The sequence below is a fragment of the Onychomys torridus genome, chromosome 20 (genome assembly GCF_903995425.1).
Source record: "Onychomys torridus chromosome 20, mOncTor1.1, whole genome shotgun sequence".
NCBI classification, from domain to species: domain Eukaryota; kingdom Metazoa; phylum Chordata; class Mammalia; order Rodentia; family Cricetidae; genus Onychomys; species Onychomys torridus.
In genome coordinates, this window is record NC_050462.1 from 43,037,160 (window position 1) to 43,181,338 (window position 144,179).

The window sequence follows — 144,179 nt, forward strand, 5'->3', positions numbered from 1 at the left end:
ATTCAATATAGGAGAATCACAAAATTATTATCTAGATGCAGTACCCTAAAGAGGTTGAGTATAGCTCCTTATTTTTTTCCTGGGAGTTGTGCTATGTTATGCATGTACAGTATTATAACCAATCCCCCAGGAGTAACTATTAAAAAAGCCTTCCATGCTCAGAAACCAGATTATGTGTTATCCACAAGAATGGGATAGATGTGTGGGTAACTCTACAATGGAAAAAAAAGTCTCCTCTGTCAAAAACAAAGAAAATATTTATGAATTTGTTAGCAACACATTATTTTGGTTTTATGTGATAAAATGTCTGTTTCTGTGGTTTCTCTTTATAAAGTCCCTGGCTCCAACTTAAATAAAAAAATCCCAAGGAAAGAACATTCAAAATAACCCTATCTATGAATCATTCAAAGTACCAAGGTCATAAAAACAGCATATATGTGTGAATTGCCTCATCTTAAAGAAACCTAGAGAACAATGACAACTAAAGACATCATAAACTTTGGTTATAGGACCTAGAGAAATTACATGTGGAACAAACTGTCTGTCTGTCTGTATCTCTCTGTTGTGCAAAACAAAAGTAAACAGTCTTCATGCTTTATAAGGTTAAATTTGTAAACAAATTTCTTATGGGGTCTAGTAACAATAGTATAAAGTTTAGTTTATACATCAGTTAAGGATGAATTCAGAAATAAACAAAACAAAGAAAGACAGAGATATAAAGCCTCTGTGTGACGTGGGGTGAGGAGATGGAGAAGACAGATGTTGGCAATAGATGAAAAATAATTTGAATGTAGTAATGTCATCCACATCCATATACAGAAGTGATTAAATACCATGTTTGTGTTCTTTAAATTTTACTTTAAAACAACCAACCCATGATGTTTAATGCTCTTAAAATTTTAAATGTCTCCAAATACTTCTTTTGTCTCTAAAACAAATGATAACATGATACAGATCTGAGAATTCATCATCAATAGATATCTTCTGGCACAGTACTAAGAAAATCCAAAACAAACAAACAAACAAACAAAAATGAATAGACACTTTTGAAGAAAGAATCAGCTCAGATCTTGTCATAGAAGTTTGATTAGATGTGTTTATTATCTCCTCATAAATTTTACATAGCACATCAGTGTTTAATACGGAGCTCAATTCTCCATATCCTAAAGACTCCCATGGTTAAAAAACACATTCATCAGTAATGTTCAAATTCTGACTTCTGTACATGTTTTCTTTACTAATACAGCCTGTACATTACATGTAGTAAGACATTATGTTTTGTGCTTTTAGTCTTTCCCATATTACACAGAAGTTCCAAGTGATTATGTAGTAAAAAAAAAAATCACACTTTATTATTTTCTGTTTCTTCATTGATCATTTTATATAGGTATATTAGTTATAAGCTTTTATATGTAGCGAGTTTCAGTCATAATGCATTTCCTGACTCATTTATAAGTTAACAAATAAATGGCCTAGGTCATCCTTTATTTTAGGTGTCTTGCCTGGGTTGACTCCCATCAAGAGGTGTGTGATGATGATTTAAAGACTTTCTGTTGATCCTCTTATCATCCTTTCACCCCAATTTTATGAGTTGGTAGTATTGCCAATCAGTTAAGCTCATGGTGGGGTAAAAACAACAATATCTTTCATGTTTCCCCTTTAATGGACAGCTTAATACCTCCACAACAGAGAAAGTATTACCAAGAACAAAATATAACTTCCTATTAATTTTAGAAATATAGTTCCAAAGAGGGACACGTGTACTTTTTGGTTCAGGTTATAGGAAGAGTGAAGGATGATTGACTAACAAGGTCTCATCTAATGGTAATGAACTGGGAGATTTAGCCAATCCTGTTCATTCAAGTTCTTCTTGGCATTTCTGTCATTATTCATTTCCCTCAGTGACACAGCAAGACACCTTTCACATGAGGGTCTCATGAACTCCATTCAAAGGCTGTATGTCAGATAATTATTTTGGCCAGACTTTACACAGAAAGATGAAAGAAGGTCAGGGAGCTCCCCCACCCCACTTCAGCTTCAATTAGGATTTGTTTGGCCTTATGGTGTTTGAGACACAACATGTGTCTCATAACCTAGATTTAAAAAGCCTACAGTTCAACTCCTGCTCAACTATCAGAAATATGATTAGAGTAATTTACTCCATGTATCAAGTCCCCAAGTGTTCTCATCCTGATGATAGATTGACAGTTGGATGACAGAGCCCGCTTCCTAGGCCCTTGTCATTGAATGGCATCGTACACTTGAAGTATGTAGGACTATTCTTGGAATGCAAAGCTGCTGTGTTAGGTAAGAACATTATCTTGGTCAAATGACTCATTGCTTTAAGAACATGTCCCAAATTAGTAAATGTTCTTCACACCATACTTTTTTTTTTCCAGGCAACTGGAGAATATAAATACCCGAGACCCCAAATGTCTGTTTTCTTCATACTTTTTTTTTTCTTTTCTGGTGCTTATTTCTGAACTGGCATGAATCCAAAGGTGACATAAACCTTTATTTTTTTCTGATTGACTATGTTTGCCTGACATCAACATTCTCTATCTCATCATCTTGCATTGTACTGTAATTGCTCACCAATTCCATAAAGAAATATTCTTAAAATACATGAAATGTTCTTTAATATTTTTTTCTATTTTACAAAAAAATAGAAAAAATATTCTAAAATGTCTTCAGCACCACAGTAAATCGCTCAATAGTAAAGTAATGCTGAGCAGAAAGAACAAAGAAATAAATACTTATCTCTCTTCAAAATGTACTACAAATGTATAGTGAGCAAAACAATATGCTGTTGGTACAAAACTAGATACATCAGCCTACAATACGAAAGAGATGCTAGGAATTAAGTACTGTACTGATAGCTAATTGACGTTGGGCATGTATTGAAGCAAAACCATTAATTTAAATCAATAATCATTAGAAAGTTTTATAATCACATGAGGAAGAGGTGAAATGAGCTGAAAATGTTTGAAACACTTACATAGAGTGCCTAAAGTTATGAAACTCCTAAAATAGAATACATAAAAATCAATGCATCCAGGAACTGCAATAGTAAGACTTTGGGGGTGGGGGGATTTCAAAGCATAGGAAATGACCTGGCAATAAACAAAACAGAAGAATATGAAGACTGAACCTTCCTCACAGCAGCATTAAAAAAAAATCAACAGAGGAAAGATGTAGCTGAAAAGATGGGGAAGGGATTGCATTTAAAATATATAAAGAACTTCAAAATCTCAATAGGTGAAAATTCAAATAGAATGACTGATGGAAAGCACGATCATTTTAACCAGACATTTCTCAGTGTTTTTCTGACAAGTATAGAAAACATATAAAACATCAGAAATCTCCAGAGAAATGCAAATAAAATCACAATCAGAGATCACCCCTATTCCATTGAGAATGCCTGTGACCCAAGGAAAAGGCAAGATGGGACAGGAGCTTTTGTCTGCTGCTTGTGGGACTGTGAATTACAGCAGCTCTCTAAGTTACCTTCTCATCGATGTGACAAAATGTCTGTGAAATGTAACCTAGGGAAAGACATGATGGTGGCGGTGGTGGTGGGGATGATGATGATGATGATGATTTGCCCACAGTTTGAAAGTTTAGTTCTTCATGGTGCCCAAGTCATGTTTGCAGAAGCTTGAAGCGGCTGGTTACATTGCGTCCACAGTCAGGAAGCCGACAGTGATGAACACTTTCATCAGTGTGGAACAGTTCTTTTCCTTTGTTATTGTCTTCTGGGACTCCAGCCTACAGAGTGGAGCCACTCACTTTTATGGTATGTTTCCATTACTTTAAGTAGCTGTCTTGGAATCCCTATACAGGCATTCCTAAATGTTTATCTCTAGGTAAGTTTAGACCTTGAAAAGTTGATAACTAATGATAACCAATGTCTATTCTGAAAAGCACTTGGTAGAATCTCTCACAAAAACTTAAAAAAGTAGAGCTACCGCTACCAAGCAATCCCTCAAGCCACTACTCGATATATACCCAAATGAAATTTAATCAGTTTGTAAAAAACACGTCTTCACTCCCTTGTTTTTTTTTTTAATGTCATGCACAATAGCCTAGGTTTATAGAAACACTTTAAGATTGAAAAAATGTAGTACCTATACACAGTGGAAAAGGTGCTTTCTCAATAAGAAATGAAGCCTTTCAGGATGGAACTTAGAGGAAGTGAAATAAAGTAGGTATCAAAATACAACTATCACATGACTTTGTGCTAATGGAATCTGAAAACAAAACAAAACAAAAAACAGAAAAAAACTTCATAAAGTTTCATATTGCAGATGGTTGTTAAAATAGGCAAGGAAAAGAAGGTGGTGGAGAGAAAGAGCTTGGATGACTGGCATTTCTGAATTATAGAGGGAAGCAAGCCAGTGCACTGTAGGTTGACTCCTTTCAAGACATTAGAAGGGAGGTACTGGAATGTTTTGCCACAAACAAATGATAAATGCTGCTGTATATATGTTCTCTCTATATAAACCCTATAGAAGTATAACTATACTGAAACCACTTTATTTTGTTTATATGTAATAATTCTAACCTCAAACTTTAGTTTCTTACTAAGTAAATTAATTGAAATAAAAACTAAAATAATACTTTCTTAAAATCTTGTGATCAAGCATCTGGTTGATGATTGACTTTTAGAAGTTAACTAGTTTGGGGACTTTAGCAGTATGATTTTCAGAGTGTAGTATTGGTGAAATTATTAAGGCCACTCCACATAGTTAAAAGGGTGGTTTGTTTTGTGGGGTTACTTACAAATGAAGGGATAGTTTGCAGGGTCTGGGAAAGGTATGGCGCAGTCCAGCAGTGTTCTCTGGAGAACTCTGCTCGGTCTACCTCCAGCGTCCATTGAGTCTTCAGCTTCCTCCCTCAGCCCCGCCTTGTGGGTGTGACCATTACCAAAGCCTCAATGGGGGTTGGAACTTCCAGGCCAAGTCTGGGATGGCTACCCACTACAGTGTAGTTAGGGTTTCTCCTTCTCACAAGTTTTGGGTTTGATTTTGGGTTTGATTTAAAGAGCCTCCTTTCTAAAATTCAGCTGCATCCATGACATACAGCACAGATTAGCTTCCAAAATTTCAGTGTATAGTGCACATTAAGATACATGCTTTACCTGGGTGGGGGCGAATGCTTTTAATCTCAGCACTTGGGAGGCAGAGGCAGGAAGATCTCAGGGAGGTCAAGGCCAGCCTGGTCTACAAAGAGCATTCCAGGAGAGCCATGGCTGTCCCACAGAGAAAACCTGTCTCGGAAAAACAAACAAACAAACAAACAAACAAACAAACAGAAAACAAACTATCAAAAAAAGCTACATACCTTTCTTAGAGCACACATTCTTCAGAGCACTCAGTTGAGTCTGAACACACAGGTCAAATTTTGAGTTGTGAGGAGAGTATTTATGAAATTTTGTTTTGTAGTCATAGAGGTTTTGAGTAAACTTTTAGCAATGACACCATGTTCCTTATTAGCATACCTAAAGTTCACAACTTCACAACATCATGCAGAAAAATCAGAAAAAAATGTTTCTGAATACTCAGTTCAGTTCACCGATAAGGACAATTTTATAGCTTCTGAAACTCAAAGCACTATTCCTCATGAAAAGTTACTATTTATTGTTTATTGTTTCTATTTTTTATATCTAGTTTTACTTGCTTCTAGTATTATTTTGAGATGAAAGTAAAACACAATGTATAAAAAAAACTTATGTAATCAAGCTACCATTTTTTTGATGTAAAAAACAGAACAAAATCCATTTAGTATTTGAGTCAGAAAAGTGAAAGAGATTTGGGTGCTCTGCATAGAAGCCTAAACCTTTGAGGATTCCTCTGTCACAACCTTCCATTTGACTTTAATTTGGCACCAAAATAATGTTGTAGAATTAGATATAAATTTAAAGAAAGTTCTGTTTTACCATCAATTCTTCATGGTATGTTTTCCAGTTGAATTTCCCCCCTCCCTCCTCAGTTAAAGCTTTCCTAGAGGCAGTGGGACCCGGACCTGTCCTTAGTGCATGAGCTGGCTGTTTGGAACCTTGGGCTTACAGAGGGACACATGCTCAGCCTGGAAGGAGGGGACTGGACCTGCCTGTACTGAATCCACCAGGTTTAAATGAATCCCCAGGGTGGTCTTGGCCCTGAAGGAGATGGGAATGGAGGGGAGGGGCTGGGGGGAAGGTGGGGATGGGGGCGGGAGGGGGGAGGACAGGGGAACCCATGGCTGATGTGTAAAATTAAAACACAAATATAATAAATAAAAAAGGGAGGAAGAGAAAGCTGTCCTAGTAGATTACTCACTACAGTCCTTGAGAGCTAGAAACAACTTCAAAACCAACACTGTCATTATCAACAGCGTCATAACTACAACTGGACTCACAGGCAACCGGGAGAACTTACACATGATTGTGCTGCTTCTACTATGCGTTAATTTTACACATAGTCAGAAACTTATGGCTGTAATTATTTTTGATGCTTGTGAATCTGTGTCATTTATCTCGGGCTGACATAAATCTCTGCATCCTAGAATTACTGACCATCTTACCTCTACCTCTTGAGTGCTGGCATTGTAGTAATGTCCCACCCTGCAGGGTGTATGTAATATTGAAGATGGAGCCTGGGTCTTCCAACATGCTGGACCAAGCACTCTAGCAACGGAGCTTCAGACCCCAGCCCAATAGCAGAAGATTCTGAACATCAGTTAAATTTATAATGGGCTTCACCATGCTTTATGACCTGAAACCTATCAGTCTGCACAACTTACAAGTTCATGTATCAAGGAGACACAAAATTATTCTTCCCTAAGACTTAAAGCTAATACCGTGGGGTTGGGGCTGTTTTGCAAATATTATCATTAAATCGCCGGAAAATATCAGTGTATGTATTGCATTTGTGGGTAAAGCAAGAATGTTTATAACTACCACATTATGAAACTTAGGAGTTATAACAAGTAAAAATGTTTTAAGAGGTTTCAAAATTATTCACTCTTGATGAGAATATTTACATAACATTTAAAATTCATTTATTGTTTCAATAATATGAGTCAGCTTATTCTGTAATTTCACACAGGGAAAATCATTATTGTTACATATTTGATTAAATTTCTCTACATGTGTGTTAATTTTAGCTAAATATTTAATACAAGGATTGCCATAACATAGGTTAATATTTTTAAACTTTGTATTATGACTTTGCAAATGAGAAAATAATAGATTCAAATATAGTGTGATTAAATATTCATTATATACCAAGTCAACAAAGAACAAAGAAAAGAACTAGTCCTCATGAACAAAATCCTTTTCAATAAATGTTACTTTAACCTGTCTTATTAATATAAATTGTTTCTGTTACCAAATTATTAGACATTAATATTTTAGGTTTCAGGGGTAGGATGACAGTGGGATCACAAATAATTTCACATAATTCTTTGTATTAAAACATTTTTAGAAAATATATTTTGGCTGGAATCTCCACACTCTACTTTCCAAATGTGAAATTAGAAAACAAATCTTATATAGATTGGTAGATCTATATGTACCATGGTTAAACAGTTTTAAGATGCCCATTGGACTTAGTCCCAGGGCAATTATTAGTAGGGTGACTTAATAACAGAGCAAGTAGCTAATGTAAGCATTTTTACCAGTTTCCTATTAAAATAATTATTGTAACAGATAATACATGCTGTCACAGTTGCAATTAGAGATTGTTGCCTTATGCTGAGATTGCTCACAAGCTCAAAATTGATGTTTCATAACCTTTTATAGGTTGTTTTTACAAATGGTTTGCATGTGGCAGATGTGCCAGGTGATAATCATATCCAAAAACAAGTCCCACTAGGTTTCATGGTACCAGAAGGCACATTTAAGGTTTCCAATGGATGGAAGCGTCACATCCAACAGTCCTATCCAACTAATACACCCATGGACCATAACACTTAACAGAATGGCATAATGTCCCTAATAGTTCAGCAATGGCACATATGCCTTAATGGAACCAACAGCTCTCTAAGTAGACTTAACAAGAGGAAAAACATGCCTGAACCTGGACAAGTAGCCAACTACCCAGTGAAGTCATAGATCTTGGAGGAGAGTCTACCATTTTACTAAGCCAGTGTGATCTCTAACACACTCTACATATTTGTTCCTATACCCGCAGATGAGTATAACCCTCATTCTTCATCAAGGAAATGTTGACACAGATGGAGTCCATGATAGGAAACTATAGCTAATTGAAATGCAGAGTCTCAGAGCCCAGTCCAAATGTTACATCTACCATAAAACCCTTGTACCTCACTTAAAGCCCAAAGGTCACTGAAAGAGAGGTGGTGAATGCAAGGATGGTGAGAGCCAAAGACCCAGGGAATTTGCTGTGAGATTGTGTCTCCTAGAAATGTCAGAAGCTCCACTCATAAATTATCACTAACATGACTGTTTAAACATGAACAAATACAAAATGCAAAAAATGGGCATGGGGGATCCCAGGAGGCTTCAACTCTACACATAAAAACTATAGGCAAATAATGATAAGAGGTGGTAGAAGAGAGCCTTCCCTAAGTAAGAGATTATAAACTGGTTATTCAATAAAAATGGTCATCCCTGAAAAGATATATAAAATAACATTATACAGAATAAGCCAATTTTGTTTATGTATTTAGGAATATATGTATGTAACAATTAGACAGAAAGTGAGGCCATGGATTCAAAAGAGAGCAAGGAGGAATGTATTGCAGGTTTTGAGGGAAGGAAAAGGAAGAGAAACATTGTGTAATTATTTTATAATCTCAAAAAAAAGAAGAAAAAATTTTTTAAAAATCCCAGTTAATAAAAATACCCCAGTTTTGGAGGGTCTGTTTAAAATAAGGTAAAATTTGCTGCAAGGTAGATTACTCTACTTGTATGATTTAAATATTTTAATTTTCATCCTATGTAAGTGCATGTTATATATAAATATATACTGATAGGTGTTTGTAAGTATATGTGCATAAATACATACATACATTTATTAAGGCTTACTTAATGCTTGTTAATTTTGGTCACTGTACACCTCATAGGTTGTAATAGGAAATCTGTTGTGAATCTACTATAATTCCTTCTAAATATTTTACCAGTGGCAGAAGAATATTGAATTTCTAACTTTTCTACACAGATACATCCATTTACACTTTAAACCAGACTTAAATGTGCCTGTTTTTTCCATGAATAATTTTTAGTCTTTTTTTTTTTTTTCAGAGATGGCCTGTAGTATTTCAAGGTTCTTTGGTAGGCCTCTTGGACACTAAGATTTGAAAAGAATTCCCCCTCTCCTCACACCAATTAGTTGTTCCAGCTGAGCACAGTTGTTAAGTACACAAGCCTCTGAGCCACAGCAGGTGAATGGAACTATCAGATTTCTCCCTGGCACTCTGTAAAGTCCAGGTTTGAATCATTTCCCCTTTTTCGTTTTGAATCCCTCACCCTTCCTTCCTGTCTTAACAGCTTCTTCTATTCCTATAGAATAATAGATTCGATTTAGCTGTCTCTGTGTGTGTGAGAGAGAGACTGACACATGTATCATACATGCACTCCTTGCAACAGTTGTAAAGATTCCAATTTAATGTTTCTCATTGGGAGTGTCTACAATCTCATTTAGAGTGGACAAAATCGCAAGAAATAAGGTAGCAAGAAAATTCTTAACATGCTAGATTGTTGAAAATATTTCTCAGTAATTTAAACATTAGCTGCTCTTTCAGAAGACCTGGGTTCAATTCCCAGCGTCCACATGGTAGCTCACAACTGTCTGCTACTCCAGTTCAGGGGGATCCAATTCTCTCATCTGGGATCTACCTGCACCAGGCACACATGTGATACACAGGCATACTTGCAGACAAAACATCCATGACATAAAACACAACAAAACACACACACACACACAAAAAAAAACCAATATAAACAATGCTAATCTAAAAGTGAACAGTAGTCACATGATGTAGACACTGTCATTTTTCTTAACCTCATGATCAGGATGTTATTCACTAGAACATAATCCTAATTAAATCACAATTCACCTACACCTTCATTTCAAAGCAACCTAATAAAATGTGGACCGTCTTTCCTAAGATGTCCTAAGTGCCAATATTATTCAGAGTTCAAGTGTTTTCTTCAAGTACCATAACATTGGAGCAATGAATCAATTCATCTTGATAACTGTTATTAAGTTTCCTCAACAATTCTTTTTCCCAGCAGAAACTTCTTAACATAACATCTACTCTCCTCTATTGTGACTTCATTTTCTAAGAATAAAAACCATGAAACGTGACTGCATCATGTCATAAAATATTCTAACCTTGCTTTCTAAATGTATTGCTTTGATTCAAACATAAAGCCTGCTCCTACATACATTGCTTTGTTTTATGACAAAGTGTCAAACTTAGGAGATCCTTTGAGTAATGTAAATAAATGTTATTTTAAAAAGACTGTCACTTAATCTTCATGAACGTGTGACATGAGCCTACCTTTTATATTTACTTAGATGAAAATTATTCCAGCCATTTGCCACTTTTAACTTCTATAAACATTCAGTCTTAGAAGACAGGAGTGAGAATTTTTTTCGATCTTTGAAGCTATTGAAAAATATATCTGGGTCACAAAAAGAAAGTGAAATTAAGTAATTTTTTTTAATCATTGGGATGTTGGCATTGACTTACTTAACTGTCTATATGTATATTAAGCATATTTGTTGTCCAATAAGCAACCATTGTATTTAAGATGTAAATAATATTATGTCAATTATATGTTAATTAACATTGTGCTAATTAACAAATAAAGCCCTTAAAAAAAAAGTCCAGTGGAAATCTTTTGAACAGTAAGTGACATGAAGAAAAAGTAACCGAAGAGGGTAAAACGCTTCGGATATATAATGAAAGAGGGCATGCACTCCAAAAATGTACTGTAAAACTGAGAAAGCCTTTATAAATATAAAATTGTCTAGACAATAAATTATAAAAGCCTGGCGGTGGTGGCGCACGCCTTTAATCCCAGCACTCGGGAGGCAGAGCCAGGCGGATCTCTGTGAGTTCGAGGCCAGCCTGAGCTACCAAGTGAGTTCCAGGAAAGGTGCAAAGCTACACAGGGAAACCCTGTCTGGAAAAACAAAAACAAACAAACAAACAAACAAAAATTATAAAAAAAAAAAAAAAGTGATTCTTGGGAACCTAACTGTTGGCAAGACAGCAATGCACACTTGACTTTAAACAGTGGTGACTTTACTCATCGTTTCTAAATACTTTGCAAGACACAGCTCAAGGTTCACAGACTTCAATTAGCCAAAATCTTAATGTCAAACTCCAAAACAGTATCATGGTTACTTAATCTAGTTAATATTTATGTACTACCGGTTGAAGAACTGATTTTTACAAAGACGTTGACTGGTCTCATGGTTCTAGCATCCAAACCCATGGTGTGGGCGTCTCCCTGGCATGGAGAGAGAGCCTGACCTTGGATCGATGGTGCAGATGCTCCAGAGCACAGGACTCTCTGCGAGGCATATACTCCTAAAATTTTCTTTAATCAATTTCATATTGAAATCCAGGCTCTCCAACATGCCGAATAAGCACTCTACTGCTGAGATATTGTCTGTCTCAGTCATCTTTCTTTGGAGACACAGTTTCACTCGGGGGCCAGTGGTATCCTGGAATTTGTAATCCTCCAGTCGCAGTCACCTGAATAGCCATTATTAAAGGATATGTCAGCATGCCTAGCTGCACTTCTGTTCTGACAAAGGCACAGTTCTGGTTCCTATCATTTATCTTTTAAGAGAATTTTTGTTGTTTTAAATTGTGTGTGTGTGTGTGTGTGGTGTGTGGGTGGTGTGTGGGTGTGGTGTATCTGTATATAAGCATGTGAGTGCAAGGGCCCAAGGAGGCCAGAAGCATTGTATTCTCACAGAGCTCATGTTACAGTTGGTTGCACATGGTGCAGGTGATAGGAACTGAGCTCAGGTCCTCAGCAAGAGCAGTAAGCCCTCTTCACCTCTGAGCCATCTCTCAAGCCTGCATCATTTAATCTTCATGACTACTCAGAAATTCAATCTCCAAGAAATATAGCCAGATTAGGTTGACAGCCTCTTAATGGTATAAATTGTATTAATTTGAGGAAAACCAATTCTCACCTGGCCTTTCTCTTGCTGAATATTCCCGTATATGATCAATACTTGTTTTTACATAAGATCTATGCCTTTTTATCTAATAACATTTCTAATGCCATTTTGGATGGGATATTTTTATAATGCTTGGTTGAAACAAGTTAAAATTTTGCTGTGATGAATATTTAAGTTATTGCTAATGTCTTAGAAATGACTATACAAATGAAAAAAGATACTTTAAAGTATTACTCTTGGGAAGAGCATGCAGAAAAATAATTTAGGTCAATTGAGGTAAGTGTTCTTAAGCAAATTAGTATCTCAATTTTTAAATTTAACATATTTTAATACTACCATATCTCAATACAACTATATATAATCTGGCTATTTAGATACATTTTCACTGTCATAATGATAAAGGAAACAAATGAAATAACTACATGTAGGAAAAAAGAAATTTAACTTGAAAAATTTGTGGTGGTATTATGTTCCCCGAAATATTGTGTGTTCCCCGAAATAAACTTATCTGGGGTCAGAGAACAAGACAGCCACAATATTAAACATGAGGATAGGCAGTGGTAGCACACGCCTTTAATCCTAGCATTCCAGAGACAGAAATACCTGTGGATCTCTGAGTTCAAGGCCACATTAGAAACAGCCAGGCATGGTGACACACGTCTTTAATCCCAGAAAACCAGCCTTTAATCCCAGGGATTGATGGCAGAAATTAGAAAGATGTATAAGGCATGAAGACCAGAAACAAGAAGCATTTGGCTAGTTCAGCATTTTGGCTGGTTAAGCTTTTAGGCTTTGGAGCAACACAGTTCAGCTGAGATTCATTCTGGTTGAGGACTCAGAGGCATACAGTCTGAGGAAACAAGACCAGCTGGGGAACTGGCGAGGTGAGGAAGCTGTGGCTTGTTCTGTCTCTCTGATCTTCCAGCATTCACCCCAATAACTGGCCTTGGGGGTTTGATTTTATTAATAAGAACTTTTAAGATTCCTGCTACAAAAATTATTTAATCCACATATTTAAGTTACTTGATATCTTTCTAATAGAAAATTGTGTAATGTTGACATAAAACTCTATACTGTTTCAGTCAGGGCAAAAATGAAGTAAATTAAAAAAAAAATGAGATTTCTACAAAACAGATACTTTTTTTTTCAGATCAAAAATTAGCTTTGACAGAGTGTAGGGAAATTATTCAAACTAGCTCCCTCTATTCATGTTAACATGGTTAATTTCACTGCCATTACTTATACTCATATTTAATGATTTTTCTGAGATAAAGGTGACATTGTGATCATGCTCTGGTTTCTACTTGGCTTCTGAATCTGTGTGATTTCTTTGCAAAATTCTCATCAAAATAACAGAGTTCTTTGCAGGAGACAGAGCTTATTGTAGAAATAGTTGAGTATTTTCAAGGAATAAGAGTGAGCAATAACTGGTGGAGAACTTACATTTCAGGGTATTATCAATCTCTAAAATGCAGGGATTTCCTGAGGGGTGGTTTCCTGTCCAGGTAATTGGCACGCCCATTCAGATTAACTTTTAAAGGAAGTGACAATGGTGTGTCCAGTCTTTACTAGAAAGCCTGCCTGGACAGTAAACCTATTGTCTTTTAGGGAATTAATCTTCAATGCCATATCTCCCTCCATCAGTGCCAGAGATTGAACTAGACACTGCAATTCTGAGCAACAGCTTTGTAACAGAGCAGATACAAAGGAATTAATGAAAGAGAAAAGAAAAATGAATCTACATAAGTAGGTGTGCTTTACAAGGAGGAAATACCTTTTCCTTCAAGGCCTGCACAAAGCTACCTCTCTACCCCTTTCCCCTTTGTCTCATCTGTAGCTGCCCTTCAACATGGTATTTTCACTTTTAATGTTGGACAGTCTTGACACTTCTCCTCCATATAACCCATCACCCGTTATCCCAGGCAAAAATAGTGAATTAACAGAGACACAGGATATAGAAGCCAAAGTTGATATTAAGGATGACACTATCCTCGATGACTTTCAAGCCTGCTTGTTTTGAGCTAGTTACTTTGTGTGGACTTGATTTTTTTTTTTATTTTGTTTTGTTTTATTTTTGAGATAGGTTCTCATTATATAGCCCTGGCTGTCCTGGAACTAATTAATAAAGTTCGGGATTAAAGGTGTGAGCAACCTCGCTAGCCCCTAGAACCTACGTTTGCTTTTCTATATTAATCCTATATATTGTGCTAATAGTCTTTTATGCAGTGAGCTGTGGGCTCTCTCTCCTCCTTTTCCCCCTTCAGAACTGGGCAAAATGAGATTTGGCTCTTTGTAGAAGGATGTGGTTTCATGGCTTGTCCTCCATATTTCATTGGCTGGAGAATGAAGACCACATTGGCTAACTTTGGAAGGAATTCTGCATGGAAGGCAGGGAGGTGGGCTACTGACCTAGGTAAGGACATTTTCTTTACAGAATGATCTAACCTCTCATTTATAAAATTCCTTTCAGAGTTGCCAAGGGCGAAGTAGCAATCAACCAAGTCTCCCCAGGCAGTGGCCTTGTGATTATCAAAGCTGTGAGCTTGTTTGCCAGGTTTTGAGAGAGCTAGAGGGGGGCATTTCAGCCATTATTACTTATATAAAATAAGGTATCTTCTTGCTCACTGTGAGATGCTTTGTCTTAGACAGGCTGTACTTCCTCAACGTCCTTAGGCTATGACGAAGACAGAAGTGCCATGAATTTCTTCTTGTTTCTTCCTTTCCTCCTTTAGTGTTTGAGGGCTCTGCACCCCCACCCACTTTCTCCAAAGTGAAGAGGGGAAATGGGATAAAAGGGACGTAGTTCACAGAAAGGACCATCAATCAGTTCTGTTGTCAGAGCTTTCTGCATTAGCAGTTAAAGATTTCAGTTCACTCTAGGTGCCTGAACGATGAAGCTGTTGTTCATTAAAATCTCCCACCTGTTAGGCCCTTCTCTAGGTGACTATTTGAAGTCATCAGAGTCCATCATCTTATTATGCAACAATCACAGTCTACTAGTAGAATCTTTTGGAAGATACTGTATGGTTTCAGGAAGATTAAAAGTCCCTAAGGAGTGCCTCAAGAACATGGACAGTTCCTGAGCTAGTATCTGAATAATTATCCAATGAATCGTGATAATAATTATCTAACAAGGTAATTGATGGATTTCTAAGTGCAAATACTCTGAGTATGTTGCCACTAATGTGCCAGTCACATTTCCATCACATATTGAGTATTTTCATTTCGGGCACAGAATTGCAAATATTTTGAAATTTCTATATATTATATTTCATATATAATATATAGTATATATCATATAAGTAATATATTATATAAATAACATGTAACACATATTATTGAATATATAAACATACAGACACACACATATAACATCCGTCTGTTTCCATGTGATCCTTAGAAACTGATAGGGATGCTCTGACCACTCTACCAAGTCTTCACAGTACTCCTAGATTGAGGGTTTGATTTATTGAAAAAAAAAAAAAGCCTGCTACATCAGTTTAATAAGAAGCAGCTACCTTCAAAGTTTCGACACTGATCAGTTTCTTTATTCTCCATCATGCACTGTATGATCACACTTCAGTAAGAGTTTAGTTCATGATGCTTGAGCTGGAATCCTCTATTAAAAGTTACTTGTTTTAGTTTTTGAGCCGATGATATAAATATACTATTTCCCCCTTCCCTTTATTCCCTCCAGACTCTCTCTTACACAAATTTTCCCTTACACAAACTCTCCCTCACACTCCTCGTTTGGGCTCTTTTAAACCTGTGTACCCTTTTTCATTAATTGTTGTTACACACACACACACACACACACACACACACACACACACACACACACACGCACACACACACACCCCTAAATACACCCTGTTTGATGTTACTTTTTAAATTATTTTGTGTTTTAATTTTACATATCAGCCATGGGTTCTTCTGTCCTCCCCCCTCCCACCCCCATCCCCACCTTCCTCCATCCCCTCCCCTCCATTCCCATCTCCTTCAGGGCCAAGACTCCCCTGGGGATTCAGTTCAACCTGGTAGATTCAGTCCAGGCAGGTCCAGTCCCCTCCTTCCAGGCTGAGCAAAGTTCCTTTGCATATGCCCCAGATTCCAAACAGCCAGCTCATGCACTAAGGACAGGTCCGGGTCCCACTGCCTGGGTGCCTCCCAACCTAGTCTGATGATCAGATGGCCAAACACCCTAACTGTCATGCTGGAACTCTCATCCAATAACTGATGGAAGTGGATGCAGAGATCCTCGGCCAGGCTCCAGGTGGAGCTCCTGGAGTCCAATTGTCGAGAAAGAGGAGGGACTGTAAGAGTGTGAATTGTTGAGACCAAGATTGGAAAAAGCACAGGGATAAATAGCCAAACTAATGGAAACACATGGATTATGAACCAAAAGCTATGGAGCCCCCAGCTGGAGCAGGCCCTCTGGATAAGTGAGACAATTGATGAAGTTACTTTTTCAGGGATAACCATTTGATTTGGAATCTTCTTTTGTCCTGATGTTTCCTCCGCATTTTTTTTTCCACCTTTGCTCCCTGCCCCATTAGTTTGTTTAATTTCAGAGTTCTGCTCAGTCTGTCTCTAAAGCCATTCCATTACTGTCCTTCACACACATACTTGGATGGCTCCAAACACTCTTCCTCACCAGACTTCCACAAGTATTACTGAATAGCTTAAAAAAAACATGTGAATAAAATAAACATTGATTTTTCCTCATCTTATCTTGTGTCTCCTCACGTGACTACAGCTGGCTTACCATTTCCTAATATATATCTGTGTCACAATAAAAGTACTCCAGTAAAATAAGCTTTTTTTTTTCTGAAGAACATTTGAAAAGGGCTATGATGCAACATGTAACCATGGTTATGAGACTAGAAAGCCATAATTATAAGCCTAATGCATAATTAATTTTCTAATTAAAATACCACATACCAATTGTTGATAGTGACTAAAAGTCATTATTCTAAGAGTCAGCTTCATTATGGCAAATACTCAAGGAGGCTTACACAAGGAGACAGTGATGAGGTGAGCAAAATGTGCATGCATGACCAAAAAGGGTGTACGTTTAGGTAGAAACACTTCTGAGCATTCCATCAGACTCAAAGATCTGGGAATCCATTTGTAACAAGGACAACCTGTCCTGCATAGCCTACTCAAGAAAATTGCTCTGTGGCTCTGTATAATGCAGTTATATTTTGTGGAATGATTATTATTTCAGGAAAAAAATCTTGTGAACAAAATTAAGCCAATTAGATTGTCTCTAGGATAAATAATTAAAGGGTAGACTTAATTGTGTCAAATTCTGATAAACCCAAGGTCCGTAATGCCATTCTATAAGAAAATTCCAAAAAGATTTACCATTTGTACAAAAATACTAACTCTTTAATTGAAGTCATGAATATGCTAAGTTTTGTATTTTAGTTCCTGGAGTTGAGCTCTGTATGGAGAATAAATTGATGCATGGTAGCCAAGATAGGTATGAAACATTTCAGAGTCATTTTAAAACTTTCCAGTGAATCCACATTGAGATATATTTTATCAGTATGCTGTTGGTCATGGCAAACATAGTCACATGATTGAACAGAATATAACTGAATAAGTATCAGGAGATACAGATAACATGTATATGTCTTGTAAGTTTGAAAGTTAAAATAGTTCATATGTACATCTAGAGAAGCTAGGATCTTAAATGAGTAAGAATGCTTTTACTTTTAGGTGTTCTCATTTTTACTTTTCTTAAGTACTTTTTTTCTATAAATTTTTATTCATAAAACCAATAGTTTGAATTCATCTATTGCTTGGTAGAACTTAACATTGCTTTTCTTTTAAATTCAAACATGTAAGTGATAAGTTATAAAAGTGAGAATGGGACCAAGCAAATTTCTGATTCAAGTTGATTTTTACTCCATTTTGCATATGACAAAGACAAGTGTTCACATACTATCTCAAACATCAATTTACCATTAAAACTGCTGAGACACCTTCTGTATGCATTTTCACAACTATGTTAATTTAGTAATGTTAGAAATTATCATTTCAGCATCACACAACAGAGATGATTGGGGTGTATGTGAATTTTACAAATTAAATTTAGCCTGACTAGATAGCTAGTAAGTGATGGTTTTGCAGATAATGTTTTTCCATTCATTTCCTTTCTATTTTCTCTCTGTCTCTGTCTCTGTGTCTCTGTCTGTCTCTGTCTGTCTCTGTCTCTCTCTCTCTGTCTCTCTCTGTCTCTGTCTCTGTCTCTCTCTCTCTCTGTATATATATATATATATATATATATATATATATATATATTTTTTTTTTTTTTTCTTTTGAGGTTAATCATGTATTCCAGTAAGACTGAATTGGACTGAATAATGAGTTGTTTGGGGTTGAAAGATCTGGCTTCCCTTATCTGCTAAGCTATATGACCCTAAGAACATACTTGGAGAAAAAACATAAGAAAGCCAGATGACATGCCAGGAGACCTTTTTGAGGAGCACAAAAATAAGGGCAGGGATTTCAGCATTAAGAAAAGACATTTTAAGTATTTTATTTTAAGTGGATTTAATCATTTATTTACTCTGAGGTTCTCTGACAGAAGATGAATCTCTGGGGAACAATGAAAATATTAATTAGAGTAATAATGAAACCTGAATATTAGTACAAGAGTTGAAAAACAAGGTAACTTGGCAGGATTTGATAGAAGAATATGTATAAGGGAATAGCAAACATAAGTAGGAGGGGGAAAGGTGCTTACATATACAGTGTTTGAAACTTATAGTTGTATTATTATGTGTATGTAATTAATTGTATCTTTAGGGGGTTGATTTTAGGATTCCACCATAGATAACAAATTCTAACTTAAATTTCTTATATGAAAGGCATATAGTCTTTGTGCATCTTCCTGTATGCTTTAAATCAATTTTTCTAGTTTACCTGTTCACCCAACACAATGCTGTCCTACATTGCTCAGTAGATAAGGACAAAAAAACTCTGTTCATGTAAATATACATGCAATTAACATTTTCACTCCATAGTTGATGGTAGTAGCAAGTATGGAGCCCCAACATAAGGAGAACTAGCTATTTAATTTGTGCAGTGAGTGAAATCTGTGCTGAGAAACTAATAGAGAAAAGAAAGTGTGTCCTTGTGGTCAGAGGAAAATCATTAGATCAGAAGAAATAAATAATTGCAAATACTGTAAGTTCACTAAGCACCTAAAATGAACAGTAGATAAATTCTTGCGAACAGAATGACCATACCACAAGAGAAAGAAAAAAGTAATATGAACAGTAGAAGAAAAGGACAATAGTGAATGACATCAAACAGACAGTGTGAGGATCTGCAGCTTACTAAATGGTAGTGAAATTTAGTGAGCAGTTTGGATCAGCTCTGTTTAATGATCTGAGTCATGTTGAGACAAGATCTCTGTTGTTGCAATGTTGAGAACAGACTGTCATTTAGAAAGTGTAGAAAAGAAGGAGGTAGAAGAATTTTTTTTTTCTGTGACATAGGGAAAGTCTAGTAATAACTTTACTCCTTTGATAGTATTAGAGGTAGTACATGTGACAACGTTGTGTCAAAACAGCTGCAAACACTGAGTGTGCAATGAGACCTATCATTCTAGGCAGTGCTCAGGAAGAAGCCAAGTCGGGAAACACACAGGAGCCAACCAGATAGAAGATTTGATGGTCAAATGGAAAGTCTCTCAGATGAAAGTAGACTAAGTTGATTTTTTAAGGATTAAATTGTAGAGATGAAGAATTGGTAAAGAAGACAGAGAAGTCAGGTAGTGGTGGCGCACACCTTTAATCCCAGCACTTGGGAGGCAAAGCCAGGCGGATCTCAGTGAGTTCGAGGAAAGCATGGTCTACAGATCAAGACCCAGGACAGGTATCAAAACTACACAGAGAAACCTTGTCTCAAAAAAAAAAAAAAAAAAACAAACAGAGAGAGAGAGAGAGAGAGAGAGAGAGAGAGAGAGAGAGAGAGAAGAAATAAGAGGCAGGCAGAGAGAGAAATAAATGCAAATGAGGATAAGGGACATATTCCAGAGAGGTTAGAATGTGAAATCCTGCTTTAATAAGATTGACACTACACATACCATTTAATTTATTAATGGGAAGATCATTACTAAATATGATAAAATTTGCTGAAATGTTGCAATTAAAAATTTTCACTCTATAGATGATTGTAGTAGTGAACAGTGTATTGCAAATCTGATTGGAATAGGTTTGATAGAAAAGGGGGAAAAAATTGGGAACAAATATCCACTACTTGCCTGGAATTTTGCTGTGTCTTTTAGCTAAAGGAGAAATATGATTGAGATAAACATTGGCACTTGATATATAATGCATAGCAAGGAACATAATTCTTCTTTATAGATTTATCTACATACACACATACACACATACTACTACTACTACACACATACACACACCACTCACACCACACCACACCATACCAGACACACATTCGCTACTACTACTACTACTACTACTACTACTACTACTAACACACACACACACACACACACACACACACACACACACACACACACGTCTATAAAATACCTCTACTTAGAAAATATATGAGAATATACTAAACACACATAAAGATGTTCCTTTGTACACCTTTATTGTCATGTGGAAGCACTATTGTAAATTTTTATCACTATAGACTATCCATCATTTTAAAACTTTTACTAGTTTCTTACATTTAGTTTCTTACATGTTACATTCTTTTACTTGTTTCTTATATTTTCACTTAACTATAGCTTTAAATTCAGATACATTTTTGTAAAAAGATTTATTCATTTCTATTGCACAGTGTCACAATGTATAACACTACATTTTATAACTCTACTGAAAATTATTTATCCTGGATGCTGCTAGGGAATGCTAATGTCAGATTTGTTTTTCTAATAATAATTTTGAATCTGGACATGATTGGACATATCTTTTCATAGATTTGTAATAGCTAGTTTTATGTGTCAACATGAGTAAGAACATACATATTTGATAAAGCATCTTTTCTAGCTATTTCTGTGAGAATATTTTTTATAAGATGAGAATATTTATAGAAGATATTAAAATTAAAATCAGTAGATCAGAAAAGAAAGATCTGCCCTTTGCAATGTAGGTAGGAGACATCTAAGCTATAAAATAGATCCAAGTAGAACACACAGACAAAAGAATGGAATATTCACTCTCTACCCTGGAACTGGGATATCCATTGTTTCCTATCCTTAAATGTCTAAACTCCTAGTGTTTACATCTCTGTGATATCTATTACTCATTCATTTGCATCTATTTTACCTGCTTCAGTAGTGCCTTTTGATGGACAGTTATACTTAAATTTATTCAAGTGCAATTAACCAATACTTATAAACTAATGTTTTTTGTGTTATTGATGTTTCTTTCTTCTTTATTGATCCATTACTTCAGTTGCTTTGTTACTGAACTTTCTGCCTTCTGTGTAGGGAGATGACTTGATTTTATAGAACCAAGGAATGGAAGCTGAACTCTTTAATTTTAAGCAAGTTTTAATTTCTAGCATTGATAACATAAACCTGTGGGTTACTTCACAGGACTGTTATTGCATTATTTGTTGTATTTATTTTTCTTATTTTAGGTAATATTTAATCTTTATCCTAATACATTCTTAAACATTTCAATTACAAAGAACATTCTTTGATATTCAAAAGATTTTACTGTGAATTTTCTGAGAAAGAAACCCAGCTAGCCAAACTAAAATACAAAAGCATATCCTGTACAATGTTTAATTCTTTAAAAACTATGAGGCATTTATTGATCTTACAACCAATATATGCTTAATAAACACCCTATGTGCTTTTGAATTCCTGATCCCAGAGAATATTTAAACCCAAGTGAGGTCTGACTTCCCATCTCTGTTTCTTCTATACAGAAAGACAAACGTGGTTTGAAATCCTTCTCTTTTTCTCTTATTCCTTTTCCCATGATTGTTTAGAAAATACTGTCTTGGGAAAATCCAGAATTAGTATTATTAATCACTTAATTTCTCTCTTTCTTTCTCTGCTTTGCTGATTAAGCAACACACATGTGTTATTCAAGTTACAGAGGCAGCTATTTTAACACTATAACTTACTAATAATTTTCTTACAACAGTAAGAAAATAATTTTAACTGTGCCTATTCTAGGATGATAATACCTCAAGAGTTTGTATATCCTTCAGAGTGGGGAAATAGCTTGCTGTGTGCATAAAAGAAACACTCAAGGGAGCCATACGTTTTAATGATGTAACAGGAAATGAATGTTTTCTGGAGCAAACACCAAATGAAGAATAACAATGAATTCTACAAGTAACATGCAGTTCATATGAAAAAGGAGACTCCATAAAAAAGGACGCCAAGATAAATGCAGTGGGGGGAAGGAAATTTCAACTCTGAAATAAGCAGCCTTAAATGTTTAATATTATGAGGGAAAGTGGGGGATTTTTGATATTAAAAGAAAAACATGTTAAATAATCAAGCAGGAGAGCAGCAATATGAGCTCCCAAGTTGAGTACAGTCTACTTACTAATTCTTAGGGTTCAATAGAAGCAAATGGTCATGAAGCAGGGAATTCTTCTGGTTTCCTGCCGGATGATCACAATTGACATATGCAGAGAGCTTTAGGTTTAATGAGGACTGTGAGGTAACAGTGTCTAACAAGAAGCCGTAGTGGTTTAGGAACTTTATGAGGAATGTGTATTTGCTGCTTTTCTCACTGTCTAGATAAAAATACTGAAACAAGTTATTTAAGGGAGGAGATGCTTATCTATGTTCACAGTTTTGGTGTGTGGGGGAGGGACTTCACTCTGTTCAGGTGAGGAAGGTGTGGTACTTCCTGTGGAAGCAGATGTTTGCAGCTTTTCCTCCTGACCCCGTAGCCAGTCAGGAAGCAGAAAGCCATGCCAAGACCAGATAATGTGAACCCTTCGAAGGTCCACTCAGTGACCTAAATCTGAGGGCTTCGCTCTAAATCCCAAGGGTGACGTAACCCTTGCCAATTGCTAGTAGCAGAGGATCAGGTGTTCAAACTCATGAGCCTCCAATGCGGGCATTTCAGACTCAAAACAGAACTTTCTGTTCCTGGCCCTGTGTCCCTTGGGCCTCAAAAGCCTATGATCATCCCGTAACCAAAAATATGTTCGGTCCAACATCAAGTGCTCTCATGTACTCATCAGTCTCATCATCGTTAAAAGAAACAACAGTTTCTTCCGAAACTCTATGCAATAACTTATCTGTGAGTCTCTATAAAACCAGGAAAGCAAGTTACATACTTCGCATATAACAGAACAGAGATAACATTTCCCTCCCAATTCCAAAACAGAGGAACTGGATGAAAAGACGCAATCATTAGACCAGCACAAAGTCAATAGTTCAAACATCAAAACATGCAGCTCCATGTATTGTTTCTTAGGTATGTGAAGGCATCACCTCATTTCTACCTGGATGGACTATATCACCTCCATGGATGTCACCTACAGGAAGCATGACTTTTTCCTTGAGACGGTTCTATGTGACTACAGCTGTGGTTGGCAGAGAAGCCACTATGATAGCATGTCTAATGTCCTAGGATCTCCACTGCCACATAAGTTTTGCCATAATATCTTTGTTCACAGCTGGATAAGAAACTCCACGCAGAGAACTGACACTATTATACATTGTCTGTGTAATATATATATATATATGTATGTATATATATATATATATATATGTATGTATGTATGTATATATATATATGTATGTATGTATGTATGTATGTATGTATGTATGTATATTTTCCTGGGACTTTAGGTTGAACTCCTCTGACTTCATAACACTTGCATACAAGCAAGCACACCACCACTATCTGGACATGGGCAGTTTGATATGTAGGCAGTCCCTCCCCCTCCCCTTAGGCCATCAGTGGAATATCCTTTGGTGGTATGTGTGACTGATGAAGGGAAAACATTTCAATACATAGCTATCCTTAAGCACAGAAATATGGAAATAGCACTCTTTCTTCTTTTCAAGATCTTTCAAATGGGTTTTCAGTTTCAATCTGAAGCCTTCTAATGTGTGGAGTCTTGTTCTCAAAGCACCTTTCCTATTTCCAGCCCAGTAGTACAGTTTCTCTTCGAGAGCACGGAGCTCTTGGGTGATTCCAATGCTCTCTGTATGTGGTCTCTCCACCTGCAGCTTTCAACATACTGCCCTTCTCAAACAGCACTTTTTCACATCTTTCATCTCTATTTTTTTTCCTGTTACTACTCTATGAAAGTAGCTGCCAATAACTCTTCCGCATCCTGCGTGTTACACTGTCTTCAAATTTGCTGTCAAATCAAACAGCTAATTATGGTTCAATCCAGCCTCATTCACACTTCAGACAGGAGTAGTCGCTAGATTCCTCTACAATGGCAACACAAACAGCTACTTGTCCAATCACTGACTGATTGTTCATTCCCACCTGAAACCATGTGACTTCAATCTTTACCCTCTTCATTTCTATCAGCATTCTGGTTTCCCGAACTTCCACACGAATGCCCTGAGGAGCTTTACTTAACACACTCTAAGCCTTGTTAAACCTACATTTCCAAACCTTCAATCACCAACTGGGAGGCTCATTTTCCAGAAGGTGACGATTTCTCCTGCTCTCAGCATTCCTTAGATACCTGTAGTTCTTTGTCTAGGGTTGGAGCCTCATAAGATTTCCCTCCTTCTGGTGATGAGCTCTGAATTCATATAAATACCAGTAACATTACACAGACCGGGAGGGTTATGTGTCTATATTCAGGAATATATAGTTAATAAATTTATCATATATATTATAAAAATTATGAAAGTAGTCACAGGCATGTAATTGACAGCAAAGGGAGGGCACATGGGAGGGGCTGGAGGGAGGAGAAAGAAAAAAGAAACATTGTAATTTCAATAATTAAATACATATAAATGTTCCATAATATTAAATACCTCCTCTTGAGAAAGTGCTGAAGGTTTAAGAATTACATTTTCAAATTTGTGTTTTATAGCAATCATCATACTTGTTGGTGTGACTTTTCCATATGAATGATTTATTTCATTATTGGGACAAAATAGCCTAACAAATTGTCTTAAGGGAGAAAATGTCCAATGCTCAAGATTCCAGAGGGAAGCCGGGCAGCACTCTGGAGGCAGAGCCAGGCAGATCTTTGTGTGTTCGAGGCCAGCCTGGGCTACCAAGTGAGTTCCAGGAATGGTGAAAAGCTACACAGAGAAACCCTGTCTCAAAACAAACAAACAAACAAACAAACAAAAACAACAAACAAAAAGAAACCAAAAACAAACAAACAAAAAGATTCGAGAGGGATTCTTTTTGTCATGATGAAGAAAGAGAATCATGGTTTACTGTGTGCATCAGGAAAAGCCTACCACCTCTGTGTCCAAGGTGGGAAACTAGGAAGAACCTTGAGCTGGACCCCAGCAGGAAGTGGGCATTTCCTTCAAAGACCTATACTGAAGCACCCACTTCTACTAGCTACATTCCACATCCTAAGTACATAACCTTCCCAAACAACACCTGGGAAACAGGAATTCTACACATGAGTCTTTTGAGACATATCAGATTCAAAGTTGATTTGCATTAAATTAACACTCTGGGCATGGGTTTTCTCATGATGAACCTTGGGTAATAAACTCCAATGTCCACAGCCTAGGTGGGCCACAGCAGTGTTGGAGGGGAGAGTAGGTTGAATACGTAGTCAAATCTCTGGAAATATTGTGTAAGATATAAGATCGACTGAAATGTACAAACTGGGAATTACCAGAAGAAACATTAAAGAAGTTCTCAGTTTCTATTGCTCACTGCCAAGGGGCTGGTCTAGCAGCATGTCTGCCTCATGTGTGACCTTGTCATTTCCTGAACTGCCTAGAGGTAGAGTGTAGCTGGTTAGGCTGAGTGAATCCTCTCACTCCAAAGTGCTCACTTCCTTCTGTGTGAACAGAAGAGGGAATAGAATCTTGAAGCAAGCCAGAGACTCTGAAAACCAGTGTTCTACTCGGCTTTCTGTAAGTGGGACAAAAATATTCCAAATCAAAAACATCTTAGGGAATAGGATGTCTCATTCCAGCTTACAGGGTGCAGGCCACCCTTGAGGGAAGGCAGAAAGGAGCTCAATGAGGGAATTCAAGGAGCACATACAACTTATTGTATAGGCTTAGGACACCTCCATTTTGCAACTGCTACTATCCTTTGTGCATGGCCAGTAGTTTAGGAGTCTCTAATATCCAGAGTCTTCATTGCACCTGAGGTCACACCTTTGCCAATGACATCTCCTGGCCTCTCCATGGAGACTTTAAACCTGCCACATGATATCAAGCATCAGGCTCTATCTGTGATACTTTCTACCCTATAGTGTCTGTGCCTTCAAAACCAATACCAGGGGAGAGACTCTTCTACATTGCCAAGTTTTTCTGTTGGTTTGAGATGCATTTCTTGTCCCCCTTGAACCACAGCTTGTGTATGCAGGGTCTGAGAAAACAAGTTCCTAGTGTTCTCATGAGACACTGATGCTTTAACCTCCTCAGTGGTGAAGTATTATTAAACACAGCTAATTCTTCAGCCTTAAGTCACTACCATCCCAGTATCCCAGTAAAGAACAAGGGGTTTCAATTCTGTTGTTCTCTTATTAGTTAAAGCTGATTCATTGTCCTCACATTATCAACACATGTGAATTCTTTTTTTAAAAAAGATTTATTTATTTTTTATGTATACAGCATGTATGACCAACCAGAAGAGAGCACCAGACCTTTATTACAGATGGTTGTGAGCCACCATGTGGTTGCTGGGAATTGAACTCAGGACCTCTGGAAGAGCAGTCGGTGCTCTTAACCTCTGAGCCATCTCTCCAGTCCCCACACATGGATTCTTAAAGTTTTCATTAAAAATATATTTCATTTTGTTTTTAATTAGGCACGAATGGGTATGTCTGTGTACAGGTTTGAGCATGGCAGTCTGAAGCCAAAAGAGGGTGTTTGGAGTTATAAGTGGTTATGAGCTACATAATGTGGATGTTGGGATCTAAAGTCCATTACAATATAAGATCAGTGTTTCCCCTAAATTGGGTTTAAAATTCAAACAACATATATTTTTCTTCTTTATTTTTTCTTTGTCTCTCTCCAGACATCTAGAAAACTTAGATCCCCATGCCATTTTTCTGGCCTAGAGCTACTTGCTGATTTCAGTTGCAGAATGTGGCAGCTTTCTTAGAACCTAACTCAGAAAGCGTGTTTTTATTTCTTCCTCGTCTGTATCTCCCTCCCCCTTGCAGGCCGAGGATTTTCAGATTGCCTGCCTTGTCAATTTTCTGTCAAACTCTAACAAAGTTACCCTTGAGTTTCCATCTGAATATACTTTAAAATCCTTTTTATTAAGACCAGGAATCCAAAGGGGAATTCAGATTTCCCCAGCAGCAGTATTTAAAACTCTATTACTGTTAGCATATGCATCTTTCTTTCTCTCTCAATATGCTTTAGAGGATAATTGTACACATATTAATTTAAACATGATTAGGTGCATGTCATAAAAATTAAAATAAAGGGCAACGTTTTACAGTTGGGCAAGTATGCTCATGAACACATATAGACCAAATGCAATGGCATATGACTGCTAAGTTGAACTAATTTAACAGAAGCCAGATTTATGAGCCATCCATGATTATAAGAACATATGCCTCTTGGGAATTTTCAGATTTCCTGTGGAGGGCAATGAATTTTTCAATATCACTGTAATGAAAGTTTAAGGACATTTTATTTCTCGATTAAAGAGAATCAATCTAGTTGGTATCCGAGAGCCAATTGGAATATCTAAGTGATCCGTCAGTGAGTCACAATTTAAAAAAAAAAAAAAATACAGCCCAGAAGACAAAAAAAATCACTCCTTACAACACCAATTAAATCATCTATCAAATGATGTTTTCTAAAGTCCCAATGAAAACGGACACACCCACTTGCTGTTCTATGTGGCTCCCCTTATCAAGAATATGAAGTCTATCTTGAATACTGTGGAAAGTCTGTCTTGAATGTTTTTAGCAAAGTTTCAACCCTTGGCAAACTTACAGAAATATTGGGTTGTCTTTGTGAATGGTAGCACCGTTCTTTATTGAGAAAACTTACCTCCTGTCAGAGTTGCCCTGAGCCAGAGGCTTTTCGGTTCTTGTTTTCCAAACTCAAAGAATAGAATTCAAGGACCAGTGAGCACAAGTGTTTGAGGAGTTTATTATAGATCCATAAGTGGGAGCTTTAGTGAGAGGAGAGAAATAGAGAGAGACAGCAGAGTCCTGTATAGCAGGAGAGGTCCCAGGCAATGTGGTACCATTGGACTGCCCATCTGTTTTTTAATCAATCAATTAATAATTTTGTTTAAAGAACTTAAGGCAGAAAATGGGGTGCAACGTGGGGGTGGGGGAGGGGGCTGAGCTTATCAGTCCAGTAGTCAAGGTAGACATCTAGGTTCTACTATTTAGTTTCAGTTATAAATCATGTGTGTCCTTGCGGACATGGTGCTTACTTAGGAGGTAAGGAAGGACCAGAAACCATCCCCGAAACACTCTCCTGGCAATCCCTAACTCTAGAGATGATGATATTCTTGGAACTGGTGTTTGGGTTTTTGTGGTTTCTGCCCAGTTTCAATTTCTGGTCATCAACATTAAAATACTTTTCTGCTAGCTCAAGCTGATTATTTTCTTAATGATAATGGACAACTTGACATTTTGCTTGTTTGGTATTGAATCGCAGAGAAAAATATGCATGTTCAAGCATCATGAAAAACAGGCCTCAAGAGGCCACTTGAAATACAAAAACAAACTATAAAAATGTAATTTTTTTAGCATAAGATTTAGTAAAACTGAAAAGGCAAATAAAATACAGGTACAAAATGTGTGAGACATACAGCACACAAAGAGCAGGATTGCTAGTATACTGTAATGTGCTGTATCACACATGGTCTACCACACATGAGTGTGGTAAATTCCTCTCATATAAAACAAAAAGTAATCCAACATAGAATGATCTGAATACACAACTTTGATTTTTCACTAATCAGTTGTTTGCATTTCATTTTTTTTTTGTGAACCACAACAGTGTTTTTTTTTATTTTTTTAACACTTTGGGGGTCCACTACTCAGCTCCCAAATCAATACACATTAATGCAGATGTATTCTTAGTTATGAATGTCTGACCTTAGCTTGACTTGTTTCTAGCCAGCTTTTCTAACTTAAATTATCACATTTCTCTTTAACTACATTTTACCTCTGGGGTTTTTACCCTTCTTTATTCTATATATCTTTCTTTCCTATTTGCTCAGTGGATGGCTGTGTAGCTGTGTGACTGCCCTCTAAGGTCTTCATCTTTTTATCTTTTTCTCCTTTTCTTGTTTCTCTCTCTCTCTCTCTCTCTCTCTCTCTCTCTCTCATGTGTGTGTGCAATGCACCTATATTTCTTTTATTTATTCTCTCTGCCTGCCACCCACATCTATTTCTCTCTCCTGCCTAGCTATTAGTCATTCAGTTCTTTCTTAGACCAATCAGGTGTTTTAGACAGGCACAGTAACACAGCTTTACAGAGTTAAAAATGCAAAATAAAAGAATGCAACACATCTTTTCATCATTAAACAAATATTCCACAGCATAAATGAATGTAACACATCTTAAACTAATATTCCACAATACCACAGTCTTACCTTTGCTCATAAATATTATATTTCTAATATTAGTATTCTCAAGCCAAAGAGAAAGAAAAAGAACTATTTAATCTAAAGAATTTGATGACGTGACGGAGACTGGTAAGTCTAGAAACTAAAATGTTATTTTAGATCCTTGGAATGGAGATTGAGATAAAAGTTGATGCTTCAATCTATGTCAGTCCCACCTCAGAGGAATGCTTAATCTTGTCTCTTTCCCATGGTTGTTTGCATTATGCTCTTACTTCTAATTTAGACATGTATTTTAACATAGACTAATAATATTCTGTTAAATGTGCCTAATGAGAATTTACTCTCAATTTAAAATCATCTTTTAATTTTCTTTATCATAATTTTTCTTGGTGGGAAAATAGAGCTTAATAAACCTTTCTTCACATAGATAATAATTATTCCAGTTTTATTTACTGGAAATATAAGGCTTTACACTCTGAATTTAAGTGGCTTGCATTATAGTGCCACAGATGTGTGAGCCTGTGTGTTCTTTGGAGGATCAGTGTATCACTCTGCGTTCCTTTGTGGATCACCATATCCCAATATTTTTCCTTGCTGCCTGAGTTTGAATAGCTTCCTAATAAATTTGTAGCACAACTTGATTCCCTACTATTCATCCTTAGATGTATGCTACTAAAAATAAAAGTGTACCATCTATTAAAGAATAGATACATGATAGCAAAATGTAAGAAGCAATACAGCTGTCAAAATGATTAAAAATAACTAGAGGATTCAGTAAGCATGCTACTGGTAGCCATCACAATGAATACATTAAGAACAGAGAGATGATGATAAATGATGATATGATATATAGATGACTGACAGGTAGATAGATAGATAGATAGATAGATAGATAGATAGATAGATAGATATGTTGTGGAATATTACTTTAACTATGTAAAGATGTGTTGCTGTTTCTTCTTGTCTGCCTAAGTTACCTGATTGGTCTGATTAAAAAGCTGAGCAGCCAACAGCTAGGCAGTAGAAGGATAGGTGGGGCTGGTGGGCATAGGGAATAAGTATCTATGTTTAGGAGAAGAGAATAAAGGAGAAAGATAGGGAGGCACCCAGAGTCAGCCAGCCAGGCAGCCTCCAGCCAGTCAGACAGACACACAGGAAGCAGGGAAGTAGGATGTACAGAATGAAAGAAAGGTAAAAAGCCCCAAGGCAAAAATGTAGATGAAGAGAAACAGGTTAATATAAGTTTTAAAAAAAAGTTAGCCAGAAACAAGCCTAAACTAAGACCAAGCACTCATAACAAATAATAAGTCACCACCTCATGATTTGGGTGCTGGCAATCCTGGAAAGGCTGCTACATAGGTAGGTAGGTAGGTAGGTAGGTAGGTAGGTAGGTAAATAGATAGGTAAGGTAGGTAGGTAGGTAGGTAGATAGGTGAGTGGGTGGGTGGATAAATGGATGGATGGATGGATAGATAGATAGAAAAGTGGATAAGTAGAAATGGCACATATCAGTATGTTAGGTTATAGTATTCTGGTTTTAGCCTAACTTAGATATTACTAGAAGTGTGGGTTTTTTTTTTTTTTGTTCATATGTGGTAAATATTAACAATCAGTTAAATGCAACAGTTTATTCTACACAGGGTGAGTGTGTCACATCCAATCAGGTAATACCTTTCTTTAACAACCACTACTTTGTTTCTTAGGGAAGAATGATTTCTTCTTTAAGATTGTAAAACACCAGTCTACTGGCATGCTTTATACATTACTCTCACTGGGTTATGGCATAAAATTTTATCTCAGCCTCTCTTCCATTGTTCTGACTACCCTTACTCTTTCCAGACATGCTAGCCTCATCATACAATAGCATTCTTTGAAACAAAGCCCTTCTCTTTGTCTGAATTGTATTTTTTAGCACTGATGGATAATCATGGATAATGGAAAGGATTTTGAAGGAAGTAGTAGTACTCTTTTCATTATTTTTCTTACAAAGCTTTGTATTTTAATAAAGTTCTATCATTTGAAAATCAAAAGAATGAAGGGAGAGGAAAACCGAAGCAAAGGCATTACCAAAACATATTAATTGCATATTTAAAGGAGACATTACTTATTACTTATTATTTTACAACTTGTAAAAGTAAATTTAAGTTACCCTTTTCATACATAAAACCAATAGAAACTATTTGCAACTTAAATACACATTTCTATATCTTATTTTTCTAATATTGTTTCTTCTTGTTCTATTTCAAAGCTTTTAGTTTCTTTGGGCATCTTATTTTCTTTTTTATTGGCAAGTTTAGAATATGACAATCCTTTAGCTGTGAAGGGAGAACAGTAACAAAATGAAAAGTTAAGGGATACTTACATTGGATAGCACAGCAGCAAGTAGGTCCCTTTTCACTGAGATGTACACTACTGTGATGGTTTGAATAAGAATGGCCCCCTTAGGCTTCCTTATTAGGGAGTGGTGCAGTTTGGCAGGGATTAGGAGGTGTGGCCTTGTTAGAGTAAGTGTGGTCTTGCTGGAGGAAGTGTGTCACTGGGGGTAGGGTTGAAGGTTTCAAAAGCAGAAGCTAGTCCAGGTGCTTTCTTGCTGCCTGCTGATCCAAATGTAGAACACTCAGCTCCCTCTACAGAACAGTCTTTCCACCATGATGATCGCGGACTTAGCCTCCGAATTGTCAGCAAGCCCTAATTAAATGTTTTCCTTTATTAGAGTGGTCACGGTTATGGTGTTTCTGCACAGCAATAAAATGTTGGCTAAGATGTCTACCTTCTTAGCACACAATTACTCCAAGCTATTCTGACTATGACTGAGTGCTCAGCCAGTTAAATGCAGAGCCTTGGTTGATACTTATTCAAAAATACTAAGAGAAATTCTTATGCATAAATGCATAGAGTGCAGATAGATGACAGATATTTTAATTTTCTTAAAGTTAAGTTTTTATGCATAAAAGCCTCAATACTTTTATGTTAATTTATTGAGTTTATTTTCGGGTATGGAGCACAAGAGTTCTGTTCTTTGTATTGAAGCCATATTGGCATTCCGACTCATGAATTAAAAAACAGAAGACTATCAAAATTGATACTTAAAGTAATAATCTGAAATAGAAAACATAATGAGACTATTATATCTATTTAAGCAATGAAAATTAAACAAAATCTTACATGGTGAAGCTGAGGACAATCAACTATTTCAATTGTAAACAACTTTAGAAAAAACTAGGATTTGCCAGGTGATAGTGCTTAGATAAACAGTCTTATTATTTAATGATTTATAAATAAACACTGTACTTTATCATCCAAATATGATCTTCACTGTGAAATCAATGTTATGAGGGCAACAATATTGATGAGTAAATATTTTAAGTAAAATGCTGCTTACAATGTAAATATTTAATATTTCTATGGAAGAAACTTTTGAGAGATTACTAGAATAATATAAGAATCTTTTTATATAGGAGCAACTCTGCTGCTTTGAGTGGACAGCCTGTGCGTGACAAGACTAATCTAGTAATAAGTACTCTCTTGCTTTTTCCATGTCTGTCTCATTGAATTTAGAGACAATAACTGTGCATAATTTTGACATCTCCAAATCTCTGGGCCCATCAACACTATAATTTCAGATTATAAGTGTGTGCGTGCGTGTGTGCATGCGTGCGTGTGTGTGCGTGTGTGTGTGTGTGTGTGTGTGTGTGTGTGTATGTGTGTGTGTGTGTACTCAATTTATAATGATCATAAAATTATATGACTTTCAGTTTAAGGGCTATGCAAACAGAAACAATTTTCAATAAGTAACAGTCTGTTATACTTTTCATCTCAGATGTCTTTCCCCAGAGAAGTTGTTTTAAAGACCAACTATTAAACTCATATTGTCAGACAAGCTGAAGGTTTTATTTTAGAGAAAATGTTATGTCCTATGCTTTGTTTCGATTTGAAAATTCAGAGACAATGGCATGGTGTGCCATGAAATTTTATCATTAAGGTCACAGTCCAACATTTTATGAAATTAAACCAATCGTTCAAATAGAGAAAAGTAGATTTGTGAACAAATAGCTTTTCCTCTGAAAACCTCATGAGGATTCATTCAGGCTGACTACCTTTAATGTGTAACACAATTGCCAATTAGTGTCAAAGTTACTGGAGGCATCCCAACCCCCACTGCATTAACCTTATGTACTGGTTCAAGGTAAAGGCAATTCTTCTTCCTCTAAACTAATCACTAATTTCAAAGTTATTATTAACTAATTTAATCTTCAAATTGGCATGTCCTATCAAGCCACATATGAAATTTATTCCTGAAAGAAAAAGGGGAATACCAGAGTACATGTGTTAAACCAAAGCAAGTGGAAAATAGGGTTTCCTGAAATTCAGAGAAGGAAAAGGAGCCAAGTTTCAACCTTGTCCAGGTCAGAAATACAGAGAGAAAGAGAGACATTATTCATGCCACCAAATACCAGGAGTAATTTTCATAATTCCCTGGTATATTAATGATCAACAATGAGTGAACCCCTTAAGTACCTCATTTATTGTCTTAAATATGAAAATGTTTTAGAAATTAGAGAGGAAATTGTTTGAATTAATTAACTGAACTGATGCTCAAGGGATCTAGTACAAGATTTCCAGACAAAACCTGGGAATTTACAATAATGACATTTCTTTCATGGTTAGAAAATATAGCACCAGGGGATTTGGAGGCACTCCTTAGCATTTAGCTGATGTCTGTTGAGGGCTTAAGAACCCTCTGAAACCATTTTCTTTATTCATTGGAGACTCCCTCAATTACAGTATAAAAGGCATCACATTAAAATAGCCACAAGGCCCACAAATTTCATCATATAAGCAGAATCGGATAACTGACACAATGAAAAGACAATGCAAATGGAAACTATTACAGTAATAGCATCGTTTGAAAGTATTCCTTTTGTAGGGAAGGTAATGTGTAGGAAGATAAAAACAGAACAGCACAGTACATGGTAAGCTTAATCACATTTCCATTTCTCTTGTGGGTTATCAATTGCAGGTGCGATTCCTCTGTGCTTTAGAACCCATCCATATAGCGGCTCTTTTGACAACAGGATTTGAAAAGGCATGTTGGCTTAACCTGGATGTGTTAGCATCCAAACATTTAAATTCCAAGGTTAGTTCAATTTGCATCCACTTACTTTTTAATCTAGCTACCAATAATTTATTTCCTGATTCTTATATTCAACTATATCTCTGTTGATGTTACTTTATAACTCTTATTTATCTATTTATTATTGATCATCATCTTTTTATATCATCTATCTATTATACCTATTTATATCATATACTTCATTAGACCATGTCATTTATCTATAACTGCTATTTATCCAATGATAATCTACCATCTATCTATATCTATACTATATCTATTATGAATATACCTATTCCTTTATCTTTTATATGCAGTCATCTGTTTTTAATCTATTACTATACAAATTGATTGATATAGGTCATATAAAATCACAGTTGATAGATGCATTCTTGTTGACAAATGGGCTACTTAAAGTAGTAGATGTTAGTGTAGAATTTACCTTATTAGATCCAACTTGGCAAGCAAAACTGACTACACTTCAATATAAACTGAACATCTATTGTTCAGTCTGAATAGGAATAACCTACCAAAGTTATAGAACCTTCCAAGTCCCTGAATATGCATATTCCAGCCTTAACTTGGGCCTGTGAAATGTCTTTCAACAGTGATTCATCATATCCCATATGCTTTGTTTGACCTGTAAGTATAACTCCATTATAATTTGAGATGTTGGTCAATGATTGATTATGAGTCATATTTTTTAGCAAATGTGAAAAACTAGATGATGACACCACAGCAACATGTCCCCAGCTCAGAATACCAAACCTAAAAGAAACCAAGACGTCTGAAGTAACAGAAAACAGTTTCTAAGTATTAATGACCACATTTTTTCCTGTTGTGAAGTATCAGATGGCTGTAGTTACAAGTATTCATGTTTGGGTCTTTCATTTTATTCCACTAGTCTACATGTCTTTCTGTGTGTGTTAATACTATATTATATCTATTAATGTAGCTCAATTATATATCTTGAAGTCTAGAATAGCAAATCCCTCCAGTATTAAAATTTTGCTTAGGATAGCATTGGCTACCCAAGATCTTTTCTTGTTTCACACAAATTTTAGGATGCCTTTTGTTTTCTATTTCTGTGGTGTGAGGAGTGTTTTAGTTATTTTGATTAGGATTGTATTGAAATCAGTAAACTGCTTCAATGCTTCAAGTAAGATGGTCATTTTCTCAATACTAGTTTTAGCAATCCATGAACACAGGATGCCTTTCTAGTTCCTAGTGCCTTTCTTGGTCTCATCAGAGATTTGAAGTTCTTATTTAGAGGTCTTAACTAGAATTATTTCAGTTTTTTAAAATTTTCTTTGATGCTATTATAAAAGGGAGTGTGTCCATGATCACTTTCTCAGTGCTTTTGTTATTGTTGTTGTTGTTGGTGGTGGTATATAGAAAGTCTACTAACTTTCGTACGTTATAGTGCACCCTGTATTTGCAGACACTTTTGAATATTTCTAGAAGTTTTCTAATGTAAGTTTTGTCATCTCTGAGGTATAATATTGTGTCGTCTGCAAGTAGGTATAACTTTTCTTCCTCTTTTCCTATTTTTATCCCTTTATTTTTCTTCTCTTACCTAACTTCTCCAGCTATTGCTTCCAGTAGTATAATGAAAAGAAGTAGGACCAGTGAGCAGGTCTCTTGCTCTCTCTCCTTCATGATTTTCATGAAAATGCTTTCAGTTTTTTCTCCTGTTGGTTGTGGGTTGCTCTTTCTCTGCATCTATTGAGGTGGTTATGTGATATTTATCTTTATGTCCATTCACAAGAATTACTATATTTATTAAATTATATATGTTGAATCTACCCTGCATTGCTGAGATGAACCCAACTGGATTGTGGTGGAAGATCATCCTGATATCTGTTTGTCTTAGTTTGCTGTATTTCTATTGAGGATTTCTGCCTCTATGTTCATCAGGGTTATCAGTCTGTAGTTTTGATTTTTTTGCATCTTTACCTGGTTTTGTTATTAGAGTAATATTGACTTTGAAACAGAGAGCTATCAATAGAAGGAAACGAAAGGACTAAGAATAAGCTCAAAAAGTGTTCATCACCCTTAGCAAGTAGGGAAATACAAATTAAAACTTTGAGATTTCATTTCACCCCAGCCCTATTGGTTTAGATCAACATAGTAACTGGGAACAAATGCTGCCAAGGTAGCAGAGAAAGAAGAATCATCGTTCTCTGTTGGGAATACAAACTGGCACAGCTGCTCTGGAAATCAGTAAGAAGTCTCAAAAATATTCATCTACTATATAGCCTAGACGTACCATTCTTGGCTTATGACCAAAGGTCTGGGCATCATACTTCACAGATAATTGCTCAGTGGTTTTCACTCCCACCCTATTCACAATATCCAGGACATGGAAACAACCTAAACACCCTTCCACAGATGAATGAATAACGAAAATGTATGCCCTATACACAGATGGAATTCTATTCAGTACAAAGGAAAATGAAATCATGAAATTTGTAGATAAATTGGGTGGAGCTGGAAAAGTTTATACCAAAATGAGATTACCCAGAGCCAGTTCTCTCTAACCTTTATTTCATAGCTCAAAATCCTCAGATAAAAGTGTACAAGATGGATTGATCTCAGAAAGCAGGGGAGTATAAAAGGACTCTAAGTGGGGCAGAGGGCGTGGGAGGAAAATAACAGTATACAGTACTATGGAGTGGGAAACACTGTAACACAGGAGGGTACTGTAATGGGATGGGAGATCAAACTGAAGTAGGAGGGAGGAAGGACAAATAACATTAAGCTTATTTCGTAACATCTCAAGGAACTACTTTATTTTACACTTACTTTACATTATACATAAAACATGTAAGTGTATATAAAAATGCACATACAAGGATGTGGTGTAGATAAACGTCATATAGATACATATATATTCCATTTGGCTGACAATGTTTTCCACAGGAACAATAGACTAACAATGTGCCAGGCACATCGGACCTCCTTTTGAATTATTGCTCAAGGCTGGTGAGGTCATGGAACTTATAACAGAACATATTTCTGCCACTTTGCTAGACCAGCAGGATTCCTTACTATGTTTCTAATTTTATCCTTATAACCACAGATAAATGTAGCTACCACCCCTCATCAAAAGACATCTGTCTTTATAGTCAGTATAGACCATCACAGAAAACCACAGCTGGACACATGCAACATGCAAAGATCAACAGATCTTGGGGATTCCAGCACCACCAGTGTGGAAGGCCTGCCCCTACTTTTAAACGCTTCCTATGAGGAGGAGAGAGGAATAAGAAATATTAGGTAGAATGATAGGCCTAGCTGATAAAAAGAAAAACAGAAAGACAGGATAGCTTGGGGAGGACCCGAGTCAATATTCTACAGGCCAGAACTTTATTCAAAAGGGCAATTTATAACAGTGCCAAAAGGTGAGGCAAAAGACCTCCCCATTGCTAGATACACCCAAGGGTGTTCAGTCATCTGATCACCAGACTAGGTCATATCAGGCTTTCTCTCGACCATTGCAAGCAGTCTACAGAGGATATATCATTGTGGATTTCTGGGGACCTCTCCAGCACTCTGCCTATTCCTGTTCTCATGTGGATTTCATTTATCATGGTCTGTTATTCCTTGTTCTCCCTTTCTGTTCTTGATCCATCTGGGATCTCCTGCTCCCATAAGCTTTCTTTCCCTCAAACCTTGCCCTTCATTAATCCCACTGTCGTCCAGGTTGTTCATGTAGATCTCATTCATTTCTCTGTCATTGGGTGATACCTGTGTCTTTCCTAGTGTCCCGTTTTCTAGGTAGCCTCCCTGGAGTTGTGTAGAAGTGAAGTCATCTTTGTTTTACATCTAGTATCCTCCTATAAGTGAGTACATACCATGTTTGTCCTTCTGAGTCTGGATTACCTCACTCAGGATGATTTTTTCTAGATCCATCCATTTGCCTGCAAACCTCATGATGTCATAGTTTTTCTCTGCTTAGTAGTACTCCATTGTGTATATGTACCATATTTTCTTTATCCATTCTTCAGTTGAAGGGCATCTAGGTTGTTTCCAGGTTCTGGCTATTACAAACAATGCTGATATGAACACAGCTGAGCAAATGCCCTTGTGGTATGATTGAGCATTCCTTGGGTATATGCCCAAGAGTGCTAATGCTGGGTCTTGGGGGAGATGGATTCCCAATTTTCTAAGGAAGCGCCATATTGATTTTCAAAGTGGCTGTACAAGTTTTCATTCCCACCAGCAGTGGAGGAGAGTTCCCCTTGCTCCACATCCTCTCCAGCATAAACTGTCTTCTGCATTTTTGATCTTAGCCACTCTGACAGGTTTAAGGTGGTATCTCAGAGTTGTTTTGATTTGCATTTCCTGGATAATTAGGGATGTTGAGCAATTCCTTAAATGTCGTTCAGCCATTTGAACCTCCTCTGTGGAGAATCCTCTGTTTAGTTCTATATCCCATTTCTTAATTGGACTGTTGGGCATTTTGATGTCTAATTTCCTGAGTTCTCTATATATTCTGGATATCAACCCTCTGTCAGATGTGGGGTTTGTGAAGGCCTTTTCCCATTCTGTAGGCTGTTGCTTTGTCTTGTTGACTGTGTCCTTTGCTCTACAAAAGCTTCTCAGTTTCAACAGGTCCCATTGATTGATTGTTTCTCTCAGTGTCTGTGCTACTGGTGTTATATTTAGAAAGTGATCTCCAGTGCCAATGGATTCAAGACCACTTCCTACTTTCTCTTCTATCAGGTTCAGAGTAACTGGCTTTATGTTGAGGTCTTTGATCCACTTGGACTTAAGTTTTGTGCATGGTGACAGATATGGATCTATTTGCAGCCTTCTACACATTGACATCCATTTAAGCCAGCACCATTTGTTGAAGATGCTTTCTTTTTTCCATTGCACATTTTGGGCTTCTTTGTCAAAATTATATGTTCATAGGTGTGCAGGTTAATGTCAGGGTCTTCAATTCAATTCCATTGGTCCACATGTCGGTTTTTATGCCAGTACCAAGCTGTTTTATTATGGTAGCTCTATAGTAGAGCTTGAGGTCAGGGATAGTGATGCCTCCAGAGGTTGTTTTATTGTACAGGATTCTTTTGGCTATCCTGGGTTTTTTGTTTTTCCATATGAAGTTGAGTATTATTCTTTCCAGATCTGTGAAAAATTGTGTTGGTAATTTGATGGGGATTGTGTTGAATCTGTAGATTGCTTTTGGTAAGATCGCCATTTTTACTATGTTAATCCTGCCTATCCATGAGCATGGGAGATCTTTCCATTTTCTGACATCTTCAATTTCTTTTTTCAGGGACTTAAAGTTCTTGCCATTTAGGTCCTTCACATGCTTAGTTAGAGTAACCTCAAGGTATTTTATATCCTTTGTGTCTATTGTAAAGGGTGATGTATCTCTGATTTCCTTCTCAACCTGTTTGTCTATCATATATAGGAGGGTTACTGACTTTTTTTGAGTCGATCTTGTATCCTGCTATGTTGCTGAAGGTTTTTATTAGCTGTATCAGTTCCTTGGTTGAATTTTTGGGGTCACTCATGTATATTATCATGTCATCTGCAAATAGGGAGAGCTTGACTTCTTCCTTTCCAATTTATATCCCCTTAATCTCTTTATGTTGTCTTATAGCTCTGGCTAAAACTTCAAGTACTATATTGAATAAGTATGGGGAGAGGGGACATCCTTGCCTTGTTCCTGATTTTAGTGGTATTGCTTTGAGTTTCTCTCCATTTAATTTGATGTTGGCTGTTGGCTTGCTGTAGATTGCCTTTATTATGTTTAGGTGTGTTCCCTGTATTCCCGATCACTCCAAGACCTTTATCATGAAGGGGTGTTGGATTTTGTCAAATGCCTTTTCTGCATCTAGTGAGATGATCATGTGATTTTTTTTCTTTGAGTTTGTTTATATGGTGTATTACATTGACGGACTTTCGTATGTTGAACCACCCTTGCATCCCTGGGATGAAGCCTACTTGATCATGGTGGATAAGTGTTTTGATGTGTTCTTGGAGTCTGGTCGCCAGAATTTTATTGAGTATTTTTGCATCAATGTTCATGAGGGAGATCAGTCTGTAGTTGTCTTTCTTTGTTGCATCTTTGTTTGGTTTAGGAATCAGGGTAATTGTAGCCACATAGAAGGAGTTTGGTAATATACCTTCTGCTTCTATTGTGTGGAACAATTTAAAGAGTATTGGTATTATGTCTTCTTTGATGATCTGGTAGAATTCTGCAGTGAAACCATCTGGTCCTGGGCTTTTCTTGGTTGGGAGACTTTTAATGACTGATTCTATTTCCTTAGGGGTTATTGGACTATTTAAATGGTTTATCTGGTCTTGATTTAACTTAGGTATGTGGTACCTATCCAGAAAATTATCCATTTCTTTTAGATTTTCCAGTTTTGTGGAATAGAGGTTTTTGAAGTATGACCTGATGATTCTCTGGATTTCCTCATTGTCTGTTGTCATGTCCCCCTTTTCATTTCTGATTTTGTTAATTTGGATGCTCTCTCTCTCTCTGTCTTTTGGTTAGTTTGGATAAGGGCTTGTCTATCTTGTTGCTCTTCTCAAAGAACCAACTCTTTGTTTTATTAATTCTTTGTATTGTTCTCTTTATTTCTATTTTATTGACTTCAGCTCTCAATTTGATAATTTCCTGGAGTCTGTTCCTCCTGGGAGTCTTTGCTTCTTCCTGTTCAAGGGCTTTTGGGTGTGCTGTCAAGTCACTAGTGTGAGATTTCTCCAGCTTCTTTATGTGGGCATTCAGTGCTATGAATTTCCTTCTTAGCACTGCTTTCATAGTATCCCATTAGTTTGGGTATGTGGTGTACTCATTTTCATTGATCTCTAGGAAGTCTTTAATTTCTTTCTTTATTTCTTCCTTAACCCATTGGTGATTCAGTTGAGCATTATTCAGTTTCCATGAGATTGTAGGATTTCTGTAGTTTTTTCTGTTGTTGAAATCTAACTTTAAACCATGGAGGTCTGATAGAACACAGGAGGTTATTCCAATTGTTTTTTATCTGTTGAGATTTGCTTTGTGGCCAAGTATGTGGTCGATTTTAGAGAAGGTTCCATGGGGTGCTGAGAAGAAGGTATATTCTTTTTTGTTTGGGTGGAATGTTCTGTAGATGTCGATTAAGTCCATTTGAGCCATAACATCAGTTAAGTCCATTATGTCTCTGTTAAGTTTCAATTTGGCCGATTTGTTCAGAGGTGAAAGTGGGGTGTTGAAGTCTCCCACTATTAATGTGTGGGGTTTTATATGTGATTTAAGCTTTAGTAACGTTTCTTTTACATATGTGAGTGCCCTTGTGTTTGGGGCATAAATGTTCTGAATTGAGACTTCATCTTGGTGGATCTTTCCTGCAATGAGTATGTATTGTCCTTTATCATCTCTTTTGATTGATTTTAGTTTGAAGTCTATTTTGCTGTATATTAGGATGGCTACACCAGCTTGCTTCTTAAGACCATTTGATTGGAAAGTCTTTTCCCAGCCTTTTATTCCTAGGAGGTGTCTGTCTTTGAATTTGAGGTGTGTTTCTTGTATGCAGCAGAAAGATGGGTCCTGTTTTCGTATCCATTCTGTTAGTCTGTGTCTTTTTATAGGTGAATTAAGTCCATTGATATTAGGGGATATTAATGACCAGTGATTGTTCGTTCCTGTTATTATTTTTATTTTTTGGTGGTAGTGTGTGTGTACTTTTCTTTGGGGTTTACTGCTGTGGTGTTATATATTGCCTGCCTGGCAACTAAGAGAGGACTGTCTTTTTCCAGGGAACACAATAAAAAAAATCAAATCTTCCCTATTTATAGAGAAGGTTAACAAATACTTAGAAGTCTCTGAAATCTCTATCAACCTATTTTTGGATTAGATACCTTCAGCAAGGTAGCAGAATAACAAGTTAGCACACAGTATTAGAAACATTTCTATTTACCAACACACATATTGAGAAAGAAATTAAGAAAAACATTTTGTTTAGTGGAAAAATACCTAGTTATAAACCTGTCTAAGTGAGTGAAAGACCTCTACAATATAATGTCTAATAAACTGCAGAAAAATAATGGAAAGAAAAGATAAAAGGCCTTCAATGCTCAATTGATTGGCTGCTGTACCCAGCACAATCTCTACCAAAATTTCAATACTATTTTTCAATGAACTCAAAACAAAACAAAACAGAAGTGTTGTAAAATTCATATAAGCACACAAATCTCTCAAGTGGACAAGGAAATTCAAAGTAGAAATGTGATGGTCGAGTATTACAATGCTGATCTCAAATTTTACCAGTGTGCCATCTATGCTACTGTAACACAGGCAGCCTGTTATTGGCTCAAAAACCAACACTGATGTTGAGAAAAATGAACAGAGAGTACTCAAAAATCAGCCCACCAGCTATAGCCATACAAATTTGAAATGAGTGTTGGAAACATGCATGGAGAGGAAAAGCCCCCACCCCATACACAGATGGGAAAATTAGATACCACCTATAGAAGAATAAAATTATATCCATAGTTCCAATCTTCACAAAAACAAATTAAGATGGACCCTAATGTTTGATCTGCAACTTTGAAATTGCTAGTGATAAACATAATTACTTGAGTTTTTTCCCAATTTTGTTTGAAGCAGTTCATAATAATATGCAAAAAACAGGGCAACTTTGGAAAGGGATATGTTTTAAAATGTAAGCATGATTAAGCCTTTCTTATATAAGATTAGTAAATAATTTTTTTAGATAAAGAGAGAAAGAAAACTATTTTCAAGTATACTGATTTCATCATGGTGGATCATGTGAAACAATATACATGAAATGCTTATTGTCAGTTAATTCATGAATATGAATGATGGAATTGGAGCATTTTATCTGCCCTCTACTAATGCTAAACATTCCAGGGCATTAGAGACCCAAGAAGAAATTTGAATATGTTACATTTGCAGCAACATCTTCTCATTTCTGAAATATTTATTTTACCTTTCTTAATAAGACCATAACTGATGTGGGTGTTGAAGTATATCACAAAGCACTGGAAATATTGCGTGTTAAATTTGGTTCATTTAACCAGAAAATCTTCAACAATATCCCAGTTACTAGCAGCAAGTCAGATTATTACCATTTATCCAAGAGGCTTATGTGTAAGAAGTTTCATACATTCTTATAAAACCAATTCATCTTCAGTGAATGAAATCCAATTCAAGTTAATATTCTCTGAGCACATGGGATTAAAGCCTATTTTTGTAGACAATCCTTTCTATCTGCAATGTTATTAGAACTAAATTAGACACAGAAAGACAAATTCTGCATTCCACATTAACTTTTTTTAAAAATGAAAACAATACCCAGAAAAACTTCATCTTCCTCACTTACATTGATAGAGACTCATGATGATGCTTAGAAGAGAACTTTTGGCTGATAGAATTTAGAGTTAAATAAAACATTATAGTTTGAGCATGGCCTGTACATGAAAGGATGAGATCGAACACTCCTCCATCTACTTTGGAAGAGCCTGCCAGTCAAAGAGAAATGCTCACCAGGTGTGGTTACATGACTGGACTGCACCAAAAGGGAGGTCTAATTTTAGCTTAGCTCTTTATCTCTATTCAAAAAGGAATGGCCGAGCTTTGTGTGTTTGTTTTCACAAAATTATGGCTAAATAGCACCAGCTAGAGCCAAGAACAGAGAAGGCAAGCATCTCTATACATTTCTGCCAGCCTTGCCTTTGGCTCTCCCATCCTGGAACTGTTTTGAAAATAAATCCTGCCAAGTATTCAGAACCCTGCCAGAAAGTACAGGGGATCTTTTATGATCCATCAACCTCTATGGCTCAGAATTATATCCATGAATGACTTACACTTCTGAGGCAATATTCCTCTGGTATCGTGGTGACTAAGAAAGAAATACTATCATATCTAGGAATTTCCAACTGGGAGCAACTTGAAAAGGTCATTTATCTCAATCCCAGTCTAATTCATATTTAAGAGCCATATAAATATAATAGTAAAATTGTGATCAAATTTTCCTGGTGATATTCTTTCCTCTGAAAATAGGCATTCTGATTTTTCTCAAATATGAGAAAAACTTTTCTTGTCAGAAAAATGTTAGAGGGTTTTGTATTTTATCATTACTTATTTATCCCTAAAAATCACAGTTGTAGGAGTCATTTGCTTTATTTATGTGCAGACAAACTTTTTGTATGAGTCTCTAAATGCCATAGGATAATTCACAGAATGCTTGAAATTAGTCTAAAATGTTTTACATTAAAAAATTTAATAGTATTTTTTAAAGAATGGTATCATTTTATTTAAAACATATTAATATTATCTTGGCGATACAGAATGAAGATGGGGTTGCTGAGGAAAGAAATATATTGATATTCTTTCAATTCTTTTTAGTTGGGAATTTCTTTTCTTCAATTTAGTAAATGATTTCTTGTTATTGAGTTTATTGCACTATATGTGTGTTATTTTAATTTCCAATGAATTTTGCATCCTTATGAAAGAATAAAATTCATTGAAATATGTATTTACCAAAATTCATCTTGAAACTATATCATTAAAACATTATAAGCTTTGTCACATGTGAGGAAAAAATTCATTTAACACAAATTTTATTCCTTGTAGTTTTCTTTTTTCAGAATATTTAATATTTGCATATATACAATTAGATATCTTGGGATAGGATCCAAATCTAACTATGATGTTTATTTAAGTATACTTTATAAACTTAGCTTGAAGACAATTTTATAAAATATTTTAGGGCATCTGCTTTTTAACTGCAATCAACCATATGAGGCCACAGATTTTAGATGGATGGTTTTAGACTTAAAGTTTTTCATTTTTTTTTTTCCTCTTGTAAATTCTATTTTTTTTCTCTGTAATGGTTTCAGGCTGAGTACTGGCTACTCGAGGGATCCAGCTTGCTTCATGTGTAGGTTTGACACAGTTCTGTTTGCTAGTGATGTATGTGACCAGCCAGTCCATTGGGAGCATTGCTGCTGTGTGTTAATTTTGACAGGAAACTGTTCCAGGGCAAACTCTCCCTTCTGTTCTCTACTGTCCAATGTTTTATCTCCTTTCCCACTCCATGACTATGAATTCATCCCTATACCAGATCAGAGGTGTGTACTTATACCTGACTGACAATCATGGAGTTCAACCAGGGATACTCACAAAGTTTTCTGATGTGCTAGAGCACAGATTAGTCTTAGAACAAGCATACTGACTGCATTCCATCTATTGACTTTACTGAGCTGTGCAATAGGGCTGCCAGCAACTAAGTTAGGCTAATTTTATTTTGGGAGGGACACTAATTAGAGAAATGAATGAGTCGAGTGTTCAAAACTCACCGTGTCAGTGAACAGAGAGACCGTAACATACAATGAGGCAAGGTAAAACAGGTACTGGTTTCATTTGTTTGAGGGGCTTATTTGGGTTGATACATTCCTCTTTTCATTCTTTATTGTAAAAAAAAATAAATAAGTGAATTTCCCTTTTCCTTCCTTAGAATGCACTGATGATACATTTTATAGCAAAGGAGTAATAACATTACTTGTTAAGGTTTAAAGTAAAATAGTGTCTATAGTTCAGAGTAGACTATTAACAAGAAGAAAATGTCATGAAAAAAAGAAAAGATCCTGGAGATGAAAATTAATGGAAATTTATTATTGTTCACATTGTGGCTGTTTATAGAGAAACAGACCAAGAGATATGCTTGACTCTCAGTTTCATGTCTACACGTGGACTATTATTACTCTTGCAGTTTCATGAAGTTGTAATCTCCGAATTCTGGCTTACTAAAATATGAGAGGATGATACCTGTCTAATGCCAGTATCAGGAAATAACAATGTGGTATCTACAGTCAAGAAGTAGATACTGTTTAACCCCAGAAACATTGTTTTTTTTTTTTTTTTTTTTTTTCGCCACGGTGTCTTACAAAGCATCTTCCATTACCAACAACAATTACCATGTGGTAATTATAGAAGAGTAAAGTGTCATGCTTAAACAAAGCACTTCAGTAAGCAGGAATTAATGGATAGGACTGTGAGAGAAAGTTGTCACAAAAGTTACAAAGGTGGTCATGACTTCCACCAAAGTTGTGAAACAACAAACCTTTTGCCATTCAGAAAAATTTCTCATGAATTCTTAAAGGAGGGTCTGAACCAAACATACAGACAAACAAACAAATAATAATTAAAAAAAAACAGAGAGATAGAATCTAGCTGATTCCAGGGATTATTTTCTCTTCACAAACAGAAGCATGTCTCCCACTTATTGGGATAATGAAAATGGATGTTCAGTGAAGAAAACACTGAATGCCAGTTTTATATACAACAACCAGGTGGGGACTGTCTGGTTGTCAGAGTCCCTAAGCCTGGTGAATCTTGTTCCACAGACATAATTTTAGTGTCTTTAGATTACATGTAGACATTAAAACTATTGGGAGATGAACCCCATTCCTTCCAGAAGTGAGCATAATGAAGTCCAGATCTAAAACCAAATCCTAGAATGCCCTGTGTTCATGAACTTGAGAAGAGGAACTAGAAGAGGAAGCAAATAGAGTCAGTAAGAACTGTGAAAACTTCTGGTGGCCAGATGAACAAAGTATTAAAGAAGAACTGGTATCCACTTGTCCATGCTAAGAAAGTATAGATGCTTTCTGATGTACTTTTTGGTTTACATACCAATTAATTCACCAGAAATTGAAAATGTCATTGAGACTCAAGCAATTCCCTTAGACCATCACAGACCGATCACTGACAGATAGGAACACATCCCAGCACAGTGTGTTGATTGTTAGTAAGTGTGGCTGATAGTGAATGACCTAGTGCAACTGTATCATTCTATGTATTATATCCTGTGGAAAAAAATAAAGGTTTAATATGAAAAATTTAACTTATCCTGCATGGGTATGCCTTTTGTATCATTATAAAGCCAACAATCCTGTCTAAACACTCTTAACTAGGAGCTACAAGGACTGGAGAGGGTTGAATTTGCTTGGAACCAAATATGGAAGCAGATCATTTTGTGTGAAAAAAGATATGTCCATGGCAGCATGCAGTGAAGAAGGGTTTTGTTACTCTGGGAGAATACTGTCACCATGGTTGTAACAGGAGCAAATCTTTCCCTTGTCAAAGTGGGCAACAGTAAATGGATGAAACTGAGAGAAATGGATCTAGAGTTCATTTCTTAAGCGACTGGGACATGTGCAATGTAGTGGCATTTTTAGGTAAGTGGCGTTGGTGACACTGCATGCCGACCCCTAAGATTTTGCATGTCTTTTGCTTCAGTTCTCAGGAAGGCATTGTTATTTGAATGCAATTGTGACAAATTTTACATTTTCAATTTGTGTGTTCTTTATTCCCTACACACACACACACACACACACACACACACACACACACACACACGTGCGCGCGCCTAATTTGGGATGAAAGTTGCCTGGTAAGTGCACTCTTAGATGAGATTCTATTAATGGAGACAGTAACTTGTATCATCTACTGCTTCTGTTCTCAAAAATAAAGATAAATATTTAATGTTTAGTTAATAGAAAGGTATTGACATATGTTACATATTTAAAATTTACATATCATCCTGTGCCAAAAACACTCAGATCTAATTCTTCCTCTATTACCAACATCATTTGCTTGGGTAACATAATTATATTTCTCACCATAATACACAGATGTAGAAATGCTCCGATGACACAAAATTGTCTTATGTAAATGTCAGTATTTTATGATGGAATAAAAACAAGAAAAATAGCACAAGATACACACAGAAAATATATTTTCTACTTTCTGTGGATATTTATGTTATGTCAGAAACCCCACTTAATTTTAAGGCAGCAAGTGCATTTCATAAATGTTGGGATTTGGTTTCTTTCACAGGCTATTACAAATGTGAGGCTGTTTAGCTTAGGGAAACATCCTTTAGGCTGTGTTCTAGACTGTAATGACTAGAATTATTTATATCCATAAAACACTAAATAACATGCATTTAAGCTGAGCTATATTCAAAGGACGTCAGAATGCCAGCACCTGGCACTCTGCCAGGCAGTGAAATAAAATTCAGCTCCAATTTGTTTCCTGTTTTCCTTCCCAAATGACAGGCACTTTCAATACATAATCTTAGCAATCCCCTGTCTTTAAATACTTCCCTCATATTGACAACTACAGTGCCCAGGCCTCTGTATCAATACCTGATTGTTAAATTGTCATTTGTTGTAAGCGGAAATAAGCGCTGTTCCTGTCTCATCTTTGTTGAATGAGAAAATGAGATAAAGAGGCTAGGAAGCACACATGTGAGTGTTACTGAAGTGAACTCTACTCCATCAAAGATGCTAGCCAACTGAACCTTCTTTTTCTTCGAGGGAGAAGCAGTGCTTGATGATAGGGAACCACCGAAGACTTTATGAGGCATGAAGTTAGAAAGACAACTACCTTCATTTGCTGTAACGTTCTCTTTGGAGTGGTTTCCAAATCTCTTTATTTCTGATCAATTGTGAGTGAATTTTTAATAAAGTTTTGGTTATCAAAACTGGTTGATCTGATGTTTTGAACACATTATTTTAAGAAGTGAAAATATTAAGTAGGTCTTCCTTGGAGAGATATTCGGTTTTAATAATATATTGTAAGGACAAATGTGATATCTGCATGTAGGGAGATCTTTGCTTTGTTAATCATTTCAAAATCCCTTACTCTGAAGATCATGAGTGGAATCTCAAGGATAGATATGCATATTTGTATTGGGCTTTTTGCCTTCTGTCCACCACAGAAACAACAAAAAGTTCATTCCCTTTTGTGATGACAATGTGATGAGTTTTGCCACTGTTTTTATTACATTTGTCCTATATCCTGACCCCTAGTTTTCTTCACATTGTCTAGCAATTCCTCTTCATTTTGAGGTTAACTTTCTTAAGATTACAGATGAGAAAGGAGCTGACATACTCACCTTTCTGTTCCTGGCTTAATTCACTGATCAGGATGTCCCCCAGCTTCCTTCATTACTGGCTGTTCCAATAATAGTGAAAGTCTGAAGTACTTTTTGAGTTAGAAACTGGTGAGCACAAGGAACTTCACAAGGAGAAGTGGAGAATAGGAACCACAGACACCACTTTGTAACACTCATACCAAATCCTGTCAACCGTGTGTGAAATGTGTGTGACTTCATGTCCTTCCTTCCAAATGTACCTGCCTGGAAATGATGTAATGGCTAAGGTTTTTCTCAACCAGGTATTTTTAAGTTGGATTTGTATGAAGGTGCAAACAAAGGCATCTCAATTTCAGCCCAGGAACTTCGGGAGCAATCTAGAGAATGGATATGTTTGTTGTTGTTGTCCAGCAAAATTTCTATCTGATTCCTTTGGGGCTGTGTATTTTAGTCTCAACACAGCCAAAGTTACTTTTCTTCTTATCTACAGTGATCAATGAGATCAGATTGCAGTGCAATCTACCTTGGACAAGGCAAAAGTCTTCTTAACTGAGGCGATCTAAATCAAAAGACAAAATACGTCTAAATAAGGTTTTCTTTTTCTTTTTTCTTTCTTTCTTTCTTTCTTTTTTCCCAAGACAGGCTTTCTCTTTGTAGCCCTGGCTGTCCTGGATCTCGCTTTGTGGACCAGGCTGGACTTGAACTCAGATATATGCCTGTCTCTGCCTCCTGAGTGCTGAGATTAAAGTGTACCACCACTGCCCAGATAATAAGGTTTTCTAAATGTATGTGAATGTGACAAGAATTATGAATTTGAGAGTCCTCTTCTTACTCCTTTTGCCATCTTCATACAAATTTTGAATTAAAATATTTCATATATCCATCTCTAAGTCACGTGAAGTGCAGGTGACCAAACTAACTTTGTAAGGAGTCAAAACAAATATATCTTGGAAAGCTGCACTTTTTATGTATTTTGGGTGTTCACTTGCTAAAACAGTCACCGCTCCTGGTTTTCAATTTAAGTAACTGGTTGACTCATAATCTTTATTTATTTTTAACACATTGGACCTTTCAGATATTTATGGGATAATGATTTTTCAGTATGCTTCTAATATAAAGACATAAAAAGCACTGTGAATATATGATCATGGCATCTGGTATAACCTTCAGAGGCAGCCAAATGCTTAGCTGTTAGCCTTTGAAGTGAGAGAAAGAACTGCTGTGCCATTGGGAGTATTGACACTTTGAGAAACTGAATGCAATACATATTTTCCATTATATTATTTATACTATTTTGCAATAATGTGTCACCCAGATATTCTAAAGTTCAGGACAGAAACTATGTGTGAAATAGAACCTTATGTATAAAAGGGACTAGGTATATTTTCCTTGACATAAGGAAGACACATGTTTAAAACTAGGTTCAGTTATTTTAGTTGTATGAAAATTTTAGCTGGTAGGATCAAAATTTTGTCACTAGTTCACTATTTTGTATTGTTAAAATTGTTTATGGTGGAACAGAAAATCTGTGATTACGTTGCTCCTCTAATAAGACATGATCTACATAAGTGTGCATCACAGCCCAATGAGCAGAGGTTTGTGGGCAACTTGGGCTGTGCTTACCTGTTGATATTTTGGTAGTACAAGGTTACTCCATTCCCTAGTAGTCTTGTGTTGAGAAATGAAGATCAGATAATAAGCAAATAATCAATGCAGTAGCTATGGTAATTTCAAAGACAGTTAGGTGCTGTGAGAAGTAGGTGATGACTATGGAATAGGTAAAACCGAGGCAAGGGTGGAATGTTTTTGGCTAAGGGATCTCAAGGGGTTTATCTAAAGAAGTGCAGTTTGGGCTGAAATTTTAGTGGGGATGCCATCTTATGCTTTATGGGATTACCACTGTTACTGTAGTTGTTATTATGATTAGCGATTCATGAAGATATGATACGGTACAATTATAAATCTGACTACTTAACTAACAGGATGTTATTAAATCTCGTTGTGGGATAAATTATATTTGGGAGCAAAAAATGTGTTCTAGAAAAATGGCCCTTCCAAGGATGCGGTTTTCTACATTGTTGAAACCACTATTGTGAGCTGAGGATTATGAGTCCCCGATTTCAGTTCTTTAGAATAAGGTTTTTAGAATAATTGTTCTTTCTTTGGTGTCATGTTACATATGTGTTGCTTTTCTCTCAAGAAACTGTAGTGGAACTTGGAAGGTGATGCAGACAAAAGTTCTCTGAGAATAGAGGAAAATTATCTGTGTCCAGTCCTGTTTGATTCTTATGTCACATTATTGAGGACTGGGTATTTTCTCAGCCTCTAAGATTTTTAAAATATCAAGTCCCATGTGTTGGGTTGTGATGTATATAATTAGATGGCTCTCACTGACTTTCCTAAGACAGATGATTCACTGATGAACCACGTCTTTGGCACCCATTCAAGTTTGAATAGCAAAGTACTAATTCTGACAGGTCTTCTCACTGAAAATCTTCCCTGGGTCATGCACAGGCACACTGATGAGAAAGATCACTAGCCTTGCCAACGGTGGATTATCTTTCCACATATCACTTTGTGTTTTTGCTACCAGACATAAGTCAACAGCATACTATGGGATCAGGAAAATCCACTTATCAAAATCAGCATTGGATATAATCATTCTAAAAGCTATTACTGGGTGCAATGGTTTTTTCCAGTAATTTTTAAGCATAGTAACACAGATTAACAATAAGCTTCTCACTAAACTTGTTTTTGATACTTTCTATTTTGTCTTTTAATTTTAGTGTCAGAGATTGAAAAATGGAGCCTTGCACATGACAGTTAATCACCCCATCCTTAAACTATAAGTCAGTCCCTAGCATTTTGCCTTTACTTTCATCTGTATATTTATAAACATTTGCTGTTCTAATAAGTCTTACACAACTAATAGTTTAGGAAGTTTTATTCCCAAACTCTGTATAAACTTATTTGCAGGCACTCCAAATTGAATAGATAACAGCTTGCTTACTAACACTACAGAAATGACACTTACCTGACAGAGAATAAGCAATGTATGCAAAATTCTAGTAGATTCTGTCCAGCAAAGTAGGTGTTCAGGAATAGGGTGCCATAATTCATGCCTGTAATCTCAACACTTGGGGAGCAGTGGCTTGAGAATTGCTATGCTTTATGATTAACAGAATTACCATAGCGAGTTCCAGGACAGCCAGGCTGGAGTTTGGATCCTTTTCTCTTGAAAACAAAACAAAACAAAACAAATAGAAAAACAATAAAGTAGACACTCAGTAATAGAAAGAAAAGGTAAGGAAAATAAAAAAATAGAAATGAAAGGACTTTGTGACAATTTAGCTTGCATTGTAAATTTAAGAAGGCTTTTTTTGCACACATAGTCTGAATTAAACATTTGTTGTTTGATATATTGCACTGAAGACACACTCTTTCTGCAGAAAGGTTGTCTGGCATTCATGGATGATATTTAAAACATTTATGTGTTGAAGTTCGATAGCACTTGGTAATGACTGAAGACAAAAGAAATGCCGTCATCTCCATCAGAGAGCATAAACTTTCAACATGTAAGTGCAGTTAAAGAACTTGGAATCTGATGACACAATTTTTACTTTTCAATGATACATACCACTTTGTTTACTCTGTTTTTGCCTTTATGTTTGTGGTAAATTCCCCCAAAGGGTTATTTCAGGATCTTTTCTTGGTGATTCAGAAAGTAATTTCTAAGAGATGTCTAAAGTTGACTTAATTCGCTGTGGGGTGATACTGGCTCTATACATTAGAATGAGTAATTCCTTTCTCTTATTACTCTCAGCAAAAAAACAAAACAACACACACACACACACACACACACACACACACACACACACACACACACACAACTTACTGAGGCGGTCTTTTTTATTTTACTTTGCTTCTGCCACCTAAGGGATGAGAACAGAAGAATCCATCAGTCAAGTGGTTTAGAGGAGGGACTGTAAGGAGAAGCTAGCCCTACAAACATACTCCTTGACACCCAGGCCTCTCTTAGTAACCATCATATAATATTATGACGAACAAAACCTCATAGGTACTTAATATCATTTTTTTGAATAGTAATCAGTATTCACTAATGAAACATTCATGAGGATGTAGAGAGCAGGAACACAGGGTGTAATAACTGCTGACCCTAATTGCCTGAAGAGCAGTGCAGTGTAATGACATGTCCTTTGACCAAAGGAGATTAATAAGTTCTTAGATAGATGCTATATATTATTTTATGTTTTGACTTTTATTATTACTAAACTATTTTTCATTTTGTGTGTAGATGTTCTGCCTATAAGGATGTCTGTATACAAAGTGTGTGCCTGGTGCTCTGAGGCCAGAAGAGCGTGTCAGATTCTCTGAGACTGATGTTTATAAAGGCAGTTTTGAGCTGTCACATGGGTGCTGAAATCAAACCAGGGTGCTCTGGGAGAGCAGTCAATGTTCTTCACCTCTGAGCCACCTCTACAGACCCTCTCTGTACAGTGGTTTTCTTTCTTTCTTTCTTTTTCTTTTTCTTTTTTTTTTTTTTAAAGATTAGAAATAGTTTGCTCTACTCTGGTAGCAAATAGCAATATTTATTTAAGAGTCTGTTAAGGAGCTTTTCTACCTCCTCTGGCCTCTAAGAATATGGTTCACAGAGCTATTGATTGCTTGGAAATCTCACTCAAGCCACAACATTAATCTAATAAATCAAACTCATCAGGATGAGTAAGGCAGACAAGTGAGGAATGGAGGAGTTACTGAACCTTGTTGAGACATGTGTACTCCAGCAGGTGGGAGGGAGACCTGGAATGTTGACGATCTGCCTTTTCAGAAGACATTTAGGTGTTTGCTGGTGAGGATCTTGCCAGCAAAATCACATTGCGGCTTCTTCCTCACATCATCAAAAAGAGAAGGCAAGCAGTAGATTTGGGGCACCACAGTCAACTCAACACCTGCAAGTCTATCTAACAAAACAGCAACCACAATAAAAACACATGATAAGACTCTCAATAGGACAAGTTTGTAAAGTACCTGGAGGTTCTTTAACTAGCAAAGCTAGATTTACCAGAGTGGCAGAGTGTTGTTTCATTGTCAAGCAAATTAGGTTCCCACTACGTTCTACTATGGACGCATTGCTCATGCATTACTCTGCATGCCCTTGTATTTAGGGACAAGGCCATTTCATCTGTAATGAATATTTTAGATTGAAAATAGATTATTGTCACATACAATATAACCTAATTATAGTTTCCCCTTCCTCCTCCTGTCTGTTTGCCCATCTCCCCTCCCCTCAAGATCTACTCATGTTTGTATCCCTTTAGAAAAAAAATAGTTTTCTAAGAAATAATAACCAAACTTACAAAATAAAATGTAATAAGATAAAGCAAAAACTTTCATATTGAAGTTTCATTGGGCAACCCAACAGGAGAAAACGATCTCAAGAGCAGGCACAAGAGTCAGAGAGCCACTCATTTTCATAGTCAGTAGTCCTGTAAAAACACCAAGCTAACAGCTATATGTTGAACACATCCTAAATGGTCTTATAATAAAAACCCAGGGCCAGATATCAGAGTGGAAGCTGAAAGATCAGAGAAGCAGAGCAAGCCACCACCTCTTACCTCACCAACTCCACAACCTGAAAGATTGTCTCAAAGAATTCCTGTCTCCTCCCGCCTCATATTCCTTTCTCTGTCCAGCCATATCACTTCCTGTCTCAGCCTTCCTAGTGCTGCGATTAAAGGTGTGTGATCCCAAGTGCTGGAGTTAAAGGTGTGTGCCACCCCTGCCTGGCTGTTTCTCTTTAGACTGGATTAATCTCATGTTGCCCGGTGTGGCCTTGAGTTCACAGGAATCTAGATGGATCTCTGCCTTTGCCTCCTGGGTGCTAGGGTTAAAGGTGTGTGCCACCACTGCCTGAACTCTGTGGCTAACTCTGTGGCTGGCTCTGTCCCCTGATCTTCAGGCAAGCTTTATTCTTAGATTGCAAGTATATCACCACATTTTCCCGTTTTGTCTAAGATAATAAAAGAAGGTTATAACTAATATAAGAAAAACTATGGAAATAACTACAATAACTATATACAACAACTATATACAGTCAAGAATTATATTAACAATGTCTAGTCCACTAACATTTGACAAATTCAGAGAAAATACTCCATTAATTATCATATTTTGGTGAATCTGAAGTATTGTACCTAATTCACTTTGTATCCTAACTTTTATTACCAACCAAAAACTATCTTTTGATGTCTCTCAAACATATACACTTTACATCTCCTTAGTGAGTTTCTTTTCTGAATTTGTTAACAAGAAAAACAATAACTAGCTCAGTTCATAGAGCATGAGACTCTTAATCTCAGGGTTGTAGGTTTGTGCCACACTTTGGGAACCGAACGTAGATGGAAGTTTCTCTGTGTCCTGCTTGGTCTCCTAGCTGCTTGGTCCCAAGTAAACACACAGAGGCTTACATTAATTACAAACTGTGTGGCCTATGGCTCGGGCTTCTTGCTAGCTAGCTTTTACAACTTAACTCAACACATTCCTATTAAGCTATGTTTTGTCACATTGCTTTGTGATATTACCTGTTCTCTTACATCTTGCTTCTTCTGGCAGTGGCTCACAGCATCTGCTCTGACTCTGCCTTTCTTCTCTCTCTCTCTCTCTCTCTCTCTCTCTCTCTTGTATTTCCTGCCCTGCCATAGGCCAATGAACCTTTATTTATTAACCAGTGGGAGCAACACATATTCACAGTATGCAGAAAGATATCCCACAGCAGCTGTAATATATATGCAGAGGACCTGGTGTAGACTAACATAGACCATGTGCTTGCTGCTTTCATCTCTGTGAGCTAACATGCTTCTTGTTTAGTTGATTCAGAGGTCCCTATTTTCCTGATGTCCTCCATTTCCCCCTGAAACCAAACAGGACTGGTTACAAAACAAAATAAACAAAAAATATACAATGAAATGATTCCTAATGATATTCCTTTATACTCATAGATGAGTGCCCTACCCAGTCATCATCAGAGAGGCTTCCTCTAGCAGCAAATGGGAACAGATGCAGTGATGCACAACTAGACATTATATAGAGAGACAGTCCAAATTGGAGGTCTGTATCAAATCCCTCCCCTCAGAGATCAGGGAATCCCATGGAGATGGCAGTGGAAATTTTCATGCTGTATATAAAAGCACTAATCTTTGTTTAACCACCAAATGGTTACCCTTTTAAGTTCTTGTTTTCAGCAGAATTTTGTTGGACTGCTGTGGCATGTTCTGTATGTCAAATGTGTTGCTCTGATTGGTTAAAATAAATAAAGTGCTGATTGGCCAGTAGCCAGGCAGGAAGGATAGGGTAGGCGGGACAAGGAAGAGGAGACTGTGGAGAAGAGGAAGGCGGAGGAGAGAGACACCGCCAGCCACGGCCATGAGAAGCAACATGTAAAGACACCGGTAAGCCACAAACCATGTGGCAAAATATAGACTAACAGAAATGGGTTAATTTAAGATAGAAGAAGTAGATAACAAGAAGCCAGCTACGGCCATACAGTTTGTAAGCAACATAAGTTTCTGTGTGTTTACTTGGTTGGTTCTGAGTGACTGTGGTCCTGGCGGGTGAGAGACACTTGTCCTGACTGTGGGCCAGGCAGGAAAACTCTAACTACATTGGACCTACTGTATTCTGTTATGAGAGGGGCCTGAAAGTAGTCATTCAAGTTTGAGGACACACAGGGGCAGAAGCTGTATGCAGATTGCAGACGGTATTCCTAGCAGCTTAGAGCCCAGGACAACACACTATAGTTGTCCTACCTTTTTCTAGTTATATCTCTGATCAGCTGAAAATGTAAGGCTAAGTCTAGAGTAGCCCATGCATCAGTCAGTCAATCACATTTCATGGGTGGAGCCCACAGCAGAGGTAATGAGAGATCATGTATGGCAAGAATGGAAAATGTGGAGAATAACTGTTTTGCTATGGTTTTTCACATTTGAAGTAATTCTGTGTGTAAAACAAATCACCAAATAAAGATTTTATTTTTTTTTATTGAAAAATAGTTCCTTTCTTACATAATGTATCTGAAGACAGTCTCTCCTCCCTCTACTACTCCCAATTCCTCCACATCTCCCTTCCCTTCTGAATCCACTATCTTTCTGTCTCTCATTAAAATAAACCAGACTATTATGGGGTAATAATAATAAAATATAACATAATAATAAAATATACAAAAACTATCACAAAGGATAAGACAAACAATAGGAAAACAGCCCAATCGAACTCACAAACATCAGAGACTCACTCATTCTCACACATAGGACTCCCATAGAAACAATAAGCTTGAAGCCATAATATATACACAGAGGACCCAGATAGACCTGTGCAGGCCCTGTATATGCTATTTCAGTCTCTGTGAGTTCATATGAGCTTTAAATGTGTGGATTTAGGAGTCCTTATTTTCTTGGTGTCCTCTATCCCATCTGACTTTTATACTCTTTCTGCTAAAAAATTGTTTTATAATTCATCTTGAAGAGGTGGTTTCAGAGGACAAGATAGGAGCTGGTGGATTATAACTTGAGTAAGCCCTTGCTAATTGAGTTTATAGCTAACATTATGCATATTTGCCCCTGATATTGATAATTTAACTTAATAAATTTCTTAGAATGAATAGAACAAGCATATAAAAGTCTGGGCAAAGTCTTTCTATAATAGATCTTAGATACTAAAACTTTTGACTGAGGGGAGGAATTTAGTTTACACATCAAAGCATTCTAACAGTTTAAGTTCAAGTCATTTGCTTTATTTACTACTGACCCAATGAATTTGTTAATTTTTTATCTTTGCTAGTTTGTTTTGCAGCTGTGTTTTTTGAAGTTATTTTAGTCAATCACATGAATATATTAAGAAAGCAAAGTGGAGCATCATTTATTTTGTCTGCCTGCTTCATAGTTGGATGCAACAACAAATAGAAGAGTTCTTACCAAAAGTGGGCAATGGTGAAGTTTGATTTTTATTCTATCTTACAAATCCTTAATGTCTTCTTCCCACCAGGGATCCCATCAATTAATTACATCTACAGCAAAAACATTTCTTCATACTGTTCTCAGAGGTGATTAACCTCAAAATTGCATAATTGTCACACAAAATGATCCAGTTCCCCCAAGGACCCAGGTTTCAGTCACCTGCTCCATAAAATCATCACATATAACCATGTTGGCTGATGCTTCTGAACAAGTATACATCCATTTCGTATAATCCAGCCTGCTTCTATGAATGCAAGTGGAGTTACCTCTCTAGTAAGTAATTGAACACACTTATTATTAGAAAGCAAAGCCAAAAAGTCTGTATAATGCATTTTGTGAAAGTTAAAAATCTTCCCGTCTTCAATATTAAAAATTAGGATATTCTTCTTTGATTGTTTAAAATTTTGATTAGTTCGTGGAGAATTCTATGCAACTTGTTTTGATAATAATGACTCTTCTCTCATAACTCTTTTGGAATGCACCCTCACTTCTCTATCCACCCAAACTGATGTCCTCATCTCTTTTATTTTTTATAGACTCGTCAAGTGTCTCAGCTAGGTAGGGATGGACTTCACATCCATCCCAACTCTCTTTGTGGCGAGTTTATTTGGCCTGAGCATTCCAAGGCAGTCCGAATGCTGTTACTGCTTTTTGTGAGTTTCTTATGTGTAACTGCCTGTAGTGCCCAAGAAACACTTCTTACTTTGAAGTCATTTACAACCATTGACTCTTAAAATCTTTCCTCCCTCCTCTTTTAAAATGTTCACTGAAACTTGGAAGAATGGTTTGTGATGCAGATGTCTCATTAAGGGCTGAGAAACACAGTTTCTTATTTCTTCACATTGACTAATTCCAGGTTCCTCTGTTAATCATGATCTACAATATAGACACTTCTATAAGAGCTGAGAGATATACTTATCTCATGGTATAATGATATGTCATCCAGAGTTGATTTAATCCTAAGTCTATCCAGTGGAATAATAGTAATAGGTTCTTCCCTAGGGCATGTGGTTTGTCTAGCTGCAGGTTCTTGATGCCAAAAATGGCATCATGTATGAGTTTCATCTTGTGTGGTGGGCTTTAAAATCAACCAAACGGTGGTTGGTTATTCCCATAACCTTTTTGTCATTATTGTACCAGTGGGTACATTTTGCCAATTTTGTCATTATTATACCTGAAAGGGCTCCCAGACAGATAAGACTGGTGATTATTTTCTTCTTTCATAACAGGCATAGCATGCGTTCCAATAATTTGAAAGATAGCCGGTGGGGATGAAGTCGTTTTTTTTCTTTTCTTTTCAGTGAAGCTTGATTTCTTCGTGTTCTATAATTCAGGTATGTGGTGTTTTCAGCAATAGACTGTTACTGTTAAGCCCTAGAGAATAACTAAAAATACTGGCAATATCTTGAAATGTTTGGGGGGTCTATGGGACCTCTATGGCCCAACAACTTCAAAAGAATTAATGCATTCCTAGCCCTGTTTTCATAGGCCTTGTTTGGTTTTTTCCTGTATTTGTTAGCTAGTAGGGGCTTTGTAGCAACATTATAGGGTAACTTCATTTGCACTATGTGTGCATGCATATGTGTCCCAGGAAGCTTCTACAGTAGCAGTTTTCCATACGACTTTTTCTAAGGTATTTGGGGTTAGTCATGTCTCCCTGTATTTCTTCCTCTATTCTGCCTTATACGCCTCACCCATTTAACATTTTTTGTTCCAATATTCTCTTTCACCCATTTGTACCACTGCACTCTACCTCCCCTCCCTTGGAATTTCCCTGTGGCCCCTAAGTTATTTCCCAGCCTCGAGGGTAGTCCAGGTGAAATGCATGTATCTGGAGGTTCAAAACTAAAATACACAAAATTGGTTTAGAATCTGTACTTGCAGTCTATTCCAAGCTATTTTTCAAGTATTCTGAATGTCATATGTTGTTTTGGATATTTTCTCATTGAAAAGTGACTAGGTAATGGGATTTGCATGGCCTAGATGTGGCACAAAACTTGCTTCTTTAATAACTGTATATTTTTCCTTCCCATTTTTATTTCAAGATTTAGTACATATCCTCTATACAAAGTGGCATTTCATAATTCATTTTTTGCTATATATTTTACATTTTTTGACCATATTAATTACCATATTCCTTCTTGAATGCATCCTACTAGTTGCTTTCCTTATCCCAAACTGTCACACACACACACGCGTGCACACACACACACACACACACGCACACACATACACACACATACACACATGCACACATATACACACACACATACACACATGCACACACATGCACACACACGCACACACACATGCACACACATACATAAAAACACATACACACATACCATATGCATATGTTTGTGTCTATAGTGGAGTGAGGCGGGAGAGAGTGAGAGACAGAGAGACAGTGACAGAGACAGAGAAGGAGAAGGGAGTGAAGCTAGTTTCTATATAAGAGAGAAAACAATACTTTTTTGGAGTCTGGCTTATTTTGATTAATATGATGATATCAAATTCTTCCATTTTTACGTAGATGACTAAAACTTTATTTGGCATGCTTACCAGATTTTTCTCTGTCATACATCAAGTCTTGTTACTAATTCTGAGAATATAATGTCTATAAATGTTGGGTCTTCATATTATGTAAATTTATTGAGAAATAATCATATAAGAGTTACATAATATATGTGTATAGTTAAACAATTATGGAATAAAATATTTGGCAAAGATAATCTCATGCCTCTCTGACCACACAGCTCTTATGTCTGTACAGTTTAACACAACACTGACTTGTAATGTGAGCCTTAATATTTAAGTTCATTTCCAAATAATAGAAAATTAGTATATCTTTTATTTATGCTCAGTATTATTTCCAAGTGAAGTAATGTTTTCTTTCACTATATTTTGTACTACTTAAAAGATTTCTCTAGCTTTGATTTTATTCTTATAATTGTATATTTGTAATTTTAGTAAATTAGTAAATAATTTTATCTGTAGATACCCCATTATAAGTTTATACCAAGATTTATTGCTGATCATTAGAATAACCAAGAATTGAGATTGTCACAAAATGTACAGCATCAAGCAGTGATCTCTCTTTGTCTCTGTCTTTGTCTCTCTCTCTGGCTCCCCCTCCTGCATGCATGTTTGTGTGCATGTGTGTGTATATGTGTATCACATCTTATCTCTAAATCAGTGATGACTCAGACCTACCAATCTATCAGATAACCATTGTTTGTTGATGAAGGATCATATGATGAGTGTTTAGAATGCTGCAGGTAACTCAACACATTTTTGATTAAAGGAGTATGTGCTTGGTGCTAATTAGCTGGATTTCATTCCTCCAGGCAAACTAAATGGGTCCTAAAGGTTTTAAGTGCAACTATCACTTTGTTGGCCATTAATTTCATTAATTTTATTCTAGTTGATTACATTCAATGTGTTATGCAACTCCTTACATTAGAGTTATATACATAGTTTATATAATAATACATAGATTGCGTGCTCTTTAACAATGTATTTTAGAACTTATGGTTCTGTTCCAAAACGCTTATTGTCATTGTCTACAACATTGAGACAGCCACTTTAAAAGAAAAAAAAGCTTAGCAAATTTTCTTTTCTTTTCTCCATGAAAGACAATTTCATACACAGGAAATCTATTTACACTTAAATATTCAGTTAGAGAATGGTCTACCTGACAAAGTTCACTTGACCCACAATAGAACATGAAAATCTTCATCATTATGTTAATTCAGGCTCTTCACAAAACAGAAATCAGATGAATGTACATATATAAGACATTTATTGTGGAAAATCCTCTTAACCATAAAAAGGGTGAGAGAACCAGTAGGCGAAGTCTTACTGAATGAACAGAAAGGTGCACCTAACAGTAGTTTAAGGAAGAATTGTCTAAGAGACTAATTAATTGACATTAATGGAAGTCTCTGAATCTGCATGATACAATAAAGTGTGCCATGACATACAGAAATAGACCAACAGATAATTGGTATTAATGTGAGTCCTATGGTGATTTCTCCTTTTTAAAAGTTTATTTGTTTATTTTATGTGTATGTGTATTTTGTCTGCAAATATGTTAGTGCATCAAATGTGTGAATGCCCACAATATCCAGAATTGGATTGGATCCCATGAGCTGGAAATGTAGATGAATACAGAAAAATACATTATCATACATACATATTCTATGTGGTTGACCTACCAAGGGTAATATCATTAAAGAAACTGACTCACCATATCCATATAGTTGTCAAATACCAAGAGCTCCCTGCTAGAGGTGGGGAAAATATATATATAATGTATGTATGTATGTATGTATATGAGGTGATATATTGTGTACCCTAATAAACTTGCCTGGGGATCAGTCAATTCCAATAACCATGTTTTTGTATGTATAAAACACTCACAGACTATATAACTAATGTATTTAATTTTCAAAAATTACTTATCATATAGACAAAATTCATATTTCACATATAAATATATATTGTATAGGGACACTAAGCAAATGCTAAATTAATGGTTAATAACTGATGGAACCCAGTTTAAACCTGTCAATTAGACTGTGAAGTTTGTGTTTACTCTATACAAGCAATGTTCTTCTGTTTCTTACCCCTACTTCATAAATTGCTGAACATTGTTAATGACTCCTGGAAATTGCAGGGTGACACTCTCCTCAGTCTTCCTTCTGAAGGTTTATCTTTACTTGTGCTTTAGTAAGTTGAAAATGTTGATAAATCCTTCACTTTCATTGTTTTTAGAAAATCAGCCTGAAAATTCTGACCTTGGGATTGAGACTAACAGCTAACAACATTCAAATACAGAAAGGAAAAAAAAAATGGTGAACTTCTCAATATAAACCATAATACCTTTCAATCCCACCAGTATTCTTAAGAATAGTCTCAAATAGATGAACAGCATAGCAGAAACATATTCCTGCTTAAAAATAAGTTCTAAATTTTCTCTAGCTTCCATTTATACTTGGCTGTTCCTTGTAGCAATATCCAACATCTACCCACAGAAGCCCAGGTCCAGTGGCCTCCTCCTGGTTTCCCTGGTAATCTCACTGCATGTCTGCACTTCCAGCAGGACTTAGGATGTGGGGGTTGGGGAGAACTTTATGCATTCCACACAGAATTTCTAATCAATCTTTACATAATTTAGATGGAACTGCTTTGAATCCCTTAAATTTGCATAATGCTTCTTAACAAACTATTCTGTAGAAACATTTTATTTTTACTGTATGCTAGCTCTAAAGACTAAGCCTCAAGCATCGTAATACCCTTTTAGGAAGTAGTACAGTTCTCATATTAAAGTAAAGTCATTCATTTTGTCAAATTTACTGCAAATAGCTATAGAAATCCAAGGCAATAGAAAAAAAAGTATAATACCAAAATAGTGTCTAGTTCTAGGTGCATATTATTTCCACTTGATTGTCAAAGGTTTACTTTTATTTACATTTATTTTATCTTATTCTGGAGGCTCTGTTCTTTGCTGGGGTAAATTTTAATACAACAGGGAAAGAAAAATAGCTTTTCAACAATAGAGTCGCCAATGACTGATTATTAAGTTTAGAAGCTTTTAGGTGTTATAACTTGTAGGGTGACTAACTCTCAGATGGTCCTACTATGCTATACACAGATCACACAGCAGAGATCTAGGCAAGAAAGGACCCATCTCTCAATAAGAGCTCTTCATTCAGACTCCACACACATTTCTTTTGATGATTTCCTTTAGAAGTTTTATACTTGCCTTGAGGAACAAGAGAGATTTTGTTATATGGACTGGAGACATGGGAGTGGAGAATTTTAATACATGGTAAATAAATGATTGCCATCATCTCGGCAGTTTTCTATGTTTTTTTGCTTTCACTCTTACAAGTGTCAAATTTGTTCTCAGACAAATATATATGACCAACATTTGAAGGTTACTTTAAAATAGACAGCAACAGATGGACCTGGCATTCTTAAACATTGCATATTCACAATTATGTTTTGATCTATGACTCTGAGGTGGACATGTATTCCTTCATTGTGATGCATTTTCTTTGAAATGATTTTGATTTTGATGTTTACTTTCTGCTAAGTGCCTACCTGTGACTTTAACTAAATACATGTTAAAAAGTGTTCTGTTCAGTTCCACAAATAATTAATTAATGGTAATTTGGTTTGTGGAAAGAAACATTAAAAATATATTATTAACCCTGAAGTTGGAAGGAACTGTCATCAGAAACTATCTTAAACAATAATCTCCCCAAAATGAAAATAGAAAGAGGTGTCATTCAAAATAGAGATAAATGAATTTAAGCTTACATAAATATTCTATTGTCAATATATATAACAATACACAATATGTAAGATCATAAATCACTGGACTAAATTACAGAATAAATTATATAATATAAATTCTGAATCATTTATTATATAATACATATGTATGTATATATAATGCATTTTATATATATATATATATATATGTATTATATATTACCTTGAATGTATATATTACATATTATATAAATGGTGAGTAGAAGCCTGGAATTTGAAATAGTAGAGGCTTTTGAGGAACAAAATTGTCAAGCAGAAATGCAGGGCATCTATATGTGTGTATGATTAAGAAAAGTGAAAGCTTCATAGAATTGTAGTGAAATTTTTGAGAATGGACTGGGTATGAACTTGGACACAGTATTTTATTTGTTTGTTTATTTTTGTTTTTTAAAAGCGAAAGAAGATGAAGTTGGGTAGATGGATGTAAGTGAGATTCTGGAAGCAGCGAGGGGGAGGAAATAAAAATAAATCATATGAAATTCTCAAAGAATAAATATAAAGCATTATTGAAAGCATTCTCAGAAAAGCAACAAGAAAGCAATAGGACATCTATAAGCTTGCATGATGGTTTGAAAGCAGAGTCTAGCAAAGTGAACTGAACAGTCTTTTATTTCCAACATACAACGGATTGTTGGCCTAATATGAGCCATTGTGATCCACAGGAATTTCAGAAAATATGTATGTGTGGCCAGGAAAAACAAACATATAAGTGTACTCTTGACAAAATTGTATTATTATTATATCTCTGTGTGTATATATATATATATATATATATATATATATGTATACATATATACACACAATATTTTGCAAAAGACCTTGAAAATTTACTCAGTTGGCATATGTGAATTAAATCCCCTCTTGAAATACCATTTTACTTTCCATCTGAGATGGGCTGTACTATAAAACTCATAGGAAAGAAATTATGAAATATGTGACCTTTTTCACAGATGGCTTTTTATCAGCCTGTATTCTTAATACTCACAAACAAATGTCATTGTTTTCGTTTCTTGAACAACTGAAAAAAAAATACAAAATAAAACCACAATGACATATAACCCATCCCTATTGTGATGGTTATAAAAATAGCTACAAACCTAGACTGAGACTTTGAGCAACTGAAATTGTTTGCACTCTTTGTGGGGAAGGTGGCATGGTGCTAACACTATGAAAACAGGATGGCGTAGCCTCACAATATGCAATAGAATAACAATGTAAGTCAGCAATTCTACTTCAGCTTGTATGTCCCAAAGATTCATTTTCAATCTCTCAAAGTGATATCTGTATATATAGTATTCACAGTAGCAAAGATACGAAAACAGTCTGAATAGCCAGTGGGTGAAAATAATAGGCCATGCATAGTAGATCAATATTCCCTTTTATTTACCTTTTAAAATTATTATGTAAAGTAATGGGTTTCATTTGAAGCATTCCTATGCATACACCCCAGTTTTGTTCATATTTGTTCCCATTGCCTTCTCTTGTTCTTGCCTCCTATGGTCTACTCCCTTCATGTCACACAGACTCTGTCTATGAGAAAAACAAAACATGAGATATTCTTTGTTTTGACTGCGGTTTACTGTACCACAATCCCTTCTTTCTGGACAATTTAATGCTCTACTATGTGTATGTAATTTGTTGACAAGTATCTATGAATTATACCATAGTAGACATGAGTGTGGTGTCTCATACTGACTCAGATTTAGGGTGGGTATAACTGGATCACATGTTACTCTAATGTTTATTTCTAAGGAACATTCATATCAATTTCTGTAGAGTGTGAGGGCTCCAGCCACCAAATCAGCCCTTGTTGATTCTTAATAAAAACCACTGTTGCTGGGGGAGACGCAATCTCAATATGTTTTTGATTTGCACCTCTCATCTGACTAAAGATGTTGAATATTTATTAACATTCATCTTTAAAAAGAAATAAATATCCCCATACAGAACAATACAGATAAACAATGTCAACAAAAAAATGAAATTTGATTCATACAGTATTCAGAAATGAACTCATGGTGAGTAAAATTGCCTAAATTAAACTTGAAATTAAAATTATTCTAGAATAAAACTTTAGGACATTCCTCTTGGTAATCTATGAGGTCACCAAAAGCACTAGCAATAGAAACAAAAATTAGGCTAGAATCACTATAATATATTTATTTTGTATAGTGATATTTTATTTGTATTGAAATGTGATTTTATTTGTATGTCAATAAAGTTGCCTTGAGGTCAGAGCAAGCCAGATCAGAAGCTGGGCGGTAGTGGTGCATGCCTTTAATCCCAGCACTTGGGAGGCAGAGCTAGGCGGATCTCTGTGTGTTCAAGGACACAGCCAGCATGGCAGACACACGCCTTTAATCTCAATACCAACCATAGAAGACCTGGAGGTCTGTACAAACAGGCAGTGATGAGGAGGTCATGTGGCTGGGTTTACAACCAACAGAAAACAGAACAGAAAGTCTTTAAATAGACAGGACGCACAGAAATAGGTCTCTTGCAGAGAGTTAGGACAGCAGAAGCAGTGAAGGGTAAGGTTTTCCGCTCTTGCTCTGACCTCGTGGTTTTTAACTCTGCAATCGGTTCTGTGTTTCTTATTTAACAAGCCGGTTACATCTACAATTTTGTTTTGTAATTATTTATTTTATTAAAAGCTTGCAGAATAAACAATGAGCAGAGTGAGACTTATAGGAGATAATATTTGAAAATACATGTGTGATTAGAGTTAATATCAAACAAATAAAGAACACTGAAATTCAATAGTTAGATAAATAAATAGGCAACCCAACTGAAGAACAGTGTGATTGTTCTGATTAGTTTGTTTTGCCAGCTTGACACAGCTAGAGTCACCTGGAAAGAAGAACCCTCTATTGAGAAATCACATTTATCAGATTGGCTTTGTATCTCTGGGGCTTTTGGGGGGGGGGATAATGAATGCTGTGTGATGTGTCAGTGCACTGTGGGAGGTGTCACCACAATCCAGGAAGCAGCACTCTTCCATGGTCTCTCTTCCAGGTCCTTCCTCTGGATGCCTGACTCTAACTCTTGCCTTGGCTTCCCATGCTAATGGACTGTTTCCCATAATTAGAAGTGAAATAAATCCTTTCCTAGCCTAAACTGGTTATGGTCATAATATATTATCACAGAAAGTGATAGCAAAGCATACCAATATAATGAAGGCAAATTATTGAAGAAAATATTACCTAAATGTTATTATGAATTGTGAATATTGTCATTTTGGTGGCAAGTCTGTGTCCTCCTGTCACGTGTCATGCATTGGCAAATACAACTCACTGGAGACAAAAATATAGTCTCTTAATCCAATAAGGAAGCCATGAAAGTTCATGGAAGTGGGTACTTTTCATACATTTGGTTGAATGCCCATGATTTTTATGCATTTATTTAAAGATCAGAGTTATCATTTCTAAATTCCCTTTACACATTCATTCAAAGATCAGTGTGCATGTTTTCTCATTACATCATTAAAGAATGATGTACCCTCCCAACTTCTAAACCATCTATCATCACTCTAGAGCAGTGGACAGTTGTCAGCAAAGAGTATCTGGAAAGTGATGTACTCAGTCCTTCTCCATGAGTTCTTGTTCCTCCCAGAGCAAAACAGATAAACAAGCCAATGATGTTCGCAGGTGTCCCTGAACACTGTAATACCAGATTCCTTCTTTCTGTCAGCATAGCACTCTTTCTATAAATTGAAGCTTTTCCATCCTATATCAGTTATGTCTACATGGCTGAAGTCTCTATTTTATTAGAAAAACATGTGATTCGTCTACTGTGATATTGATACTTTGTTTCTGTTGGGCATAAATATAGACACTCAGTAATAACAATGTTAAATCACTGATCTTTCAAAATGAATACTCATTAGCCATCAACACTAAAGTGCTACAGTGCAATAATAGCACCCAAGTTTCAAGGCAGTTGAAGGGATGAATACCAGTGCTCACTGCTAAATTAAATAAATTTAAACTCAGTAATAAGTGTCTTGTTCACAAGATGGCTGTTAATATTTGTAATATAGTGGTATTTAAAGTAAATTAGCTGTAGAATTTCAGGAAGAAAGGATTAGTAGATAAACCAGCATAAAATACCTGCCCACAGGAAAGCATGATTAGTTCCATGATCAAGGAGAAGTAATGGATATCTAATGAGAAATACAGTCTGTCTATAATATATCCATGAGAATGTTTATTTATTATATGCCAGGCATTCTTTCCTATAAGGAAGATGAAATTTTTGTCTGGTCATTGTGTGTATGAATGATGTTTGCCACCCTGTTCCTCATTAAAAGAAGAAGAAAGCATTTTACCTTTCAGTTAACTGTGAATCCTATAAGAATTCATTTGTATACTAAATTTCTCAGGACTTTTGTCTCAGATTGTTTATTTTCATATCTCCTTTATAATTAAATTATTGATGATTTTCTAAGAACGTCATTTTTCTATAAATATTTACCACGTTATTTTTTCTGCAACTCTTGCATATCAGATGTTCTTAGAAAATATGTTGTTGCACAAAGAAGTCTAGACTGCAGAATTCAGAATTATACCTTCCTATCAAAGTTACAGAGCCCTTTCCCTGTACTGGCAGGGTAGCTGATTCGGGTTGTCCAATAGAAAATTATAGCCATTCATCAGTGAAGGCAAGGGAGTCATCATTTATTGTAAAACCTTAGGCTTCTGGATGGCTGTAAACCATCACAGACAGAATTGCTCACATTCTACTCCTCAGGGGCTTCTTGTTTCCTAGAACACGAAAAACAGACAGAGTAAAGTTGGTTTGTTTCTTAACCACTCTCTACCCGGGGACTCCAAACATGTCCCTGCATTAGACTTCTAAATTTTAGACCCTTTGTTTTCAGAAAGTATTAAAGTGTCACATTCTGATCAAAGTGACTTATCCTGGGAACTAGCGGACAGTTGAGTCTTCTCTGTAGTTATTCCTAGGAAAGTGTTCTGATCTGAATGCGTACTGCTTTGCTACTGAGAGAGTAAATATTTGAGGAAAACCGTTTTTATTACACCCTTGGTTTAATATTATTTTCTTACTAGCTGCACTCAGACAATTAATTAAGACAGACAACCCAGAACCTCAATGATCCATGCTTTCACGAAGGGCATAGAAAGTGCTCTTACTTAGGGGCTCTCACACCACAAGTACCTGGGTTTTGGTCTTTCAGTTTTTTGGATGAAGTAGAAATAAGAGACAATTTTGCAAACAATTATTGACATACTGCTGCTTGCTATTGTATTACATTTCCTCCCTAATCATCCTTATATTTAGCCTCAAGTTCTTATGTTTAGACTTTTGGGGCTTACCAGGATAAAACATCTGTATTCTTCTTCTTCATGGAAATGTTCAGCTAATACTAAATAGTCAAATCATAATTGATATTCTAAAATTGTGAGCTTAGAAATTCTGTCTCTTCTTTTAATGTAAATCTAAGTATTTTACATAAAACTCATTTGGTTTCAGATTAAGAAAATTCTTAAAATCAAGTGCCAAGTAAATGTTTTATCAGTCTAAAGGAACACAATTCTTCTGCTATGAATATTGCTATGTTGTAAAATAAAAAGTTTTATTAAATTTCAGGATTCAACATGTTTTATGTTTCCTTTACACCTGAGCAGCATGTACACAAAATTCAGTAAAACTATAGTGGTAGATACACTTTAGATGTCATATTTGACTCTTCCCCCTCTAATAAACAACAACACCTTAAGCTGATTACAGCGAAAATAATTCTCCAGAAATTCAATTAAGATAGTATTCCTGAAGAATCGGCTAAGGCAGGAAAATTGGCATTCCTTTCAGGTTCCATATAAGCTTTCATTATTTGGCTTGAGCTGTACATATCAACTTTAATTTGGTCTTCCTTACAGGCACTTTTAAATTAGAAAGTCATTCCTCAACACTGCTTAGTAAAACATGTTGAACATGTTTCTTATTCCTGTAGATATTCAGTGTGTAACAATCTCAAACAGCAGAAAAAAAAAAAAGACAACTTCTACTTGTATGGGTTTTTTTTGGATAGAGGCAGTAACTATTTAACTGATAGGTTTATGGTTTCATTTTGATTAAAGGAACTACATATGGAACTGTTGTCCTGTTTCTATGTTTCTCATTCATTGATCTATTTTTATTATTAAGTTATTAATATTATTTTTCATTTGTAGACCTAACTTCAACTTTTTCTAAAATAAGATGAAATAAAATATACATGAAACTTAGTATGAAGAGCATGTGTCCTTCCATGAACTCAACTTAACATGGTATCATTCTTAACTTCTATGGCATGCTAAATGAAATACACAAATCTGAAGAATCAAAACTAATATCCATAAATATGAAAAAAGGTGCATCATTTGAATTTCTCTGTTTGGTTGACTCATTCAGAACCATTGTTTCCAGCTTCATGCTTCATCCATCTTGCTGTGATTTCCAAGTTTTAATTTTTCTTTTCTTTCCCTTTTTTAATTAAGAGATTTTTCTATTCATTTTACAAACGAACCACAGATTTCCCCTGTCCTCTGTCCTCCTGCCCCCCAGCCTTCCCACACAACCCACTCCCCATTCCCACCTCCTCCAAGGCAGGGTCTCCCATGGGGAGTCAGCAGAGCCTGGTACATTCAGCTGAGGCAGGTCCAAGCCCCTCATCCCTGCACCAAGGCTGAGCAAGTGTCTCAGCATAGACACTAGGTTCCAAAAAGCTGGCTTATGCACAAAGGACAGGTCCAAGTCTCACTGCCAGGGGACCCCCTAAATAGTTCAAGCTTAACAACTGTCTCACTTATCTAGAGGGCCTAGTCCAGTTCCATGGGGACTCCTCAGTTCATGTGTTTCCACTAGTTTGGCTAGTTGACTCTGTACTTTTTTCCAATGGTAGTCTCAATATCTCTTGCTCATAGAATCCCTCCTCTCTCTCATCTATTGGACTCCTGGAGTCTAGCCTGGGACCCAGCCATGGATCTCCACATCTGCTTCCATCAGTCACTGGATGAGGGTTCTATCATGACAATTAGGGTATTCAGCCATCTGATTACGAGAGTAGGTCAGCTCAGGAACCCTCTTGACCATTGCCAGTAGTCTATAGTGGAGTCATCTTTGTGGATTCCTGGGAATCTCCCTAGCACTCTGCTTCTGCCTATTCCCATGGTGTCTTCATTTATCATGGTATCTCTTTCCTTGCTCTCCCATTCTCTTCCCATTTTGGCTTCAGCCTCCCACTCCCCTAAGTTCTCATTCCCATGTCCCTTACCCTCCATTACCCCCACCCCCAGTTTGCTCATGTAGATCTCATCCATTTCTCGATCGCTGGGCAATCCATGCATTCTTCCTAGGGTACTCTTTACTAGCTAGCCTCCCTGGAGCTGTGGGTTGCAGTCTGGTTATCCTTTGCTTTATATCTAGTATTCACTTATGAGTAAGTAGTTTAATTTTTCTAAACAAATGAAAAATATTTCATTATTCAGTTGTATCACATTTCCAATATCCATTCATCCAATGACAGGTATCTATATAGTTTCCTTTTTTTTTTTACCTGTTGTAAACCAAGCAACAATTAACATGGATGGGCAAGCATCTCTGCAGTAGGATATAGAATGCTTAGGGTATATTTCCAAATTTGGGATAGTTGGGTTATGTTGTTGATCTGTTGACAACATTATGAGAAACTTTTACAGAGATTTATATAATGACTTCTCTACTTTGTACTTTCACCAGATGGGAAAAAATGTTCCTCTTTCCTCAAACCATCATCCACAGAAGTGTGTGTGTGCATGTGTGTGCGTGCGTGCATGTGTGTGTGTGTGTGTGTGTGTGTGTGTGTGATTCTGGCTGTGGGAAAGTGAAATCTCAAAGTACTTTTATTTCATTTTCCTGATAGTTAAGGGTGGTGAACTTTTTTTTTAAGTGCTTATGTTTAAGATTTAAAAAAAAAATTTTTTTAGATATACATCTGTGAACCATTTGGGTACCTGCTGCCTGTGGATGTCAGAAGAAAGCACCAGGTCACTTGGGAATTAAAGTTATGGATGGTGATTAGCCACACCACAAGTGCTGAGAACTGACCTGGGTCCTCCAGAACAGTGGCCAGTGTTCTCAATAGTTGTACCATCTCTTCTACCACATGATGAACATTTTAAATAATGTTTCTCAGCTATTTTTATTTTATCTATAAGTACCCTGTTTATTTCCCTGCCCCATTTTTAATTTTGTTGTTATTTACTTGATGTTTAGGGTGTTATTATTTTTTACTTCTTTTTGTATTATAGATATCAAGCCTTTGTCAGAAGCATAGCTAGTGATTTTTTCCCACTTATACACTCTTTTTTTTTTCCTCAAATGATGATGCCATTTGCTGTACAGAAACTTTTTGTGTTATGAGATCCTGTTTATTCATATATGATTTTCCACTAGTTCAAAACTAACACACTGATAACAGGCCTCCAACAAGGATTCTTGCATGTAATGAGGCACAGCATAGCCAAACCATAGTTTTGATGCCTCATACTTCCCCATGCTGTGATGATATATTGTGCCCCCAAATATACTGTGCATCCTATTAATCTGGGGATCAAAGAACAGAGCCAACCACTAAATTAGACATAGAAGCCAGGCAGTGGTGGTATACACCTTTAATCTTATCACTCGGGAGGCAGAGATCCATCTGGATCTCTATGAGTTCAAGGCCACATTGGGAACAGAGCCAGGCATGGTAGCACACAACTTTAATCCCAACACTAGTTAACCATAGAGGTCTGGAGGTCTGTACAGACAGACAGGAAGTGATAGAGCCGGGCCGAAAGAGGAAGTGATGTAGCTGGGCAGAGAGAGGTAGTAAGATGGCAGGGCACAAAAAGATATATAGGCGTGAGTATACAGGAAGTGGTTTTCTTGGGTTGAGGATTTCCTAGAAGGCTTTTTAGCAGCAGTTAAGCTGAGATCCTTTCCAGTGAGGACTCAGAGGCTTTCAGTTTGAGGAAACAAGTTCAGCTGAGGAATTGGTAAGATGAGGTTGGCTGTGGCTTGTTCTATTCCTCTGATCTCTCGGTTTTCACCCCAATATCTGGCTCCTGTTTTATTTTTTATTAATAAGACCATTTAGCAATTTGTGTTACACCATTCTTTATAAAACTTTAACTCAGTCACGACTACTAACTTATATTATTAACACAAAGTGTACAAGTAGGTCAGTATAGCTTAATCTAATTTACTTTGAGGCTGTTGTTTGGTAAGTCATCACATTCAGTAATCATTCTACAACTCAGTATGTATTTTATGTGTAAATCCATGCATTAATGTATTTATAAAAAGTTGTAAATTCTAAAACACATGTTTACTACAATAAGTGATAAAAGGAGCCATAGAATAATTTAATCCAAATATACTTTAGCATACAGACATGGTTAATGTAACTTGACAAGATTTATGTATTTTTAGGAGATTAATGAGGCACCCCTGTGTTTGAGCCCATGTATGAGTTTCCATAGAAGTTTGATTGATGGGAGAGTCCCCAACACAAATTTAGGTAGCCACATCTCATGAGATGAGGGCACTCAGGGTAAATGGAGAAGGATACCCCAGCATGTACCAGCATCCTCTTTCTGTGTGCTTCTAAGGTGCTAGGAGAAAGTGAAGACCTCTGCTGCACAAGGTCAAAGTGCAGGATTATGCTAACAACTTGAGAGTCTTAAGAAACATGCTCCCTAGAGTTCACAAAGGAGTGTGACCACCTACCATCTTGGGTTTAATAGGGAGTCTGAGATCTATGTGTGATTGAGTCATGGGGCACATATCTATGAAAAACTATGTTCACATCACTTAAGTGGCTTTGTGATAACCTATATGGAAACAATAAAAAACTAATGAACAAAGTATTTTCATAGAAATAATTAATATGAGGTACTGAATTTTAAACATGATAGCAATTGTTTTCAAATAAAATTTCAGGTGTTTAAAAGTTACTTGATGACAAAGCAATATCCTTACTTTTTAAAAGTCCTTTGAATAAGAGAGATTAAAAATTCATGTTAGCAGTGTATTCTCGGGTATAAGATACTTTAGAAAAGGCCCAAATCTTGGTAAGGAGGATTTCAATATTAAGTAATTAATTTTTTTCATGCAACGATGGAACTTTTGAGGTAAAGTAAAATTTGACCACATTGCAAATCAATGATAATTTTTCATATTGTGGAGGTGTTGGGATATGAAATTTTCTCTGCAAGCTTTAGCTTCCCAGTTTGTGTAAAGATTTTTGTAATTCATGTTTGCATCTATCTGTGTTTCCCATTGGTGTACCTATGTGACACTGTTCTGTCCCCAGGTCAGGTTGGAATACAACTCAAGCTTTGTAAGTGCTTTTCTACTGGTGAACCTATAGCCTGATTACATATTCAAAGCTAAAGGGAGGTGTGAACCTGAATTCCACCAGAGAAAGCTATTGTAATGATTTATTTTGAACTTGATTCATTATATCATCACTAAGATGGGAACAACAACCCATATTACAAGGGCTACATGGCCTGCACTTCTCATACCATATTTTAGAAAGTGCTAACCCAAAATGTGACAGGTATATGTAAAAGGAATTGATTTAAACTCCTTAAAAATGCAAATGGATTCATAACTTTAAGTCTGCACATATATTTTACCACTGCCTCAGACTTCTAAACAGTTTCAATTTTCTCCAGACCTTTTTGCAATATTCCCATACTTATTTGATATAAGGAGTTCAGCTTTGTCATGATAAACACAAATACATCTTCAAGAATCTTGCATAAATAGCCCAAGAGTTTGTGAATCATTTTTGACATTTGATTAAGTATACATTGAGTGACAGAGACATGGCAACATCAAGACTGTGTTTGTCATGGTCTGTGAAAATGTGTCAGTGAGCATTCAGCACAGAAGAACATTTGCTTTTCTTCCCAATTTACTTAAAAAAAAAACCTTACAATTAATACATGCAACTTATGCTGGAGTAGGCTGCAACAGAGTGTTCCTGTTGTTGCATTATAGAACCTCATCATGACACCCTTTAATTAAAATTGGGCTTTGACATTGAACTTGATGGGAATCAAGTCATCAATCATTTTCACCTTCATAATGGTCAACGTTTTTAAAGAATTCAATCAGGAAAATTCTTAAAGTAATTTATATTCAAAGGTCCTTAGTGTATGGTCAAGGTTACTTTAACTATATCAGATTGCCTCTGCTTGAAACAGTGCTTCTCTGCAAATAGCAAACCAGTTTTGTTTTAATTAACATGAAGATTTATAGACGCTAACAATCATTACTTTAATTGAAGCAGACCATGATTCTGCAGTGACACTTGATGCTTCCTAGTTTTTTTTTGTTTTTTGTTTTTGTTTTTTTTTTAACATGAGAAATGTTGCAAATAATCTTATGGGCATCTCTAATGCTTGAATCATAATTTTGTTAAAAATTTTCTATAAGAATTTGTTTATAACTAAATTGTCTCTTTTTATGTATGGGCAATTTGTTTTTTTCTCATGAAAGGTAAAGTGTTGGAAGCAGAAGAATATTATTTTACCCATGAATTAGATATATCATCTTTTACCATAACTACGCAGATTGAAGAGAAATTAGCAAGTTATTAATTGTTGATGTTGCTTATGATCATTCTTCTGTTTAACAATGATAATAATGACAGTTGCATCAGCAGATATTATTTATTAAATTCTTGCATTAGATAAGTTTTAACTCATTAAACAGAGAACTCAGCAATGAAAATTTATGTATGCTATGAGGGGGAATTTTAAGTTATCAAGTTAATAAACAGAAAATGATATATGTAAAGAATAAAACATTAGAGAAAATATAATTGCCAAAACATTTACACAGACTATTTCCAAACTGTAATTCTATATTAATAATGCTGGTTCTAAAACAAATTATTTATGAAAAAATGAGATATCATCGAAATATTTTATTTTAGGGAATGTTACCAGAAATAGTGTTTCTTGAAAGTACTTTGAGAAATTAGAGTAAAAAGATCCAAAATTTAAGCAATAGTACAAAAAAGGTACAGTTTCCAGTTATTATATAAGCTTATTATTATTGTACAAGGTTATGATTATAATAATTATTATATAAAATTATTACTGAAAGGGATAAACAGAGGAAGAAGGACACTGAAGCAGATGGGGCTTTCATATGGATACTTGATATAACAGTAGGCAGTAGACTTACCCTCTACCCTTAACCAATTAAGAACAAAAACGATAGACATCTATGAAGCAACTGTATATTGATAGTTGGACATTGTTGGCCTATGGTGCTTGAGAGAGTAGAATGTAAGAGCTCCACCTTCCCCTTTTCTGTGATGGTTATGCACATGACAGAATAGGGATTTGGCATAATGACAATATGTACCAATGATAACAAAAAAACCGAGGCAATACATCTGAAGGGGATTGGAGGGTTTGGAGATAGTGGCATTGCAGGGGTGGAGGTAGGGAAGGGAAGAAAGAGTCAATGAATAATAATTTAATTAAAATGTGAACATTAATTAAAAACAAAGAAAATGAGGAAGACCAACGCAGGCAACATGTACACTTCACAGATTATAGCTATTATATTATTTTAAGATCTTACACATATGTGGAAGATTCTTGAGTCATGTAAAAAATAAACATGAGGAGTTATGATTCAATAAGACCTAACTGTAAATGTAAGCACAGTGCCTCATGTACTGAATAATAGGAATAATTCAATCCTCCTAACACAGCGCTGTCACAACAAAGAAGCCTCCCATAATGAAATATAGGTAAACTACTGTTTTAGTAGTAATACGGTGTTTAGCACCATATACAGTTGTTGCTTGGAATCTAACAGCTCCCTCGAGGGAGGGGGTGAGAAGGCATGCTGTCAATGACACAGACACTGGAAGTCCAAATAATGAACTCATTTATTCAGTAACAGGGAAGACCTTATATACCCTTCACCCAGAGCCCAGTCTGTGTGGTTGTTCCTCATTGGGTGGTCATGATCAGGATCACTGACATCAATCAGGAACTCTGACAGTGACTGTTGCTAGGCCGGCCCTAAGGCAGACTCCAGGTTGGCTCTTAAGGAGTATGTTATGAGCCTTGGCAACTGATCTGAGCCAACTTCCTCGACCCCAGGGGCCTGTCTTACTACATACAGTAATCTTAGAAGGTAATCATTGCATCGAGTTTCTCCAGAATGTTTATATTTATTAACTCGCATCTTAAGTATAATCTAATAATATAAGTGCAGTTTAGATTTTAATGTGGCAAGTACTAGTACCTTAAGTGTATAATGTAATACAAATAGAGATAAGAATTGTGGATTTCCTAGTTTGTTCCTGAGATACAGCTCTGCTTGACACTTCCGCTATCGCAAGTTAATTGAGTGTAGGTGGAGTTCTACAGGAGCTAATTAGGTGCAACTATTTTTGGTTCCACCACAAAATTAGAATAAACAAAAACTTCCTAGAGGAAAATATTTCTTCTGTGATGGGTAAACATTTTCCATAATGTCATTGGAGCAACAGGCTATTTTGCAGAATGTCAACGTGAGGCTGCAGGCTAGGAAGAACACCAATGACTCCTGTAACTGTCTCCATCATTAGTGGCACCGTTTTCTTTTCAGCCACCATGAGGTGCATTGAACACATGATTTCTTGCCTAACTTGTGTCCTAACAAAAGGAATAAGGCAGAAGTTTCCAACTTTCTGTTGGAACACAATAGAAATTAGGTTCCAAAAGTTCGGGACTAAGTGAGCACCATTTTACTATAGCATCTTTGATTGGCTCATTATCTTTTTTGGTGTGTGTGTGTGTGTGTGTGTGTGTGTGTGTGTCTGTTCAATTTATGTTCAATTTATGACCATCCCTGCCTGAGCTTTATGAGTTCTGAGAATCCCTATGTGCACCACCAGGCCTGGATCAACATATTTCCCAAATGGCTCTCAAGACGCATGAAAAAGAGTCCAAAAAGTTATTCAACCCTAAATTTAAAAAAAAAAAAAAAGCTTAAAGAGGCATTTATATATTTAGGTTGTATCAAATATGTGTGTGTGTGTGTGTGTGTGTGTGTGTGTGTGTGTGTTGGTTTTTTGAGACAGGGTTTCTCTGTGTAGCTTGGCTCCTTTCCTGGGACTCGCTTTGGAGACCAGACTGGCCTTGAACTCACAAAGATCTGCCTGCCCCTGCCTCCCGAGTGCTGGGATTAAAGGCATGCGCCACCAACAACCAGCTGTATCAAGTGTATTTAACATATTTTAAAAGTCATGAGATAATGAATGAAAGTATCAAGTATTGATATAGCAAACTGTGTCTTGATATAATTATGTATAACTAGGTAGGTATACAAAGAAAACTGCGGTGCTTCTGTTTTATAGATTTCCTGATGCAGCTCTTCAAGCTCCATCTTATCGCCTCCATTACAGACTATATACATACCAAGACCGGTGAATTTAGACAATTTCTAAAGGATTGTGCTAAGCATATACCAGTATTGCACCCTACAGCTATAAATGTGCCAAAACATGATGCAGATACTTTAAAATCAAAAGAAAACATGCTTCACCATATTCGGCATTGTTAAACACAACAACGTAAAACCCAAATAAGGAAAAATATTTATGCTTCTCAAAATTTTGTTTGGTGTCTAGTCACTTTCTTTCCCAGCATCCTGTTATGTTTAGCTATCTTCTTGGTCTTGTCCACTCTGACGACTATGTTCCTTTGCTCATTCTACTGCTCCGCTTCCACAGTCCCGACGACACTCCCGACGACACTCCCTCCTTACTTCCATGTCCGTGTCCGTCCCCCCAACCCCCCGCGGTTGTACACGTGACAAAAATCGTGTTGAATTTACTGCAACAGTTAACACATCTAATAATGCTCCCTCTATTGAAAATATTACAGTATTTGTGATTAGAGATGAAACAACCTGAAGGAATTAGTTCTTCCCTTCCTTCACGTGGAGCTCCTGGTATTGAACTCAGACCCTTCATGATACTGAGACCTAAAATTCTGTTGTTTGTAAGCCATTCAGCTCTCCCCATTGAATCAACATATGCAGACAGTGGAGCGAATTCGATGTTACAGAAACCCATTTAAAATTTAGAATATCTGGGGGATTTTATTTTCTATCTATCTATCTATCTATCTATCTATTTTTTTTACCTGTTTGTAACTTTTATTTATAGTTTTAAAATCATCTTTCAAAATGATTTTTCCATTTCAGAAACCTATTTTTGGTTGAATATTGATCTTTTTTATACAGTATATTCTGATATGGTTTTTCTTCCCCCAGTTCCTCCCAGTTCCTCTCTACTGCCCCTCCCATCCAAACTGTTTTGTCTCTTTCTCATTGGAAAACAATCAGACATCTAAAAATAATAATAAGATAGGACAAAACAAAAACAAGCAAACCTTAATAGGACAAAATAAATGAAAGGAAGAAACAGAGCCGAAGGGAAAAACAAAAAACAACAGCGCAAGAACACTATATGGATGTTGAGACACACATGTTCCCATACAGAGAAAACCCATAAAAACACAAAATCAGAAAGGATAATATATGTATGCAAAAGACATGTGAGGTGAAATAATAATAATGATAATAATAATAATAATAATTAGTAATAATAATAGTAATAATAGCAATTTTAAAGCCCTGACAAATGAGGCAAAAAACCTCCAAGAATGTCCTCGAGTTCATTTTTGTTGAACATCTACAGTGTGTCATGGGGCCTGTCCTTAAGAGTGGTGTGTTTACACCAGTGATCCTCTGTTGGAGAAAGATAGTTCTTAATTTGTGGGTGTTTATCAGTAGCAGATAGCTTCTGGGTTACGGATGGGGCCTTGTGTCCACTTCCCATGTTGGTGCTGAGCCCCAATCTGGCCCAGGCCTGTGCAGGGCCTGTACATGCAGCCACAGTCTCTGTGACTTCATGTGTACATTTGGTCCTTCTTCCTAGGGTCCTCTGTCCCCCCTGGATCTTACATTTTTTTTTCTCTTTCATCTTCCTTAGAGTTCCCAGAGGGGTTTGCTGAAGAAATCACTTCTTTTTTTTTTTTTCAAGACAGGGTTTCTCTGTGTAGTTTTTGGTGATTGTCCTGGATCTCGCTCTGCAGACCAGGCTGGTCTCTAACTCACAGAGATCTGCTTGACTCTGCACCCCGAGGGCTGGGATTAAAGGTGTGTGCTACTTTTAAGACTGAGTATTCCGAGGTCTCTCACTCTCTCCACTTTGTCCAGCTGTGGGTCTCTGTATTTGTTCTTATGTAATGTCTCTAGCCTATCTAGTTAGTCTCAGGTTCCTGGCCACCCAATCAGGGTCAGGAAGGTTCCATCTCCCAGAGTGGGCCTGAAATCCACTCAGGGGTAGAGTTGCATATTCCCACAATCTTTCTGTCATTATTGCACTGGCACATCTTGCAGGCAGGTCACCATTGCAGTTTGGAGCTGGGTTGCTGTTTGCATTTCTCTTTTGGAAGTGTGCAGGATATCTTCCATTATCAGTGAAACTAGTCAGTATGGTTGAAAGCTCTGGGTAAGCAAGCGCACAGGCTCCACTTCTCCGAGTCTAGTGAATTATGTAGGTGTTGTCTTTAGTAATAGCATCAGGTTGTAGAGAACAACCAACAGCTTTGGCAAGTTTGGGGTTTCCCAGGGGATTCCTTTGGCCAATCACTTGCTTATTTGTACTCCATTCTTGGAACTGGAGGCTTTATTTGATGATGAGATGTCCATGTGGTATGCGAGGAAGATCTGTTTATGACATCTGTCATCCCATTGATTATGATGGTTGATTCAACTGCTCTTGCTTTCTGTGGGATGTATGCTGTGAGTATGTGTTGCTCTTATTGGTTATCTCATAATAAAGCCGTTTTGGTTAAATGTGAGACAAGATAAGGTTAGGCGGTAGAATCAAACTGTGGACAGAGATGAAGAAGTATGGAGTCAGGGTATACTCTAGCTAGCTGCCAAGGAAGCAAGACATGTAGAAAATGAGGTAACAAGCTACAAACCACATGGCAAAGCATAGATAGGAAATATAAGTTAATTTAAATCCAAGAGCTAGCTAGTAATGAGCTTAAGCCACTGGCCAAGCATTTACAATTATTATAAACCGTTGATAGTTAAGTGGAAAGTGACTGCTGGGTATAATTGGGCATACAGGACAGAAAGCTCCACCTCCATTTATAGATGCTGGTTCAGCAGATATTGTCTTATGCCCTCACCAATGCATGTACAACCTTCCTGAAGCGGTGAGCTCAGTCAAAGAGGATGACCTTCCCTGAAAACAGGATGACCAGTCTTCAGTCAAGTATGCAAGCGTAGTTGTGTTCCCCTGCTAGAACATCCAAACAAGCCCTCAGGGAATGTTTTAAATTAATAGCTCTTATAAAGCAGGGACACTCTATATCCAATGGATACCAATCATGTTTGTTTTTTTTATATAATACTTCTGAATTACTGACAGTTGAAATGCTTACCACATGCTTTGAAGTTATATTAAAGTATCGTTCTCTTCAGTTATTTTCTCTAAATAGATTGTGTTTAAAATGTTTTGAAAGAAGTTTAGTAAATCATGCAGAATGGAAGCCATAGCCTGATACCAAAAAAAGAAAATGTAGTAAACAGGTTGTGGGCAGAAATACACTCTCTTATGAAAGCTATTTTATAAGGGGAGGTATTTATAATATGCAAGCAAACATGAATTTATGTTTCTTGTAATTTGCGATGAACCCTAGATAGAGCATTGCTTTTAGGAAAAGATGGGAAATTAGAAATCACTTTTCACTGAAAGAAAAATCTTAATTGAAAGAAATTTCCAATGATGCAATAGTGCAGTACTAGGATCAACACAAAAGGCTTGAGGTGAGCCTCAGGTGGCAGAATGCAGCCTAACATGCATCAACCCTTGACTTCTATCCCCAGTGTTGCGTAAATGTGAGTCTAGGACTACTGGTGCTGTGCACTTGGAATCTTGACACTTAGAGATGCAGATAGAAGGATCAGGACTTCAAGGACATTTTCATTCTCAGCTACATAAGTGAGGCTGAGACTAGCCTGTACTTTATGACATCTTGTCAAGAAAAGATAGCAAGGGTTGGGAAATATCAACATAGAATAAACAAGGTAATGGGCACCTGAAAAATAGTTTCAATGAACCCTGGCGAGCAGTACAGCATGAGAGAAAGACCATTTGAAAATGTTACTATACATATTAAGAAATAGATATACTACTAATTCATTTAAAATCACCTATCAATAAGTCAAGCTCCAATGAACACTTTAGGGAATGAAAAAAATCACTGTTATTAACCAGAGTAGGACCTAAGTTGTACATTGATGATAAGTAAATGTAGACCTGTGGCCACCTTGATGAATGACTAAGAAGCCTATCTCTCTATGGTCCTTGGGAGCACATCTTCTGTGTGAGAGATTTAAAATCTCTGAAGAAAACTGCACCAAGAATTTTCAAATTACTCTTAAATTTATTTTGTCATAGCTCAACATCCATCAGTAAAATTCGTTTGAAAGTTCTTAACGTACTTAATGAATTAGGCCATTCAGCTTTCATTGTAAATCCCAGAATAAGATGAATGTTTAGGCTTCATACAGCACTCTGTTTGTTACTGTGGAACAGGAGAGGGCTATTTTGCAGCACAATATAATAAATTTAAGGATTCAAAAGTTAGACTATATTAGTATTGATTAATCATCATGGTACCATTAATATTGATTGCCAGTTTGAGTGGATCTAGATCACCTGGGAGACAAACATCTGGGCTTGTCTTTGAGGGCGTTTCTTTATCTGATTAAGTCACAGGGACTCACCTTAAGTGGTTTCAGCACCATTTTATTGAAACACATCTGGGCTGAATGAAAGCAAGCCAGTTAAGCACTGACATTCTGGATGGTCTGCTTCCAAAGTACCGGTTCAAGATGACCTTTTCTATACTCACTCTCCCACTGTGGTATTCTGTACCCTCAAAGGGACTTGAAATGAACCCTTCTTTCCTTAAGTTACTTTTATTATGAACTTTCTCAGAGCCATGAGAAAGGTGGTTACTACAGTGATGTCCAGCTCCTCTACATGAGTTCACCATCAGACAACACCGAACAGCAGAGGAGTTTCAGAATGAATGAATTGGATCAACTTCGTTTTCCCAGTTTTATTAAGCCAATGTTTAGCACTGCTTAGTTGATATGCAATTTATCCTGCCATCTCTGATGTCTAGAAATGTGTTATTCTTTTTCTGTTTTTCACTAATTATTTCTATTAAAGATTTTACATATCTTGATAATAGTTTCCTTCCTGAAACTCTTCCCAGTTCCCTCATATCTCTCTACCTGCCAAACTTCATGTTCTCTCTCGCTCTCTTAAAAGACTCCAAAATACCAAAAACAAAAAAGTGAAAATGAAGCCAGGCAGTGGTGGTGCACGCCTTTAATCCCAGCAGTCAGGAGACAGAGGCAGGTGGATCTTTGTGAGTTCGAGGCCAGCCTGGTCTACCAAGCAAGATCTAGGAAAGGTGCAAAGCTACCCAGAGAAACCCTGTCTTTAAAAAAAAAGTGAAAATGAGAACAAAAAACAATCAAACAAAAATTTCAAAAAGCATATTAAAAAACCACGGAGTCCATTTATTTTTTGTTGGTCATGTCCTCCTGCCCATAGGGGATTCCCAGGGTGGAGTGTGGTTGATATACCCAGTGAGGATCAGAAAAGGTGATACTTCCTTTCCCAGCAGGTACCAATTTCACATCACCTCTTGAGTAGATGTGGAACTTTGAATCGACTTCTCCTTCTCAGTGCTGAGATTTTTGTCTCAATTGAACTTGTACAGCACTTAGGCATGTGCTGTCATAGTCTATGTGATATCACAAGTGTATTATAATTTTTTCCTAGAAGCAGATGCTGTTTCCTCAGAGCCATCCACCACCTTTGGATCTTTCTTCCATCTTTCTTCCTTCACTTCCACATAGATCTCTGAGCGATGCAGGGAAGGGCTCAACAAAATTCAGTGCCTGTTATTGCACATATGTCAGAATACTCTAAAGTCTCTCGATCTATGCACACTGTCCAGGTGTGAGCCTGTTTGTGAGTTCCCTTTGACTGCAGGAAGCTTCTCTGATGAGGCTTGAGCAGTACACTCTATGAGTAGAATTGGAGATCTTTAGGAGACATATACTATGTTCCTTTAGGGAAATAATAGTACTAGCCCTCCCCCCAATTCCATGACTTATCTATTCCCAGGTTCTTGACCACACTAGTCAGTAGGAGTGAAACATATAGTTGAGTCCTACCTTGGTTTATTCATATTTGACAACTTACTTAAGTTGTGTCTTCAGTAATGGCACCTTAACATCAGTTTCTGTAGAGTCACCAGTAGTTTTGGAAATAACCCATGTTGCTTGGAGGTTTGATTGATAAGATCCTGTTGGTTGATGACTCAAAAAGGATGTAACCATTCCTGGCACTGAAGTTTCTGAGGGCATAAATTGTCTAACTAGGGCATTGTCTCCTCTATTATGTGGTGATGCTACTTAAATTATTTTCATATATGGGTGGGTATATTTTGAGATGCTCCTACAGCATTAGGATTCCATAAGAGCTTTTCAAAAGGACTTTAGTGTTGGCTGTCAGTCTGCATATTTCCCCCTTTGCTCTACCCTCCTATTCCCTCCCCATTTTAATCCTACTTCTTCAATTTCCTCTTTTTCTCTTCATCACAGTGCACTATTTTCTATTTATACCCTTCATTAGGAACGCTCCTTCCTACCTTCTGATCCCTTACTAGGTTCATAACTCCCATGGTTAATTGAATTGTGGTTAATTGAACATGTATATCTAAAATATAAAAGCTAACATCAACATAATGAGAAAATATGCAATATCTGTCTTTTGTGTTTGAGTTGGTTTGCTCAGGATGATTGTTTCTAGATCCATTCATTTACCTGCAAATTTCCCAACTTCCTTTTTTACTTAACAGCTGAATAATAATATTTCATGGTGTAAATGTACCAAATTTTCATTATTCATTCATCTGTCTATACACATGTAGGATGTTTCTAATTTTATCTATTACAAATAAAGCATCAGTGAACATGTATGTGCAAATACATCTATAATATGATGAGAGATCTTTTGTATTGTCTAAGTCAAAATTAGAAGAGCACATGTTAAATTAATGAATTGCCAAAAAAGTCATTCTAAAAATATATTTTTAGTGTCAGAAAAATGGTGAAAGCACTTTATATCTGTCTATCAAATTTCAATGAAGAAGCAACTATGTTTCACACTGATACTCTTTAATATTGTACTAATACAAATACTACCACATAAAATTTCAATGAATTAAATCATGTTAATATTCTTCTACTATAATGTCATTAGTCTTTTGCCTGAAAGGGTCATATTACAAATCACACACACACACACACACACACACACACACACACACACACACACACAAATACTACATATATATGTATATTATATATGATTTTAAATAAAGAAAATAACTTTAAAAGCTCATAGAGAAAAAGTTGTTTATTTCCTATGCTAGATATTTGTTACGAGAACCAACCTTTTTCCTGTGTTTCCTTAATCTTTTAAATATGGACCCATGCTTGAACATAAACATGAAGAAGACATATAGGCATATATTTTGATAATCTGAAGTCTATATTTTTATCCAAGAATATTTTCTTATTGGTTTTATTTAGTTGGTCACTCTTAAGAAAATATGTTTATAAGAAAATTGAGTATTTAACAACTTAAATGTTTATTTAAATATTATATTTAGTGGATTATATTTCTTTCTTATCCATTGAACGTCTAATAGCCTACATTAATACTCCCAAATTTATTGCTGATTTTGGTAAACTACAATTTTTCCAGTATCCTCATAACATGGAGGCCAGATACATTGTTTTCAAATAAATTCCATGTTGACTTAAGCTAATATCTATATTTTTTCTATTTTTTTTATTCTCATGGAAATGCTTCCTTTTTTGTACCATAGATGAGATTTGTTCCTGTATCTCTAGGTGAGCCATTCAGAGTCACACCCACCATTTCCTAACTTTCTATTGGCTGAGTCAACTAAGGTTAGTTAGTAAAGGAAAACAAACATTATCCATCTTAATTCACATCCTTCATCCTGAGTTTATTTCTTACACTTAAATGGAAGAGATTCTTTCCTTATAACCAGAAATTGACTTCTGAGTAAAAGACAGTGCAGTGAATCAGTCTATTAAGAGAAATAATGTTTCTAAATCCTTGAGTGCAGTAATGTTTTCAGTAATACTTCCTTATGCACAATTATTTGTGGTCTGTTTTTGTGAATTGTTAAAATGCAATGTAGGTTTCACACATGTACTGTCAAGGAAACTTCTCTTTGCACTGACAGAGACCTTTACATAAAATCACACTAATTGTCTATCTGATACCAAATGGTTCACCCTGAAAACATACTCATACAAGTAACATTGTATGGAATGAGCAAGTTGTATTTATATATTTAAGAACACACACACACACACACACACACACACACACACACACACACACACTGCCAGAATTAAAGAAAAGGCAAGCACATATTTGAAAGAGAGCACTATATCCTGATACATAACACACAAATACATAAAACAACCTACTAAGCCCATTTTGTTGTTTGTGTGCATATGGTTTCAGGGGTTAGATAACTTTGTATTAGATGACCGAACAGGGGCTCATGTCTGGCTACTTCTCCCTTCCTCAGCAATCATTAGTTGCATGCAGTTCTTAATCCAGGGTGGATCCTCATGAGATTTCTCAGGTCCCTTGCTAGCATGTATATTGATATTATCATTGTTCATTTTTTTATGCAGTTATTTCTAAGAGGTAGACTTAGAGCAGACTATGACATTCTGGCTCTCAAAGTCTTCCCCTCTTTTGCAGACGATCCTTGAACCATGGATATAGGAGTTGTCATACAGATGTATCCATAGGGGCTTGAATTCCCATAAGCCATTGATCTTTGCATTGTGTCCACTTGTGGTTTTCTGTAATGGCTTCTGTTGGCTGTAGCAAGAAGCATCTTTGATGAGTGGCAAAAACTACACATATATGTGGGTATAAGGAAAGAGTAAAATATAGTTAAAGGATTATTCTGGTCTAGTAAAGTGTTGGTAGTAGATTCTCTTCTAAGATCCAGGACCTCACTAGTCACAAGAAGTTGGCTAGTTTTCTAGTACCAGGTAAGATTTCCCTCCTGTTGAGTGGGTGTTAATTGTTACAAGTTAATGTTATTTACCCATTTTGGTGCTTAGAATGAAATTTATTTAACACATCTACCTCTGAAAATAAATTTAAAAAGACATGAGCAACTGAACAACCACCTGAGGTAACCATGGTGAAGAAGAAAGCATGAATTTATTCCCCAACACTTGTTGAAGTAATTAAAAAATGAACAGGAGTAGATGACTGTAAAACAAGGTACCATGTATAACTTGTGGGTAATTGTCACTCTGCTTCTACAAGCCTACAGGCAGACAATGCTATCACCTGGGCCTGGAAATGATTTCTAGCTCTTCATGTATGTTGCTCTGTCTTGGTTTTGTTGTAATTGCTAAGACACCATGCCCAGTCTTTTCACTTATTTACATCATATCTAGTAAGATGACCTTTGAACTATCATTTTTATACTGTTAGTAGTCACCTTCTATCTTCTTCTTTCTGTGTCTAATGTCTAAGCACTGTGATGACATGGTGGAGTGGAGCACTCTGTGCTCTTCCTGTGTGAGGGACAGCTGGAGGCTGAAATACGGTTTAATCACTGGCTGACCCTACCTTGTACTTGTGGTAAGTGTGAACTAAGGCAGGCATGTCTTCACTTACCAATGTTCTGAGAACAAAGAGTCTTGCTTTGAAATGTAATTTTTCATAATAAGAAAAATTGAACTTTACTGGAAAACCCACACACTTAGAATGTCTTCCTAAGCCTTTGAAGTTTTATATTCCAGCTCTCTCTCCCTTGAAGTGGTTAGCAGCTAGGGTTTGGTGTCATTTCTTTCTCGACTTCAGTAGGTGCTTCCTTCTATATTTCTTGAAGTCTCTCCTGTTCACACATAGTTGAAAATCAGTCAGGATTTAAGAATAACTAGGATATACCTTCATAGATGCTATCACTATCAATTTCCATATCCCCTTCCCAGGTGCTCTGCAGCTCCAGTTTTCATTGTATTGGAACTTAAAGCATCCACACTATGACCTTGTCTTTGAATTCAACTGTCCTCTGTTGTGAAAGGACAAAAGTGCTTTGAGAGTCAGGGCACAAATGTTCATCCCAAGTAATTTTCATTATTAGTGGGCTTCCTGCTCTACAGCTTCTCATTGACAGTGTTCTTCATTACCTTAAAACACATATGCTATTTACATTTATTTGCTTTAATGTACATCTTTGTTAAAATGTACACTGTCATCAAAAGTAGATTAACCATACTTTAGATACTATAGAATTATGAAAGTTTAACATCTGTTTATTTTTTTCAATATCTTCTTAAATTATTCTTGTAACCAAATAGAGATACTCTATTGTATATATGTATATGAATTTAAAAAACTATCTGGTGATAGATACACTAATTTCAGATTTGATGATTAATCAGATTTATGACTGAATCATGTGTTTTATATAGATGCCATGAATTCAAAGATGGAGATTTATTTGTATATATATATATATATATATATATATATATATATATATATATATACACACACATATGTGTGTGTGTGTTTGAACGAAAACTATTAATATAAGCTTTTTATTTAAACTATGTATGTGAGTATTGATACACTGATAGATAGGTAGATCAACAGTTTTATGTTAGAGGATTCTATTTCAAATATTGGTTAATGACAGTAATAGAAACTATTTGCAAGAGTAAAAACATAGTATCTGTTTTATTTCTGTAAATTGTGCTTTTTTATGATCATATATAAAAGAAAATGTGATAAATTTTAATATAATTTTAGTGCCATGCTATTATATGTCCATATCACCATTGGACTGTTTTGAATGTTTTGGATTATACAAGTGTTTTGAGCATCTTAGAAAAAATATTTTCCTGGGCTGAAGAGATGGCTCAGCCATTAAAGGCTAGGCTCACAACCAAAAATATAAGAAAAATATTTTCCTACAAGAATGGGTTTGGGTGAGATCGAACAGGGAGTTGTAATAAATAATAATAAACTTAACAAATCACTTAGATATTTAGAAATTTACAATGGTGATATATTTTAAAATAAAAATGGAAATTTTTATGAAAGCCTTTCACAGTGTCTCATGTCAGATTGATGTATATCAGTGAGTAAAACATTGTTAATTAATTTTCTAAATCCCTTTTGTACAAAACAAATCTGATTAATACAGAGTGAAAATGTGCAGTCTGTGGTCGGCAACAGGAGGGAAATACTTCTTTTGATACTATAGTTCTGTATTTGTCCTTATGGGAAAATGCTATGCATAGAGAACATGAAAATTTAAGGTTTGTTGATTAGTAGTGAGCACCCCCTCCCAATCATTCCGACAGCCAGAGAACTAAGCTAGTTTAGGACAGTGTGTTGCAACAGCTATTTTCTTTAACAATTCAGTGATTTGTATTATTAAGTGGCTTTGCCAATAGGTTTGATACAGAAACATACATTTTACAAATGAGGAAATCAAGCATGCACATTTGAATGCTTTCTTATGCTGTCAGATAAGTGGTAAATTAAGATCTGTGTTGGTCTCTTCCTATAACTAAAGATTCTGACTGTATGCTATTAATTTCTATAATACTATAGTAAATAAGCCTTTTCTTCAGCTTTCAGAATTTGTTTTTAGCAGTGTCTTATAACCATTTTTTACTTCATTGTGAGAAAACAATAATTATTATAAAAAGTAAATTACAATTCTTTATATTCTTTTATGGCTAGATTTGATTAATATTCCTGAGTCTTCATGTGTTGTTTTGCTTTCTCTCCCCACCTCCCCATCTCTCTCTCTCTCTCTCTCTCTCTCTCTCTCTCTCTCTCTCTCACACACACACACACACACACACACACACACACACACACACACAGTGTTTTGTTGGGGATTGAATCCTAGCAATTTATATAATCAGGAAAGTGTTTTACCCCCTGGTACTTCTGTCCTTGATGAACACTCTTATTCCAATTTTTGATCTGGAATTTTCACACACCTTTATAGATCCAGTTGGATTTTGCTCAGATATTCTAATACACTAATTCAGATGAGTCCCAAGATTCCATAATTCCTCTGAGCGTTCAAGCTGATGCTCAGGTCATTGATATGGAAGTCATTGCACAGTAGAAATGTTTAAAGTGAAACTATTCATATGAGTTTGTTTAGACATTATGGGATTTTAAATTATTTTCAACACAGTATAAATCATATCAGATATGAAAACTAATAAAGGACTATGATAACAACATTCATTGGAATATGATAATCTATTATTTTATGATATAATCAACATACCATGCAGGAGAAATGTTTGACACATAGTTACTATAAGAATGTTTTTTTAGTGCCTAGAATATCCTTCATTGTGGTAGTGTTGGAGAGAAAGCATAGTAGAAATCTACAAGGTTTAGGCAGAGGGCTTAGATTCTTGAAAAGCAGGGAAATAGCTTTAAACCACATTGCCATAAGGTCTTGAAAACCATAATTATATAAATTAAAAACATCATTTTCTGTTACAGATCCCTGAGACAAATTAAGATAAATTCGATGTCAAAATAACAAAGGTTGGATGTGGCAAGAACCCATGAGAATAATCTGCCGTGTTATCATTGTTATCTTCTTCTCGATAAAACACTAGATCCTGGATAGTTTGCCTGTGTTGGAGAGGTGGCAGACATTAGAAAGGTGTGTGTATGAAGAGATGCCATAAGTTAGGACAAGCAATGTCTGCCTTAGAGGTGCAGGGGAACTCTTCAAGGAAGGAGCTGTTTTGTATAAATCCTCTGTGTGAAATCCATGCACTTAATCCATAAATATGCTACTTAAAAAAAAATCACATCCTAGTATTTGTACCCAGATACAAGGATAACATACAAATCCTTGTATTTCCTAGATAGGTAACATAGTTTGTTGGTTGTAATGGTAGCGGGTATTTGTTTAATAAATGAAAGTATCTGCTAAGGCGAAAAATGCATTTGTCACAAGGACACAGTCATCTAACTTGCTTCTGTGTATTTTTTTCTCTCACTTTTTTCTCTTGTGGAAGTGTTCTACAGATAAACTGGAGATGGTACTGCCTCAACATGTCTGTTTGCTTTCTTTCTGCAAAGGGAATGAGGACGGGACCGTGTGAACTAGTACTGAACCTCAGCTTCCTGGGGCAGATAGTGTTCAATGGCTACAGAGGAGAGCTCCTAGGCCTGCTCCTAACAGATCCCTGTGGTATTTTAACCCAATTTATTATATTTAGTGTTATCCCCTGCTCTTTTTAGTAGAACATAGTATGTAGTAAACATATGGCATCATTTGTAAGAGGTACGCAGAAGTAAATAAAACGAAAATGTCAGGGGCATTCTTTTAGGAAGGGAACAGGGAACAGAACAGTCTCTTCTATACCTACTCATTAAGCTGAATTCCGTGTTTACAGTGGGTTAAGAACATTCCCAATACAGTGGTTTTATTCTTGTGAGATATATGTTTAACTGTTACTGCAAGCAATGGGGACTCGGGGCAAACAATTATAAAATGACGCTTTCTTTGCTTCCATTCAGTTCACATATTTGTCTAGCTTCATCCTCAGATCCAGTACAAGGAAGGCAGGCATCAGGAGTCCAGTTTTTCTTTTCTTTTATTTGTTTGGTTTTTGCCTTGCCTTTTTTTTTTTAAACTGCTTTTAGTACATAAAACAAAAGAATCCATAGGTCTCAAAGTATTCTCCATGTTCAGTATTCATTGTTCAGATCATGATTAATGGGCCAAATAATTAAAAATTAAGAAAAATCATTCTTCTACCTCTAGTGAGCTGTGTGCTGGCCCCATAGTAGGTAGACGATCAGTTTTTTACTCTTCCACAGAATAGAGTGTGTTCACGAAATCCTGACGTAACACAGCTGATGAATCTCAGCTGTCTGTTCTGTGCATTGTTATATATTTCATGCTTAGAAAATACTTCTCTAGAATAACTGGCTGTGGTAATGACTCAGTCTCCCACACCCTCCTCACACCATTCTCTAACATGCAGTTTTAGTTACACATATTTGATAATTCTTAACACTTCACTCCTTTCAGAGAAATGAGAGACACATGAGGAGCTGCCGCACAACAAATAGCAAGTATGGACTCAACAAAAAGAAAATCATTACTTTGGAACGGGCCAGCTATTGAAAACTGGAGCTCACCAAAATTTTAATGAGAGAAAAAGCAAAATTCTCACTTGCTTTCTGGGAAGAATTACAACATACACTTAAGCTTTCACAGAAAAGTGCATAATACAACATGGACTAAGTTATTTGTTTTCCTCATCTTCTTTGGCTAGTTAAAAAAATGTTGGGCTGAGCGGTGGTGGCACATGCCTTTAATCCCAGCGCTCCGGAGTCAGAGGCAGGCCGATCTCTGTGAGTTCAAGGCCAGCCTGGGCTACCAAGGGAGTTCCAGGAAAGGTGCAAAGCTACAAGGAGAAACCCTGTCTCAAAAAACCAAAAAATATATATATAAATAAATAAATAAATAAATTGTTGGTAGCAAATATTGACTTCACGGAGTAATGGCTTCATGATGATATTTTTAGCCAGCATATCACGTACGTTTATAAAATTCTTCCCAAGTTACTCACTCTACTCGGCCCTCCTTGCTCTCACTAGTGTCCTCCTTTTCCCAGATAGTCCATGTGTATGCATGGCATTGAAATCTGGCTTCTGAATATGAAAGTGCTGCTGATAATATATTACTATGTGTAGCAGGTACTCCTGACCCTAACAAAATACTTAACAGAAGCAACAACTTATTTATGTTGGCTCATGGCTTCCATCCATCTTGGTGAGTGTGAAGGAACCCTAGGTAGCGAGTGTATTCTATGAAGGCTGCTCAAATATTGGGCAAGCCTTGGTCATAACCGAAAGTGGTTGTTTACTCCAAGGATGGTTTCCAGCTGTCATCGATTCATGTAGGTTGCATTCTCAAAGGTTCCACAGTTTCCTAAATCCAGTGTATCTGTTAACTCAAAACTCACCCCAATTTGGCACACTTCAGCTCTGTTTGCTGAAATTTACAGTGCTGGGTAGTATATTGCCATCCCCCATCAGTGCCCACCATTAGCAATAGAGAATAATGAAGAGAGGACCCACTGTCTCACACTCTGCTTACATCTATGCCTGTCTTATACTGCAGCCTTTATACCCTGTTCACTGACTTCGAGTAAACTCCATACTTGTATCTGAACAGATGTACCCAACCCCTTGCCAAACTTGGTCATACAACAGTTAAAGGAAAAACATGCGAAGTATTGTAACGCATACTAAAATGCCAAGCATTAGGTGTTGAGTAACTAATTAGAAATGTACAGTTATCATTCCCATTTTTAAAAAGAGGGAACAGGGTGCAAAGTATTCAGACCGGAGTCCAGCCATTCTCAGCTACTCAAATTTCACTGCCAAACTCTTAACACTTCAAAGTTTATTACATGACCCCTGTATATGGTGGGGTTACTTTATATAATTGGGGCATTTACTGACTAACTTAGTAAATAGTAAATACTATTTGGAATTCTCAGCTACTATGGAATATGGCTATTCTGCTATATAGATGTTTCTCCCAAGTGACAAAACAACAATTCTATGATCCAACTCTACCGCTCTCTGTAGAAATAGAATAGATCAATGTACAACATTGACAACTGCATATTTGTGAGTGTTGCTAATCATTATCAATAGCCAAGGTAAAGACCTGACCTAAGTCTTCACTGAATGATAAAGAGAATGTGGTATGTATACATAACAGAGATTTATTCGGCTATAAAGAAGAATGAAGTGATGTCATCAGCAGGAAAACTGATGGGATTGGACGTTAGAAGATTAGAAGGGTAGAAGATTCTACATTCTGTTCAAATCTGAAACCTCCCTCCCCCGGCCCCCCACTCAGAGGCTCTTGTGTTTGAATACTAGGTCACCAGCTAGCAGTGCATTTTAAAAGGAAGTTGTTTATCTACTCATCTTTGAAAAGGTTTCTTCTTCCATTAATTTCAGTGAATGAACAGTTCACAAGTACCAATATAGATATAGGGCATAAAGTGTTTCAATAGCTAGTCACCTCATATCCAGTCACAGGAATGTCTCATGGCCATGCAGTCATACAGGGTAAAAATTTAAGTTTGTACAATTTTTTCTGTCTGAGTAATTAAATGTCATAGACACTAATGACAACAACTGACAAGGGGAATACTTTCCAAGGTGGAGTAATCAATGATTGTAATTATTTGCAAACATAGTCTGCTTTCTTACTTTTTTCTTGTATTCTCAATTGCATAATTTAAGATCATCCGTGGAATGTCTTTCTTGTCCAGTTCATTCAGATTCTCAAAGCTGGAGAGATATCAGAGATCATATCCAACACAACTGAAATTTCTATCAGAAAATTCTGTTCCTGAGCACATAAAGCAAGGAGCAAACAGAGTTAAATGAAAATGTGTAACTCAGAACTCATTTTGTTAAATTAAAAGCTGTACACAGAATTAGATTTATTATGAACAATATGATGTATTGAAGTACATATACATTGTGTAGTGGGATAATTAAATATAGCTAGTTAACAAATGAATTCATTCCCACAGTTATCACTTTATGCTGAAAACTGTAACATTAAATGTGCTTGCATTTTCAAGAACAGATAAGAGGCTTGAGTAGACTTTTTTTTTTTTAAGTTTAATGACAATTTTATTAGGGTTTAAAAGAAAACCCTAGTGCAGGAAAGCTGCAGAACTTGGCAGCTTCCCCGAGGAAGAAAATGGAAAGAAGAAGGAATAAAGCTATGCTGTTTGATTTAAACCAGCATGGAGGTCAGCCCCACAGTTGAGAACTGCCTGCATGATGCAGAGGAATATTTAGAGAAGGAGTGAGAAAGCCCAATGTGTCAGGCTTTGTTCATAAACAGATGCAAAGAAGAGATAGAAAAGAAGCTAAAGGCAATGTTATGTCCTTTGAGTCAGGACTCAGAAAGTTAGGCAATCCCAAGAATAGCCAATGGTGCCTTGTAGGAACTGTGATAGGGAGAGGGAATTCCAGGAAGCAAAAGTCCATGGTACTATTAAAGAGTAGTTATTCTTTCTGCTTCTTTGGACTTAATCTTAGGGGAAAAATACATATGGTCAACAGGTGCATGAAAAAAAGCTCACCTTTACTGCTCATTATCTAACTAGTTACAATGACATTCATAACAATAAATAAATACATTAAATATCTGATTGAGGATGTCGAGGAATGAGAATTTTTCCCCCCCACAGGGATTTTGGGAATGACAATTCATACCACAACGATAGACAGCAGTAAAGTGAGTCCAAATAGTACAAAGAATAACTAGAATGTGACACAATCTCCTTTTGAGGGGTGTATCCAAGGGAAGTGTAGGTGCTTTGTCAAAGAGGAGTTTGCTACTCCCTGAGTAATGTGGCACTACTCACAGCAATCAGATTAGAGAGAGAGCCTCAGTTCATCAACATACGGCAATATCAAGAGTGTGTGAGACATATATACACAGTACACTACTGTTCAGTCTTAAAAAAAGGTAGAAATCATGTCCTCTGGGACCATCTGGATGGACCCTGAGAAATTATGTCAAGTCAAATATGGCACAAAGACAAAGGGCAATGTAGACCTCATGAATCAGTAGCATCGAATGGTCATCACCAGAGGCTGCAGTAGGTAGGCAAAAGATAATACTTTTTAGAGCAAAAGTGTTCTAAGTCTCAATTCAATTTCAATGTGATAATCTCATAAAAGATGGTATATGAAAGTTCTAGAAAATAAAAAGATCACCAGTGTTATGCAGCCAATTGCATTAGAGATTATTAAATACCAACATGGTACAAAATGTTTCCATGTGGAGAGAACTAAAATGATTGTATTGTGAAACAGGTGGTTGGCTTACTTGACTGAAAGTATTCAGATTCTTCTATTCTATTAGTCATACCCCAAAATAAAATGTAAAGAAATGTAATAAAAAAAGAAAAAAATGGAAAATTCATTTTCTATGTTGAAATATATGAACAAATGAAATAATAATAATAAAAAAACTCAAAGGGAAAGTCAGTGATTAAAACAATCACAGGAAGCTATGGAAATATGAGCTAATAAGTGTGCATCCAGTTATAATCAGGCCTTAATTTGCAATGTTATTAAACAAAATACAAATAAAATTTTGTAAAAGAATCTCAGCTATCCAGTTTCTCTTATTTGAATTGCTTGAAATGTAAATATTTAAGAAATGAAAATTGAAAAAGTGTTTACAAATATTAAAAGAGCCCTATTGAAAGATTAAAAATTAATCTTTCTGGCAGGGAGGAGACTTATAAGAGCTAGAGGTCATAAATGAGGACAAGGAAACAGTGTCCTCAGGATAAAATAGGGACACTGTACATACGAACTCACATTACTTATGGCACCAACCCACAGCTCTTGCAACCTCAAGCTAGAGAAAACCCTAGCCTGGAGAGGGGAGATGGTTATAAAGTCCCATCCCTAGACAAGGAGCTATTTGAAATTGATGAGTGTTGAGAAAGGGAGATTCAGTTTTTTTCTTAAGTGTTGTTACAGCAGGGAATTCATACACAAGTGGAAGACCATATATTCATGACTATGTGGGCAACAAAGAAGAACTTGATGAAGAGAAACAGGATGGATGTGTGTAGGGTGCACTTGGGAGGAGTCTGGAGAATAGGAGAGAGGGTAACCTCAAATAAATACGTTGGACAAAAAATTCGAAAATCTAATAGCACTATTATTGCAAATAACATAGTTTGATTGTGTGTGTGTGTGTGTGTGTGTGTGTGTGTGTTTATACACCTATGCATGCAGGTGTATTTGTCTTATGTGTATATGTGTGGAGACTAGAATGTATTCCTTGCATTTCTCCACTTTATTTTTTGAGAAATGCTTTCTCATTCAAATTATTTGGTCAACTAAACCCAGAGATATACCTGTCTTTGCTTCCAAACTCTGGGGCCATAATTGTACACCATTGTGCCCAGCTTTTATATGGATGTAAGAGACCCAAATCAACTCTTCATTCTTTCAAATCCAGGACTTTATATACAGACCTAACACTCCAGCTATACAATGCCATATTAAAAATCCAAACTTATACAACCCAAGTGACATTAATTAAAATCAAGTAATTATATATGATATTTTAAAAGCATTTGTGTTTCCCAAAATTAAGCTTAGCTATAAATGAAAGCTAAATATTTTCTAGTATTGCAGAATATGGAATGGGTTTATGGCTTACTTTCTTTGATATTAATATTTAATATAACATTTTATTTGATTAGTTTGATGAGAAGTTTCTTAATTAAAGTTAAACTTTATCATTTGGTGATAAAGCATGAATATTTGTGAATTATCTTTTGGAACAGTTTTTCTCCAACATGTTGTATTATTAATTCTCATCTATATACCAGATTTATTGCATAATAAAACCTTAGTGAGTGAAAATACCAGCAATGACCAAGGGGAAACATTATCAATGAGAAAATAAACTGTATTTTCATAAAACAAATAGATATAGGGCTAAAAAATGGGTTATATAAAAATAAATATCTGTTGCAGACAGTGTAGGCTGAGTGTTTGCCTAGAATACCTAATCATAGGGAAAGTATTTTATTTGGAAATACTTCAAAGAATAGGATCTCAAGACACTTTCTCAGAAATAACAAATGGGTCATATGTACCTTTTTAAACTTTATTTCATTTTTTCATTGATACATAATAGTTGTACTTATTAGATGTGCCAGGACAATGTGGTGCTTTGAAAAATGCATACATTGTGTAACAATCACATCATGGGAATGTATCCTACCATCTGAAAATGAATCCCACTTTGCTAAAAATGGCATTATACAAGGTCTTTTGTAGATATTTTTGAAATGCCTATTGTTAATTATAGTCTAACAGTTGTTCAAAAGAACTAGGAACCTTTTACCCCTGTCAGTTTAATATGTATTCATTGACAATGTTCCCATCCTGGCTTCTCTGCTGCCCTCCCAAGATTTTTGTAACCTCTACTCTTTTTACAACCTCTGTAGGAATTTCTTGTTAATTTTGTTGTTTGTTTATGTTAGTTCTTGTTTGGTTTTGCTCTGTTTAGAGGTGGCCTTACTCAAACTTGCTGTGTAGCTCATATTAGCATTGAGGTGAATGCACTTACATGCATGTGCTATCATGCTGAGCAAAGACCAATTTGTTTATAGATTGTATCTCTATCATCCTGCAGTTTGTACCTTCATTGTGACTGTATTATTTCACTTAATACATTGCTCTTTTGGTTGATTCATGTTTGTGCAAGTGGCAGGGTGCCTTCTGTGTGGCTAAGGAGTTCTGTATGTATATATTCCACATTTTCTTCCATTATATATTAATGAACACTTAGACTCAGGCACTGACTATTAGTTTTTCAATAAAGCCTGTAGTGGAACATCTTTTTAACATACTATTCATATTACCTTTCGATAAATACACAGTAGTAGGACTACCAGGTCATACAGTAATTGTAGTTTCAGCTTTTGAGAGCTCACAATTCTGTTTTCCACAATGATTATACAGATTTACATTACCCCTCAACCATGTATAAAAATTCGCTGTACTCCATGTTCTTGCCCATGGTTATGCTTCATGTTTTGTGAGTAGCTTTTCAATTGCCTGCAATTTTATTGGTCAAATGGATCCCTGTGTTTTAGGTATAGCCATCAACTTCAATACCAGGAAGGGTTTCCTTCTTCCTCATCTGCCCTCTGTAACCAAATCTGTGTTGTTGGAACCAGGACGGATGCAAATTCATACTCAAGACCGTCAGGAAAGAATTTTAAAGGGAAGGAATATTTAGAAAGGACAATAAGAAAGACAAAAAAATTCACTTCAATTTTGGTTTTAAAATTATAATTAATTGGTAAAGTTTTTTCTACTCTACCACAGGCTGCTCCTTCACTCAGCTCCTGATGACCTATGCTTGAGAGAAGCTTTTGATTTTGTATTATCTATTTGTCAATTGTTTGTCTTATTATATATCCTTATTATGTATTACATATTACTATATATCCTTATTACATGTCCCATTGGTGTTCTGTGCAGAAACTCATTTCTTGTGCCTATGCATTCAATTATATTCTCTGCTTTTTTCTCTGTAAGATTTAGGTATCAGTATTTTAATATTTAAAATCTTTCTCATTCCTATATTTTTATCATATTCTTTCCTCTCCCCCAAATCATCCTGTGTAGCTCCAAACCAAAACATCATGTTCTCTCTCTTCATCCTTCTCTTACAAAGAAACAACAAAAATATAAAATATAAAAAGACAATAAGAAAAAAATAGCAAACCAAATAAAAAACATATAGTCCATATTGTATTGGCCAACTACTCCTGAGCGTAGGGTTGGCCATGTCGTATGGTTGATATACTCATTGACATTCCCTTGGAGCAAACATATAGCTACTTGTATAGGAGTGGGATTTTTGTGTCCAATTCCATACTCCTATTTGGAGTGTGTCTGTTTTTAAGATGAAAGTTTTTGCATACTATCCTAGTCTGTGAGATTATATGTGTATCTGTCTGGTGTAGCTGGAAGATTCTGTTTCCTTGGAAGTAATACATCACCTTTGGCTCTTACAATCTTTCTGATTCCTCTTCTGATAGATTTCTGAGCCTTGAACTCATTTAGACCTGAGTTCTCTACTGTCTCTCACACTCTACACGTTTTCCTGGTGTGGATCTCTTTGTTCATTATTAGGTGCTGCAACAAGAAGTTTCTCTGATGAGAGTAAAGGGATGTACTGATGTATGGGGGTATAATATTAGGAGTAATTTTTATTGACATGCTCCTTTAGCAGAATAGTAGCAGTTGAGTTTCTGAGGGCATATGTCCCATCTAGGCTCAGGTTCTTGACGTGTTTAGAAGTTTCAGATACGGGATCCATGGACAAATGTGTGGATTGTTCCTGATGTCTAATAAAGTGTTTGGTTATTCTTGTAGCATCTCTGCTGCTATTGCACCAGGATATCCTACAGGCAGATCATTGTAGGTCTTTAGTTATGCCATATTGATGATAACTTTCTCCAGTGGTAGTAGTGCACATAGTACTTTCCAGCACCATCAATGCTAAGCAGTAGTGGTGAAGCTTGTAGCTGAGCAACAGTGCAAAAATTTTTTTTATGCTTAATGACATTAGTAAGGTTTTCCTCAGCAAGATCGTGTCATCTTCAGGTTGTGGAAGCCAAGAAATAAGTTGAGCAATACTCTGTGGTGTCTGTCGGGGGTGGAAGCTCAGGGGACATCTTCAGATAACTATTCATCAAGATGTAACTCATTCCTGGCACTCGGGGATTTATTCAAGGTTTATAATGAACCTTGTTGGGTCATTATCTCCCCATTGTATGTCAACTCTGTGCAAATTTCTTCTATATCTGTGTATATTTTAGGATGCTTCTATGGTAGTAAACTTTATTATGGCTGCATAAACTAGACCCACACAAAGACAATATCAATAGAGATGCTAACATGGAATGGGGGAATTTCATGGGACCTCACAAAGAACTATAGGCAACTAAAGAATGCTGAGAGCAGTACATTTAGTCTTTCCTAGGGATGAGCCCCTAATTGGTTATCCAATACCAAGTAGTCAGCTCTGAAAGTGTGTGTGTGTGTGTGTGTGTGTGTGTGTGTGTGTGTGTGTGTGTGAAAAAGATGGCATAAATTTGATTTGAGATTCAAGAGAGAGGAAAAGGAAGAAGGGAAATTATGTAACTATATTTTAATTACATTTTTAAAAAATGTATCCTGTTGTCTCACTTCCCCTCTAAGATCCTGTGTTTTAATGAGCATCCCTCCAAGACAGAACATTTTAATCTTGTAGGAAATTGCTACACAACAGCAAGAACTGGCTGTTCAAAATCCCATCATGGAGTAGGGTAGGTGGGAGCAAACCCACCCATCGAGGATAAGCGTTGGATTGCTACTGAGAAAGAGTCAGTTTTTCTTAGTACTCTGACGCCTGGTGTTTGACCACACACATGGCAGTTCCCATGCCAAGGGGGAGTCAGGCAGTAAGAAGGAGCCAGATGCTCTGCAGCCACCCTGTGAGCACAGCAAGCACTCTTAACCACTGAGCCATCTCTCCAGTTTATGATTAATCTTATGTGTGATAGTTACAATTTAAAAAAAAAAAAAAAACTGTTGTGAAGTGAAAATTAGGAAGCAATTAACTATGGTTTTAATGATACAGAAATGGGCAGTGTCTACACTCCCTCTGTTGAAAATGTTATTGCCATAGAGGAGCTAACTGCTTTGCACAGGTTTCTTTGTCCACATCTGTGCAATGCAAGCTAGAAAAGAGAAGATGGGTTACCAGATTGTTTGACTTTGGATGTGAACATACACATCAGGGCACAAACCTGTGGAGCTCCACATATATGCGCATACAAATACAGAATCCACAAACAATGATGGGTGAAATAATATTGGGATTCATTTGAACACAGCTTCTTTGTTGCAGGCTCTTAATTTATTGTTAAATATCACTTGAACTATATAGGAACTGGGTGTAAGTCATTGTTCCATGAGCAAGGGGCTTCAAGATCATGATGGGGAAACCTACAGAGACAACCAAACCAAACTAGTGGGAACTCATGAACTTTAGACCAACAGCTGTGGAGCCTCCATGGGACAGGACTAGGTCTTCTGCATAAGTGACACAGTTGTATAGCTTGATCTGCTTAAGGCCCCCCCTGGCAGTAGCATCAGGATCCATCCTGGTGCATGAGCTGGCTTTTGGGAGGCCATTACCTATGGTGGGACACCTTACATTGCCTTGATACAGGGGAAAGGGCTTGGACCTACCTGCCTCAACTGAATGTACCAGGCTCTGCTGACTCCCTACGGGAGGCCTTACCTTTTCGGAGGAGGGGATGTGGATGGGCTGGGAGGAAGGCTGGGTGGGGAGCAGGAGGAGGGATGACAGAGGGATCTGTGGTTGGTATGTAAAATGAATGAAAAATTTCTTAATAAAAAATGTTTGACTTTTGTCTGGGAACTCGTATGTCATCACCCTTGATCTTGCTTCATCAAGAAACCTATCTTCAATCTTTCCAAAAGTATAATATTTAAAGTAAAATACCTCAGGTCTAAAAGAGAGTCTGAAACTGAAGACTAGCATACTGCCTAGTCATTAATGCCAAGATCTATTTAATGCCAAGTGTTTCATATCTTGCTACATACATTATATTGAATTACATAAATCCCTGTATGCTGTGTAGTTCAGTATGGGAGAATTCACCACTCAAGCTCATAGATTCAGGTAGTTTTGTTTTTATAACATTCTTGTGTTGTGAATTAATTATTTTGTTTTCTTTATGGGAGATGTGACAAAGACACTCTTCCATACAAACATATTCAACAAATACATATACATTCTCTTTGTTTTTAATAAGGCTAAAAATTCAAAACAGGGTTTGGTTGTTTTTTCTTAATATCCTGACTGATGATTGCAGCAGAGCATTTTAACCTAATCCAATGTTAAATTATTTTAAAAACAAGAAGAAAGAGTGTTGTTATCAAATGGTTTATAGATATGTAATAGAATCATATTAGCTGCTGACAATATGGAAGACAGAATGATATTGTCTAGTACATATAATATTTAATGGCTAAGAAATGTCTCTTATTGAATATATATGCTTGGTGAAATGTCAATGATTCTTCTCTGAAACAACTGTCAATATATTTTTAAGTATTTTTCTAAGTGCAGTTTAAGATGCCAATGAAAATGTCTGGCGAACTTATAACATGCTTCATGAAAATCATAATGAGTGCTTGACATGGTTCTGTGTTTATGTTTTTAAGTTAAATGTTAAGTGTGCTGTACCAGGCTGTGAACAACCCACATTCACATTCAATGTGAAGACTCAAGCCATTTCTTTAAGTGTGATGCAATTTGAAGCAAATTTAATAAAGTTGAATTTTCTTCCAAGTACACAATGTTAGAAAATTGCTCTCAGTGCCCATAAAACATCTGGCAAGGATGTTGACTGAATTTCTATTTTTTTTTTTTGTTTTAGATAGCTAAAAATATTTCTCAAAAAAGCAAAGGTAAGCGACAGCTCTATCATTGTACAAGTTATTGACTTGATTACATCAAAATGTTTGTGAGTGTGTCATGCCAAAATCATTCAATGTATCTAACCCATGACTATTTAATGTGGACTACAGATTATGCTATGAATTTCACATTCAATTCTTGTCTTAAACAATGGACTCTTACCCTCTCACCTCACTAAGCCTTTTATCACACGGCTAATTAATTTCCCATAATTGTAACTTATTTTTAACTTTTTATTTTATTTATGTTTTATTTTTAAAGATTTAATCTTATGAGTATGACAACATGTGTGCATTGTGCTCATGCATGCCTGGTACCCATGGAGCCAGAAGAGTCTGTCTAATCCTCTGGACCTGGTATTATTGAATACTTGTTAGCATTAGGTGTTGGGAACTGAACCAGGGTCTTCTGCAAGAGCTTGAGTGCTCTTAAGCCACTGATCTCTCACTTGACTCCATAAACTAACTTGAAACGTTTTAGATTCTATTATTGTCTATAACTGACATGAGTTCTAGAATTGAGAGGAATAGAATTGTCATGATCATAAAAAATTACTATTTAAGCATCATTTTTATTTTACTCTTTATGTCTACTTTATTTATTTCATCTATGTGTATGTAAATTTGTTTGTGTAGGTGTGTATGTAGAACTGTGTGAGTATGTGTGGTGTCTATGTTTGGAGTGTATATGTTTGAAAAGATATGGACGTACACACCTTTTCAGGGGTGCATAGGCTAGGAGCATGTCACATGCCATGCTCTAATGTCACGTGTAACCCTTCACATTTCTTTGTATGCAGAATCTCTCACAAAGCCTGGACCTGGGTTTGTGGTCAATAAGCCCTGTGGTCCTCCACTCTCTGTCCACCAGAGCACTTGGATTACAAATGGGGGATGGCCTGCTAGGATTAGAGTACAGGAGTTTTACGCTTGGATCCCCAAGCTTGTGCAGCAAGGGCTCTTACCCTCTAAATCATCTCCTTAGACTCATGAAGCATTTTCTAACACAGAATTATCTTCATGAACATTTTAATACCTAGAGTTTGAAACAAAGGCTTTTCTTCCCATGCACTAGAGCTAAGACTAACTAAATGGATTTAAGTGTCAAATTATACTTAACTGAGTTTTGCTGTGGAGTGTTTTTCTGTATGCTATGAATGTGTGTTGCTCTGATTGGTTGATAAATAAAATCTGATTGGCCAATAGCCAGGCAGGAAGTATATGCGGGATAAGCAGACAAGTAGAATTTTCAGAAGAGGAAGCCTGAATCAGGAGTTGCCAGCCAGACACAGAGGAAGCAAGATGACAAGGCAGGTCTGAGATAAGGTACCAAGCCACATGGCTAAACATAGATAATAATTATGGGTTAATTTAAGTGTAAGAGCTAGTCAATAATAAGTCTGAGCTAATGGCCATACAGTTTGAAATTAATACTTGGGGGATGCAAGTGGGAGAAATTTGTCCTGATTGCCAACCAGCCAGGACACAGGCAAACTTCCTCCTACAGAGTTCAATATTAAATTTCTACAAATCCATTTCTACATTAAGATAACTTTCTAGGAATTGCTGTTTAACTAAATGTGGATCCTAATGTGAATTCTTTCTATCAAAGGCCAATCATGGAAACATTTATATAAGAACACTGTAAAGACAAAGAAGCTTATATTTATTAATATCTGTGTATATACACACAGGTATATGCATACAATAATAATTATAGAAAAAAGAGGCCAAGAATTTGAAGTAAAGTGAGGATGGGTATATGGGAAAATTTGGAGGGAGTAAAGGGAAGGAGAGGGAAATGTTGCAATTACATTGTAATTTAAAAACTAAAATTAACTGAAAAGAGTTAATTATTGATGGCTATATACTGAATCATTACATTCATATGTTACTTTGTCACCAAAAAATACTTGATAAAATTTCAAAAGTATTTCTAGTCAATTTCCACCTACAAGAAATTACTCTAAATTCATATTTGAAGTAATATTTGTTTATACCAAAATGTCATCTGTTTGTGGAAAAGAAAATGTTAATACATATAAATGTTTCAAATGTTCACAGTATAGTTACATGTCCATTTGGGTTAGTTTTAAAGAATATTAAAGTAATTAGCATATGCAATATGCATAGTTTCTTAATTTTGTCTTTACATAGATAAAGAGGATTGGAGGTTTTTTTTTTTCCTTTATTTTTTTTCTTTTTTTTTTTGTTGTTTGTTGTTTGTTTTTTGTTTTTCTAGACAGGGTTTCACTGTAGCTTTGCACCTTTTTCCTGGAACTCACTTGGTAGCCAAGGCTGGTCTGGAACTCACCTCTCTCTGCCTTCTGAGTGCTGGGATTAAAGGCGTGCGCCAGCTGGGGGTTTTTAAATACTGCTTGTCCAGAAACCCCAGAAACCCTCGATACTGGTGTTGCAAATATTCTCCTACCCCACTTTCTGAGAAATGTCTAACACAGGAAGTTACATTCAGTTTATAGCTCTGTCTAGTTGGTTTTCCAGGGACCTAAAAGACAGACTAGAGAACTATCTTTGTTTAATGTCATAAGAACTAGCCTGGACTCTTAGATTTTAAAAAAAAAAGTTCCTTTCAATAAGAGGTTATACAAAGTCAGTCAAATGAAATAATAATTAAAAATTTAAAAGAGCCCTTTTCCAAGACTGCAGGCAGACCCTGCACTCTCCACACCCTGCCCCCACACCCATTTGCCAGAGACCCCAGCCACTTACTGAGACTCAGAGACCAGCCCCCAGCTCCAATCCTGCCCTGGAACTCCCACTTGGACCAGAGGTGAGTGCCTGGGGTCATACCCAGAGAGGCCCACACCTGGGTCACAGCCCAGGGTACCAGGCACTCCTGGGAAGACCTGTACAACTGGGCCCCAGGTTCTGGCAATAGGGCAGGACCCCCACATCCCCACCAGGAAGGATCCCCCTCTCCAAGACCCTATGGGAAACCCTACAACCTCCAAGCCCTGTCCCCACACCCATCTGCCAGAGACCCCAGCCACTTCCTGAGACTTAGAAACCAGCCCCCAGCTTCCATCCTGCCCCAGAACTCCCATCTGGACCAGAGGTGAGTGCCTGGGGTTGTAGTCAGAGAGGCAACTGCCCCTGGGTCCCACCCCTGGGCACCAACTTGGCCCCAGATTCCAGCCATTCTGCTGGCCCTGCAGGAAGGCTCACTTTCCAAGACTGCAGGCAGAAGCAGCAGTCTCTACACCCTGCCCCCACACCCTTTTGGCCCAGAACCCAGCCACTTTCTGAGACTCAGAGACAAGCCCTGAGCTCCCATCTACCCCAGAACAACCATCTGGACCAGAGAGACTCTCTGGTGGACACTACAACCTCAACACCTTGCATCCACACCCATCTGCTAGAGACCCCAGACACTTCTGGAGACTTAGAGACCAGCATCCAGCATTCCATCCTGTCCTGGAACTCCCATCTGGACAAGAGGAGCTCCCATCTAGACAAGATAAGGAGACCCCAGGGACTTCCTGAGACTCAGACCAGCCCCACCAAGCTCCTATCCAGCAAGCACTCTCATCTGGACAAGAGGAGCTCCCATCCAGCCCAGAGCTTCCATCTGGACCAGAGAGAGACTCCCTAAATCTGCCAGCTCTGTCTGGACCAAGTACACTGATAAGACCAAGAATGAACCCACAAGGAGATGGGCAGACTTCAAGGCAGAAGTACATACAACAAAATAAAGAGCAATACAGCATCACCAGAACCTAGCCCTTCTCCAAAAGCTAGACCTGAACATGACAAATAGAATAATAAGAAGAAAACAACCTTATAAATAACATCATGAAGAGGCTAGAGCCTTATATAGAAGAAATCAAAAATAAAGTGGAGGAACAGACAAACAAAAAATGGGAAGAACGCTATAAAAAACTAGAGGAAAGGACAATTAAAGCAGAAGAAAACAATAAGTCCCTGAAAGAAAATCATGAAAAAGCAAGGGAAACAGTCCAAGACCTGAAGAGGGAAATAGAAAAAATGAAGAAGACACTAGCAGAAGGAATGCTGGAAACAGAAAATCTGAGTAAACAAACAGGAAATTCAGATGCAAGTATAAACAACAGAATGCAAGAGATCGAAGAGAGGATCTCTGGTGTTGAAGATACGTTAGAATAAATAGATTCATCAGTCAAAGAAAACACTAAAACCAACAAAGTCATGACCCAAAATGTCCAAGAAATTTGGGACACCATGAAAAGACCAAACCTACGAATAATAGGGATAGAGGAAGGAGAAGAATACTAACTCAAAGGCACAGAAAATATATTTAACAAGATCATAGAAGAAAACTTTCCCAACTTAAAGAAGGAAATGCCTATGAAGATACAAGAAGCCTATAGAACACCAAACAGACTAGACCCCCCCAAAGTCCCCTCACCACATAATAATAAAACAACTAAAGGTACAGAATAAAGAAAGAATATTAAGGGCACAAAAGGAAAAAGGCCAAGTGACTTATAAAGGCAAACCCATCAGAATAACACCCAATTTCTCAATGGAGACTTTGAAAGCCAGAAGGACCTGGACAGATATAAGGCAGACACTAAGAGACAATTAATGCCAGGCTAAACTAATATACCCAGCAAAACTTTCAATCATCATAGATGGAGTGAACAAGACCTTCCAAGACAAAACTAGATTTAAACAATACTTATCCACAAACCCAGCCCTACAGAAACACTAGAAGGAAAATTCCAACCTAAGGAAGGCAGATACACCCATGAAAACACAGGCAATAGATAACACCACAGCAGTAAACACCAAAGAAGAGAAGTACACACACACTATCACCAAAAAATAAAAATAATAACAGCAACAAACAATCACTGGTCATTAATATCCCTTAATATCAATGGACTTAATTCACCTATAAAAAGACACAGACTAACAGAATGGATACGAAAATAGGACCCATCTTTCTGCTGCATACAAGAAACACACCTCAAATTCAAAGACAGACACCTTCTAAGAATAAAAGGCTGGGAAAAGACTTTCCAATCAAATGGTCTTAAGAAGCAAGCTGGTGTAGCCATCCTAATATCCAGCAAAATAGACTTCAGACTAAAATCAATCAAAAGAGATTACATACTCATCACAGGAAAGATCCACCAAGATGAAGTCTCAAATCTGAACATTTATGCCCGAAACACAAGGGTACCCACATATGTAAAAGAAACATTACTAAAGCTTAAATCACATATAAAACCCCACACATTAATAGTGGGAGACATCAACAACCCACTTCCACCTATGGACAGATTGGTCAAATTGAAACTAAACAGAGACATAATGGACTTAAATGATGTTATGGCTCAAATGGACTTAATCAATATCTACAGAACATTCCACCCAAATAAAAAAGAATATACCTTCTTCTCAGCACCCCATGGAACCTTCTCTAAAATCGACCACATACTTGTCCACAAAGCAAATCTCAACAGATACAAAACAATTGGAATAACCTCCTGTGTTCTATCAGACCACCATCGTTTAAAGTTAGATTTCAACAACAGAAAAAACTACAGAAATCCTACAATCTCATGGAAACTGAATAATGCTCAACTGAATCACCAATGGGTTAAGGAAGAAATAAAAGACTTCCTAGAGATCAATGAAAATGAATATACCACATACCCAAACTTATGGGACACTATGAAAGCAGTCCTAAGAGGGAAATTCATAGCACTAAATGCCCACATAAAGAAGCTGGAGAAATCTCATGCTAGTGACTTGACAGCACACCTGAAAGCCCTTGAACAGGAAGAAACAAAGTCTCCCAGGAGGATCAGATGCCAGGAAATTATCAAACTGAGAGCTGAAATCATTAAAATAGAAATAAAGAGAACAATACAAAGGATTAATGAAACAAAGAGTTGGTTCTTTGAGAAGATCAACAAGATAGACAAGCCTTTATCCAAACTAACCAAAAGACACAGAGAGAGAGGGCATCCAAATTAACAAAATCAGAAATGAAAAGGGGGACATAACAACAGACAATGAGGAAATCAAGAGAATCATCAGGTCATATTTCAAAAATCCTCTGCTCCACAAAACTGGAAAATCTAAAAGGAATGGATAATTTTCTGGATAGGCACCACATACCTAAGTTAAATCCAGACCAGATAAACCATTTAAATAGTCCAATAACCCCTAAGAAAATAGAATCAGTCATTAAAAGTCTCCCAACCAAAAACAGCCCAGGAGCAGATGGTTTCACTGCAGAATTCCACCAGATCTTCAAAGAAGACTTAATACCAATACTCTTTAAATTGTTCCACACAATAGAAGTAGAAGGAATATCACCAAACTCCTTCTATGAGGCTACAAATACCCTGATTCCTAAACCAAACAAAGATGCAACAAAGAAAGAGAAGTACAGACAGATCTTCCTAGATGCCCTTCAACTGAAGAATGGATAAAGAAAACATGATACATATACACAATAGAGTACTACTCAGCAGTGAAAAACAATGACATCATGAGGTTTGCAGGCAAATGGATGGATCTAGAAAAAATCATCCTGAGTGAGGTAACCCAGACTCAGAAGGACAAACATGGTATGTACTCACTCATAGGAGGATACTAGATATAAAACAAAGATGACTAGACTGCTACACAACTCCAGGGAGGCTACCTAGAAAACAGGACCCTAGGAAAGACACAGGGATCGCCCAATGACAGAGAAATGGATGAGATCTACATGAACAACCTGGAAGACAGTGGGAGTAATAAAGGGCAAGGTTTGAGGGAAAGAGAGCTTAGGGGAGCAGGAGATCCCAGCTGGATCAAGAATAGAAAGGGAGAATGAGGAATAACAGACCATGATCAATGAAGACCCCATGAGAACAGGAATAGGCAGAATGTTGGACAGGTCCCCAGAAATCTACAAGGATACATCCTCTGTAGACTGCTGGCAATGGTCAAGAGAAAGCCTGATCTGACCTAGTCTGGTGATCAGATGGCCAAACACCCTAACAGTTGTGCTGGAACTCTCATCCAATAACTGATGGAAGTGGATGCAGAGATCCTCAGCCAGGCCCCAGGTGGAGCTCCAGGAGTCCAATTGTCAAGAAAGAGGATGACTGTAAGAGCATGAATTGTTGAGACCAAGATTGGAAAAGCACAGGGACAAATAGCCAAATGGATGGAAGCACATGAATTATGCACCAAAGGCTGTGGAACCCCCAGCTGGAGCAGGCCCTCCTGATACGTGAGACAATTGAATAGCTTGAACTGTTTGGGAGGCATCCAGTCTGTGGGACTGGGACCTGTCCTTAGTGCATGAGCAGGCTGTTTGTAATCTTGGGTTTACACAGGGACACTTTGCTCAGCCTGGAAGGAGGGGATTGGACCTGCCTGTACTGAATCCACCAGGTTTAAATGAATCCCCAGGGGAGTCTTGGCCCTGGAGGAGATGGGAATGGAGGAGAGGGGCTGCGGGGGAGGTGGGGGGGGGGGGAGGTGCTGGAGCAGGGAGGATAGGGGAAGCCATGGCTGATGTGTAAAATTAAAACACAAATATAATATTAATAAAAAGGAAAAAAAAAAACATGTAAAAGAATGTCTAAAACTTGTCTGGATTGCCTGATAAGTTTTACAAGTATCTTTAGTGTGATGCACCATTCTGAGGTATTTTTATGTTAAAGGACAGAGAAGATCTTCAGATTGAACTTCTGTTTATATTCAGTTGATAGTCAAATATTATGATTAAAAAATTGATTCTCTCAAGCCTCATCTGATTAAAATATAAAATAAAAAACATATGTGCTATAAGTTAGAATTTTTAAACAAAGTCTTATGAGCAAGAAAACAATAAAAATCAAAGAAAATATTGAAAAACAAGTTAATTATTTTACTGCTATTACAGAAAGAAAATGTCCCTTTAAAAACTTTCTCGACACCAATTATATTCCCATAGGAATATTAACCCCCCCTCCCCCCATTTTTGAGAGTGACAGATGTGAGGTACCTTCTTAAGCACTATTGATTGGGGTGGGGAAGGAGTTATATGTCCCTAAAACAATTCAGACTTATTCTTAATTTCCCACCACTGCTACAAGATAAGACAATTTTGACAGACATCACCCACCTTAGTTACATGATACAGAGAAATCAAGTTGAAAGAGAGCTGAAAGTTTCCTCCCTGATGGCTAGCATCTCTATCAGAAGGTGCAATGCAGACTGCAGGGGGAGAAAGGGAAAACACACTCTTACCTATTGTCAACCCTCCATTGCCAACCTGCTAGGTGATAGGGGCTTTCTTGCCCAATAGCAGCACCACTCTTACAGAAGTAATCAGTTGATCTCTTGTTGGATTTGAAGTCCATTCTGCAGGAGGAATTCATGCCAGGTCCGGTAAAACATGATTAAAAATAAAACAACAACAAAAGCTTATTATGGAAGAAATAATAGATCATAGGGAAGAACTGGATGTTTTTGTTTAAGTTTACAAAGCTGCCTTCTAAATATTTGCTTTGATACCTACAGATACATTCTCTCCTCAGCCCTAGTCAGAGATGTCCTTCTTAGAAGAGAACAGTGCTGAATGCAGAGACTCATGAATATACCAGGTACTGGTGAGAAGTGAGGGGTGAGTCAGCAGACCTGAACAAAATATTCATGTGATTCCCTTCTAAGTCTCTGTAAACACTGTGGAAGAGGGGGAAGAAAGAATCTAAGTGCCAGAAGATAGAAGAAGTGCTGCAAAATGTCATCTCCTGAGCAAAGACAGCCATTGCAGCCATGAACTGACACCAACCACAGAGGCTTGCCCTGAAGGATGGGGAGAGACTGAGGAAGGATGGAGAGGGTGTGGCTTCTCATTGTTGAGCTGTTTCCTGCTAATAAATTCTGGAGGGTGGGAGGACTCACAGTCTTCAGGTGTGTGCCCAGTGGTGATCCCATCAGGCTTCAGTGGATAGTGCCAATCCAGTGGCTCCCCAGATGGCTGTGAGTAATCAAAATGGATGGCTTAAGGAAACCAGAGGTCAGCGAAATGCAAATGAGAATCAAGATAAGCAAGCAGAAGGGGAGTCAGTGGCAGAGCAAAGCAAACAAAGTATAGGGGTGTGAATATATGTAAATGTCATAACAACACCCAATACTTTGCATAAAAAAACAGAAAGGATCATTTTCAAAATACAAGGAATTAGAGATGGGGAGAGAGAAAAAGAGAGAGGAAAGGAGCAAACTTTAGAACCCTTGGGCAGAAGAAAGTTCTGAAAATCAAACTAAAGGCATAGACTATTAGGTGAAAGTATTGAAGAAAATTTCATGTGTATGGGAAATATGAATAGCCAAGTATTGGAGGCATTTAGAAAAAGAAATATATATGGCCATAAAAACTTCACTTTTGCCCATATTTGTTATTCTGTATGCCAAGGAACACAAGGCTAATTCCTCATCTTTTAGGCTTTCTCAGGAAAGTTATTTAGCTACTGAGACATCACACTCAAATGATTGAATACCTTGACCAATTGAATTCTGAGCTAGAGAATATTTCATTTTCAGAGAGGTAAGTTCTATTATTCACAGGGAAATGGATATGGGTGGATACAAGCTATAAATTATCATCATTCAATATGTGTATTGTGGTGTGCATTTATCCCATTAAGAGTGTTTCCATGTTATACCTACAAAATATCAGCTGTATTGTCAGGTATGATAAATTCAAGTATAGAGGATTCTAAAGGTTACATAATATTGATAAAAATTAACAAATCTCAAATATGAAGAAAGTAACTACTTTGACCTTTAAATGAACTCCATCCAATAATTTTTTTCCAACTTAACAAGAATATGAACATACTTACTTTGAAGTCGGTATGTGATTAAATTGAATCAATGAGCTAGAGTGAAGGGGAGTTATAGATAACACATATACACAAGTACTTTTAATAGAAATATACATCTTTGTATTTAAGTCTTGCTTCTATGCTTTTAGAAATTACACTTCAATTTAGAATTGCCTAATTATACCATTTCAATATTTACACTATCATGCTTCTCATATGGAATTCAGCATTCATTCTATCTTAAAATTCAGTATTACATTGTTTATAACACAGTCAGAGCCTATTTTGCCATTAAATGGAGGAAATTCATGTTATTAAGTAATAGAATATACATGTGTTTTAAGATTGATCATTATTGTAGTAAAATTTCCACAATGCATAAATAATTTAAGAGTAGAACCATTGGATATTGTAGCCTAGTTATCTGAAATAAAACACAAATATTAATTGGGCATTTGGCTGACAGATTTGCTTTGTCATCTGAAAGGGGAACAAATATTCATAGACTAGGTTGTTTGTTTCACTCAACAATTCTTTACATTTTCATAACAAAGAGATGGGAGTTCACATATTCATCATAAAATGATTTATAGAAAATAACTGATGTTTAATGTCAGAAAAATGTTCAAGATTGTGTTACGTACTCACCATCTAATTTCTAACTGGTACACACTTCCTCCACTTTCTTCCTTGAATATGTGCCTCAGAATTAATAAAGTAAATTGTGTATTATAAAAAAAAAAAGCAGTATGTTTGGATTTATTAGAATCACAAAAGTCTGAGTCAAATAGACTAACCATATTACCTGGCACAGAGCCTTTTGCTTATAATATGATTAATTTATAATTCTTTCACTAGGTAGAAATATATGTGAAAGTTAAAGGCTGTGAACATAGCTTAACATTTAAAATTGTGTAGATAATTGTAAAATTGGCTAAGGAATAATATATTGATCCAATTCTTTAGGAGTGGAATTTGAGTTAGAATTAGAAAATATGGAAAATGTGAGAAAATACTGGGATCAAAGTGAATAATACAAATCAACATTTATTTATTTGTTTATTTATTTATTTATTTATTTGTGTGTGTGTGTGTGTGTGTGTGTGTGTGTGTGAGAGAGAGAGAGAGAGACACGTGTGTGTTATCTATGGAGGCCAGAAGAAGGTACAGCATCCTCCAGAGCCTCAGTTACAGGCAATTTTGAGCATCTTGATGTAGGTTCTGGGATCTGATTTTAGGATGTCTGGAAGACCAGGAAGTACTCCTTACCACTGAGCCACACATATCCCTGGCTGCCACAAATCAGTTTCATTGTTCACTGACATATGCTAGACATAGCCACATATATTTAAAATTATTTCCCACGAATTAGGAGCTTACTATAATTTTGATCAATGATGCTCATTGGACTGTCAGTACCTAGAAAGCTTCATACCCCTCTTCTCTACTCACTGCAGAGAGTCTCGGTGGAAAGGATAATTAAATGAGGAAGAGTGTGTAGCAGCAATAACTAATTGCTCCAAGTGACATTTAATTCTATGTAGGCTAAAACTTTGAGAGTGGCATTAGCCAAACTATGCATAGTCTGGCAGGATTATAAAAGTTTGAAAGTAACATGTAGCCTAGCATTGGAGACACAGACTTTCTGACCATGTAAAATGTGGAGGTTACAAAAAATGCAAAATTTCACAACACCGTGAATCTCCTAAGCTGTTTTCCACTTAATCAGCGGGACAAAAAAAATTTAGAGCACCGTATCTGGGAAACATATTTACCACACTAGCTTCTCCAAAGTTTTGTTTTGAAATGTTTTGACAACTAAGTTCAACGCTGTAATTTGAAAGATGTCAGTCTCTGCTCCCGGAGCTATTTAAATCCTAGACTTATTAGAGAAGCCTGGCATGGGATGGATGGGATGGGATTTTATCAGACCTTGTACATTTGATTAGGGAAAGACTTTTGGAGGAAAAGTTGCCTTCATGCTTTTTTTTTTTCTTTACTTTAATCCCATTTTCAAGATCTATAAAAGTCAACAGCCCTGCTTTGCTACTCAGATGCTCAAATCCAAAATAAATGTCTCTATTTTTGACTTATTTTTAGTAGAGAGAAATGTGGTCATTCTATGGCATTGATTTTTTTCCCTACAAATTCTTATATACTGGCATTTAACCATATATTATAACATGCAGTTAATCAATACTTTTCTTCTAATTACCCTTAAATTTTTCTTATTCTTTATAAACTTACATTAAAATGTAATAATATACATTCATATTATACATTTCAATTTCCTAGAAATTCAGAATTACTCCATTTTTATTTATAGATGTATATGCTTTGAAGTTTGTAATAGTCTGAGAAAAACATTCTGTGTTGATAAAGGGGACAGCATGAGAGTGTTGTGAAAGAATGTATAGATCTATAACAAAAACGTGTTCATCCCAATTAATGACACCTGTGCGTCTAGGATTCCACTGTTCATCACTTGGTATTATATAGCTAGGAAACTATATGTATCATCTATCATCCATCTATCAACCAATCTATCTATCTATCTATCTATCTATCTATCTATCTATCTATCTATCTATTATCATCTGTGTATCTATCATTTATGTATCTATCTGTCTATCATGTATTATCTATCTTTGTATGTATCTATTTTTGTATGTATGTATGTATGTATGTATGTATGTATGTATCTATCTATCTATCTACCTATCTATCTATCTATCTATCTATCTATCTATCTATCTATCTATTATCATCTGTGTATCTATCATTTATGTATCTATCTGTCTATCATGTATTATCTATCTTTGTATGTATCTATTTTTGTATGTATGTATGTATGTATCTATCTATCTATCTATCTACCTATCTATCTATCTATCTATCTATCTATCTATTATCATCTGTGTATCTATCATTTATGTATCTATCTGTCTACCATGTATTATCTATCTTTGTATGTATCTATTTTTGTATGTATGTATGTATGTATGTATGTATGTATCTATCTATCTATCTATCTATCTATCTACCTACCTATCTATCTATCTATCTACCTATCTATCTATCTATCTATCTATCTATCTATCTATCTTCTATCTATTATCATCTGTGTATCTATCATTTATATATCTATCTGTCTACCATGTATATATCTATCTTTGTATGTATCTATTTTTGTATGTAAGTATGTATGTGTGAATGTATGTATGTATGTATGTATGTATGTATGTATCTATCTATCTATCTATCTATCTATCTATCTATCTATCTACTATGTATCTACCTATCTACTTATCTTTCTAGATCAAAAATTAAATGAAAAAGGCCATGGCTCGGAGAGAATGAAGAGTTGTACATAGGAAGCACTAGAGGTAGGGAAGGAAAGCAGGACAGGACATAAGTTCAACTTGTTTTTTATCTTAAAAATAAGAACAAAGAAATCTTGAAAGAAATACACAGTGACAAAACCTCCATGAAAATGCATAAAACCTTTGTGGTTGAACAGATGTTATAGATGTGTAAATTTTTTTAAATATCTTTTCCACTTAGGAGAGTAAATAGTGTAAAAATGTTGCTTTTCTGAAGACATGACTCTGTGTTGTTTGTGTCTGTGTGTACAATTTTGTCTCCAGGGCTGCTTAGCAGCATACATTTCCTTTATTATGATAGGCTTTTAAAATTGTGCATTTGTGTGCTTGTGTGGCTGCTTGTCTGCATATGCACCACTTGTATGCAGTGCCCACAGAGGGAAGAAAGAGTGTTGTATCTCCTGGAACAAATAATATGGGCAGTTGTGCCCAGTGTGCTGCTGGGAACTGAACTCTGGTCCTCTGCAGGAGCACAAGTGCTCTTGATTGCCAAGCCATCTCTACTCTACATCTACAAAAGTAAATGAAATGATATGTTTTTCATCATTCAGCTGCATTAGAGATTATTGCAAGTTTATTAAATCATTGTTGAAAAACACTCACATATTGACAAGACAAATACAGCTTTAAACTCTTAAAAGAATGGGTTGTAAATGGGAAATTTCCTTTGACACAACTCCATAGTAGCTCTGGCTCCACGTTATATGACTTTTCTCCAGTATCTATAATCCTCAAGTGTCATTGTTTGGAGCCAGAATCTGGGCCAATATTTCAATATTTTTTTTTCAAAATGTATTTCAGTTATGACATTAAAATGTGGTATCTTGATTAGTAAAAAATTAGAATTTTCTGAACAAATGATGAAACAATAAAAATAACACAAGGAAAGCAAAGAAAACTCAAGAATACTGAACTTCCCTAATATAAAGCAAAATAAAGAAGAAAACAATATGACATATGCTATAACTTTATTAAATACCCCTCATTGGATGACAGGGACAACACAGTATCACAGCAAACTCCTAGATCCTCTGGCTCTTAAGATATTTCCATCCCCACTTAGACAATATTCCCTGAGAAAGCCACAGTGAGAAGGTAAAGATTATCCGATTTTATATATATATATATATATATATATATATATATATATATATATAAAATTTTACTGTCAAGGAGATTATTTCCTTTCACATCATTAATACACTACTTCTATATAATTGGAACATAAAGTAATTAGCTGAATGTATTTTTATAGTATTCATATTTTTGGTAGGAATCATTCTGAGGAATGATTTCCTTTGTGAGGGACACAATGTCTTCCTGTAGGACTCATGGTTTTGGTGATCAGAAACCATCCTTATAACATTAACAATTATATTTTGGTAGATAGAGTAGCTGTATCATTACTACATTGTTTACAAGAACTAACTCTCCATGTTGGAGTGCATGTAAATATGGAGAGGTAAGATTAGATGATAGGCTATGTAGTTAAATGGTACATGCAGAGTTTGTGTGCAACCCTGTTTGTGTGTGTCTGTGTTTGTGTGTGCCAAGCTTTAATCCATGGGGAGGTTCTCACCCTTGCTGCAACTTGACATGCCATGTTTTGTTGATACTCATGTGAGACCTGCCCTTTCCTGAACAGAAGCAGAAGGGGAGAGGATTGGAGGGTGGGAACAGAAGAGTGATGGAGGAAGGGATTGGGAGGAGAGAAAGAAGGGGAAATTGTGGCTGGGATATAAAATAAACAAACAAACAAATAAATAAACACATAAACATTTATTTTTTTAATAAAATAATGGCAAAATTCAATTGTATTTTCCCCATGTGACCTGGGCATAATAGAGGGAGGGGGAAATTATACAAAAAACTTTACTTTCAATACAAGGGAATTTTTTTTTAAATTTGTGTTTGTTTTTTCTATTTTCAAAGATTTATTTATTTATTTATTTATTTATTTATTTATTTATTTATTTATTTATTATGTATACAGCCTGTATGACTGCAGGACAGAAGAGGGTACCAGATCTCATTACAGACGGTTGTGAGCCACCATTTGGTTGCTGGGAATTGAACTCAGGACCTCTCTAACTTAACAACTTCTGAGCCATCTCTCCAGCCCCCCCAAATTTTTTTTTGAATGTTAAAAAAAATCGAAAGTTTCAAAGCAAACCTTTTGAGTTTTTCTAAGTTATATGGCCATTAGAGACATCAGGAAAAACTACTCATCTAATTAAAGCTATTCACAGGTTAATCTCAATGAGATTGAAATTAACAAACTAGAGGAAATCAAGTGTTTAGAAATCAAGCAATGGATATATTTAACTACAAGACTAACTTTACAAAATGTCACTGACCCTGATACCTTAAAGTGTGAAGCCAGGTTTAAAGGCTGTACATTTAAATGATCCCTTTAATTCTATCTCTAAAAGACATACTGTAACAGTTATGGACATCTATAGTGATATTTTATTTGTACTAAACTGTGATTTTATTTGCACATTAATAAAGTTGCCTTGGGGTCAGAGCAAGCCTTAGGAGAAGCTGGGTGGTGGTGGTACATGCCTTTAATCCTGGCACTTGGGAGGCAGAGCTAGGCAGGATCTCTGTGTGTTCAAGGATACAGCCAGCATCGGGATACATGCCTTTAATCTTGTTACCAACCATAGAAGACCTGGAGGTCTGTACAGACAGGCAGTGAGGAGGAGGTCATGTGGCTGGGTTTCCAACCAATGAGAAGGCAGAACAGAAAGTCTATATAAGAAACTAAAAATATAACTACCACAGGACTTATCTATCCCATTCATGTGTAAATATCCAAAGAATGAAGTTAGTTCATTGGAGAGACATCTGAACATCCATATTCACTACAAAAATAGTTACATTAGCCAAGAAATCAGGCGGAAATCTAACTATCCATCAGTTGATGAATGCACAAACAACATGTGTTAGAAATATATAATAGAGTGTTATCATCCATAGGAGAAGGGGAGATACTGCTACATGCCACTACGTGGCTACTATGAGGATATTATGATAGGTGAAGGATTAACATAATTCCTAATTTTCCTTCCTTTTGTACATCACATTAAGTTTGATGTTCAGTAAAGGGATAATACCTCTTCATTGGAAGAACTAATTTGATTCATTGATATAATTGTCCACATGAATCAAACCAGATAATTTCCCTCTTATGATTGCAAATTTCTGCTCTGAATTATGTTTGAAGTTATCCAAGTTGCTTTGTCCACAATTTGATTATCACCACATAATCATAATCCTTTCTATTATGATTATCACCCAACTATTATTATAAACCCATCATGACTACCCCACTGTCATCAGCATCATCTTCCTGACTATTTCTACCCACTCTCATCAGCACCAGCATTATCTCTGTTATTAGTATGACTATCCTCAATGTCATCATCACCATCGTCACTATCATTATCATAATCACCATCATCACTACAATTACCATCATACTATCATTATCACGTTTAACACACCTCTATTGTACCCAACAACCTAATTATAACTCATTATTATTACCATCCTCACTACCCTTCCCATCACACTATCATCATCACACCATCCTCATTATGATTACTACCCTATTTTCATCAACACTGACCTAATTACTGTCACCAACACGTGATCTTCATCACCATCTCCATTGTCATCACCATCACACTATCAGCATCCCTCGAATCAGCCCCCTAACAGAAGGAAAGGGGATAATGTTGTACTGGGAAGCAAGTTCTTGAGCAAAGGAAAGAAATGATGATCTTTTTAAACCATCACCTGCTTTAAAAACTTCCACTATCTAGAGATACTGCAAAGGTAGGTCTTCTGATTCTTTTTTTGTTTGTTTGTTTTATTTATTTATTTTTTCAATCTCAAAAGCTTGATTCTCATGTTTTTGGAGTATTTGTCATATTACATCATGAAATTTGATAATCTGCATTTTATATCTCTTTTGTAAGGTAAATATAAGTGATAATCACTGATAATTTAGTCATTTGCTTATTCAGTAGTATTTTGTTAATTAATTGCTTTGTCCCAGGGAATGAGAAAGTCACTGGGGATTCAAAGGTGTCTATATGATAAAGCATCTCTACCTTTGAAGCCATATCAAATAGACACCTTTGAATCCCCAGTGACTTTCTCATTCCTTGGGACAAAGCATTAATTAAAATATTACTGAATAAGCAAATGACTAAATTGTCAGTGATTATCACTTATATTTACCTGTAGATAATGAAAGCCTTCGATGCCTTTTACTATATGTCATTTTCTGAGTATTCTTTAAACCTTTAAAATTCTTAATACAAAACTATGTTTGCAGTCTACAGAAATTATTTAAAAACCACTTGATATTTAGTTACTGTGCTTAAAATGTATTACTGTATTTGAGAGAAGTATTCTAAAATTTTATATGAACTCTCTCTAGGGTTAGTTTTATCTTTAACTAGTAGTATTAATTTCACTTCCAAGTATCCTGAAATGTGTAGTGACAAGTTAATTTTAAACCTAGGACTGTCAATCTTCTTAAATTAAGTTTAGGATCAAGGATTTTAGTAAGGGTCAATCTGGAGGATTTGCTTTGAGGAAGAGGAACTGCCTGTGGGGAACTAATTAAGGAAAAGAAAGAAAATCTCCAACCTCTCCCCTCCACCCTCTTTCCAGCTCATGTTAGGCTCCAGGCAACCTCACATCCTTTATTTAGAGTGCAATGAGCAGGGCTTTGAAACATTCTCCCTGTTCTAGAAGTTACTAATTCTGTAACCTTAAAGAAAATGTTGAGCACTTCTGAATGGTCCTTACATTTTAAAAGGAAATAAATCACTTCCTCATTGTATTAGTAAGAAAATGTATGAACTCATCAGCAAAGTCATATACATATCATAAAATGAGGCTCAAAGATGGAAACTCAAATCCTTAATTTGCTTGTCCTCATTTAAAATAAAAGGCAAAGAGCTGCATTGATTGTCTGGTAGTTAAGAGCTTATACCTCTGTCAGGAAGACCTGGGTTTGGAGTTCTGCACCCATACTAGGAGGGTCACAATTATTTCCAATTCCAGCTCCAGGGGTCACAACTATTTCCAATTCCAGCTCCAGGGGTCATAACTATTTCCAATTCCAGATCTCTCTCTCTGTCTCTGTCTCTCCCTCTCTGTCTCTGTTTCTCTCTCTCTCTCTCTCTCTCTCTCTCTCTCTCTCTCTCTCTCACTCACACACACACACACACACACACACACACACACACAATCAATAATAAAATAAATACATAAAACCTTGAAGATAAAGGTTAAACATATCCAGGGTGTATATTTAAATATGAGTGTTTAGCTGTCTAATTAACATATATGTATGCATGTATAGCTAGTAAATATCTCCATGTATTCTATGTCAGATATTTCAGATATCTTTTAAATATAGATTAACTTTTATTTATGCATATGTATGTGTACCTGTTTAAATTTGTGTGCCTCCCAAGTACAGATCTCTGTGGAGGCCAGAAAACGGTATCTGATACCCTGGAACCTGAGTAACAGGTGGTTGTGAGCTGCCTGATGTGGATGCTAGTGGCCAAACCCAGGTCATGTGCAAAAGCAGTCAGTTCTCTTAACCTCTGATTCATCTCTCCAGCCCCTCTTATTAATTTCATTTCAGAGTGCTGATAAAGATAATCATGAGTCATACTTTTCTAACATTTTTTAGGGCAGACACATTAATATTAGAGAAATTCTCACTTATGGCTTCTTTGGGGAATTGTCACTTTAAAGCTCCCAAGCAAAATTAAAAACATAGGTTTTCTTTACTACATTCACTCTGGCTAATTGTTTAACGATGAGTCTTCTTAATCAATTCTAATTGACTTCCTATCAAGTGATAATATTTGAAAAGTGTGCAAATGATTACCAGAGCTCAACACTTTTTCGCAGTAATTTCAGTGTGGGGAAATTGATTGGCCATCAGTCTGATAGCGTGGTCAGCTCTCAGTTCTTGACGTTCAGTGCTCTGATGAGTATTCTGCTCCTCTTGTTGTTTAAAAATACTTTATGTTGAAACATTCATTTCTGAATGAGGACTATGACAATTTAATTAAAGTTTAAACTCTGGTAGCTATTGAAGATCGGACATAATCCAATTACTTTTTATTCAATTAATTTAATAGCAAACCACTTTCCTATAATTACTGTTAATCCTCTGTTATTTTTTCTCTTTGCTGTTTATCAACGACCTGTGAGATATCTAGAAGAAATCATATCATGACATAATTACTACAGCCCCAGCTGGAATTAATCATTAAATAATATCCAATTACAAAGATTTCTCCAACACTATACTAGTTAGAAACAGAGATGGTGAGAATTCAGTTTAAAATGCTTGATTTTTCATAACAGTAAAAAAAAAACAAAAAAAACAAAAAAAAAAACTGGGTTTTGCCGGTACACACCTTTAATCCCAGCACTCGGAAGGCAGAGGCAGTCAGATCTCTGTGAGTTCAAGGCCAGCCTGGTCTCCAAAGTGAGTTCCAGGAAAGGTGCAAAGCTACACAGACAAACCCTATCTCGAAAAACAAAAAAAAAAAAAAAAAAAAAAAAGAAAAAAAAAGACAGCGTTTCTTGATTAAACAACATCAACATGATCTAAATCAGAAAAAAATAGAATTAAACTATTATAGAATATGAGAGCCCTGTATTAATACATAGTACTCCAGCCAAGAGTAAACAACCACTTGATATAAAGCCCAAGGAAATAGCACTCCCATGGAGGCATACATGATAGGGACAGTTTCCAGTACAACTTATCACAAAGGTTTGCAAGACAAATGTTTTAGATTCTTGATCTTTTAGGATATTGGAGCACTTACCTATATTTCATTAGGTATCTTGGTGTTCATATCTAAACCTCAATTACTGGTTACATATACTTCATGTATGTAGCATAAAGACAATTTTTGCCTGTGTGTGTGTGTGTGTGTGTGTTTATGTGTATGTGTACATGTGTAATGCAGATGTGTTTAGCACATTTATGTGTGTGCAATTTTGCATATGTGTCTGAGGATGCTCCTGCACTTGAAGGACTGTATGTGTGTTGATGTTAGAAGTCAACCACAGGTATGAGGAACAACATTGCTTCTTGAAACAAGGTTCCTGGTATATAAAATTCACCTATTAGGGTAGACTGATGGGTCAGTATATCCTAAGGATCTGCCTGTGTGCTTCCTCAACCTTGGGATTGCAATTGTATATCATGAGCCTAGTTTCTCTGATTTTCTCACAGATGTTGGGATCAAAGTCAAGTCCTCATGCTTGCACTACAAGCATTTTATTGATTATGCAATTTTTTTCCACCCCGAAAGGAGGTTTGATGCTCAGTTTTTTAATGCTTCTACACATAAAATGGAGCTTCCTGATCTAGTTTTCTATTTATACCATTTCACTGGTAGCTTAAAATTTGGACTTTGAAACATTTTAAATTAAGAATTTTCAGGTTAGAAACGCTGAATTCATATATAAACAAGTTGGAGGCTTATCTAATTCCCCCATTTTTTCTCACATTTCATTTGTATTAACATCCGTAACAATTTGCCATGTCGAAGAGCAATGCATGTTAATTCTTCAGGCTTATTAATAACTCCTGTCAAAAACGTTGAATTATTTCTGTTTCATCTTTGTGTGCATTTATAATTCAAAGGGAATAAGGTCACAGACTATTTACAATTCTAGTCTGTTATTTTTTCTCTTTATTTGAACCCTTGCTGCCGCTCACAATTCCTCTGTAATCATTTCAAAAGTTGTATAAAATGTCACTTTATGGGGGATGATTTATTTTGCCAATTTCTACTTTTGAACATTATAATGTCTCAGTATTTTTAGTGTTTTGAAAATGGCTATTATCCACCATTTTGTGTCTTTGTTATATTTTCTTTAAGTAAGGAATGCTGCATCAAAGTGTTTAAGAACTCTAATTCCTTTATCAGATGTTGAAAAAGATGTTTCTGAAAGGTTCTCCCATTCATTTTCCCACAGACTCCAGGGAAGGCCAACATTCTGAGTGTTAGTAATGGGATGTCTAATGAAACGCCCTACAAGCTTTGTCACAGTGCTACTGCCTTTGCTGTGTTCAACACAGAAGCATCAAATTTACATCATCATTATTTGCAGGGATTCTTATGTATAAATCTTAGGCTAAATTATGCTGTGAAATAAACAGCATTGAGCCACAAATCTTGGTGGCTTATAAAATAACAATTCTTACTTACACAGTTTATATTTAATATTCACTTCAGTCTAGGACTAGGCTGATAAAGAAACCCATACCAGTAACTGATGGAAGTGGATGCAGAGATCCTCGGCCAGGCCACAGGTGGAGCTCCAGGTGTCCAATTGTCAAGAAAGAGGAGGGACTGTAAGAGTGTGAATTATTGAGACCAAGATTGGAAAAGCACAGGGACAAATAGCCAAATGAATGGAAGCACATGACTTATGAACCAAAGGCTGTGGAGCCCCCAGCTGGACCAGGCCCTGGATAAGTGAAACAACTGAATAGCTTGAACTGTTTGGGAAGCACCCAGGCTGAGGGACCTGGACCTGTCCTTAGTGCATGAGCTGGCTGTTTGGAACCTTGGGCTTACACAGGGACACTATGCTCAGCCTGGAAGGAGGGGACTGGACCTGCCTGTACTGAATCCACCAGGTTTAAATGAATCCCCAGGGGAGTCTTGGCCCTGGAGGAGATGGGATTGGAGGGGAGGGGCTTGGTGGGGGGCAGGAGGGAGGAGGACAGGGGAACCTATGGCTGATGTGTAAAATTAAAACACAAATATAATAAATTTAAGAAAAGGAAAAAAAAGAAACAGATACCTAGAACACTATTAAGTTCATGACACAGGGAGAAAAAAATCAAACAAACAAAAGAAAAAGAAACAAGTTAAGGTCATGCAATGCTGACAAGGCTCATGTGGAACTTCTCTAGGAGACCAACTCAACTTGTGTATAATTCATCATGCATCGCAGCCTAGAATCCATGAACTTTTATATGTATTTTTTTGTTGTTGTTTTGTTTTGTTTTTCGAGACAAGGTTTCTCTGTGTAGCTTTGCACCGTTCCTGGAACTAGATTTGGAGACCAGCCTGGCCTCGAACTCACAGAGATCCACCTGGCTCTGCCTCCTGAGTGCTGGGATTAAAGGCTTGCACTACTACTGCCCGGCTTTTTATATGTATTTTATCTACAGGATGAGATTGTCAGAAGGAAAGGAAATATTCTTACTATACTACCTCACATACATAATTATGTTCTACAGTTAGAACAGATACAATGTGGTTTACATTAATTTCTCAAGCTGCTGAGGCTATGGGAGTATACAGCAGTTGACAGAGTTTGACAAGCCTACCCACCAGATGTATAACTTCCTGTTGGGGAGCATCACCTGACAAGGTCATCACTGGCTGTGGAGACTGCTTGTTTTCTGTCTGCAACTTTGTCATGTACCATCACTATGCCTCCCTAATAAGAACAGCTGTGGGGTTCCTTGCACAGCCCTTCAGTGGTGTAGTTTACACATGTTTGGGCACGCATTTACCTGTGGATGATCATGAAGTTGATTTCTGTTTAAGCTGTACAATTCTGATGTGTAGAAATAATACCAGAATGTTCTTCTTTACTGACACAGGAAAGTAACAGCATTCTCAGTCTCAAAGATAGATAATCTTAGACTTCAGTACAAATTCAAAACCGACTAAACTGCCCCTGCAGAAAATAAACAAAGACTAATTCCTAAGTATTGTTTATTGCTAAATCAAGGACAGTCGGCTTACCTAGAGACATAGCTCTTTGTAGTAGATCTTTTTCTGCAAGAAGCCTAAGCATTCAATGTTAAGTCAATTGTTTACTGTCTGGGATCCCTCACCAACTTAGAGCTACATGCATGGGTCAGTGTGACATTACTAGCCTAAGAGAAGCTATGTGACCTGTGTTGTACTGTGAGAATGGGTAGGGCCCTGAAAATGTAACTTATAATTGTCCAGAGTTTGGCTGTGAAAAAGCAGTGGCAACATGGATAGGATTGGCTATGTGGGAGCAGCTGCAAAATGTGAGTGAACGTGTGTGTGTGTGTGTGTGTGTGTGTGTGTGTGTGTGTGTGTGTGTCACACACACTGAGTGAGAGATGAAGGAGAAAAAGAAGGAGGAGAAGAAGAAGAGGAGGACGAGGAGGAGGAAGAAGAAGAAGGAAGAAGAAGGAGAAGGAGAAGGAGAAGGAGAAGGAGAAGGAGAAGGAGAAGGAGAAGAAGAAGAAGAAGAAGAAGAAGAAGAAGAAGAAGAAGAAGAAGAAGAAGAAGAAGAAGAAGAAGAAGAAGAAGAAGGAGCAGCAGCAGCATGGGGGAAGTGTGAGGGAGTGATTGGGTGAAAGAATGAGTGAGTAAAGAATGAGTGTATGATGTAGAAGTTTGTGTGTGTGAATAAGTATGAGACAGAGAGAGAGCTCTGTGAAAGAGCTGCTGCTCCATAGAGGAGCTAAGCCTAGGAACTGTGTAAAGTGCTATATGGTGAGAGCACTATGGAAATGAGATGGTTAGCTGTGGCTGTGTGGAAATGTGTAACAGTGTAGAGGCAAGGAAGAAGAAGCTGTATAGAAAAGAGATGTAGAAGAGAACACATGTAAAAGAAAAGATGTGTAGTCATGTGAAAAAATGTCTGTATGTAAAGATATGTAGCTTTATGCAGCAGTGTAGAGATAATGTAGCTGTGTGGAGTCAGAAAGAGTCAAAGATCATTCTTAAGATAAGTAAAGTTACCATTGGAAAGCAAGTGTGTTTTCCTTATTAGTTATTTCTCAGATAGAAAAGATTTTTCTTTTCCCTAATCTCCAGCTACTCTGAGGTATTCTATTCACAACCCTGGAGCAGATGGTGGGAGCTGGCCTCCCTCGGTCTGTAACAACAAACATTTAAATATATGGAACCCTGATTCATTGGTAGATAGTTAATAAAAATAAATGAACATTCTAGTGCTCATGCCCCTTATTGTACTGGAAAAATAATTGATGGTGTCTGTATTCTTCCTCTTTCAGTTTTTCAGGCATGTAAAGACCATGTTTAAGTTAGATGACCTGAATTCCTCTCCTTTTGACTCAAGATTTAGACTGATTTACATATTAAATTAGAACCAACCTCATGATCAGTGATTTAATTTATATTCCACATTGCCAATGACTAGTCCTCATTTGGTACTGGCATTTAAATTTATTATTTTTCTGGGCAATTAAATTCACATCTCCAGAATTCTGTATGCCCTCATTTTGATAATATACCAAAACTCTGAGAACTTTGGTGAATCCCCCATTTAGTTGATTTTTCATAGTTCATATACTCTATCACATCCTAGGTCTAGAAGACTAGGGTTAATTTGGACAGAATTACATATAAACTGAGATATAGGGAGGAGGGGCTGGACTCTCATGTGAGGGACTGTGCCTACCCGTTCTTCTATGAGGGAACCTCAACGGATTGTGTCTTGAGGGTCTCTGGAAGCAGTCACAGTTGATTTGATAAGGAAGGTAATGACCATTACATTCAGGTGACAGCATTCCACAATACCTTACAAAACAGGGATGGATATAATGATATTATGACCTTAGATTTAGATGTCAGCTCATGTTTCATGTTTCACATTCACTCATTTTCAATGACAACAATCATCACTCTATGAACAAACCATAGGTTGAACATGAGGTGGCAGAGAGAATGAGCCAACTGACAGCATTGTGGTGTCTAGTCTTGTAATATATGAAGGTCGGGTCACTGCTCAATACAGAACAATACCCATTATTGTAACTGAAGTATGATGCAAACTCAGTGTGTCTAAGACATCCAGTTAGTAGACTGAAATATGAATGTTATAAGAAAATAATTTAGACATTAATAAATATTTATTGCTAATTCCTTAATAAGTACATCAAATTGTATAATAAAAAAACTTTGAACTTATCAGTTTAAATATTAATAAGTATTTCTAAATTATGTGAGTCTTTTTCAAATCCATTATGTAAGTAGCATCAATATAATATCTACAATCACATACTCATAATTGCTGAAATATTTAATTTTGGAAATTAGGAATTGATTCATAAACTTAAAGTACGAATTATCATTACTATGAATCAATTAAGGTTAGATGCATTATAGATGAAAGTAAGTTTTATTGAGTTTTCTTCCCAATGCTTGGGTCTTGACAAATAACAAACATACTTGAATATGGATACTTAGTTCTTCTGCCCTTGGTTACTAATTGCTAAATATCAAGAAACTTCTAATATATATTCCTTAAGTTTCTTAAACTTATTGTATTTATGAGATTTGTAAATATTTACAAGCAATATTCACTGCCCTAAACTCTGTGTAAACTACAGTAGGTAAGTCAAATATTTGTTCTGGTTTCATGTGGCTTAGACTTGAATAGACAAGAGATAACACTTACAAGGATATAAGTAGGCATATAATTACAAATTATTGTGCGGGCTAGATCTCTATCCTACTAATTAAATGACTGTGGAAGAGACACACAATTCTGGGTTCAGTCTGAGCACCACAATAAAGAGCGAAGCCTATGATAAGTTTTGAGGTACACACTGAAAGAGAAATTTTGCTCATGTAAGGTATCAGAGAAGCCATTTCTGAGGATGTGACTTTCAAGTCAGGGACTGAATAATGAAAGAGTATGGGAAGAAAAATAGAAAATATTCCTTTTGAAAAAGAGCAATTGATGGTTGAGAAGGGCACAAGGGGGAGATCTGGATGCTTTAGGAAGGTGATAAAGTACTCAGTTGCCCTGTGCACTGAAAAGTGTGCTATCTAACGATCAGCAGAATCTTCATAAGCTATCATATGAAACGTGCCTTTATCTGACTATAAAACCGTGCCATTTAAAAGTACTGATCTAGCAAGCTGACTTAGTCATTTAAATACCATCTTTACTAGCATGCCAACCTGTGCTTGATACCAGAACCCAAGTGACCCAAATGTCTTTTGTGGTGGCACGTATTGGTAATGGGCCAGTTGGAAAAGCAGAGGCAGGAGGATTTCTGAGACTTGGTGACCAGCTAACTTAGCTTGGTTAGTGAGTTCCAGGGTAGTGAGAGACTCTGTCATATGTTGCAGGAATCCTAATTGGTCTTAATAAAAACCTGGAGCCAATTATTGAGGTAAATGGGGAAAGATCAGAGACAGGAGAACAAGCCATGGTAGCAACATCTCACCACTACTGAATCCTCAGGCCAAAAGGGGAAGAACCTGTCTCCAGGAATCCTCAGACTGAATTGTAGATGTAACCGCCTTGTTAAATAAGAAACAGAGCCAGTTGCAGAGTTAAAAACCACGAGGTCAGAGCAAGAGGGAAAACCTTACCCTTCACTGCTTCTGCTGTCCTTCCTCTCTGCAAGAGACCTACTTCTGTGTGTCCTGTCTTTTTCATAGACTTTCTATTCTGTTTTCTTATTGGTTGTAAACCCAGCCACATGACAAACTGCCTGTTTGTACAGACCTCCAAGTCTTCTATGTTTGGTATTGAGATTAAAGGCGTGTGTCTGCCATGCTGGCTGTGTCCTTGAACACACAGAGATCTACCTAGCTCTGCCTCCCAAGTGCTGGGATTAAAGACATGCACCACCACCGCCCAGCTTCTGCTCTGGCTTGCTCTGACTTCAGGGCAACTTTATTAACATACAAAAAAAATCACATTTCAATACAAATAAAATATCACTATACTGAATGCCCCCAAGTCCTCAGCAAATAAGCTGAGTTCCTATCTCCATAGGCTTTATGCCTTTCAGTGCCCAGTCATATCATTTCTTGTCTCAACCTTCCTGGTGCTGGGATTCAAGGCGTGTGTGCTTCCCAAATACTGGAAGCAGAGGCATGAGATCTCAAGTGCTGGGATTAAAGGTGTGTGCCACCACTCCTTGGTCTCTATGGTTACTCTAGTGGCTGTCTTTGCTTTCTGATCATCAGGCAAACTTTATTGTGACCACAGTCACACCAGAAAAGCAACAGTGATTGCAGAAGGATAGCAAGGCAGTCCTCCACATACTTTCACACACGTGTGCGTGCATTATCCCACATACATATACACAAATATTCACAAAACAAATAAATAAATAAATAGAATGTGGTCATTAAAGGGAATTATATTATTGAATATTTGCTTATTAAAATGCTTTGAACAATATAGAGATTTGCATGGAAGGTGGTTGAAATACCTAAGTCTTTTCCACATGATAAGGCACACACACAGTTTCAAAGTGTGTATTTATGACTTAATAACAGATGTGTATGTCAGTTGTAGTGACTCTGCTTTCTACTATATGTTGAAGTCTGATCATTCAGTAGTCTCCATTTTGTGGGCATTTATGCCGGGCATTAGCTATCCACACTGGAAACCAGTAATGCTATTGATTGCCTAGACTTGCAAATGGTACTAATCCATTTCAAACAGTCTTCCATTAACTAAAACACATGATACGGGGCAAGGTTAATGCCAGTGGTGTGGAAGTATACTTTTTCCACAGAGGAAGGCAGAATGTATGTGTTGACCTTGTCTGGGTGAAGCTGAGGTTGATTCCTGATGACTATAGCCCACAAGGGATCAAAAAAAACTGGTCAGTCCTGAGCATGCAGCAATGATTCTACTGGGGGAATTCAAAAGTAATAGATATATTTAGAAATAATGCGTGCAATCTTATATTTAATCCAAATGTTTAAATTCTAGAAAATATTTAGGTTCTTTAACTAATTTCTCTAAATGTCATAACAACCTATAAGTGCATTTGAAAACCGGCATCAAACATGAAATCTCCAGAACTGATTAAATTATTACAGTAAAAGTTATATAAGTGTAGTACATAGAATTATTAGGATATATTGCTTACTGTAGAGTAAATTCTAAGTGAATGCTATGCTTACTGGGTATTAGAAAAAGCGTAATGACTACTCAGATTTAAATATTGTTTTATTGTTATCACATAGGCATATTTAAAACATAAATTTGAAAATAATGGACTTTTAAAAACCTTGACTAATCATATATATATATATCTCCACATATATTTTTGTACCTTAATAAGATAATGAAAACTTGCTGTGAAAAAGAAGCTAAAGCAGTGTGTTTAGGGTGACATTTCATAAGTTTCAGACACTAAGTCCATGTGACCTGGATTAAATTCATGGTCTCTTTGCCCTACTCCATTCTGAAAAATACTATGTCATACCTGGCAGATGATTAAAAAATGATAATAAACACAATCACTGTGACAGACAAGTGTGTGAACTCATGCAAGATTTTCTGTAACTCTAAAAAGCATTGAAGAAATTAGTAAACAGTTATATAAAATCATATGTATTTATATAAATAGAGAGTGCATGTGTGTGTGTGTGTGTGTGTGTGTGTGTGTGATTACTTAGGGTGTCATCAAGGATGGAAGCAGTGCACATGAACATAAATGTAAGGGCTCTCCTAGTGATAACCTCACATAATAATCCTCTGCTGTGGACCATAAGACCTTGCACTGATTCCTCTCTTGAATAAGGACCTGACTTTGTCAGAAAGAAAGTCATTATGCATTTCTAAAATAGAAGGTTATTTTTCAAGTGAGGTCTATCTTCTCTAGTTTCTGTGTGACATTAGAGTTCTGCCAAGGGTTAAATAGCATTAAAAAAAAAAAAGCAAGAATAAAAGAATTCAGCTGCATTCAGAATAAGGTCTGGTAAGATGCACCAAGAAAGGCATATGGCCTCTAGCCTGACAATCTGAGTTTCATCAACATTGTAGAAAGAACAGACTGTGAAGTTAATCTCTGACTTCCACATGCATACCATGGCAGACACACATGTGCATACATATCAATAAACAGTAAATCAATCAGTTAATAATTGTGCTTTTCTTTAAAAGAAACTTAGTCATTCTTTCTTCTAGACAAGAAAGGTTGGATTGTGAATGTAGGTGTAAGACATAGGTACGTGCTTTATGTATAAAGAGAGACTGATAGAAAGCAGTGGCTTGCCCAAAAGCAAGCAGTTTTTATGTTTTAAAGGATGCCATAAAGTTTGCAATGAGCTCCTAGTTTAGGAAAATACCTCATCTGCTGGACAGCTAACATACTGTGCCAGTTCCTCGCTTTCATGATTTTAGGATCTCAGGAAGGACTTTGGAAATGATTATGCAGAATATTCATTACTCATAGACATTCTCAATGGGGAAATTTTTTGCATCCTTCACTTGATGAGTGAGATGGAAAACTAACAAGGGTAGAAGCTGTGAGTGCTATAAATGATGAGGAAAGATACAGTGTTGAAACATTACTGTATCAGATGTTCTCTTATCTTCTGAGTCAATTCACATAACCCCCTGTTTTTCAATAGTAAGTGAAAATCTTTTATTTATAGAATTCCAGGCTGTAGAGGACACGACTTCCTAGTGCTTGTATATGGCGCTAGGGAAACCAGAAATGTCAAACATGCATGCTTATCTCTTCAACAGAGGGGATGTAAACCTTTTTCTGCCCAGAAAGCTGGGGCTGGATTAATTACCTGTGGGTCTGAAGTGCTAGTCAGAACCTGAATCCCCCAGACTACTTTTATTTTTATCTCAGACTCTTCCTCCCTAAACCTTTATTTTGAGCATTGTTTCTAAGTCTGTGGAACCCATTCTGATGTAAAAGGTCACAGGTACTGCACAAAAGAGTATCAATGTAGTCAAGCCTTAAGCTTGTTGTGATAGTCACCAGGAAACTTTTGTCCAGTGTAGTACTGTGTTTAAATATGTCAAAAATAAACTCACTGCCTGGATCAGACTCTAAAAGTTTGAACTAACACTGGCTAACTAAATTGTGTTGAACTAGATTTTCTCTTGCCTCATGGGGATCATTTCTCTTACAGCCATGGTGTTTTCAGGAACCCCCACTCCTGGCTCAAATAATCTCATATTGATTTTTAAGAACAATAAAGCTATAGATGCCAAAATTTCTTTGTGCCCACAGATAAGTACTTGGAGAAGCCAGGAAAAGTTAAACACAGCAGATCTCTCCAAAGGGGAAGAAATTTGGCTGTTTCCTCAGAATGTTGGGGAAAAATGTACTTTCCTTTACTAGGAAACCTAGGAATCCTTCATTAACTGCTGAACCAGGATCAACCCATATTTCCTAGAATATTATGTTTGTTTATCTCAGATGATTCCCCACTGTAGCACGAATTTTAAAAGGTCTTATTGATAAAAACCAACCTGGAGCCAGGTACTAGGGTCAACGCTGGAAGATCAGAGAAGCAGAACAAACTACAGCCACTTCACCTCGCCAATTCCTCAACTGATCCTGTTTCCACAGACTGGAAGCCTCTGATTCCTCATCCAAATGAATCTCAGCTGAATTGTGCTGCTCAAAAGCCTAAAAGTTTAACCAGCTGGTCCTCGTACCTTATATATCTTTCTGCTTTCTGCTATCACTTCCTGGGATTAAAGGCGTGAATTACCATGCCTGGCAGTTTCCAGTGTGGCTTTGAACTCACAGAGATCTGAATGGATCTCTGCCTCCCAAGTGATAGGATTAAAGGTGTGTGTGTGCTACCATTTTCTGGACTCTATGTCTATCTAGTGGCTGTTCTGTCCTCTGACCCCAGATAAGTTTATTAGGATGCACAATATATTGGGGGACACAATATATCACCACACTCACTATCACATTGAGCATCATTTTTAGGCCATAAAACTCATCCTTGTGATAGATGTCATTTGAACTTTGTAACAGCCTAAATGACTTTTGTGTTATCTCAAGGCCAGGCTAAACCCTTTTGTTCCCAGGCATTATGTGTACCTCAGCCATTTTCCCTAGACCTTTATCTTGTGCATTTCTTTAAGTCAATAAGAACTCATCTTACAGATGAAGCAATAGAACATTGTGAATAACTTTAATGTAAGCGTGTTTTAAGCTTTGTTATACTCATGGGACTGCGTTATTTGTTTTTGAAATCTTTTTCTTTCTGTTTTTTTTTTTTTTAATTGTGTTATCCTTCAATATGGAAAAAAAAAATCAGTGAGCTGATGCCTGACTCTGACCCAGGTCAAGTTGCCTAAATCAGGCTGAACTGAGTTTTATTTTTTCCTTACCAGGATTTTTTTTTCAGCTGTAAAACCTGTAGGGACCTCCCATAACATGATTGTAAGAGCAGTTTCATTGTTTAGCATTAGGACAGATTTGAAGCAAAATTTTATCTAAGTTTTATATATACTTAAGGTTTAAGCCCTAAAGTATTTATAACAATTGAAGTTTAAGCTTCATATTCTCTTGATGACTCTTCTATGTACTAATGAATGCTCATCAACAGTCTACAAAATCTTCTTAGGATCGAAGAATAGAGTCTAATTTGAATTCATCAATTATGAGGAATGTTCTTGAGATTGAAAAGGATTTGCTTATGAAAATAATGTGAGACACTTTTGGCTCTCTAACTTCAAGAACAGCAACAAAAGGAAGCTTGGGAAGGTGAATGGAAAATTGGGAATGTAAACCCTGCACTGGGCACACCACCTGTGATGCTACACAGCTAAGTGCTTGCACAAAAGGAGCAGGGCATTTGGTCCACTCTCTTCAGCTTTATTTCTGGCACGAAAACAAGATTCTGTCTTTCAAACACTCAGGTTTCTTCAGATGTATTGATTTGTCTAGTCTAGTGTTGATAAGCTACATAGTTCCTAATTCAGACTCAGAATTATTTGAATTGAGAGTTATTAAAGATGCCCATGCTTCACTTTTGAGGTAATATTATTACATATCCCTTTTCAGACGTGGCAACTCACCCCTCCTTCCCACCATACCTTAGAAGTTTAAAGAATAAATGTGTACTTTACATTGATTTTGATCAAACAACATTTGCCCTGGGTAGTACTGGATGGCGAGGTCACTGCAGCAATTATAAAACAGAATCCATCCCCCAGCAGACCTTTCATCTACTTGTAATATAAAATCAATAGCATCTAAACAGGACTGAGATGCCATTTTAATGCTTGCCAAAGAGCATTTAGACATCTGAGCTGCCTCAGATGTGGTTTCAAGATCCATTTTGAAAACAGGGACAAAGATGTTCTTTGTCTTATTTGTAGCCTGAAAATCCACTTATTTAATCATGTGAGAAATGAATCTAATGGCTATATATGATAATAAATATCAAATGAACCAAAGTTTTTTTTAACTTGCTAATTCACTACAATATTCCATACATATAAAGTTCATAAATAAATTTGGTATTTTGTATAACACAATTTATATATGTTAACTGAGATGGACTAAAGCAATAACACTATTTCAATGAATATCTATTGTATTCTCAAATGGAAAGGTTAAAAAGTGGCTTTTATTCAATAATCAGTGATATCTTTTGTATCAGTCTCTCTTAAATTTTGCACACATTAATCTGTGCTAATTGTATATCATCAATTTGTATTGGAGATTAAAACATTAATTTAATAAGATTCTCTTTTATTCTACTCATAATTAAAGATAAAAATTTGAAAAAAATATTGGATACTGTTTCTTTCTTTTATTTAATTGGAAATAAACAACATGAGGCCTCACTGACTAATGAAGACATCACTTTTATGGCTGTTTAATAAATTCCCTGTTTTAGTAACATGAACCTCACATGATGTTTAGGATATAACTTAAAATTACACATTGAAAGTTTTTTAAGCTGGTGATCTTTCACTGAGTAAGGTTAAACTAACACTATAAAACTTTCAGAATCTCATCAAGAAGTACTTAGCTTCAGCTTGTGCAGTTGAAAGACTCAATTAACGGATTACCTCATGCAATATTTACAAATATTTTGTAAGCAGACCAGTTGTTAAAGTAACCATTTCTGCCAAGGACATCACTACATCACAAGTCTGTGAGTAGATATAAGTCAACCAGCTACTGTTTGAAGAGTCCCTGTATCAACTAAAACCTGGCATATACTAGTCAGAAAAAAAATTCTCTCATCAGTTACTATTGACATGTCATATGAGATATATACTGAGGTACCTAAGTAATGAATTATTCACATTTCTAAAGCTACTCCAATCCACTGTACAGTTAATACTTTCACACCATAAGGGCAATTGCACTCTTAAATACTTATATGCACTAGATTTTTCTATCTGTAAATTATGTATAATTTACAGAGTGTAATGATTAATAATAGTTTTCTAGGGTGTTAAAAACCTGTAGGTTAGGATGTTTTGGAAATTATGTAAGAATATTAAAAACAGCACACAAGCTAGTAGCAACCTCTTTATTCTCTACATTGTAAGCCAGTAATTTAGTAACATGAGTATCCATATTAGTGAACACTATGCTGACTAAACTGAGTTGATGTTTTCATTTGGAACAATAAAGGGAGTAGCTCTATCTTAATTCTTATCATCGTAGAGTTCTGATTTTTTTGATTAATATTATCCAGTAAGAAAGGTTATTAATTTTCCTAGCTGCTATATTTTCAACTACGAATTTTCACCAATACTTTAAATTTTCTTTGGAAACAATTAGTAAGTTCTGCAATACACACTTACCTTTGGCATAATATATGCAACATGTCTGTATTATGACACTATAACTGAAATGTTCCAGAATAAACCAGTGTCTACAAATATTTGTTTTCTGTTTTTTAACTATACCACATAGCCTCCTATTTTCTCTCTTTAAGGCTGTATGTATCTCAGTCTATACAGATACTTTCAGAGTTTAGAAACATGTCTGCAATGTTGTGTCTCTTATAAGAGTCATAATTTTGGTGGATTGTGAAAATACATTCTAGAAAATAATGATGAAATTATTGTCCTGGCATTCACCTAATATGCATATAATAAAATGATTCTCTTGATATCTTATGGGCAAGAAGAGATAAAGATAACAAATTACAGGGTAATGTCATATTACCTATGCCAATATACTTCAAAACTTTAATCTAAGGAGTCCAAAGAATAATGTAGGAAAAAATAAAAAGCCTTAGTTAAAAGGTAATAATTCAAAATTTGCATGGGGAGTTTCACTACTTCAAGTTTTATCATTATTGTTTGAATCTATGAACTGCCTTATGATATCAAATATAATAATATTTAGAACTCAGCAGAAGAAGTTTTGTGAGAGTGATGATAGACACGTGAAAGCAAATATTCTTTACTTAATAAAATTTCCTTCATGATCATCAGCACTTCTACAGATGGTCTTTTAGGTAGCTCTTAATTTCAAAATATAGAAAACATCGTTTTCTACATGTAAAACAAAAATAAATTTATGTGTTAAAAACCTTTTGTTTAGAACTGTATCAGTGCTATCATTATCAACACACTCATGCACAGAGGTGAATGGTCATGGAAATTTACAAATGGTATTAGTGCATTTACAAAGCGTGTTGTAATGGATAGTTTGTGCAGCTGAGTTTCATTTTGGAGGTGTGCTGTATGGCAATAATTACCAAACTATATATTGTACTTTAATCGCAGGAAACATCACTGTAAAGAATACTTACTAGAATGTGTTGGTGTTTTAAAAAATGATTAATTTTACCTATATCTTCTCATATTTTGTTCTCATTAAATATCCCCTGGTAAGATCCATGGCAAGAATGAATAAACTTCCAGAGAGAAAAGCAGAGGATGAATGCAAAAAGACAGTCTCTGATTATCTCATGCATATGGTGAAGGTGTTCTTAAATTTTCCACAATTATGCATCATTAAGCGAACTGAAATGCACATGCCATTCCTAGATAAAATGATGCAGGGAAGTCATGCAGAGAATCTGATTATATATAAATTTACTAGTATCTCTGTCTTAGCCAGTTATAAATATATTACAATACTAATTGCCTCAACAATAACATGCATGTGTGTTCAGATTTACTAGATGGCAAAAGCCAGTTATGCTGTCTAATTTTATGACAGCTTGATGTGAGCTAGAGCTATCAGGATGGAGGGAACCTTAGTTGAGAACAGGCCTGGATCATAGGATCCAGCTGTAAGGTATTTTCTTAGTTAGTGATAGATGCAGAAGGCCCAGCCCACTATGAATGCTGCCCTCCTTTCTGCCTTGGGTTGGTAGCCCTGGGTTCTATAAGAAAGCAGATCGAGCAAGGTCATGGGAAACAAGCCAGTAAGCAGCCCCCATCCATGGCCTCTACATCAGCTCCTGCCTCCAGATTCCATCCCTGCCTGAGTTTCTGTCCTGATGTCCTTCAGTGATGGACTAAGATGTGGAAGTGTAAGACAAAGAAACCCTTCCTTCCCCAGCTTGCTTTCCACCATGGTGTTTCATCATAGCAATTGTAACTCTAAATAGGACACCAATAATGTAATAGTGTACTTATTAATTCACTACATATTGAAAAAAAAACAGGATATTAAAAAAACAAAACGTATTGGTTTATTTTCACAGGTAAATATTTTAAAAATATGAAAATGTACCATATCACAATTACAAGCTAAGAAATGTACCATATCACAATTACAAGCCAAGATGGACACTTGGAGTTTGTGAGGTACTCAAAAGACAAGTTAAAACCTAAGGCACCTAGTGCTTTATTCCTAATTTTTAAAGATTTTACTCTTGTTTATTAGGTATGCTAGTATTTGCCTGAGTGTTTGACTTTGCACCTATGGATATGGTTCCTGCGGTGGCCAGAAGAGGGTGTTTAGTCCCTTAGGGCCGGAGTCACAGTGTGTTGTCAGCCTCCACTTACGATTGCTAACTGAATGGGCGCTCTTATAGTTCAGCCATCTCTTCAGCTCCTCATAAATGTTTTATAGAATATTTTAATTGAAATCCAACAGGTATAAAATATTTATAACAGGTAATTTTAAAGAACTGACATCACAGGTTTAGGCATATATATATATATATATATATATATATATATATATATATATATATAATATATATATATATATATTCTGTGTTTTAAAACACAGTGAATAAATACAAGGTTTTATTTTTTTACCAACTTTTACTCATAGAAATAGAAAAATATATCTGTATAATGACTCTAATTTTCACCACTGGTGACTAAATTACAGACCATTGGTTTGGATCTATGGTACAACTCTATGAAAAAGCATGGCATATTCTTGGGGTATTTTCAGGCATCCTTAACTGCTCCTTCATTAGGTTTCGCTGCTTTCCAGTCAAAGTGTTTTCAACTATTTCTACAATGCCATATGTAAAGCCAAAGAGAGTAGAAACTATGGGAGTATAAATGACTGCTCAATATTTATGCACTGACAAACGTTAATCAGGATCTGTCCGTGCAACCAATTCTCCTTATCACAAGAAATTTGTGAGGACTTGACCTTCAGTGGAACTCAGCAATCATAGCCAGATACCATAGAGCCCTCCTAAGAATAGTCCTCGTTCACTGGAAGAGCATCGAATCAGTTAACAGGATAAGTTAGGGCCCATTGTGTAGCCCCACTGCTCTGACAAATCACATTGTGATTCTAATCTGCAGGTGCTTTCCCATCTGTGTTTTGGATTGTCCTTCAGATCACCTTTTCTATCACCTTTTGGCTGGACAGTCAGTTTGAATTTCATCAACTTGAATTTTATGGCCTCTCTCTGCCTAATCATGTTTTTCTCTTTGGCTTGTAGTTTTGCCCAGTGTGCCTAGCCCTGGGCAGTCGCTTTCACAAATGAGTCCTGCCAGTTACTTGATGGGAGATACTTCAAGCTCTCTTTCTTTTCAGCATATTACATTGTTTGAACCTGGCATGCAAAATCACACAATTAAAACAATTTGCTATCTTAAAGTCATTAATAATATTGTCTTACTTATCAATTATATTCTATGATTATGGATTAAGCTTTAGATTGCATTGTGTCTTTTGGGGGTCTTAAGTCATTTATAAAAAATACACATTTATTTTAACAAGATGAATAAAATTAAAGGTATGCAAAATAAGGAACAAATGTTATTGGAGTAACAAACCATTTATATCTGATTGAACCTCTCTCTGTGATGTGGAACCCATACACAACATTGCTAAAGTGCCAGGAAACAAAGACTAGTCAGGTCATACACCCAGGGAAAATCTATTATTCTGCTAAAGGAACACAGCAATCTAGAGAAATATCTCTGTGACCATCGATTAGATCACTGCTCAACCCTCATCAAGAGGCTTCTTCTTACAGTAGATGGTAAAGAATGAAAAGATCCATCCCTGGGCAATGTGAGGAGTGTGACAGACTTTGAAGCACTACATCCTAAAAGGAGCATCTTTATCAAATATGTTTGCTCAGGGCTCAGGGGTGTATGTGAATAAGAAAAGAAGGATTTTAAAGGTGAGAGGTGGTGAGTGACTCCCAGGAAACATTGTCTTGTACATACAACAAGACTAAAGTTCATATGAACTTACAGAAACTCTGATAGTACACACAAGTTATGAGCAGGCTGAAACATACAAATTACTAGCCCTGAAAAAAAGGAAAAGGACATAGTTTCAGCACTAACAAGGGAGAATCCATTCAGGGAACCTATCCAGGTTGCCATTCACAGGAGCAGTTGAACAACACAAGGTTGTCTTGTGTGTGTGTGTGTGTGTGTGTGTGTGTGTGTGTGTGTGTGTGTGTATTTTGTGTGTCTTTGTAGTTTTGTTTTGATTTATTTTTGCATTATTTATTTATTTTATTTTCTAAGTTTGTGTTTAATCGTCATCTTTTAATTATTGTTGTTTTCATTTTCTTCTCTTGCCTTTTCATTTTTTTCTCTTTTTTAAACTATATTTGTGTTTTAATTTTACATATCAGCCATGGGTTCCCCTGTCATCCCCCCTCTCCCCCCCACCTTCCCCCCATCCCCTCCCCTCCATTCCCATCTCCTCCAGGGCCAAGTCTCCCCTGGGGATTCATTTAAACCTGGTGGGTTCATTACAGGCAGGTCGAGTCCCCTCCATCCAGGCTGAGCAAAGTGTCCCTGTGTAAGCCCAAGGTTCCAAACAGCCAGCTCATGCACTAAGGACAGGTCCAGATCCCACAGCCTAGACGCCTCCCAAACAGTTCAAGCTATTCAGTTGTCTCATTTATCCAGAGGGCCTGCTCCAGCTGGGGGCTCCACAGCCTTTGGTTCATAATTCATGTGCTTCCATTCGTTTGGCTGTTTGTCCCTGTGCTTTTTCCAATCTTGGGCTCAACAATTCACGCTCTTGCAGTCCCTCCTCTTTCTCGACAGTTGGACTCCTGGAGCTCCACCTGGGGCCTGGCTGAGAATCTCTGCATCCACTTCCATCAGTTATTGGATGAAAGTTCCAGCTTGACTGTTAGGGTGTTTGGCCATCTGATCACCAGACTAAGTCAGATCAGGCTTTCTCTTGACCATTGCCAGCAGTCTACAGAGGATGTATCATTGTGGATTTCTGGGGACCTCTCCAGCACTCTGCCTATTCCTGTTCTCATGTGGTCTTCATTTATTATGGTCTGTTATTCCTTGTTCTCCCAGACTCAGAAGGACAAACATGGTATGTACTCACTCATAGGAGGATACTAGATGGAAAACAAAGATGGTTAGACTGCTATACAACTCCAGGGAGGCTACCTAGAAAACGGGACCCTAGGAAGACACAGGGATTGTCCAATGACAGAGAAATGGATGGGATCTACATGAATAACCTGGATGACAGTGGGAGTAATAAAAGGCAAGGTTTGAGGGAAAGAAAGCTTAGGGGAGCAGGAGATCCCAGCTGGATCAAGAACAGAAAGGCAGAACAAGGAATAACAGACCATGATAAATGAAGGCCTTTTCATTTTGTGTGTGTGTGAGAGAGAGAGAATGGAGAGAAAGAACATGAACTCAGATGGGTAGGGAGGATCTGTGATGAGCTGTGAGGAGGGAAAGAATATGGACAAAATATATGGTGTGAAAAAAATAAATAATTAAAAAGCAAAAAATCTACTCTCTAATAACATACATAAAATAAGTAAATACTCATACCTACAATAATGTCTAAGTCTCAGACAAAATCAAAGAAATACACCCTTGCAACAAATGAGGCTATTATAGAAATCTTCTACTGTGGAGATCAACTGGTTGTGGTGATTGCAAACCCAGCTGACACATCTCTAACCACTCCTACAACTAAGGCTCAGGGAACATTGTGGAAGACGGAACAGAAAGCCTGTGGGAGCCAGAGGACCAGGGTTTCTGCAGCAACAGAGTCTTTTCTATGTGAAATAAGGTACTGTACCCACACATTATTAACAACGTGGTTGTCTAAACCCAACCTGAAAAATGATACAAGTTGATGTGCGAAGATGGATGAGG